This window comes from Hibiscus syriacus, unplaced genomic scaffold (genome assembly GCF_006381635.1).
Source record: "Hibiscus syriacus cultivar Baekdansim isolate YM2019G1 unplaced genomic scaffold, ASM638163v2 tig00111000_pilon, whole genome shotgun sequence".
Classification (NCBI taxonomy): Eukaryota; Viridiplantae; Streptophyta; class Magnoliopsida; order Malvales; family Malvaceae; genus Hibiscus; species Hibiscus syriacus.
Window position 1 is genome coordinate 2,683,425 of NW_024062947.1, and position 144,179 is coordinate 2,827,603.

Here is a 144,179-nt window from a genome sequence, read left to right on the forward strand (position 1 = left end):
CACTAGTTATATGAACTAAGAACCAGAAGTATCAAGGAAGGGATTGACGTCACAAACATTAGAAAAGCTTGTTTAATCGATATAGTTCTAAAAAGAACTTGAAGAGAGAATAATCTCATAAAGAGTTTAATTTATCAAAGGGTTCAGTTTACAATGGAAATACAATAGCCTATTTATAGTTTTCAAAGGGTTTAGGCCGAATAACACATGATGGTTTGGCTAAGGTTGAAACCCCTTTGAAAATACATGATTTTTAATGAAAATACATAATTTTAATGAAGATAAATGCTCTTGGCCAAATGGTTATGAGTTGGTTCGGCCCTGACGATGTTTTGAATGCATTTGGAAGTTATTTGGGCGCCAAAATGAAGAAGAAAGAGTCTTTGGCCGAATAGGAAGCATCCCTTGGTATTTTGGCGCCAATTTGATGTCACATGGAGTGCACATGCTTGAATGATGCACATGGCAGCCTACTTGAACGCACATGGGTCTTCTTGCAAGGCTTTGATGAGGTTGCAATCATAGGATGATGTCTTGAAGTCCATGGAATGAATATAGGCAGCAACTAGGCGTGACTTAGCTTCCAACACGCATCTAGGTGTCATGGTCTTCAATGGGCAGCAACTTGTCATGAAAGGTCACATGTGTAGAAGGTAGCCTTTCATAATTTGAGCTACTTACAATTTGTATGAGCTGAAGATGAGCTGGTCATAGGTGAATTACATGAAGATGAGTCTTTGGCCAGCTCCTTGTGAAAAGGCACCTTTTGGAATGACAACTCTTCGCGAAAAGGTACGAATCCACAAAAATTGACCTTGACCGTATTTGAAGTACTCTGTGTGGTGGTGACGATGGTGCAACTCTCCAGCTAAAATGACGTCTACAGCTAGCTCAAAAATCTAGCTTAAGTCAGGTATGAGTTCGGGGGTTAGCTGGAAACTTTGTCCTAAAATGATCTTGAGCTATCCCGGAGTTGTCCTAGTCAAGTTCCCATAGCTCTTGGACTCCAATGCTAGCTTTAAGTTAGCTCCCATCAGGTGGCCACCTATATACCTACAAAAGAAAGCATTATATAAGCTAAGTATTTAAAGTATATAACTTATAATATAAATATGTGACTAGAGGTTATAGTAATAACTCATGCATCATATGATAATGAATGAAGATTATTATAACTATAGATTATATGCTTGAATATCAATCAATGATGCAAACCATATAATGAATTAATGCTCATGTTATGATAATTCAAGTATAGTCTAATCTGCAATGTATGCTCATAATAATACATAGTGCATAAATAAGTAAATATAAGATAAAGTAAGGATGAACTCCCTTAGAACCAGCTTTGAATAATCTCCATGGTGTGATCAAATCATGGAGAAAGTTGGAGCTAGATAGGATCACATCACAACCTATTTGATGTGAGCACACCAACACTTGATCTGCAGATCTTACCTCCAGAGCTAATCACAAGATCAAGGGCCAAATATTTCAGGTAAGTTTTTTCACTCAAATGCAAACAAACCTTTTTTTCATTGAAAGAGTTTCCAACTATAAGTGATAGAGTATATAATGTCATGCATATAGATATGTAGGCAAGCATTTCACATCTTTACTTAGTCTATTTTATGATTATGCATCATATCTTAGCTCATGTCATTAATACACATTGTATCCTAGCTCATCTTATGTATTTGAGGTCATTACTAGCTCATACCTAGGTAATCACATGAATAAACTCATTTACATATATTTAACAACTCATTCTTTTATTTTCATTAATTTTGTAGGTGGTAAGGATGTTTGGGAACCTTTTTCCAACTCATTGGAAGATCACTAATCTTTTGGTAGATCATACCAACTCAACATGAACTTAAGGTAGCTAACACTAGCTGGAATGTAGCCCAGGTATCTGAATAGTAGCTCGATGATAGCAGAGGACTCAAGGCAACCGAAGGTAGCTAGAGTGACATTAGGTTCCTAGCTAAGTTACTCACGCACCTAGTTAGCTTACTAAGGTGCTAGCCTGCTTAGCTATCCACCTATGTCATCTTAAAGCAAACACACACATCGTGTCCAAGTTACGTGGCCGATGATGCACCATAGCAAGGAATAGAGGAACACATTCAATCAAGGTCATGTATTTTCATTAAAAAGCATGTGATTTTTTAAAATTCGTACAATGCATCCTACACCACTCATTTGGGCAAAAAATATGAAGAGAAAAATAACCCTTCAGCCAAGGCTTCTTGATTTGAGCACATCTATGCCAACAAAGGAAGCTGATCCGGAGGTCTTACCAATAGGACCTATCACAAGTTCTAAGGCAAAGCATTTTAGGGAAGTTATTTCTCTTAAGTTTTTACAAATTTCTGAATCATTTCATAATGTTTACATATGTTTTAGATTCATTTATTCTGTTTGCATATCATTTGTATAATGGCAGCATATCTATCATTCATTAGCTCACATGCATTCATTTTACCTAATCAAGATTCATCACATTTAAATAATGGCAACATACTTATTATTTATTCATGAACTTGAGTATTGTAAATTATATATATTTTTGTATTTAGTGCAAGGTACGTTCAAGGCAATCCAGTGGACAGTTCACGTCACCCATATTGATCGCCACTTTTGAACCTGTTCCAAGAAACTTAGGGTGATGAAGTATTCTTAACACTTAATTTCCTATCTCTTATCTTTCTAACGTACTTTGAATCGTATCAATCCAATATTGGGAGCTCAAGATATTCCCAGATTACTGAAGACAGTGCAGGCTGGAAATAAATACGGGATTTGCAACAATTCACCCATAGAAGACATATACAACTCATTGGAGCATGATACACGTTGGGACAACTTGATGAAGCATTTGGAAGACACATACAGATTAGTGGAGCATTTTGGAAGACAAACATCTTGGTGGAGCATTTGGGAGACACAAACAACTCACAAAGAATCTGGGCAGCTAGTGGAAAACTAAGGAGAGCTCAAGGCCAGCTAATCACCACCAGCCCTTGTTTGCTAACTAGGTACCCACTCAAGCAAGGTCATACACATCCAAGTCATGTTGCATATGACCAAAACTAGTATCCATTTATTCATGTTAATTAAGCATTAAATTATGTCTTTGAGGGAGCACAAGGTCTGGCCAAATACCATTCGGCTATACCCCTTTAAAATTCTATAAATAGGCTTTCCGATTTCATTTGTAATCAGACTTTTGATAAATTAAAATTATTATGAGGTTTTCTCTCAATGTTGGTTCTTCTTAGAACTATTTTCTTGACATTTCAAGTCTGATCTTGTTGTGTTAAGCTTGTGACACTTCGGGTTCTTAGATTGCTATCTAACGGGTCCATGTCCTTTGAACATTGAACGTATAAGGTTTGGGTTTATACTTTTTAGTATAGGTTCTTCCTTGTTCTTTGTTGTTATCTAAATTTCCAGATTTGTTATTTCACCTTTGTCATCTTCACCAAACATTCATCTTCCACCTTTCATCCACCTAAATTTCCAGCAACCTATTCCTTCTTTTCTCTATCCTTTCTTTATCCTTTCTTAACCATTTTCGTCCATAACCTTAACCATACAACCAAGAACACCATCCTTCGTTTCAAAAAGTATACTGCAAAGGAATTATTTACTTCGTTCTAGATCCGTTACTATCGAAGAGGTCACAAATCAACAGGCTGCCTCATATCATGTGGTAATCAGAGTAAATGTTTGAACCAAGTAAGAAATTCATCTTGAAAGTAATATATATATATATATATATATATATATATATTATGAAAATTAAAAAAAAATAGAAGAAAAGAAAAGTTCTGATTTTGAGAAATAAAAAGATGAAGAAAAATGCAATGATCTTGAGTTCTTCATCATTGAAATGCTTTGATTCAACCCAAAATACAACATCTTTGATTGTATTGGTGACAGTCTCGTTGTAACCATTTCTTTGTAGTAAGTTTTACTGATTTCTTTTTCATCTATTCTTTATTTGTTTTTTTATTTAAATTTTAGCCTTTCCTTTCATTATTTTTCCAATTTCCATTAACCTTTGTTGTTTCCTTTAGTCGACACATTTGACAGATTCTGAAAGATCGAATTTAGTTCGTAAAAGAACTGATTACATGGGAACGAGCCATTAAAAGTTTCTCCTGAGTGAAACACAAGTGTTGAGTGATTGAGTGTCAATTCTGATTTCTTTGGAGCGAAATTGCGAGAATATTTGTGTGTGTTGCGAGTTCCTATATACATTAATTATTTTTTGTGTGTTGTCTTGTTTTATTTTACTAATATGGCAGGTTCTAGTGATAACAATCCGGGTGACCAACCACCAAATTTGCAAATGCAAGCCATTACCTGTGAGATACAAAGGATGTTAAGGGCTGAACTTTAGGCTTTTCATTCTAGAATTGACAAAATCGATGGAGGATCACAATCTCATCATAATGAAGAGATTAATGATGAAAACGAAATTGATCAACCTTTGAGACTGAATCAAAGACATGTGCGTGCATTTGATGATAATTTGGCTAATATAAAAGTTGTAATTCCATCTTTTCAGGGACGAACAGATCCTGATGCATATTTAGCTTGGGAGAGTAAAGTTGAGCATGTTTTTGAGTGTTATAATTACTCAGAACAAAAAAAGGTTTGGTTGGTATCAATGGAGTTTGTTGATTACGCTATCATTTGGTGGGATCAGTTGTTGATCAGTAGATGAAGAACCAGTGAGGGTCCAGTGAACACGTGGGCAGAAATGAAGTGAATCATGAGAAAACAGTTTGTTCCATCTCATTATCAACATGATTTATTTCAGAAGTTACAAAACTTGAAATAGGGTAATCGAAGTGTTGAAGATTACTTAAAGGAGATGGAAATGGCCATGATGTGTGCAAATATCGAGGAAGATAAATAAGCAACTATGGCATGTTTTCTTGTAGGTTTGAATTTTAAAGTTGCTAATGTTGTTGAGTTGCAGCATTATGTCGAGTTGGATGACATGGTGCATATGGCGATCAAAATAGAAAGGCATGAACGTAGAAAATCTTCTTACCGAGGTAATATGATGTAAGGTGATCTACACACTTTGATGGAAGAGATGTATATAGCCTTATTGTGTCCCGATCTAGGATTTACAAGTACTGATGTCCTTGAATTTATAAGCTTGGGCTGCATAAAATAAGAATGGAAATAAGATTAATGATGGACTTAATAAAGGGAATAATAATATAAGTAATGAAATGAAAGAATAAGAATGAAATGAAATAAAGAAAGGATAGAGATGGATGTGGAATTGATGGAATAGATGTATGATGTTGATGATAAAATGAAAATGGTGGTGATGTTGTATCTCAAACACGCCAAAGAGGAAACTATGCTATGAAGCACAGTCCCGGTCTTCACAAACTTTCTTGAGGGTGGTGATAGTGTCTTCAACCCACTAGATATTAATCTAGGAATTTATGAATCAAGATGGAATGAATGATGCCACAAGTATAGGAACTATACTTGTTTAATCGATAAAGTTCACAAAGAACTTTGAAGAGAAATAACTCACAAGAGTAATTTTTATATATGAGATTAGATGAGTACAAATGAAGGCAAGCCACTCTATTTATAGGAAATAAGAGGGCTTTGCAGAATGGTTACATGATGTTTCGGCTAGATACATGTCTCTAGAAAGATACATAATGTTTCAAAATAAAAGAACATGTCTATAGGGTTGGTGTTAGTTCGGCTAACCTTTCATGAAGGGGCTTAATGATTCGGCAATGATGAGGAAACATCTCCCTTGGCCAAATGGTGTTGTGTATTCTCATGTTGGCGCCAACAGCTCTCATGTGCATGGCATGTGTGTGTCCGAATATGCATGGAGCTTTATATCATGTTTTTTGGTGATTTAAACCTCTAATGATTATAATGTCTTCATCAGCATGCTCATGGATGTAAAGGCATCTTCATGGGAAGCATCTTTCATGAAAGGTCACAATGTTTGAGAAAGGTGTCCCTTCATGTTTGAGCTACTTATGGTGTGAATGAGCTAAAGGTTAGATGGCCATAGGTGACTTGTAGCGTGGTGAACATTATGGCAGCTCCTTGTGAAAAGGTACCTCTTGAGTTGGCAACTATTCGCGAAAAGGTAAGATTTCACAAATTTTTACTTAGGACATATTTGAAGTGTCCTAAGTGGTGATGATGATGGTGCAACTCCCCAGCTGAAATGAGGTCATCTTGTAGCTCAAATCTTAAGCTCAATCCAGCTGTGAGCTCTCGGCCTCAAAATAACTTTTCACCAATTTTCTCTTTATGCTTCTTTAATCGTTTCCATGTAAGTATCCTTGTTTTTGCATGCTCTATTTAGCTCCAATGTAGCTCCCAAGTGTTGGCCGAATATGCCCACATGCATAACATAAAGAAATAAACGAAGTGAATGAACTTATATAATGTATAATATAAGAATGTGAACTATAGGTTATTTAATATTCAATATGTAATATATTAAACAACCTATTATCTAAGGGTTCTTTCTCATTAAAAGATTTAAAAACATTAAGGCACTTATGAGAAAGTACTTCCCTTAATTGTTTAGCCTTTACACGAGTGATAAGTCCTTGAGGCATGACTTCAGGATCCAATTGTGTTGTTTTGTTCACATCATCATCTCCTTCTTTTGAGCGATTTATCCTCAAATCGTCATTGTCTTCAAATAGAGAGAGATCTGAAATATTAAAAGTTGCACTTACATTGTATTCACCAGGTAAATCCAATTTGTAGGCATTATTATTGATCTTTTTGATGATTTGGAAGGATCCATCTCCTCTTGGTAACAACTTGGATTTCCTTTGGGAAGGAAAACGTTCTTTTCTTAAATGCACCCACACCCAATCACCTTCCTCCAATTTTAGTTGCTTGCGTCCCTTATTCGCTTGTTGTTCATATTGCCTTGTTCGTTTTTCTATATTGTCTCGAACTTGTTGATAAATTTTCTTAACGAACATAGCTTTGTTCTTGCCATCTTTGTTAATCATGTGTTCTTGAGGCAAAGGAAGAAGATCTAGAGGTGTTAAGGGGTTAAATACATACACTACCTCAAATGGTGACTTCTTGGTTGTTGAATGAACTGCCCGATTGTATGGAAACTCAACGTGTGGTAAGCATTCCTCCCAAGCTTTGATGTTCTTTTTGATGATAGATCTCAACAATGTTGATAATACTCGATTCACCACTTCAGTTTGTCCATCCGTTTGAGGGTGGCATGTTATGGAAAATAGCAACTTTATTCCAATCTTACTCCATATTGTCCTCTAGAAATGGCTAAGAAATTTGATATCTCCATCGGAGACTATGGTTCTTGGAACACCATGTAATCTCATAATTTCTCTAAAGAACAAGTTGGCCACATGTGTTCCATTGTCTGTCTTGTGGCATGGTATAAAATATGCCATCTTGGAAAAATGATCTACTACCACAAATATTGAGTCTTGTCCATTCTTTTTCCTTGGTAGTCCCATCACAAATTCCATTGATATATCAACCCATGGTGCTTGAGGAATAGGTAAAGGCATGTAAAGTCCATGAGGCATAACTTTTGATTTAGCCTTTTTGCAAGTGGCACATCTTTCACATACCCTTTCAACGTCTCTCTTCATTTTAGGCCAATAGAGGTGTTGTTTCAAAATCTCCAATGTTTTACTAACTCTAGAATGACCCATGAGACCTCCTTCATATGCTTCTCGAATAAGCACTTCTCGAAGAGACCCTTGAGGAATACATAAACACCCTTCTTTGAATATATATCCCTCGTGCCTATAAAATTTTTCATATGCACGTTTCTCACAAGACTTATACTTCTCTTCAAAGTCATGGTCAGTGGCATAACAATCCTTAATATATGAAAAACCAATTAAATTTGAATCAACAGCATGAAGGAGTACATACCTTCTTGAGAGAGCATCGACTACAATGTTTTCTTTACCTTTCTTGTAATGAATAACGTAAGGAAATAACTCAAAAAACTCCACCCATTTGGCATGTCACTTATTTAACTTGTGTTGACCTTTGATATGCTTCAAAGCTTCATGGTCGGTCTGTATGACGAATTCCTTTGGTAGAAGATAATGCTACCAAACTTCAAGTGCCCGTATGAGAGAATACATCTCTTTGTCATAAGTTGGATAGTTTAGCAAGGCACCATTTAACTTTTCACTAAAATATGCAATGGGTTGTCCTTATTGAGTCAAAACAGCCCCAATTTCGATTCCAAAAGCATCACACTCTACCTCAAAAGTCTTATCAAAGTTAGGTAGTGCAAGTAAAGGTTTATTGGTTAAACATTCATTCATTTCGTTGAAGGCATCTTCTTGTTCTTTTCCCCATGGAAAGATAGAATTATTTTTAATGATCCATGTTAAGGGGGCGGCAATAGAACTAAAATTAGGCACAAACCTTCTATAAAAACTTGCAAGACCATGAAAACTTCGGACTTGACTAATGGAAGTAGGCGTAGAACACTCTTGAATGGCTTTGATCTTTTCAGGATCAACTTCAAGTCCTTGTGAACTTACAATAAAGCCTAAGAATGTTAAACTGTTAGTGCAAAAGACACATTTCTTCATTTTTGCATAAAACTTTCCCTTTTGAAGGGCTTCAAGAATGTACCTCAAGTGTTGCACATGGGATTCCAAGTTATGACTATAAACCAAAATATCATCAAAATAAACAACACAAAACTTATCGATGAATGGTTGGAGTACAAGATTCATTAACCTCATGAAGGTGCTTGGAGCATTGGTTAAACTGAAAGGCATTCCCAACCACTCATACAATCCTTGCTTTGTTTTGAATGCGGTCTTCCATTCATCTCCTTCTCTCATTTTGATTTGATGATATCCACTCTGTAAGTTAATTTTAGAAAATATAGTGCCTCCACTTAATTCGTCTAGCATGTCATCAAGTCTTGGTATAGGATGTCGGTACTTCATGGTAATTTGATTGATAGCACGACAGTCTGCACACATTCTCTATGAACCATCCTTTTTGGGCACAAGTAACACCGGAACAACATATGGACTCAAACTCTCTCATATGTATCCCTTGTCCATAAATTCTTCAACTTGTTTTTGAAGTTCCTTGGTTTCTTCGAGGTTTTTTCTATATGCTGGTCAGTTTGGAATGGATGCGCCCGGTATAAAATCAATTTGATGCTTGATCCCTCTAATAGGTGGAAATCCACTAGGGATATCTTCCGGAAATAACTCTTCAAATTCCTGCAATAAAGATGAAATAGAGGAAGGCAAGCCTTCAGGAATGTTAGTCAAAATTAAGCTTTTCTTGTACCTAAGTACAATTAGAGCTTTGTAAGATAACAAATGTTTCCTAATATCTTTTCCTCCAGCATATATGTTCATCTTCATTGGCTTCTCCTCATTGATAGATTTGAAAACTTCAATGCTTTTCTTCAAAGCGTCTTGATCTTCAGAAACTTCATTTGGTGAAAGAGGAGTCAAAATAAATTTATTTTCATGGTGATAGAAAGAGTACCGGTTGGTGAAACAATCATGGATAGCCTTCTTATCAAATTGCCAAGGCCTCCCTAGGAGTATATGGCACGCATTCATTGGAATGACATCACAAAGGACTTGGTCTTGGTATTTCCCAATTGAAAAGGAAATGTTGACTTGTTTGGTGACTTTAACTTCTCCTCCATCATTTAGCCATTGTAGCTTGTATGGTGTAGGATATTTAATGGTCTTGAGTCCATGTTTAGCCACTATTAAAGTACTTGCAACATTGGTGCAACTTCCCCCATCGATAATCATGAAAGACACTTTGTTGTTTATATGACATCTAGTGTGAAAAATATTATCTCTTTGGTTATCCTCCATGGATTGAATATTCAAGCCTCTTTTCACTACAAAAATTTGTCCTGCAACTTGAGTCATTGTTAGTGAATAAAATGAAAATAAACCTTACCAGCACACTCAAAAAGTCTCACAAGTTCACTCCAAAGAAAAGATAAGATCACTCCACTCAACACTCATGTTTACTCTCGGGAATATAATTTTGGATTTTAACAATTCCACTTCTGATCTCACTCTCTCAATAGCCTTTTTCCACTCAAATTTCTCTGGCTAAGTCCTTTGAGGAACTTACTCAAGATTATAACAAGTTATTCTTTCCTTGTGTGCGTCGGCTGCAAATAAGGTTAGGGTAGAAAGAATAGAAAAAATGGAAAGTAGAAGAAAAGATTCAAAGGTATTAAAAGAAAGAAATGGTTGAAGACAAGGAAAATGAAAGGATAGAAAAGGAAGAGGTGACTTACAATTCAAGAAACAACACTTACTGCAACCTTTCTCAAGAAACAATAAGGTTATCTTCTCTTAGTGTAGATGGCCTTTTTGATGTACTTCGCAATGGTAGAGCAATTTCCTTGGCTTGCTTTCACTTTTTTAACTTCTTTTTCTTTCCTTCTTTTTCTGAATTTTTTTTCTTCTTTTTATCTTTTCTTTTCTTTTTTTGCACTCCAATATTGTTGAAGGAGTCTTTTCTTATGTTTTTCTTTTTCTTTGCACGCCAATGACACTTTTGTTATCAATCCAACTATGCTCTGATTTCCGTTTGATGCAAGGTGATCTACACGCTTTGATTGTGTCCCGATCTAGGATTGTCAACTACTGATGTCCTTGAATTTATAAGCTTGGACTGCACAAAATAAGAAAGGAAATATGATTAATGATGGATTTTATAAAGGGAATAATAATATAAGTAATGAAATGAAAAAATAAGAATGAAATAAAATAAAGAAAGGATAGAGATGGCTGCAGAATTCATGAAAGAGATGGATGATGTAAGGATAGGGATGGCTGCGGAATTGATGGAAGAGATGGATGATGTTGATGATGAAATGGCAATGGTGGTGATGTTGTATCTCAAACACGCCAAAGAGGAAACTATGCTATGAAGCACAATCCCGGTCTTCACAAACTTGCTTGAGGGGTGGTGATAGTGTCTTCAACCCACTAGATATTAATCTAGGAATTTAGGAATCAAGATGGAAGGAATGATGCCACAAGTATAGGAACTATACTTGTTTAATCGATAAAGTTCACAAAGAACTTTGAAGAGAAATAACTCACAAGAGTATTTTTTATATATGAGATGAGATGAGTACAAATGAAGGCAAGCCACTCTATTTATAGGAAATGAGAGGGCTTTGCAGAATGGTTACATGATGTTTCGGCTAGATACATGTCTCTAGGAAGATACATAATGTTTCAAAATAAAAGAACATGTCTATAGGTTTGGTGTTGGTTCAGCTAGCCCTTCATGAAGGGGCTTAATGATTCGGCAATGATGAGGAAACATCTCCCTTGGCCGAATGGTGTTGTGTCTTCTCATGTTGTCGCCAAAAGCTCTCATGTGCATGGCATGTGTGGGCGAATAGGCATGGAGCTTTATATCATGTTCTTTGGTGATTTAAACCTCCAATGATTACAATGTCTTCATCAGCATGCTCATAGATGTAAAGGCATCTTCATGGGCAGCATCATTCATGAAAGGTCATAATGTTTGAGAAAGGTATCCCTTCATGTTTGAGCTACTTATGGTGTGAATGAGCTAAAGGTGAGATGGCCATAGGTGACTTGTATCATGGTGAACATTATGGCAGCTCCTTGTGAAAAGGTACCTCTTGAGTTGGCAACTATTCGGGAAAACGTAAGAATTCACAAATTTTTACTTAGGACATATTTGAAGTGTCCTAAGTGGTGATGATGATGGTGCAGCTCCCCAGCTGAAATGAGGTCATCTTGTAGCTCAAATATTCAGCTAAATCCAGCTATGAGCTCACGGCCTCAAAACAACTTTTCACCAATTTGCTCCTTATGCTCTTTTAATCGTTTCCATGTAAGTATCCTTGTTTTGTATGCTCCATTTAGCTCCAATGTAGCTCCCAAGTGTTGGTCGAATATGCCTACATGCATAACATAAAGAAATAAACGAAGTGAATGAACTTATATAATGTATAATATAAGAATGTGAACTATAGGTTATTTAATATTCAATATGTAATATATTAAACAACCTATTATCTAATGGTTCTTTCTCATTAAAAGATTTAAAAACATTAAGGCACTTATGAGAAAGTACTTCCCTTAATTGTTTAGCCTTTACACGAGTGATAGGTCCTTGAGGCATGACTTCAGGATCCAATTGTGTTGTTGTGTTCACATCATCATACTCCTTCTAAAGTTTTCTCTAATCCATTAGTTACTCCTAACAATGCCAGGAAGCAAGCACCACTTAAGATTAAGGAAATAACATAAGCGAGTAGTCCAAAACCTTCCGTTGTCGAAGTTGGACGTGGAAAGCAACATCCAGAACGCACAAGAGACATCCAATGCTTCAACTGCCTTGGTAGAGTGCATGTTGCAAGTTAGTGTCCTAACCGAAAGAGAATGTTGACGCTTGTGAATGGGGATATAGAGTCTGAATCTGAAGATGATGAGAAAGATACCCTTTTTGTGACGATGATGAAGATAATGACCAATTATAGACTTATGCAACAGGTGAAGCACTTGTGGTTAAGAGAAGTTTAAATGAACAATCGATTCAAGATGAGCAGTAGCGAGAGGACATCTTTCATACAAGATGTCTTGTAAATGATAAGGTAAGTGTTGTGATTATTGATAGAGGTAGTTGTACTAATGTTGCAAGTATTGTTATGAGTGACAAGTTAGGGTTGAAAACGATAAAGCATCCCAATCCATACAAGCTACAGTGGTTGAATGTGCTGGAAGTTAAAGGTCACTAAACAAGTTCTTGTATGTACAAGGATGAAGTGTTGTGTGATGTTGTGTCAATGGATGCCACTCATTTTTTGCTAGGACGTCCGTGGCAGTTTGATAAAAAGGTGATGTATGATTCACAAATAGATATTCTTTTATGAATGCATGTAAGAAAATCACTTTAGCACCTTTGACACCAAGTCAAGTGCAAGAAGATCAAGTTCATTTGAAAAAGAACAGTGAAGAAGCAAAAGGGAAGAAAAAGATGAACGTGTATGCAAGCAGAAAAGAAATCAGGAAATGTCTTTCCTCTCATCAATCTTTACTCATTTTAATGTATAAGGAGCATTGTTTATTGGTTGAAATTCCCCCTGATATGCCTATGTCTATTGCATCTCTTTTTGAAGGAATTTGAAGATGTGTTTCCGGATGAGACACCTATTGGATTGCCACCTATTCGGGGCATTGAGCATCAGATTGACTTTATTCAGGAGCCACTATTCCAAATAGGCCAGCATATCAAAGTAATGCTGAAGAAACGAAAGAAATTCATAAGCAAATAAATGAGTTAATGGAGAAGGGTTATATTCGAGAGAGCTTGAGTCCTTATGTTGTACCCATTTTATTGGTGCCAAGAAAGGATGGAACATGGAGAATGTGTGTCGATTGTCGAGCTGTGAATCAAATTCCTATCAAATATCATTATCCTATTGCTCGCCTTTATGATATGGTTGATGAATTATGTGGTGAGAGTATCTTCTCCAAGGTGGATTTAAAGAGTGGGTATCATCATATTCGAATGCGAGAAGGCGGTAAATAAAAGACAATTTCAAAACAAAATTAGGTTTGTATGAATGGTTAGTAATGTCTTTTGGTTTAACGAATGCGCCTAGTACGTTCATGCGGCTAATGAATCATGTTTTGTGACCTTATATTGGAAAGTACTGCATTGTTTATTTTGATCACATTCTTATCTACAGCAAGTCGTTGGAGGAACATGAGGAGCATTTGAGAAAAGTTCTTGGCACATTGAGAAAAGAAAGGTTGTTCAGTAATTTACAGAAATGTGTATTTTGTACTGACAAGCTTACCTTTCTTGGTTTCATTGTTAGTACCCAGGGTGTAGAAGTCGATCCTGAAAAATGAAGACAATTCAGGAATGGCCTCGACCGACGTCAATAACTCAGGTTAGATCTTTTCATGGTTTAGCTAGTTTTTATCGTCGGTTCGTACCTAATTTTAGTTCCATTACAGCACCCTTAACCACGATTATAAAGAAGAATTCTATATTTAATTGGGGTAATGAATAGGATGAAGCCTTTTTAAAAATAAAGGATTGTCTGACTAAGGCACCAGTGTTAGCCTATGCTAATTTTAATAAAATGTTCGAGATTGAGTGTGATGCTTCATGTATAGGAATTGGAGCAATCTTGTCATAGGAAAAGCGACCTATTGCATATTTCAGTGAGAAGTTGAGTGGTGCCACCTTAAACTACCCAGTTTATGATAAGGAGATCTATGCATTAGTTTGAGCACTTGAGACGTGGCAGCATTATCTTTTGCCGAAAGAGTTTGTGATTCACACCGATCGTGAGGCTTTAAAACACATTACAGGTCACCATAAATTGAATAAAATGATGCTAAGTGGGTTGAATTTTTGGAGTCTTTTCCTTATGTCATTCGATATAAAAAGGGTAAAGACAATGTTGCAACGGATGCCTTGTCCTGCAGGTATGTACTTCTAAATTATTTGGACTCTCATTTGATTGGTTTTGTTTATATTAAATATTTATATGCCACTGATCCTGATTTTGGAAAAAGATTTATAGCATGTGAAAAAGGTGCATATGAAAGTTTTATCGACATGATGGCTATCTTTTCAAAGAAGGAAGAATCTGCATTCCTCAAGGGTCAATTCGAGAAGTCCTTGTTCGAGAAGCACATGAAGGTGGCCTTATGAGACACTCTAGAGTTACTAAGACGTTGCACATTCTGAAAGAGCATCTATTCTGGCCTAATATACGTAGGGACGTTGAAAGAATATGTAAACGTTGTGTAACATGTATGAAAGTAAAATCGAAGGTTATACTACACATATGTATTTGCCTTTACCTATTCTTGATTCCATTGGCTGGGTATTTCGATGGATTTTGTGTTGGGAACAGGTAAAGATAGTATATTTGTTGTGGTTGATAGGTTTTCAAAGATAGCACATTTCATTGCGTGTCATAAAACTGATGATGCTACTAATGTGGCCAACTTGTTTTTCAAGGAGATTGTTCGTTTACATGGAATTCCTTAGTCTATTGTTTCTGATAGGGATGTTAAGTTTTTGAGTCATTTCTGGAGGACTTTTGGTGCAAATTGGGAACGAAACTGATGTTTTCCACTACTTTTCATCCTCAAACTGATGGACAAACTGAGGTTGTAAATCGAATTTTATCTACTTTATTGCGTTCCATCATTAAAAAGAACATTAAGACATGGGAAGATTGTTTACCACATGTTAAGTTTGCCTATAACCATTCTATTCATTTTGCTACTAAAATTTCACCATTTGAGATTGTTTATGGCTTTAATCCTTTAACTCCTATGGATTTGTTTCCATTACCTCAAGAACAGGTTATGAACAGGGATGAAAAGTCTAAGGCAGACTATGTGAAAAGGTTGCATCAACAGGTTAACGAAAATCTAAAACGGAGGACTCAATAATACGAGAAGCAAGCAAATAAAGGTCGTAAGCGATTTACCTTCGATGTTGGAGATTGGGTTTTGGTTCATTTTCGAAATGAACATTTTCAATTCCAACGACGTTCTAGGTTGTTACCATGGGGAGATGGTCCATTTCAAGTGTTGGAGAAAGTGAACGATAACGCTTATAAGTTGGACTTACCGGGTGAATTCAACGTAAGTGATACGAGTCAGCCAGTCGATTGAGGACCTCTTCGATTGTACCGGATCTAGAACGAAGTAAGCAACTCCTCTACAGCAAAATTACTTGATAGTAATGAAGATGGTGGTGTTATATGGATATGGCTATGAACAAAATTGATTAAGGAAATATGAATGATAGATGTGGTAATGGAATTTAGGATGCTGGAAATTGGATAATAACAAAGAACAAGGAAGAACCTATACTAACAAGTATAAACCCGAACCTTATATGTTCAATGTTCAAGGACTTGGACCCGTTAGATAGGAATCTAAGAACCCAAAGTATCAAAGGATTGACACAACAATATCAGACTTGAAATGTCAAGAAGATAGTTCTAAGAAGAACCAATTTGATAGAAAATCTCACAATAGTTTTAATTCATAAAATTATCCTTTTCAAAATCAAATTACATGGCTTATTTAATATGTTTGAAACACTTAGCCGAATAACACATTGTGTTTTTGGCCAGCTATTACATCTCACAAAATGACAAATTCCAGTTCATGATCTTTCATAAATTTAGGTGATGATTCGATGTAAAATGGAGACAACTCTTCATGGCCACGTCTCTTCAAGCTGATTCCAATGGAGCTTCACGTTATTTGTTGGATTGTACACACATAGCTTGTTTAAAGACTATTGTAGTCTTGTGTAAAATAAATGTTGAATATGTCCAGCATTTATGACGTGAATGGTCTTCATCCAACATTTGTGAGTGGATATCTAGTCATGAAGTATGGGCTTATTAAAAGAAGACAAAGCTGGAATGTGCAGCATGGGTGTGTATTATGGAATCTGGAAAAGCTGTCTTGTGTCTTCCAATGTGTTTCATGATCCAAGGACTTGTTTATTTCTTTATAATGCTTATCTAGGCTGTTGCATACGTGTATCATGTTCTCATAACTTTATTTCCATACTTTTGTGAGTTGTGTGTTTTCCAAGTGCTCAAAACTATCCAGCATGTGCGTCAGCCTCCAAAATGCTTGAATAGATTGATATCTTCATGTCCCATACTCTACTGATTGGTGTGCTTCTTTATAATGCTCCAACATGCCATCATGTGCAAAGAAAACAAGATAAATAAAAGGAAATGAGCTGGAATGATTAATTTAGTTGTAAATCCCGTATTTATTTCCAGCCTGTACTGTCTTCGGTAATCTGTGAATATCTCAAGCTTCCAGTATCGGTTTGACACGATTCAAAATGAGTTGGAAATATAAGAGATATGGGATTAAATTCTAAGAGACTTCATCTCCCAATTATGCTTGTAACATGTTCAAAACTGGTGATAAATATAAGTGACGTGAACTGTCCACTGGAATGAATCAAATACCTTGTTGTTGTGCATGTATATGTTATTATTAGCTAATATGCATGATATAATAATTAAAAATATTTAAATCTTAAAACTAAAATGAGTGCACATGAGTGGTAATTATAATTAAATGAAAATGATGTTGTTATTGAAACATGCTTGAATGCAAAACAAATGATGAACATGCTGCTATAAACCCCATGAATGTATGCATGCTTAATATTAAAATATGCAATGCTAGTATAACTATATGCATGAAACACTCATACTAAGTTATTAACTGTTAATACATTATATAACTTAACGTCGGAGGGTGTCAAGTTATTAAATGAATCAATAGTTTCAAGACACTTAGTTATGAGTACTTCCCTGAATTGTTTGGCCCTCGATCTAGTAATGGGACCCTGTGGCATGACTTCGGGATCTGATGTGGGTGTGATCACATCATCCCCCTCTTCTTTAAAGCAATTTGTTCCCAAATCGTCTCCATCCTCAAAGGGTGTTAAGTTTGCAATGTTGAATGAAGCACTAACACCACCAAACTCACCGGGCAACTCTAGTTTATAAGCATTGTCATTGATCTTTTCAATAATCTGGAATGGGCCATCTCCTCGAGGTAATAATTTGGATCTTCTTTGATTTGGAAACCTCTCCTTCCTGAAGTGTACCCAAACCCAATCTCCTACTTCAAAAGTTACATTTTTCCTTCGTTTGTTTGCTTGCTGCTCATATTGTCTAGTTCTTCTTTCAATATAGTCCTTGACTTGTTGATGGAGTTTCTTAACAAATTCTGCCTTGTCCTTTCCATCTTTGTTTACTATTTGATCACAAGGTAAAGGAAGTAAGTCCAAAGGAGTTAAGGGATTGAAACCATACACTACCTCAAATGGAGAAAATTTTGTCGCCGAATGTTTGGTTCGATTATATGCAAACTCCAAGTGTGGTAGATATTCCTCCCAAGTCTTGATGTTCTTCCTGATTATCGATCTGAGTATTGTTGACAAGACTCTATTGACGACTTCTATTTGCCCATCCATTTGAGGATGACAAGTAGTGGAAAAGAGTAGCTTCATGCCAATTTTACCCCACAAAGTCCTCCAAAAGTGGCTCAAAAATTTGACATCTCTATCCGAGACAATGGTTCGAGGAAGTCCATGTAACCTTACCACTTCTTTGAAGAATAAGTTTACAACGTGAATAGCATCATCGGTTTTGTTACAGGGTATAAAATGAACCATCTTGAAAAATCGGTCAACCACCATATATATCGCATCCTTTCCATTTTTGGTTCGAGGTAAACCTAAAACAAAATCCATAGAGACATCTACCCGTGGTATGGTTGGTATTGGAAATGGATGGTATAACCCATGAGGCTTGACTTTTGATTTTGCCCTTTTATATACTAGACACCTTTCACATACCTTTTCAACCTTTTCAACCTTTTCAACTTTGGCCAAAAGAGGTGTTCTTTCAAGATGCTAAGTGTCTTTTCAACGCCAAAGTGTCCCATAAGTCCCCCTTCATGTGCTTCTTTGGTTAACACTTCTCGCATGGATCCTTGTGGAATACAAAGCCTACCTTCCTTGAAAAGATAACCATCATGCTGATAATATTTTTCATGAGCACCTGTTTCACATAACTTATATCTCTCTCCAAAGTCCAAATCAGTATCATAATGTTCTTTAATAAATGAAAAACCAAGGAGTTTGGAATCCAAAGTGTTAAGTAGCACATACCTGCTTGAAAGAGAATCTACCACAATATTATTCTTTCCTCTCTTATAGAGGATGACATAGGGGAATGATTCAAGGAATTCGACCCATTTGGCATGTCTCTTGTTGAGCTTGTGTTGTCCCTTGATGTGTTTTAACGCTTCATGATCAGTGTGTATTACGAACTCCCTTGGCAATAAGTAGTGCTGCCAAGTCTCTAATGTTCGAATGAGTGCATACATCTCTTTGTCATATACTGGATAATTCAAGGTTGCACCATTTAGCTTTTCGCTAAAGTAAGCGATTAGTTTTCCTTCTTGACTCAAAACAGCACCAATCCCAATCCGGAGGCGTCACATTCAACTTCAAATGTCGTCTCAAAGTTTGGCAAGGCTAATAGGGGAACCTTTGTCAAATAATCCTTGAGTTCCTTAAATGTTTCATCTTGTTCTTTGCCCCAACAGAATTTTGAATTATTCTTAATAATCCCGGTTAAGGGGGCGGTAATTGTACTAAAGTTTGGTATAAACCTTTTGTAAAAACTAGCTAACCCATTAAAGCTACGAACTTGACTTATATTGATTGGTTCACCTTTGCTCTGATTACCATATGATATGAGTCAGCCCGTCGATTGAGAACCTCTTCGATTGTACCGGATATAGAACGAAGTAAGCAATTCCTCTACAGTAAAATTACTTGATAGTATGAAGATGGTGGTGTTATATGGACATGGCTATGAACGAAATTGATTAAGGAAAGATGAATGATAGATGTGGTAATGGAATTTAGGATGCTGGAAATTGGATAATAACAAAGAACAAGGAAGAACCTATACTAACAAGTATAAACCCGAACCTTATATGTTCAATATTCAAGAACTTGGACCTGTTAGATAGCAATCTAAGAACCCAAAGTATCAAAGGATTGACACAACAAGATCAGACTTGAAATGTCAAGAAGATAGTAATAAGAAGAACCAATTTGAGAGAAAATCTCACAATAGTTTTAATTCATAAAATTTTCCTTTTCAAAATCAAATTACATGGCTTATTTAATATGTTTGAAACACTTAGCCGAATAACACATAGTGTTTTTGGCCAGCTTTTACATCTCACAAAATGAAAAATTCCAGTTTATAATCTTCCATGAATTCATGTGATGATTCGATGTAAAATGGAGACAACTCTTCATGGCCACGTATCTTCAAGCTGATTCCAATGGAGCTCACGTTATTTGTTGGATTGTGCACACATGGATTGTTTAAAGACTATTGTAGTCTTGTATAAAATAAATGCTGAATATGTCCAGCATTTATGACGTGAATGGTCTTCATCCAACATTTGTGAGTGGATATCTAGTAATCAAGTATGAGCTTATTAAAAGAAGACAAAGCTGGAATGTGCACATGGGTGTGTATTATGGAATCTGGAAAAGTTGTCTTGTGTCTTCAAACGTGTTTCATGATCCAAGGACTTGTTTATGTCTTTATAATGCTTATCCAGGCTGTTTCATATGTGTATCATGTTCCCATAAGTTTATTTCCATACTTTTGTGAGCTGTGTGTTTTCCAAGTGCTTAAAATTGTCCAGCATGTGCGTCAGCCTCCAAAATGCTTGAACAGATTGATATCTTCATGTACCATACTCTACTGATTGGTGTGCTTCTTTATAATTCTCCAACATGTCTTCATGTCCAAAGAAAACAAGATAAATAAAAGGAAATGAGCTGGAATGATTAATTTAGTTGTAAATCCCGTATTTATTTCCAGCCTGTACTGTCTTCGGTAATCTGTGAATATCTCAAGCTTCCAGTATCGGTTTGACACGATTCAAAATGCATTGGAAAGATAAGAGATAGGGGATTAAATTCTAAGAGAAATCATCTCCAAATTATGCTTGTAACATGTTCAAAACTGTGATAAATATAAGTGACGTGAACTGTCCACTGGAATGAATCAAATACCTTGCTGCTGTGCATGTATATGTTATTATGAGCTAACATGCATGATATAATAACTAAAAATTATTAAATCTTAAAACTAAAATGAGTGCACATGAGTGGTAATTATAATTAAATGAAAATGATGATGTTATTGAAACATGCTTGAATGCAAAACAAATGATGAACATGCTGTTATGAACCCCACGAATGTATGCATGCTTAATATTAAAATATGCAATGCTAGTATAACTATATGCATGAAACACTCATACTAAGTTATTAACTGTTAATACATTATATAACTTAACGTCGGAGGGTGTCAATTATTAAATGAATCAAAAGTTTCAAGACACTTAGTTAGGAGTACTTCCCTGAATTGTTTGTCCCTCGATCTAGTAATGGGACCCTATGGCATGACTTCGGGATCTGATGTGGGCATGATCACATCATTAAGTGCTACATTTAATGTTTCTGATTTATCCCCTTATAATGTTTCTGCAAATTTGAGGTCAAATTTTTTTCAAGAAGGGGGGATGATGTGAGCACATCTATGCCAGGAAAGGAAGCTGATCCGGACGTCTTACCAATAGGACCTATCACACATTCTAAGGCAAAGCATTTCAGGGAAGTTCTTTCTCTTAAGTGTTTACAAATTTCTGAATCATTTCATAATGTTTATGCCTTAGAAACGAAGCATTTAATATGTTACATACTGATGTTAACGCCACCTTAGTTATACGAAGTATTTATATCAATAATATATGTTTCCACATCTTTACTTAGCTTTATATTATGTTTACATATGTTTTAGATTCATTTACTCTGTTTGCATATCATTTATATAATGGCAGCATATCTATCATTCATTAGCTCACATGCATTCATTTTAGCTAAGCAAGATTCATCACATTTAAATAATGGCAGAGTACTTATTATTTATTCATGAACTTGAGCATTGTAACTTATATACATTTTTGTATTTAGTGCAAGGTACGTTCAAGGCAATCCAGTGGACAGTTCACGTCACTCATATTGATCGCCACTTTTAACCTTTTCCAAGAAACTTTAGGTGATAAAGTCTTATTAACACTTAATCTCCTATCTCTTATCTTTCCAATGTACTTTGAATCGTATCAATCCGATATTGGGAGCTCAAGATATTCGCAGATTACTGAAGACAGTGCAGGCTGGAAATAAATACGGGATTTGCAACCATTCATCCATAGATGACATATACAGCTCATTGGAGCATGATACACGTTTGGATAGCTTGATGAAGCATTTGGAAGACACATACAGCTTAGTGGAGCCTTTTGGAAGACAAACCGCTTGGTGGAGCATTTGGGAGACGCATACAGCTCACAATGAATCTGGGCTGCTAGTGGAAAACTAAAGAGAGCACAAGGCCAACTAATCACCACCAGCCCTTGTTTGCTAACTAGATACCCACTCAGGCAAGCTAATACACGTCCAAGTCATGTTACATATGACCAACAAACCAACATCCATTTATTCATGTTAATTAAGCATTAAATTATGTCTTTGAGGGAGCACAAGGTCTGGCCAAATACCATTACCCCTTTAAAATTCTATAAATAGGCTTTCCTATTTCATTTGTAATCAGAATTTTAATAAATTAAAATTATTGTGAGGTTTTCTCTCAATGGTGGTTCTTCTTAGAACTATTTTCTTGACATTTCAAGTCTGATCTTGTTGTGTTAAGCTTGTGATACTTCGGGTTCTTAGATTGCTATCTAACGGGTCCAAGTCCTTTGAACATTGAACGTATAAGGTTTGGTTTTATACTTTTTAGTATAGGTTCTTCCTTGTTCTTTGTTGTTATCTAAATTTCCATATTTTTTATTTCACCTTTGTCATCTTCACCAAACATTCATCTTCCACCTTTCATCCACCTAAATTTCCAGCAACCTAATTCCTTCTTTTCTCTATCCTTTCTTTATCCTTTCTTAACCATTTTCAACCATAACCTTAACCATACAACCAACAACACAATCCTTCATTTCAGAAAGTTTGTTGCAAAGGAATTGCTTACTTCGTTCTAGATCCGTTACTATCGAAGAGGTCACCAATCAACAGGATGCCTCATATCACTTCTACACCACTAATTTAAACACACCAAGGCCAAAATATCATCACCATTTAGCTAGAAAAAGAACTAAGATCAACCAAACCAATACCAAACTTATTCAATGGATGCAGTTGTAATTTTTCATTTAAACATTACGTACATTCATAGGAAATGCCTTTGCCGAAATATCACATGTATTTTATGCCAAAACCCTTCATTTCCTATAAATTACCAATGCCTTGGCATTTGTAAGGTATTTCTCTTTGCATATCAAATATATTTGCGAGGTTTTTAACTTTTCTTAATTTTTGTTGAACTTTTATTGGCTTATGAAGTTCTTTTGGATCTTGTGGCATCAACCCTCCTTATTCATTGATACTTTTGATTGTTTTGGTTTAAAATACTAAAGTGGTCAAAGTCCTTCACTACTACCCCCTTGTTCAGTTTACAAGGATTGGTGTTAGGCTTTAATATAGCCTAGTTTCTTCCTTTAATTGTCCAAGATATCTATTAACCTTTTCAACTTCATTCATAAGCCCATCACCATGCCCTAAACATGTCTACAACAATTCTTTCTTACATTCATCACAAACAACCCACCATTTCACCTTAACACCAACTACCAAGCCCTCAATTTGAGCCATCTTCTTACAGGTACTTGCTCTCTCACTAGATCTATAATCAAAGACAGGAGTGCCTTATATCAAGCGGTGTTCAATGCTTTGGTTGAAAAGCCAATGTGGAGCAAGAAACCTTACAAAATAAAAGAAAATAAAATACTAGAAGTGGTAAATCAATTGGTGCAAATGGAGAAGTAAAGAAAATATCAAAAAGAAGTACAAATTCAAAGTGAAAGGCCATCTAAAAGTGAGGCACCGACATAAAAACAACAACAGTTACACTACAACATCAAGATTCTCATCAGAAGGCAAGTTTAAAGAATCTTCGATTGTGGTTAAGTGATTTGTGAGTGCTTGCTTGTAAGTTACCTTATTCTTTCTTTTATTTCTTATTTCTCGTCACCATTTCATTACTTTTATTTATCTTACCCTAACCTCTTTGTAACCGACGCTATTATACACCAAGACCTGAAAAAGTTTTGAGTTAAGTTCTTTCAAGACTTTTGTACAATAGGAAGAGTGGAAAGGGCAATAGAGTGGGAGAGATCAGGAGAGATCAGAATAAGACTAAAAAGAGCCATTTATATCTTGAGTACAAACATGAGAGTTGAGTGCCATTATTCTTTTTTATAGTAAATCCTTAGGTCTTTGTGAGATTATTTTTCTTCCTCTACTTCTAACCATGCTTTCAGTTTTTACTCCTTCTTCCAATATACTTTTTGTTAAAAGGACACTGAACATTCAAATGTTAAAAGATGACAACGTGAGAACATCTTTCATGCAATATGTCATGTTAATGAAACAACTTATATGGTGATCATTGATGGAGGAAATTGTGCTAACGTGGCAAGCACTTACATGGTGGAAAAGTTAGGATTGAAGACCACTAAGCATATAGCCCCATACAAATTACAAAGGTTGAATGATGAAGAATAATTAAAGGTCAACAAATAGGTTCTTGTTCCCATTTTCCTTAACAGATACAAAGATAAAGTGTAATGTGACGTGTTACCTATGAATATAAGCCATATTATTGTAGGACGTCAATTGCAATATGAAAAGAGGGTCACTCATGATTGTTACATCAATCAGTATTCTTTCAAACATGAAGGCAAAAAGTTAACCTTGGATCCCCTTAGCCCAGACCAAGTTAATGAAGGATAAAGGGTATTGAGACAAAATATGGAAGCCATTAAGACGGCTAAAGAGCAACAAGAAATGAGCCAAGAAAGTTGAACATATATGCCAAATGACGGGAAATCAGAAAATACTTTTATACTCAAAGTGTTCTTTTATGTTTATGTACAATGAAAGCCTTCTTAATGTAAGGTAATTCTATCTTTTCAATTGATTATGGATCTAGGAAGGAAGTAAAAAACCTGCAAAGTGAATGGCTCAAATAGATGGTTTGGTGGTAGATGTAAAGGTGAATAGGTAAGCTATTTATGAAAAGAAAGATGGTAGCGGAAGGATGTTATGTCTATGGTGAGGATGATGAAACAATGGAATGGTTGTGAGGTAGCACCTTAAAGAAGACTCAAAGAAGAACTAATGCTATATAGAGCAAAGACCCAAACTTTATATTGCTTCTTTAAGGGGTGGTAGTAAGGACTTGGACCCACTATCTATATGGAGATAGGAACCATAAGTATCAAAGGGAACAGGTTGACGCCACAAGTATTAAAATACTTGATAAATCGATAAAAGTCACAAGGACTTAAGCAAAGAGAATAGTCTCACTTCAATTAATCAAAAAGGTTTGTTTACAAATGAAATAGATGACCTATTTATAGGTTTTTGTAGGGGCATGGCCTAAAAGATACATGATGGTTCAGCTAGTCCTTGTGTCTCCCTGTAAAGTCATAATTTAAATGGTAAAAGAAATTATGATTCGGTCCTAAATGAAGGGTAATAACCCTTGGCCGAATAGCACTTGTATCCCTTCAAGTTGGCACCAAATGGGAGAGGAAATGATGTTTGGTCGAATGGTTAGATGGCTCTTTATCTTGGCACCTAAATGAGACCACATGCAAGGCACATGGTGGCTGGTCATATGGCACGCACATGGGTGTTACAGGGAGCCTTGTGGTGCAGCCTTGTGCATAGGATGAAGGCTGGTCATGTGCATCATCTTGGGCATGCATGTGTCTTCGTCCAAGCTTGCTTGAGTGTGTAGCTAGCTAGCAAGCAAGGGGTTGGTTGTGAATGAGCTTCCTAGCCAAGACCTTACAAGCTTCATAACAACAGATTCAACTACACTCAGCTACACTTTTAGCAACTTGGTTTGAAATAGTCCAACTAGTTGAGATTAGCCAGCCTTGAGCTCCTCCAGCTAAGTGAGCTTTCCTTAGTGTTCCACGAGCTGCCATGTAATTTGTGAGTTGTTTGTGAGTTTCATATGATGTCTAAATAATCTACCAAGCTACACCAACGTGTGTCATACTCCAATGTACCTACATGTGCAAGGAAACAAGGTAAGTCCATGGCATCTGTCATCATGATTATGGTAATGTGAGCTATGATTGAATGACATGAGCTAAATATATGATCATATAATATGTGTGAGCTAATGTTTAAATCCTAAGAGCTAAAATGAATGCATATGAGCTAACAAATGAATGATTAAGCATGCTGCCATTTCATGAATGTAATGAATCATGCTTAAATGGATGCAAGATTAATCTAACATACTTTTAACATTGTATATCAATCATAAAGATGTAGATCATACAACAACATTCATAACTAAGTTATTTTATCATACATAATGCAAACAATATGTGAATAATAAAAGAATGAGGTAATAATGATAACTCTCTTTGTTTTTATGGATGCTTTCATAGATGAATGAAGCTTGATTCTGGTCATACATGTATCATCCCCCCTTCTTGAAGGTGATTTGTCCTCAAATCGAAGACTTGTGTCGGGATGTGAATTATATAATGTACCGATTCATCCTCCTTGATTTTTCCTTCAATTTGATTCATTGCACCTTTCTCCTTGACATGTTGTGCTTCTTTCAAAACATATGAGTCCAATTGTGTTGTCCTCTTTTGTGAATAATTATCTTTAAAAACATCCTTTTGGGAAAGTATTCTAATAAAGGCCTTTCTTTGGAATAACTGTTGCCAATAGATACCCTTTTAGAATAACATTCTTCAAGAATTATTTCTTTTAAAGACAACTTTTCTTCAATGATTTCCTGCATCAAAATTTCTAAGGAAGAGTAACATACCTGTTGAGTCTCCTTCTCATGTTGCGTTGAGTCATCTTGTCCTTTTGGAAAGAGGTGTGTCCTTTGTTCCAACGTTGATGTAGTTTCCTCCAAAGGTGGCATTGTATATTCCAAGGATTGTATCTCTTTGAAGCATCATATTTCTTCACTTTCTCTTCTTGAATCCTCACTATTGTTGGTGAATAAATTTGACGTTTGATCTTCTTCAGGTAGGTGGGTAAGGTTAACTATTTCAATCTTTGTGTCCATTTGAGTAATGGATTTTAACAAGGTGGATGAGGCATGCTTCACACCCTTGTGTTGGACGATTTTGATGTACCAATGAAACTTAAAATGAAAAATGATACTGCCATCATAGATTGATAGAATAACACCATTTACATGAATCAAATTGGTACAAAATGAAGCAAAGTTACAAAATGAAAAACTAATAACAAAATGAATAAAACTAGCAAACCAGGGTGGATGTTTAATGGGCTTTGTTGCTTGATGATTAGATTCTACAATGGTTGTTGAATTTTCTTCAAGATTGATATTGCACTTGGGATGTCAGAATTCACAATTCTTGGATCTTCAATTGGCACATTCTTTTGAACTTCAAGATGTACATCCTTTGAAATGTTAAAGGACATGTCTTGTGGGTCACCAAAGGTCATGACTATTGGTTCTTCAAAAAACATATTTCTTGAATTTTCTACTTGAAGTGACATGTCTATTGGATTTTCCTGCACAACAAAAGAAAGAATAGGAGTAGGATTAGATCAAATATGTTCTTCACCCTCATTTACCTTTTCCTCTTTCTCCCAGATTCACTCGTTTCAATTTTCTCATTTTCAACTCTGTTCAAGCTTATTTGTTTCTCATGCAAAACTTCTCTTTCAACTTTCTTCATGGCTTTAGTTTTCTCCCATTCCTCTATATGTGATTTAAGGATAACCTGGCATTCATGGACTTGAATTGGAAGTATAGGCGCCAATATGATTTTCTTTCCTTGATGTTGAACGGAATACTTATTGAAAAATCCATCATGAGTAGCCTTCTTATCAAATTGCCAAGGATGTCCTAATATAATGTGGCTTGCACTCATGGGCACCACGTCACAAAGAACTTCATCATTGCATCTTCTAATTGAGAAAGGGACAATAACTTGTTTGGTTACCTTGGCTTCCCCTACATCATTGAGCCACTGAAGTTTGTAGGGATGAGGATGCTTTTCAACCATGTGAGTACTTGCTACATTTGTACAACTTCCTCCATCCATGATCACCACACAAACCTTATATCCCACGTGACATTTTGTATGGAAAATATTCTCTCTTTTTTCATCTTCTTGACTTTGGATGTTCAAAGTCCTTTTGACTACAAAGATGTTGGATGAAAGAGACATATAGCAAATAAGGAAAAAGGAAATGTGTATAGGACCTTACCAATAATGCTCTCACAAAGCCTCACGAATTCACTCCACAAAACGTGATTGTCACTCAATCCGTTCGTGTTTGCACTCTAGGAATTCAAGGCTTTTAATAGTCCTCTTCTGATCTCACACGCTCAATCCTCTTTCCTCTTAATCCTCTTTATCTCAAGTTCTAAGTAACTTTACTCAAAACTGTACCATGTAAAATTTACTTGTTGTGTGTCGGCTGCAAAAGGATTAGTAGGAATGGAAATCAAAATATAATGAAAATGGTGGCATAAAAATAGAAAGAATAGAACAAAAAGGGTTACTTACACAAAGTCACTTCACAAACTTCTATCACCACAATCAATTTAAAGGCTTACTTGAATGGCTTGGTGATGAGAATTGTTGTTGTGTGCTTTCAATTTTTATTTCTTTCTTTTCTTTTCTTCTTTTTCTGAGTGCTTTATTTTCTTCTTCTTTTGGAGTGCTTCAATTTCTTTTGCTGTTTTTTTTATTTTCGTTCACTTGCACTTCTTTTTGGTATTTTTGTTATTATTGTTGTTGCACGCTGCTTCTTCCACCAAAGCTCTTATTACCGCTTGATGTAAGGTAATTACACCTTTTCAATTGATTATGGATATAGGAAGAAAGCAAAACAACCTGCATAAGTGAATGGCTCAAATAGATGGTTTGGTGGTAGATATAAAGGTGGATAGGTAGGCTATTTATGATAAGAGAAATGGTAGCGGAAAGATGTTATGGCTATGGTGAGGTTGATGAAACAATGGAATGGTTATGAGGTAGTATCTTAAAGAATACTCAAAGAAGAACCAATGCTATAGAGAACAAAACCCATACTTTATATTGCTTCTTTAAAGAGTTGTAGTAAGGACTTGGACCCACTATCTATATGGATATAGGAACCATCAGTATCAAAGGAAAGGGGTTGATGCCACAAGTATTAAAATACTTGATAAGTCAATAAAATTCACAAGGACTTAAGCAAATAGAATAATCTCACTTCAATTAATCAAAAAGGTTTGTTTACAAATGAAACAGGATGGCCTATTTCTAGGTTTTTTTAGGGGCATGGCCGAATAGATATATGATGGTTCGGCGAGCCCTTGTGTCTCCCTATAAAGTCATAATTTAAATGCTAAAAGAGATTATGGTTCGGTCCTAAATGAAGGGTAATAACCCTTGGCCGAATAGCTCTTGTATCCCTTCAAGTTGGCGCCAAATGGGAGAGGAAATGATGCTTGGTTGAATGGTTAGATGGCTCTTCATCTTGGCGCCTAAATCATACCACATGCAAGGCACATGGTGGCTGGTCATATGGCACGCACATGGGTGTTCTAGGGAGCCTTGTGCATAGGATGAAGGCTTGCCAGGCGCATCATCTTGGGCGTGCATGTGTCTTCCTCTAACCTTGCTTGAGTGTGTAACTAGCTAGCAAGCAAGGGGCTAGTTGTGAATGAGCTTCCTAGTCGAGACCTTACAAGATTCATAACAACACATTCATCTACACTCAGCTACACTTTTAGCAACTTGGTTTGAAATAGTCCAACTAGTTGAGATTAGCCAGCCTTGAGCTCCTCCAGCTAAGTGAGTTTTCTTAGTGTTCCACGAGATGCCATGTACTTTGTGAGTTGTATATGATGTCAAAATAATCGACCAAGCTACCCCAACGTGTGTCATGCTCCAATGTACCTATATGTGCAAGGAAACAAGGTAAGTCCATGGCATTGAGCTGATATGAGCTAAATACCTTACTGTCATGCATGATTATGGTAATGTGACCTATGATTGAATGTCATGAGCAAAATATATCATCATATAATATGTGTGAGCTAAATTTTAAAGCCTAAGAGCTAAAATGAATGCATATGAGCTAACAAATGAATGATTAAGCATGCTTCCATTTCATGTGTGTAATGAATCATGCTTTAATGTATGCAAGATTAATCTAACATACTTAAACATACTTGTAACTTTGATAAGACTTTTCAGATCGAGTGTGATGCATCCAAAATTATGATAGATGCTATCCTCGCTCAAGAAGGATGCCTCATTGCCTATTTAGTGAAAACCTCAATGGTGCAATGTTGAACTACCCAATTTATGACAATGAGATGAATGCATTGATTCGAGCTTTGAAAACTTGGTATCATTATTTGTGGCCCAAAGTGTTCATCATTCACACTGATCACAAAGCCTTGAAACACATTTGAGGGAAACAAAAGTTGAATAAGAGGCACGCCAAGTGGGTTGAATATTTAGAATTTTTTTCTTATATGATACATTATAAGAATGATAGGGATAATGTTATAGCAGATGCCCTCTAAAGAAGGTATGTCATTTCTACTATATATTCCAGGCTTTTGGGTTTCTATTTTATTAACGAACATTATGCTACTGATTGTGTTTTTAGGGAAAGGTATAACTTTGTGATACAGGCATTCATGATAAGTAATATAAGCATTAAGGTTTTCTTTTCAAATAAGGACGATTGTGCATACCTAAAGGATCCCTACAAAACTTATTAACCAATTATTCATATGAAGGAGAACTCATGTGACACTTACCACCTTGAAATAACATTTCTTTTGGCCAAATATGAAGAGAGATGTCGAAACAGTTTGTGAAATGTGTCTGGTTTATAAACAAGCCAAGTCAAGAGCCATGCCCCAAGATTGTACACACTTCTTCTTATAGATAACATGTTGTGGGTAAATATCTCTATGGACTTCGTTCTTGGATTGCCAAGGACCAAGAATAGTCGGGATTCAATCTTTGTGGTGGTGGATAGGTTCTCCAAAATGACTCATTTCATCCCATGCCACAAAATGGATGCCGCTACTCATATAACCAACTATTCTTCAAATATATGGTATGTTTACATGTAGTTTTGAGGACCATGATTTCAGATCGAGATGTCAAGTTCCTTAGTCACTTTTGGAGGGCACTGCGGAGTAAAATTGGAACTAAATTGTTGTTTTTAACACCATGTAACCCTTAAACTGATAGAAAATCTAAAGTAGTAAACTGAGTACTCTCAACATTCCTTCGGGCCATTATCAAGAAAACATTAAGACACGGGAAGAATGTTTACCCCATGTAGAGTTCGTATACAATAAAGAAAAGCATTAAGCCACCAAGCATTCTCTATTTGAGGTAGTGTACGTGATGTAAGGCATTTGTACCTTAACAAATTGATTATGGATCTAGGAAGGAAGTAAAACAAACTGCACAAGTGAATGGCTCAAAAAGAGAGGGTTAAGGGTGGTAGACGTATTGTGAATATGTGGCCTGTTTAAAATGAGAGATGGAAGATGGTTGATATGGCTATGGTTATGGCTTATTAAACAAAGGGATGGTTGTGAGGATAGAATCTTAAAGAAGACTCAAAGAAGAACCAATGCTATAGATAGCAAAGACCCAAACTTTATATTGCTTCTTCAAGGGGTGGTATTAAGGACTTTGACCCACTAGTTATAAGAACTAGGAACCAGAAGTATCAAGGAAAAAGAAAGGGGTCGACGCCACAAGTATAAAATACTTGATAAGTCGATAAAAGTCACCAGGACTTAAGGAAGAGAATAATCTCACTTATATTAATCAAAAAGGTCTTAATACAAATGATATATGCTTTCCTATTTATAGGAAATGGAGTGGCATGGCCGAATGGTTACAAGGGGATTCGACCAACCTTGTACCTTCCTATAGAGACATAATTAATTACAAAATAGAGATGATGGTTCAGTTTAAATGGAAGGTGATAACCCTTGACTGAATAGCTCTAGTGTCCTTCATGTTGGCGCCAAATTGGATGAGAGATGATGCTTGGTCGAATATGGAGAGGGATCTTCATCTTGGCGCCTAAATGATACCACATGCAAAGACCATGGGGGCTGGTCATATGGAACACTCATGGGTGATCTAGGGAGCCTTGTGGTGTAGCCTTGTGCATAGGATGATGGCTGGTCATGTGCTCCATCTTGGGCGTGCATGTGTCTCCTTCCAAGCTAGCTTGAGTGTGGAGCTAGCTTAGCAATCATGGGTTGTTCGTGAGCAAGCTTCCTAGACGAGTCCTTGTGAGCTCTATAAGAAAATGTTCAGCTATATTCAACTACCTTTGACATCACTTTTGGCAACTCAGCTCCAAATAGTCCAACTAGCTGAGTTTAGCTAGCCTTAAGCTCTCCAGTTGAATCGAGCTTTCCTTAGTGTTCCATGAGCTGCCTTGTACTTTATGCTAGCCACATCTTACTTGGAAGACCATGGTAGTATGACAAAAGGTGATGTAAGGCTCTTTTGATGCCTTAACAATTTATTGTGGATCTAGGAAGGAAGTAAACAACCTGCACAAGTGAATGGCTCAAAGAGATGGCTAAGGTGATAAACGTATGGGTGAAATAGGTGGACTGTTTTAAAATGAGAGATGAAAGCGGAATATGGTTGATATGGCTATGGTTATGGTTTATGAAACAAAGGGGATGGTTGTGAGGATAGTATCTTAAAGAAGACTCAAAGAAGAACCAATTCTATATAGAGAAAAGACCCAGACTTTATATTGCTTCTTTAAGGGGTGGTATGAAGTACTTTGACCCACTAGTTATAAAGAACTAGGAACCAGAAGTATCAAGGTGAAAAGAGAAGAGGTTGACGCCACAGTATAAATTATACTTGATAAGTCAATAAAAAGTCACCAGGACTTAAGGAAGAGAATAATCTCACTTTTAATTAAACAAAAGGTCTGATTACAAATGAATTGTGCTTTCCTATTTATAGGAAATGGAGGGGTATGGTCGAATGGATACATGGTGGTTCGACCAGCCCTTATGCCTCTATAAAATGACATAATTAAATGCTAAATGACATAGTGTTTCGGTCCTATATGGAGGAAAATAATCCTTGGCCGAATAGTTCTTGTGTCCCCTCAAGTTGGTGCCAAATTGGATGGGAAATGATGCTTGGCTGAATAGGGAGAGAGCTCTTCATCTTGACGCCTAAATGAACCACATGCAAGGCACATGGTGGCTGATCATATGCAAAGAACATGGGTGTTCTATAGAGCCTTGTTGTGCAACCCTTTGCATGGGATGATGGCTGGTCATGTGTTTCATTCTTAGGCGTGCCTGTGTCTCCTCCAAGCTAGCTTGAGTGTGGAGCTAGCTAGCAAGCATGGGCTGTTTTGTGAACAAGCTTCCTAGCCGAATCCTTATGAGCTTCATAACAGCATGTTCAACTACATTCAGCTACCATTGATATCACTTTTGGAAACTTAGCTCCAAATAGTCCAACTAGCTGAGTTTAACTAGCCTTGAGCTCCTCCAGTTGAATTGAGCTTTCCTTAATGTTCCCTGAGCTGCCTTATCCTTTGTGAGCTGTTTGTGATATGCATAGGACGTCCAAATCATCTACCAAGCTATCTCAACGTTCATCACACTCCATTGTACCTATATTTTGCAAGGAAATAGGGTAAGTCCATGATATTGAGCTAAGACGAGTTAAATACCTTGCTGCCATGTGAAAATATGGTAATGTGAGCTATGATTGCATGTCATGAGCTAAATATATCATCTCATATTATGTGTGAATTAATGTATAAAGCCTAAGGGCTAATATGAATGTATATGATCTAATAAAACGAATTATAATGATGTTGCCTTAATGTATATAATGTAATCATACTTAATATGTTTGTAAAACTATCCTAATATGCTTAAATATCAATGTGTATGTTGTGTTCATACTAAGTTATTCTTTGACTATTAAAACATTATATAACAAAACATAGGAAGGTGTTAAGTTATTAAATGAATCAAAAGCTTCAAGAAACTTAGTTAGGAGAACTTTCCTGAATTGTTTGGTCATTGACCAAGTAATGGGACCTTGTGGGATGACTTCCGGATATGGGGTAGGTGCGACCACATCATCCCCCCGTCTTTCAAGTGATTTGTCCCTAAATTGTGTCCATCCTCAAAGGATGATAAGTCAGTGATATTGAATGAGGCACTGACGCCACCAAACTCACTGGGCAATTCGAGTTTATAGGCATTGTCATTGATATTTTCTACAATCTGAAATGGGCCATCTCCTCGGGGTAGTAGTTTAGACTTCTTTTGGTTTGGGAATCTTTCTTTCCTAAAGTGTACCCAAACCCAATCTCCCACGTCAAAATTTACCTTCTTCCTTCCTTTGTTTGTTTGCTTGCTGAAAAAGAAATTAGAACCTATTTGGTAACGTTTAACTCACCTTCTTTATTGAGCCATTGGAGTTTATATGGAGTGGGATGCTTTAATGTTGTCAGTCCAAGTTTTTTAACCATAAGAGTGATATAGTTCAACCTAGCCTCACTTGGATGGATGGTGAAGTCAAAGTTGTACATTTGATTGTTTCGATCGAGGAAAGCAACAAGTATCTTGCATAAACAAGAAAACTAAAAAAATGGTTAATGGAGGTAATGAATGGAAAGATAAATATGGCAGCGGAAAATATATATAAGTTGGTGATATGTTTAAAGGAAATGATGAAGTTTGGTAATGGAAGTAGAATGAAGTGATGGAGATGAATATGAAAAGTAGTATCTCAAAGAAGACTCAAAGAAGAACCAATGTTAAAGAACAAAGACCCAGGCTTTATATTGCTTCTTTAAGGATGGTAAACAAGGACTTTGACCCACTATCTATAAAGAGATAGGAACCAGAAGTATCATGGTGAAATAGATAGGGGTGACGCCACAAGCATAAGCTTGATAAGTCGATAAAGTTCACTTAAGAACTAAAGAGTTTCTCACAAATATTTGATTAAACAAAGTGAATTGCCTTTTACAAATGAAATGGAAAGATATTTATAGGCCTAAGAGATGTCTAGGATGCACATACAAGATTTAATGATTGAACATTCATGGATGAATGTTCATCCTTAAGTAGATACAATGTACGTCCCCTATGCAAGTTCATGGACTAATAAAATAAAAGAATGTTCATCCATTTAAGTGAATACATCTTCATAGCCGAATTCATCCTCTCTTGATGTGAACATGTTGGTTCATTTCCTTGCATGAATTTGCAGGAATGTTTCCTTGTATGTTCGGCCCCCTTTGGAATGCATGCACCAAGTGTGAACGTGACTCATAGGCTCCCTTCAACCACTTGGATTTGGTGAATGAGTTTGAAAATAATGCATCCATCTCCCTTGAATATGAACAAGTCCTTTAGCCTCCTTGTATGATTGTACACGCCATAAATGGATTCATGAAGGTGGAAATGCATCAGGTGTGAACATGGCTCTTCATTTGGTGTAAATCCTGTACTTATTTCCAGCCTGCACTGTCTTAATTAATCTGGACATATCTTGAGCTCCCAATATCGTATTGATATGATTTAAAGTGCGTTGGAAAGATAAGAGATAGGGAATTAAATGTTAAGAATACTTCATCACCCAAAGATGCTTGGAACATGTTCAAAAATGACGATCAATCTGACTGACGTGAACTGTCCATCCAACTCTTCAATTGCCTTTAGTCTACTTAGCATCCAATGTACCTAGACAAAGTATGTAAACAAATAATTAGATAGGAATTAAGCTATATAATTATGAATACATTTTCCACCTATGTTATTAATGCAAATGAGCTAACTATGAATGCATATGCATTGATGAGTTATATAAAGATGTGAATTAATAAGTCATGCATGAATATCATATATTATACATATAAATGACAGCATATAACATTCAAGCATAATTAAGAATAAGATAAACATATTCACATGACATATAATGCATAAATAAGTAAATAAATAATAAAATAAGGCAAGATTCCCTTAGAATCAACAAGGTAGAATGTCCATTGATAGGGAAGCGGTGGGGAATTGATGAACGTTGCTCTTGTTGAAGAATCAAACCTAAAAAATATCTAGACTTGATGAAGAACAATAAGGGATGAATGGGGAAGGTGGCAGTAATAGATAGGGTTCTTTAGGGTTTCTTTTTGGTGCTGGAAACAATATACGAAATAAGATTAAAACAAAATAAAGAAAAGATAAAGGAATTGCAAATAAAATAAGATAACCAAGAAATCAAAAGATCTCCCTTATGAAGGTGAACGGTAAAGATGATTGATGATATGGATGGATATGTGGAAAATCGATGGATAATGTCCTATCGAGCCCTCCTAGTCGCAATGAAAAGGAAAACACGATAATATGGCTCTAACCAACCCTCCTAGTCGTGATGAAAAGGCAAATTGGAGTGTGAAGATTAATCTCCCTCACAAGAACTTGAAAGAACTCAAGGAGAAGAAGCTTCGAAGGCACAAGGCAATCAACACTTGCAAAAATGAACTCTCATTGTATTATTAATCAAAGAAATCTTGAATTACAAAGTTGAATGAAGCCTCTTTATATAGGGGCTGAGTTCTAAAGGTCCGAAATACCTAATGAATAAAATAATAATAAACTAAACATGTCTTAACTCTAATTCCTAAAAAAATAATAATAACTAAAAATAATATTTTAACCCAACCTTAATTCCTAATAAAATAATAAATCTAATCCTAAAAGATAATGAATCATCCTATATTAAGTTATATTACAAATAATCAATAAAAATATTGAAAATTCGTAATATTTACAAAATCCCGTATTAATCCCGTATAGGATTTTCTCCATGCACCGTCTTTAGTAAAATAGCCATATCTTGAGTTCCCGATATAGGATTGATGTGATTTAAGAACCGTTGGAAAGATAAGATACAGAAGTCATATCTCCAGAGTCATATTGACTAAATAAGATCCAGTTACCATTCGAAAAGTCGTCGTAAGTTTGCTTCTGTTCTGAACTTCTTTTCTAATGCTTGAACGAGTGGATCATTTGGAAGAGTTATTACTTCTTCCTTTGATGTGAGTCTTGTGATGCATGTATCATCCTCCCTTTCGTCAAAAATATTCAACCTCAAATCTGAAACATTAAAGGGATCAACATTAGAATCGTTTAATGATTCATTCACATTATACTTACCGAATAGATATGCTTTGATTCTTCGAGACATTGTTCTTCTAATAGGTTTGAGTAGAAACATTAGTCCAAAGAAGCATGTATTATGGACTCTGGTGCATGTATCATTCCCCCACTCATCAAAAGGATTCGTCTTCGAATCTAAAAATCCAAGAGAAAGGGACTTAGATGTGTTGAAAGGAAAACTTGTGAAACATTTACCAGGATCAATGTGATGTGTCTTTATGTGTTTAGTCAAGGTTTCTTCTTTGTAGGAACTGATTTCTTGTATTCTTGAAATCCTCTTTTGCATACAAGTCTTGTAATCTGATGTTTAGGTCGAAATTCAACATGGTGTCGACCACTATTTGCTTTCTGTATGATTGCTTCAGATAATTTCTCCATGGTTTTATTCGTGTGTGGTGAGAATGAGTGTTTAAAAACCATGTCAACTGGTTTGTTAAAGTAATCCCTTAAGTCTCCTAAGTGTGGTTTATGAATTAATAATTTTTGATAGGAGATTTTTGGATTGTAGAACCTGTTTAGTTGGCAAGAAAACTCATATACAAGATAAAAATCATTAAAAGCACTTTTAAAAGTATGGGTAGAAATATTCGAGTTATCGTGATATACATTTTTATATGTTCAATTCTTGGAATAGTAGCATGCTTAAGAGTATACCTTCGTGGTAGTGCATCGTCTAATGTGTTTTGCTTACCTCGGTCAGCTACGCACTTAAAGGAGTTGTGTTTAGTATGGATGAAACTTCACGAGCTTACCTTGTAAGAAGAAGAAGAAGTATGTTACAATGTCATTAAAATGAGTAATAAAATACTTACCTTTGGACTCCCGTAAATCGTGACTCTTCATTGATATGGCATAGTGATCAAGGATTTGAGGTGGTAACCCATCAAGAGGGTCACCTAATATTATTTGACAACTATTGGCTATGGAAGATGGTGTAGGCCAGTCTGTGTTGCTTTTACTATTTCATCATTTACATGGATTTCCTGTGCACAAACCATAAAGCATGTAGAGTTGTTCAAATCATGTTTTGTCATTAAGATGGCGTCACGACTAAGGCTTTCTTGGATGTAGCCTTTTTGTAACAAATCCAACTCTTTGGTTTCTTCGAGATTGTATGTTTGATGAGGTATGATGGAACCTTGAATTAGATTGGTTTGGCATTGTTTTCCTCTTTTCAGTGGTAGTTCATTATGTAGATCACCTAACACTTCTCGAAAATCCTGTAAAAGAGATGAAAACACACTAGGTAAATCCTTGTTAATGTTAGAAATCAAAACAATTGATTCTTTAAAGCAAACAAGGATGCAAGGCTATTTGTAGAGAAGGTAAGTAAGTCGATCTTGTACTTTTTAAAACTCACTTTACCAAGTAGTCTTCCACAGTTCGTATCGGAGTTTGATTACTACAAAGGCGATAAGAAAAAACTTAAAAGTTCTAAGAGGTCAAACAAGGGTTAGACTCCAAGAGAACGAGAATGCAAAGAAGGAAGAAGTATGAAAACTCTTTAGTCCTACTAACACAAGAAAGATAATGTGTTAGATAATGCACAAGAAAAATAAAAAGAAAAAACAAAAGAACTTAAAGCACTAAGAGTCAGAGAAAAAAAGAACCAACCCAAAAACCTGAAAAACGTTGGATCAACTTGAGAAACGTTTTTGAGGGGGTTATCGGTGTCTAAAAATTTTGGGAAAATTCTTGAATGTCTTTCGATGCGTCAAGAAACCACCTGTAAAATTTCAGAACCAAATACCTTCAGTAGTATCCAGTGGACTCTTTTGAACGGTGAGTCCTCAAACAATCTATTTTTCTTGATCACTTTGTTCGAAGGTGTTCTTGATCTCCAAATATTCTGATTTTGTTTTATATTATCTTCAATATATGATGTTGTAATATGGAAATTTTCACCACGAAATTCCTCCTTTATAATTTTCAAGAAATTCGACAAGCTCCTAGACCGAATCTGCCGATGAAACTTGAAGAACGTATTTCAAGGCTCTAATGAACTCCGATTTGGGTGAATTTCGGACTGGAGATTTATATTAGGATTAATATGATATCTGGACAAAATCAGCCCTAAATACCTTCGTTTGCAATTTTTTTGAAACTTTAGCTTTTTTGTTTTTTTTTTCCTTTTTTTTTGTTTTTTTTTTAAAATAGAAAACTAACAAGAAGGATTTGAATCTAAATTAAAATTAAATAAAAAGAACCTGAAACGGTGAATCTTTTCTGGACCAGCTTCGTTGGGATACCTTGACGGTTTTGTATGCAAGAACAAGCAAGATTGCTTGCTTCTTTCCAAGAATCGGCCCAAATCTGATACCAATTGATAGAGAAGCGGTGGCGGATTGATGAACGTTGCTCTTGTTGAAGAATCTAACCTAGAAAAGATCTAGACTCGATGAAGAACAATAAGGGATAAATGGGGAAGGTGGTGGCAATAAATAGGGTTCTTTAGGGTTTTTTCTGGTGCTAGAAACAAGATAAGAAATAAGATTAAAACAAAATAAAGAAAAGATAAAGGAATTACAAATAAAATAAGATAACCAAGAAATCAAAAATCTCCCTTATGAAGGTGAATGGTAAAGACGATTGATAATGTGGATGGATATGTGGAAAATCGATGGATAATGTCCTATCGAGCCCTCCTAGTCACAATGAAAAGGCAAACATGATAATATGGCTCTAACCAACCCTCCTAGTCGCGATGAAAAGGAAAATTGGAGTGTGAAGATTAATCTCCCTCACAAGAACTTGAAAGAACTCAAGGAGAAGAAGCTTCGAAGGCACAAGGCAATCAGCACTTGCAAAAACAAACTCTCATTGTATTATTAATCAAAGAAATCTTGAATTACAAAGTTGAATGAAGCCTCCTTTATATAGGAGCTGAGTTCTAAAGGTCCTAAATAACTAATGAATAAAATAATAATAAACTAAATATGTCTTAACTCTAATTCCTAATAAAATAATAATAACTAAAAAATAATATTTTAACCCAACCTTAATTCCTAATAAAATAATAAATCTAATCCTAAAAGATAATGCATTATCCTATATTAAGTTATATTACAAATAATCAATAAAAATATTGAAAATTCGTAATATTTACAAAATCCCGTATTAATCACGTATAGGATTTTCTGCATGCACCGTCTTCAGTAAAATAGCCATATATTGAGTTCCCGATATCAGATTGATGCGATTCAAGAACCGTTGGAAACATAAGAGACAGAAGGTTGTATCTCCAGAAGATATCTTGACTAAATAAGATCAGGATCCCATTCCAAAACTCGTTGTAAATCTGCTTCTGTTCTGATCTTCTTTTCTAATGCTTGGACGAGTTGATCATTTGGAAGAGTTATTACTTCTTCCTTTATGTAAGCCTTGTGATGCATGTATCATCCATGAAGTGATCATGTGTTGAAGAAGTTTGGTCCTTGGAACGATGGCATCAAAGAGTGCTGCCTACATTTGTGCAACTTCCTCCATCGATGATCATTGTGCAAACCTTGTCCTTGACATGGCATCATGTATGGAAAATATTGTTTCATTGAATATCCTCTTGGTATGTTTGTGATTGTAGGAACCTTTTCGAAACAAGCATCTCACCATGATCTGCATTTTCTTCAGTTTCTTCGTCTTGCATTATTTCAGGTTCCTCATCAAAAATAGGCTCGTCAGAATCCACAATATCTCCATTGTCAAGCACCATCATGGAATTTCGGTTGGGAATTGACTAGAAACATGTCCTTTCCCAAAACATTTGAAACATTTGATGTCTCTAGATCTCTCAAAAGTGTCGGTTTGCTTTTCTCTACCCTTACTAGATTCACCCACTTGTTTTGCTTTGGAAACTTCTATATGATCCTTTGCTTGTGCTGGAATTGGTTTCCTGAAGGTGATAGGCTCTTGCTTCCATTTTGTGGCCGAACTTGGACTGCTCCTAGTGTAGGATTTCCTTCTGAGTTGTTTTTCAATTTTCATGGCCACATGTACCATCTCTTCAATCTACATAATGCTAAAGTTCAACAAGGTTAGCAATATCAGGATTTAGGCTAGATAAAAACCTTGCCATGGTTGCTTCTCTGTCTTCATCAAAATTAGCTCAGATCATGGCTATCTCCATTTCTTTGAAATAATCTTCAACGCTCTTCTTCCTTGTTTCAAATTTTGTAATTTATGGTAAATATCTCGGTGATAGTGAGTAGGCACGAACCTTTTCCTCATAATGGCCTTCATTTCTTCCCATGTATTGATGGGGCGTTCACCATTTCGTCTTCTTGAACTCACCAATTGTCCCACCAAACTAAGGCATAGTCCACGAATTCCATAGCAGCAAGCCTGACCTTCTTTTGCTCCGTATAAGTTTGGCATTCAAAAATGTGTTCAATCTTGATTACCAAAACAAGATAGGCTTCAGGATCAGTTCATCCTTGAAATGGAGGAATGGTCATTTTGTTGTTGCTGAAGTTGTCATTCTGATTTCGATGAGCATCTTTTCATGCTACTGATGTTACTTCAGCCTCCTCTTCTTCGACTTCTTCTTATATTCTAGGGCGATTTACTCTTCGATTGCCTAAAGATGCTTCAAGTTGGTCCATACGATCATGCAAAGGCTCCAATTCTAATTTCAGTAATCTGGCCATTTCATGCATGATTGCTTGAGTTTGTAAATTAGGGGCATCTCTTTCAGGGGTTCATCTTGAACTTCGAGACATGGTTAGTGAAATAAGAAAAGAATAAGATGTGTAAAAGACCTTACCAGAATGTACTCTCACAAAGCCTCATGAGTCACTCCAAGGAAACTTGAATGTCACTCAATCCGCTCGTGTTTGCACTCTAGGACTTAATGGCTTTTACTTGTCCTCTTCTGATCTCACACACGCTCCAGCCTTTTTCCTCTCAATTCTCTTATCCCAAGTTCTAGAGAACTTTACTCATGACCTTCAATCATAGCTCACATTACCATACTCTTACATGGCAGCAAGGTATTTAGCTCGTCTTAGCTCAATATCATGGACTTACCTTATTTCCTTGCACATATAGGTACAATGGAGTGTGATGAACGTTAAGGTAGCTTGATGGATGATTTGGACATCCTATGCAGCTGACAAACAGCTCACAAAGGACAAGGCAGCTCATGGAACATTAAGGAAAGCTCAATTCAGCTGGAGGAGCTCAAGGCTAGCTAAACTCAGCTAGTTGAACTATTTGGAGTTGAGTTGTCAAAAATGATGTCAATGGTAGCTGAATATAGCTGAACGTGCTGTTATGAAGCTCATAAGGATTCGGCTAGGAAGCTTGTTCATAAAACAACCCATGCTTGCTAACTAGCTACACACTCAAGCTAGCTTAGAGGAGACACATGCACGCCTAAGAAGGGAACACATGACCAACCATCATCCCATGCAAAAGGCTGCACCACAAGGCTCCCTAGAACACCCATGTGCTTTGCATATGATCAGCCCCCATGTGCCTTGCATGTGGTTCATTGAGGCACCAAGATGAAGAGCCATTTAACCATTCGACCAAGCATCATCTTCTCTCCCATTTGGTGCCAAAGTGAAGGGATACAAGTGTTATTCGGCCAAGGATCATTTCCCTCCATCAAGGGCCAAACCATCATCTCTTTTAGCAATTAAATCATGTCATTTTAGGAAGGTATAAGGGCTAGCCGAACCAACATGTACCTATTCGGCCAAGTCCCTTCAAAAACTATAAATAGGCTTTCCTATTTCATTTGTAAGAATACCATTTTGATTAATATAAGTGAGATTATTCTCTTCTTAAGTCCTGGTGACTTTTATCGACTTATCAAGTATTTTATACTTGTTGCGTTAACCCCTTTCTTTCATCTTGATACTTCTATTCCTAGTTCATATAACTAGTGGGTCAAAGTACTTAACACCACCCCTTGTAGAAGCAATATAAAGTTTGGGTCTTTGGTTTCTATAGCATTGGTTCTTCTTTGAGACTTCTTCAAGATACTATCCTCACTTCCATCCCCTTTATTTCATCACCATAACCATAGCCATATCAACCATATTCCACTTCCATCTCTCATTTTAAATAGCCCACCCATTCACCATACGTCTACCACCCTTAACCCTCTCTTTTGAGCCATTCACTTGTGCAGGTTGTTTGCTTCCTTCCTAGATCCACAATCAATTTGTTAAGGCTTCAGAAGAGCCTTATATCAGATAATGAGTAGGAATGAAACGTTTACGCATGATACCTTTCATTTTGAGCCATGTTGAAATTGGTCTCTCTCCATTCCTCCTCGATTAACAGTAAGTTGATTCCACTATATCAAAGCATAATCGACAAACTCCATGGCTGCCAATCTTACTTTCTTGAGTTTGGAATAGTTATGGCAACTGAAAACATGTTCCACATTGCTTTCTCATTCAAGATATGCTTCCGGATCAGTTTTTCCTTGAAATTGAGGAATCTTGATTTTTATGTTGCTCATGTTATCATCAACATTGGCACGCCTAGGTCCTTGTATCAATGCTGGTTATTCATCATCATAAGGATTTGGGACATCATCTTCTGGAAGAGGTTGTTACCTCCGAAGAGTATCATTATTCCAAGTTTGTGTTTGATCTTGTCTTTGATCTAGCTTCTCATGGAGAGCATCAAATTCTGTTCGAAACATTCTCATCATTTCTCCAATCAGTTCTTGCATTTACAAATTGGGTTGACATGCATTTCCCTTAGGACTTTGAGACATGATTAGTAAATAAAACAAAAATAAACCTTACCAGCACACTGACAAAGTCTCACGAGTTCACTCCAAAGAAAAGATAAGATCACTCCACTCAACACTCGTGTTTACTCTCAGGAATATAATTATGGCTTTTAACAATTCCCCTTCTGATCTCACTCTCTCAATAGCCTTTTTCCACTCAAATTTCTCTTACTAAGTCCTTTGAGGAACTTACTCAAGATTATATCAAGTTAATTCCTTCTTTGTGTATGTCGGCTGCAAATAGGTTAGGGTAGAAAGAATATAAGAAATGGAAAGGTAGAAGAAATGATTTAAAGCTATTAAAATATAGAAATGGTTGAAGACAAGGAAAATGAAGGTATAGAAAAAGGAAGAGGTGACATACATTTCAAGAAACAACACTTACTGCAACTATTCTCAAGAAACAATAAGGTTATCTTATCTTAGTGTAGATGGCCTCTTTGATGTAATTTGCAATGGTAGAGCACTTTCCTTGGCTTGCTTTCTTTTTTTGAATTCTTTTTCTTTTCTTTTCTTACTTTCTGATTTTTCTCTTCTTTTTGTCTTTTTCTTTCTTTTTTGCACTCCAATTTTGTTGATGGAGTCTTTTCTTCTGTTTTTCTCTTTTGGTTTGCACGCCAATGACACTTTTGTTGTCAATCCAACTATGCTCTGATTACCGCTTGATGTAAGGCTGATCTACACGCTTTGATGGAAGAGAGTAGATAGCTTATTGTGTCCCAATTAGGATTGACAAGTACTGATGTCCTTGAATTTATAAGTTTGGTCTACAAAATAAGATAAGAAATGAATGATTAATAATGGAATTAATAAAAGGGATAATAATATAAGTAATGAAAAGAAATAATAAGAATGAAATGAAATAAGGATGTGATAGAGATGGATGCGGAAATTGATGGTCTTGATGGATGATGTTGATGATGGAATGACAATGGTGGTGACATTGTATCTCAAACACGCCAAAGATGAAATAGTGCTAAGGAGCACAATCCCAGTCTTCACAAACTTGCTTGAGGGGGGTGATAGTGTCTTCAACCCACTAGATATCAATCTAGGAATTTAGGAATCAAGATGGAAGGAATGACTCCACAAGTATAGGAATTATACTTGTTTAATCGATAAATTCACAAAGAACTTTGAAGAGAAATTAACTCACAAGAGTAATTTTAATATATGAGATGAGATCCTACAAATGATCGCAAGCCACTTTATTTATAGGAAATGAGAGGGCTTGGCCGAATGGTTACATGATGTTTCGGCTAGATACATGACTTTATGAAGATACATAATGCTTCAAAATAAAAGAACATGTCTATAGGCTTGGTGTTGGTTGGCTAACCCTTCATAAAAGGGCTTGATGATTCGGCTAAGGATGGGAAGGCATCTTCCTTGGACGAATAGGCATGCTTGTTCATCTTGGCACCATTTTATCCCTATGGCCGAATGGTGATGTGCCTTCCCATGTTTGGCGCCAAAAGATTCTCATGTGCATGGCATGTGTGTGGTCGAATAGGCATGGAGCTCTATATCATGTCACTTGGTGATTTAAGCTTCATTGTTTGTAATTTCTTCAACAACGTGCTCTTGGATGAAAAGGCATCTTCATGGGCAGCATCATTCATGAAAGGTCACAATTTTTTAGAAAGATGCCCCTTTATGTTTGAGCTACTTATGTTGTGAATGAGCTAAAGGTGAGCTGGCCATAGGTGACTTGTAGAATGGATAACATTATGGCAACTCCTTGTGAAAAGGTACCTCTTGAGATGGCAACTATTTGCGAAAAGGTACGTTTTCACAAATTTTGACTTAGGACATATTTGAAGTGTCCTAAGTGGTGATGATGATGGTGCAACTCCCCAGCTGAAATGAAGTCATCTTGTAGCTCAACTCTTCAGCTCAATCCAGCTATGAGCTCACGGCATTAAAACAACTTTTCACCAATTTGTTCCTTATGCTCTCCTTATCGTTCCCATGTAAGTATCTCCATTTAGCTCCAATATAACTCCCAAGTATTGGCCGAATGTGCCTACATGCATAACATAAAGAAATAAACTAAGTAAATGAACTTATATAATGTATAATATAAGAATGTGAACTATAGTATATTATGATAACTTATATCTCACATATTAATGGATAAGTTATCATCATAATAACTATAGATATAATATATGTAGATGAAAATAACTATATTAAAATATTTGAAATAAGCATATATATGTGTAAAGTTAGAAAGTCTCTTCCCTTGTAAGGTTGGATTATCTATGATGCTGAATGGGATCACATCAACCACACAGAGTACTTCAAATATGGTCAAGGTTAATTTTTGTGGATTCGTACCTTTTCGCGAAGAGTTGCCATTCCAAGAGGTGCCTTTTAACAAGGAGCTGGCCAAAGACTCATCTTAATGTAATTCACCTATGACCAGCTCATCTTTAGCTCATACACATGGGAAGTAGCTCAAATGATGAAAGGTTACCTTCTACACATGTGACCTTTCAAATTGTGTGTCTACAAATGATCCCAAAGGTGCCTATTTATAGTATTTCTAAGAAGCATATGAAAAGACTCAAAAGATGATAACATTCTCGTCAATTTAGCAATAATATGCACTTGAATGCTTTGTATTCTTATGTTCAAAGTTGGATGAATATTCTAGATCATTTTGGGATGAACCTAGATAATTTGAAGCTGAAATAGCTGTAATTTCATCCAAGAAGGAGGGATGACTCTTGGGATACCTTGTTTTGCTTGCAAATGGAAGAAAAAGGTTAAATGAAGTCATAGGATGAATGTGGACATCCTACATGTCCAAATCAGCTTGTCTCTTCAAATTTCTTGCTGATTTTATCACTTAATTTGATGATTAATTGAAATAAAATCAGCCTTCATTGTTTGTTCCTTGGTAGCATGTGAATAGCCTTCAAATAATGATAACTAAGACTTGAATAGGTGAATTATGAAGGATTGAATGCATTACCTCTCCAAGAATATGAACAGCCTTGAAAAGATGAAAAGAATTAATCCTTGAATTGCTTTGAATAGAAGCATTAAGATAGCCTTCAATTGCTTCTCTCTTTTTAGAAGATGAAAGGACTCCTCCTTAGCTCAAACTCATCCAAATCATCATTGTATAAAATTCCCGTAATGAAAATTCCAGCCTGCACCATCTTCAGTAAATCAATCATATCTCAAGCTCCCGATATCGGATTGAGGTGATTAAAAGGGTGTTGGAAATCTAAGAGATAGATGAATATTGTAAAATTGATTTCTGGTCCCAAAAACATATGTATCGCATCCAAATTAGAAGACATTCTGATTGATATTCTTGCATATGTTGAAACCGTTCAACTTCTCTCATGCTCCTAGACACAAAGGTGAACTGATGTAAGGTAATTCTACCTTCTTGTTTGATTGTGGATCTAGGAAGGAAGCAAAACAACCTGCAAAGTGAATGGCTCAAAAATAGAAAGGTTAAGGTGGGTAACGTAAGGGTAAAGAGGTGGGCTGTTTAATAATTAAGAGATGGAAGTGGATGTTGATGGATATGGTGGCTATGGGTTTGGTTATCGAAATAATGGAATGGATGAGAGGATAGTATCTTAAAGAAGGCTTAAAGACGAACCAATGCTATAGAGAGCAGAGACCCACTTTATATTGCTTCTTTAAGGGGTGGTTTAAAAGTACTTTGACCCACTAGTTATAAAGAACTAGGAACCAGAAGTATCAAGGTGAAAAGGAAGGGGTTAACGCCACAAGTATAAAATATAATTGATAAGTCGATAAAAGTCACCAGGACTTAAGGAAGAGAATAATCTCACTTTAATTAAACAAAAGGTCTGGTTACAAATGATGAATGCTTTCCTATTTATAGGAAATGGAGAGACATGGACGAATGGTTACAAGAGGATTCGGCCAGCCCTTGTGTCTCTATAAAATGACATAATTTAATGCTAAATGACATAATGTTTCGGCCTAGATGGAGGGAAATAACCCTTGGTCGAATAGATCTTATGTCCCCTCACGTTGGCGCCAAATTGGAGAGAAAAGAGTGTTTGGCCGAATGGTGAGACGACTCTTCATCTTGGTGCCTAAATGAAGTCACACGCATAGCACATGGTGGGCTGGTCACAAGGCGTGCACATGGGTTCTCTAGGATGTTTGTGGTGCATCCTTGTGCATGGAATGATGGCTGGTCATGTGCTATCTCTTGGGCGTGCATGTGTCTCCTCCAAGCTAGCTTGAGTTGTGGAGCTAGCTAGCAAACAGGGGTTGTTTGTGAACAAGCTTTCTAACTAAGTCCTTGTGAGCTTCTTAACATTATATTCAGCTACATTCAGCTACCTTTGACATCACTTTTGGCAACTCAACTCCAAATAGTCCAACTAGCTAAGTTTAGCTAGCCTTAAGCTCCTCCAGCTGAATCGAGCTTCCCTTAGTGTTCCGTGAGATACCTTGTACTTTGTAAGCTGTTTGTGAGTTGTATATGACGTCCAAATCATTCACCAAGCTACCTAAACGTGCTTCACAATCCAATGTACCTATATGTGTGAGGAAACCAGGTAAGTTCATGTTATTGAGCTAAAACGAGCTAATTACCTTGCTGTCATGTTTGATTATGGTAATGTGAGCTAAGTTTGAAGGCCATAAGATAATTATATCATCTCATAATATGTGTAAGATTATGCATGAGGCTTAAGAGCTAATATGAATGCATATGAACTAACGAAATGTATTACAAGCATGTTGCCTTGATGTATAAATAATAATCATGCTTAATATGATTATAAAGCTATTCTAACATGCTTAACATATTAAAATAACTATGTGCAAGATGTATTCATACTAAGTTATTCTTTAACTTAATAACTAATATCCTAAGCATGATATGTATTATAATAGTATATATTATAAGGCTAGTATAAAGTGAATGCATTATAAGGATGTTCAAGAATACTCCCTTTATAGTTGAAAACGTTTTTGTATCATCCCCCCTTCTTTAGGGTGATTTGTCCTCAAATCGAGTTCATTCTATCATTGCATAGCGTCACGTCTTTTTGCTAAAAGAAAACATCCTTTGAAAGATTTTGTCTTTCCATTAGATTCCCTTTCATAAGATTTACCTTTAGGTCTTTCTTTGGAATATGATTTACCAACAGGTACCTTTTGGGAATGATCTTTATCTAGGGATATCCCTTTTGGAAGTGACCTTTCTCGTGATTTGTCCTGAAAAGTGAGGAGAGAAAAGGTTTCATATAAAAGGGTACTTACCTTTTGAAGATTAAAACCTTTGGTGAAGAGTTGTGACTTTAAGTCCCAATCATCACCACCTTTCGTAGGAAACCCTTCATTTTCCAGAATTGAACCATCATGTTTCTTTATAAAGAAGTTTGGTTTCTTGTTTATTTCCTCTTCATTTTTCGTTGGGGTTTTGTCTTTGCGCCATGCTTGTACACTCTTTCGCATATTCAATTGATCTTGTTGTACTTCTTTAGGAGTTAAAGGCATCAAGGTCACCTTGCGTCCATCATGCTTAAAAGTGTATTGATTGTGAAAACAATCATGAATGGCCCTTTTGTCATACTGCCATGGTCTCCCAAGTAGAATGTGGCTAGCATGTATAGGGACAATGTCACAAAGTACCTCGTCCTTGTACCTTCCAACTGAAAAATGAATTAGAACTTGTTCGGTAATATTTAACTCACCTCCTTCATGAAGCCATTGGATTTTATATGGAGTATGATGCTTGACGTTGCCAATCCAAGTTTTCCAACCATAAGAGTGATGGCTACGTTTGTGCAACTTCCTCCATCGATGATCATTGTGCAAACCTTGTCCTTGACATGACATCTTGTATGGAAAATATTGTTTCTTTGAATATCCTCTTGGGATGTTTGTGATTGTAGGCACCTTTTCGAAACAAGCATCTCACCATGATCTGCGTTTTCTTCAGTTTCTTCGTCTTGCATTGTTTCAGGTTCCTCATCAAAAATAGGCTCGTCTGAATCCGATACAATATCTCCATTGTCAAGTACCATCATGGCATTTCGGTTGGGACATTGACTAGTAACATGTCCTTTTCCAAAACACTTGAAACATTTGATGTCTCTTATTCTCTCGAAAGTGCTGGTTTACTTTTCTCTACCCTTGCTAAACTCGCCCACTTGTATAGTTTTAGGTACCTCTGCATGATCCTTTGTTTGGACTGGAGTTTGCTTCTGGAAAGTAATAGGTTCTTGCTTCCATTTGTTGGCCGAATTTGGACTGCTCCTAGTATAGGATTTATTTTTGAGTTGTCTTTCAATTTTCATGGCTACGTGCACCATCTCTTCAATCTCTACATAATGCTGAAGTTCAACAAGGTTAGCAATATCAAGATTTAGGCCATATAAGAACCATGCCATTGTTGCTTCTCTATCTTCATCCACATTGGCTCGGATCATGGCTATCTCCATTTCTTTGAAATAATCTTCAACGCTCTTACTTCCTTGTTTCAAATTTTGTAGTTTATGATAAAGATCTCGGTGATAGTGAGTAGGTACGAACCTTTTCCTCATAATGGCTTTTATTTCTTCCCATGTAGTGATGGGGCGTTCACCATTTCGTCTTCTTGAACTTACCAATTGGTTCCACCAAACTAAGGCATAGTCCACGAATTCCATAGCAGCAAGCTTGAGCTTCTTTTGTTCCGTATAATTTTGACATTCAAAAATGTGTTCGATTTTGATTACCCAGTCCAAATAGGCTTCAGATCTGTTCGTCCTTAAAATCGAGGAATAGTTACTTTGATGTTGCTGAAGTTGTCATTCTGATTTCTATGAACATCTCTTCTTGCTACGGATGTTACTTCAGCCTCCTCCTCTTCTAATTATTCTTTCATTCTAGGGCGGTTTACTCTATCCATACGATCTTGCAAAGGCTCCAATTCTAATTTCAGCAATCTTGCCATTTCATGCAAAATGGCTTAGGTTTGCAAGTTAGGGGCTTCTCTTTCTGGTGATCGTCCTGAACTCCGAGACATGGTTAGCAAATAAGAAAAGAATAAGATGTGAAAAAGACCTTACCAGAATATACTCTCACAAAGCCTCACGAGTCACTCTAAGAAAACTTGATGTCACTCAATCCACTCGTGTTTGCACTCTAGGACTTTAATGGCTTTTACTTGTCCTCTTCTGATCTTACACACGCCCAACCTTTTTCCTCTCAATTCTCTTATCTCAAGTTCTAGAGAACTTTACTCAAGACTATATCAAGTAAATTTTACTTTTTGGCATCGGCTATAAAAGGGTTAGTAGGAATGGAAAACAAAATATAATGAAAGGGTGCCTTAGAAAAATAGAAAGAAGAGAAAAAAAAGATTACTTACACAAGTCACATTACAACCTTCTATCACCACAATCAAATTTAAAGGCTCACTTGAATGGCTTGGTGATGAGAATTGTTGATGAGTGCTTTCAAATTTTCTTTCTTACTTTTTCTTCTTTTCGAGTGCTTTCAATTTCTTCTTTTGAGTGCTTTTATTTTCTTTTTTGATTTTTTTCTTGCTTTCTTTCACTTTTGCACTTCACTTGCAATTCTTTCTGTATTTTTTTATTTTTATTTTTGTTGTTGTTGCACGTTGCTTTCTTCTACAAAGCTCTGATACCACTTGATGTAAGGTAATTCTACCTTCTCGTTTGATTGTGGATCTAGGAAGGAAGCAAAACACCCTCCAAAGTGAATGGCTCAAAAATAGAAAGGTTAAGGTGGGTAACGTAAGGGTAAAGAGGTGGGTTGTTTAATAATTAAGAGATGGAAGCGGAAGTTGATGATATGGCTATGGGTTTGGTTATCGAAATAATGGAATGGATAAGAGGATAGTATCTTAAAGAAGGCTTAAAGATGAACCAATGCTATAGAGAGCAGAGACCCAGACTTTATATTGCTTCTTTAAGGGGTGGTTTAAAGTACTTTGACCCACTAGTTATAAAGAACTAGGAACCAAAAGTATCAAGGTGAAAAGGAAGGGGTTAACGCCACAAGTATAAAATATACTTGATAAGTCGATAAAAGTCACCAGGACCTAAGGAAGAGAATAATCTCACTTTAATTAAACAAAAGGTCTGGTTACAAATGATGAATGCTTTCCTATTTATAGGAAATGGAGAGACATGGACGAATGGTTACAAGAGGATTCGGCCAGCCCTTGTGTCTCTATAAAATGACATAATTTAATGCTAAATGACATAATGTTTCGGCCCTAGATGGAGGGAAATAACCCTTAGTCGAATAGCTCTTATGTCCCCTCAAATTGGAGCCAAATTGGAGAGAAATGAGTGCACTGCCGAATGGTGAGAGGACTCTTCATCTTGGCGCCTAAATGAAGTCACACGCATAGCACATGGTGGGCTGGTCACAAGGCGTGCACATGGGTTCTCTAGGATGTTTGTGGTGCATCCTTGTGCATGGAATGATGGCTGGTCATGTGCTCTCTCTTGGGCGTGCATGTGTCTCTTCCAAGCTAGCTTGAGTTGTGTTGCTAGCTAGCAAACAGGGGTTGTTTGTGAACAAGCTTTCTAGCTAAGTCCTTGTGAGCTTCTTAACATTATATTCAGCTTCATTCAGCTACCTTTGACATCACTTTTGGCAACTCAACTCCAAATAGTCTAACTAGCTAAGTTTAGCTAGCCTTAAGCTGCTCCAGCTGAATCGAGCTTCCCTTAGTGTTCCGTGACCTGCCTTGTACTTTGTAAGCTGTTTGTGAGCTGTATATGACGTCCAAATCATTCACCAAGCTACCTCAACATACATCACACTCCAATATACCTATATGTGTGAGGAAACAAGGTAAGTTCATGTTATTGAGCTAAAACGAGCTAATTACCTTGCTGCCATGTTTGATTATGGTAATGTGAGCTAAGTTTGAAGGCCATGAGCTAATTATATCATCTCATAATATGTGTAAGATTATGCATGAGGCTTAAGAGCTAATATGAATGCATATGAACTAACGAAATGTATTATAAGTATGCTGCATTGATGTATAAATAATAATCATGCTTAATATGATTATAAAGCTATCCTAACATGCTTAATATATTAAAATAACAATGTGCAAGATGTATTCATACTAAGTTATTCTTTAACTTAATAACTAATATCCTAAGCATGATATGTATTATAATAGTATATATTATAAGGCTAGTATAAAGTGAATGCATTATAAGGATGTTCAAGAATACTCCCTTTATAGTTGAAAACGTGCTTGTATCATGAACTTTATTAATCTTTAATTGAAAATATGCATGAAACAATTAAGAGTTAGTTTATTAAATGAACTAGTTTGATGAATGAACTACTTTAATTAATGAACCAACTTTATTCAATGAACTAGATGCATGAATGAAGTAGCTTATTGAATGATCTAATATGCATAAATGAACTAGATGCTTTTAATGCAATGCATGCTTAATGAACATCACACTTATTAAATGCAATGAATGTCATGCAACTAATAAAACACATGCAAATTCATGCAATGAATGATATCATATGACAAACATATCCTAAGAGGTAAATACAAACATGTGAAAAAATATAGTGCATAAATGAACAGGTATAGGATGAAGTAAGGTAGAACTCCCTTTGAATCAGCCTTGGTGAACTTCAATGATTTAATCAGATCAAGAATAAATTAGGGATGATTGGGATCACATCACTTTCTCAACCATTCTGTCTTACATTCATCACAAACAACCACTATTTCACCTTAACATCAACTACCAAGCCGTCCATTTGAGCCCATATTCTTACAGATACTTGCTCTCTACCTAGATCCACAATCGAAGGTAGGAGTGCCTTACATCAACCAGAATTTAGATCTTTGGGTGAAAAGTTAACGTGCAGTACGAATACCTACAAAACAAATGAAAACAAAGCACATCAATTAGTACATCAATTGGTGCAATCAGCCAACTAAAGAAGTCTTCAAAAAGATGTTCACAATCACAGTGAAAGGCCAAGTAAAATTGAAGCACCAACATAAAAGAAAGAAAGCAAGGGTTGCACTACAACATTAAGATTCTCATCACAAGGCATGTTCAAAGAACCATTGATTGTGTTGAAGTGATTTGTGAGTACTTGCTTGTAAAAGTAAAGAATACTTTTTTTATCTTTACCCTAACCTCTTTGTAGTTGACACTATTATCGACTAACACTTGAAAAAGTTGAGTTAAGTTATATCAGGACTTTTGTACAAGAGGAAGAGTGGAAAAATGCATTAGAGTGGGAGAGATTAGAAGAGGAAGGAAAAATCCACTGTGTCGTGTCTAAGTGTCATTCTTCTTTCTTTATAGTGTTTAATGAGGTGTTTGTGAGAGCATATTTGGTAAGTGATGTAAGGCTATCCAAGCTTCTTCAATAATGGAGAAGTTGACAGCTTTGTTGTTTCCCGATCTAGGAGAGACACCAAATTCCACACTTGAATATATAAGCAATCTGCATAAAATTATGAAAGAAATAGATTAATGAAATAAGAAATGAAAGAAATAAAGAAATGATAAGAAATAAAGGAATAGAATGGTTATCAAAGTGGGCTGCAGAAATGATGAAGAAGTATCCTTCAATAGATCATGAATTGGCCTCTAATGATTTTGATGGATGTTACTTCAATGATGAGTGAAAGACGGATTCAATGGTGATGAAATGATAATGGAATGGTGAAGGTGATGGCGTGAATAAGGTGATGATGGTGATGGTTTAAGTAGTACCTTAAATAATCCAAAGAAGAAGAAAAACTATAGAAAGCTTATCCCCGTTCTCTATAAACTTAAGTAAGGGGTGGTATGTTGGGACTTGAACCCTCTAGTTATAATAAATAGGAACTCAAAGTATCAATGAAGGGGATTGATGCCATAAACTTAGAAAGTTTTCTTAATCGATATAGTTCTTAAAGAAAATGAAACAGAGAAAATCTCACAAGAGTTTATATTAATAAAAGGGTTGAGTTTACAAATGAATAGCCTTCCTATTTATAGGATTTGGAAGGGCTGATCGTATAACTACAAGCCTATTCGGCTAGATACATAACTTTAAATAAAAGTGCATGATGTTTGGATGAATGATGATGTCCATTGGCCTTGGTGTTGGTTTGGCTAACTCTTCATGTAGGAGCACGAGCATTCAGTTTGAATTGAAGACACATCTCCCTTGGACAAATAGATATACATCCCTTCACTTTCGCGCCTAATTGATCCACACGCAAGACACATGGGTGGACTGGTCATGAGGCACTCACATGGGCCATAGGATGCTTGTGTTGTGGACTCATCCATGGAATGGAGGTAGGTAGCAAATAGGCGGGACTTAGCTTCCAAAGTGCATCTAGGTGTCATGGTCTTCAATGGGCAGAAACTTGTCATGAAAGGTCACATTATGTATAAGGTAACCTTTCATCAATTGAGCTACTTCCCATGTTTATGAGCTAAAGATCAGCTGGCCATAGATGAATTACTTGAAGAAGATTCATTGAACAACTCCTTGTGAAAAGACACCTCTTGGAATGGCAACTATTCATGAAAAGGTACGATTCCACAAAAATTGACCTAGACCATATTTGAAGTACTCAGTGTGGTGGTGATGATGGTGCAACTCTCCAGCTGAAATGAGATATCTAGATAGCTCAAACTTTTAGCTCAAGTCAGCTATGAGCTCTGAGGGTAGCTGACAACTTTGCCCCAAAATTTTCTTGAGCTGTCCCGAAGTTATCCTAGACATGTTTCCATAGCTCTTGGATTCTAATGCTAGCTTAAGTTAGCTCCCATCATATGGCCGCTTATGTACCTACAAAAGAAAACGTAATATAAGCTAAGTATATAAATTATTATAAAGTAATAAGGATGTGCATATTATAAAGATGTGAGCTATAGGTTATAATAATAACTCATGCATCATATGATAATGAATGAATATTATTATTATTACAACTATAGATTATATTCATGAATATCAATCAATGATGCAAACCATAGGACATAATGAATGAATGCACATGTTATGATAATTCAAGTATAGTCTAATATGCAAATGTATGCTCATAATAATATATAGTGCATAAATGAGTAAATATAATATAAAGTAAGGTATAACTCCCTTATATTGAGCTTGATGGATCTTCAATGATGTGAATATGTCATGTAAAAAGTTGGTGCTAGACAGGATCACATTATCATCCCCTTGTTTTGGGCGATTTGTCCTCAAATCGAAAGGTGACTTCTCCAATTTGTACGCCCATTTAGTCGTTGCTAGTTTACCTCCATAGGTCATCTTTATGAAAAGATTCTTATTAAAAATCACATCCCTTGAATAAGTTCCTTAAATGTCCATGACCTGAAAAGAGAAAGGAATCTCATAAGTAAGAGAATGATTAATGATAAATAAGTGAAAAAAGTACTCCCTGTCATGTTTGTTGGGTGGTCAAGAGTCATGTCTTTTGAAGACATATTGTCTTTAATGATCATATCTGTTAGTACCCCAAAAGACATATTGTTTGGTTCTTCAAAAATCAATTCCATTGAATCATGAAATGTTATAGCTTTTGGCACTTGAGAAAATAATTCGCTTCCAGGGATCACGCCTCTTAGTTCCTCTATTTGACAAATTATAGAATCTCTTGCAATTCAAAGAAAATTTCTTTGATGGAATAGGCACTTGCAATGTGTCCTTTGGTGATGGATCTTGTTTCTTGTATCACTCCTTGATCTGACACATCATATTCTTTAAGAAGAATATGTAACTCTTCATCTCCACTCTTTGTATCATCATGATGGTTTGTGGAGAGTCTTAACCTTTGAAACTTCTTGAAAAGCTTGAGTTCAATGCACCAATCAAGCTTATAATGACAAAGGATCTTGTCATTAACGTTTGGTAGGATAATACCATGTACACAACTAAATTCCTGCAAAGTAAATCAAGTTAAAATATAAGAAATTATTAACAAGATGAATAGAAACATCACACCATGGTGGATGTTTAATAGGAGTTGATAGTTGAATTCTTTTCAGGATTGGCAATGCACTTGGAATATCAACGATCACAACTCTTGGCACTTCAAGTGACACTTCTTTTGGAACTTCAAATGGTATAACCTTTGAAACATTAAGAGTCATGTCTTTTGGATAAAAACAATTCACGCCTATTGGTCTTTCAAAGGTCACATCTTTTAGTCCTCCAAAAGTCATGATTCTGGAATCATCTCCCTGAAAAGATACGTCTCTTGGATTATCCTACAAAACAATAGGAATATTAGATGAAAGAGTCAGGTTAGTTAAAATTTGTTCTTCATTCTCCTATTTATCTCCAAATTCATTCTTCTCATTTGCAACTCAACGTTTTCTGCATCCACTCTCCTTTGTTCAATTTCAAAAAGCTTTTCTTCATTTGAATTTTCCACTAAACGTTCAACCTTTTCTTTATTTGATTTTTCCTCCAAATGTTCTCCTTTAATTGCATTGTCTTTAAGTTTATCTTTCATTTCTTCAATTCTCATTTTCAAATGAGTTGCGATTGGTGAATCCATCATGGGTGGCTCATTTTTCATATTGCCATGGTCATCCAAATAGCAAATGACTCATACTCATAGGCACCACATCACATAGAATCTCGTCTTTGTACTTTTGATTGAGAATAACACAAGTACTTGTTCAGTGACCTTCATCTCTTCCTCGTTTTTCAACCATTGCAATTCATATGGGCTACAATGTTTCATCGTTGAAAGCCCCAATTTGTTCACCATGTATGTGCTTGCAATGTTTGTACATCTTCCTCCGTTAATAGCTACAAGACACACTTTACCATTTACATGGCAACGAGTGTGAAATGTTTGTGTTCTTTGCTGTTCATTCTCTAATGTTTGGAAAGATGGAAGATCACAAAACATTGTCAGTACATAAAAAATTAAAACCTTATGTGCGCGCTTACAAAGCCTCACTTGGTCACTCTAAAGAAAATTCAAATTTCACTCCACTCACACTCGTGTTTGCACTCGGGGATATGTTCTTGGCTTTTTCTAATCCCCTTTCTGCTCTTACCCTCTCTGTTCCTTTTTCATCTCAATTCCCTCTTATTGGATCCTTTAGAGAACTAACTGAAGATTGATCAATTTTCTTTGTTTGTGTGTCGGCTAAAGAAATGGTTATGGTATAAAAATGGATATGGTAAAGGTAAGATAAAAAATGTAAGAATAGATAAGTAATGAATAGGAAATGATTAAAGAAAATGTAATGACAATAACTTACACCCAAGATGTAATACTTACTATTTTCCTTCACAAGAAATAGCAAGGATACCTCTTTCTTCTTGTTTTATTGCAACACTTTGATTGTCAATCCAACTAAGCTCTAAATACCTCTTGATGTAAGGCTATCCAAGCTTCTTCAATAATGGAGAAGTTGGCAGCCTTGTTGTTTCCCGATCTAGGAGAGACACCAAATGCTACACTTGAATATATAAGCAATCTACACAAAATTATGAAAGAAATGGATTAATGAAATAAGAAATGAAAGAAAGAAATGAAATTATAAGAAATAAATGAATAGAAGGCCACATAAATTATGAGAAGTATCCTTCAATAGATCACGAATTGGCCTCATTGATGTTGTTGGATGTTACTTCAATGATGAGTGAAGGATGACTTCAATTATGATGAAATGATAATGGAATGGTGAAGGTGATGATGATGGTGATGGTGATGGTTTAAGAAGTATCTTAAATAAGCCAAAGAAGAAGAAAAACTATAGAAACCTGTCCCCGTTCTCTATAAACTTAAGTAAGGGGTAGTATGTTGGGACTTGAACCCTTTAGTTATAAGAACTAGGAACTCAAAGTATCAATGAAGGAGATTGACACCATAAACATAGAAAGTTTGCTTAATCGATATAGTTCTTAAAGAAATTGAAAGAGAGAAAATCTCACAAGAGTTTATATTAATAAAAGGTTTGAGTTTACAAATTAATAATCCTTCTTATTTAAAGGATTTGGAAGGGTTGGCCGAATAACTACATGCCTATTCGGCTAGATACATAACTTTAAATAAAGTGCATGATGTTTGGATGAATGATGATGTCCATTGGCCTTGGTGTTGTTCGCTAACTCTTCATGTAGGAGCGTGACCATTCAGTTTGAATTGAAGACACATCTCCCTTGGCCGAATAGATATACATCCCTTCACTTTGGCGCCTAATTGATCCACACGCATGGAACATGGGTGGGCTGGTCATGAGGCACTCACATGGGTCATAAGATGCTTGTGGTGTGGACTCGTCCATAGAATAAAGGTAGCCAACAAATAGGCGTGACATAGTTTCTAACGTGCATCTAGGTGTCATGGTCTTCAATTGGTAGAAACTTGTCATGAAAGGTCACATTGTGTGTAAGGTAACCTTTTATCAATTAAGATACTTCTCATGTGTATGAGCTGAAGATGAGCTGGCCATAGATGAATTACATGAAGATGAGTCATTGAACATATCCTTGTGAAAATTCACCTCTTGGAATGACAACTATTCGCGAAAAGGTATGATTCCACAAAAATTGACCTAGACCATATTTGAAGTATTATGTGTGGTGGTGATGGTACAACTCTCCAACTGAAATGAGATGTCTAACTAGCTCAAAAGTCCAGCTCAAGTCAGCTATGAGCTCGGAGGGTAGCTGACAACTTTGCCCCAAAATGTTCTTGAGCTGTCATGGAGTTGTCCTAGTCATGTTTCCATAGCTCTTGGATTCCAATGCTTGCATAAGTTAGCTCCCGTCATGTGGCTGTCTATGTACCTACAAATGAAAACATAATATAAGCTAAGTATATGAATTATTATAAAGTAATAAGGATGTGCATATTATAAAGATGTGAACTATAGGTTATAATAATAACTCATGCACCATATGATAATGAATGAATATTATTATTACAACTATAGTTTATATGCATGAATATCAATCAATGATGCAAACCATAGGACATAATGTGAGTATGTCATGTAGAAAGTTGGGTACTAGACAGGATCACATCAGTAAGGTCCTTAATCAGAATTTTTTATTTCTAACCATGTATCAAGTTTTATGCCAGGAAGAATTCCCAAATTTGCAAAATCAATCACTTCTTTAATAAATTATGAGAATGATGAGGTTAGAACTAGAACCTCTTCATGAAAGACTAGATTGAATTGAAGATTTAAATGGTCAAAATCCAAGAAGACAACCATTGCAAGAAGAATAAAAAGAATTTGATGATGAAGTGAGGTGATCTCTTAAGGATCAAGGAGGAACGTTCAAGGAGGCAATGAAGAAAGTATGTTCTTTGATAATAATTTGAACTTTATTCAGGTATCCATTACATCCTTTCAAAACAAGAAAAATCTACAAGCATATTTATAATGGGAGACCAAAGTTGATCATGTCTTTGAGTGTCACAACTACTCAGAATACAAGAAGATCAGATTAGCAGCCATGGAGTTTGTTGACTACGCTTTAGTTTGGTGGGATCAATTCAATTCAACAAGAAGAAGAAATGAAAAAAGACTAATCAATACATGGTGGCAAATAAAGGCCATTATGAGGAAAAGATTCGTACCTGTCCACTACCACCGAGACTTATCAGAAGTTACAAAATCTCAAAAAATCAACAAGAGTGTGGAATACTATTTCTAGGAAATGGAAACAACCATCATACTTGCTAACGTTGAAGGAGATCGAGAGGCAACCATGAAAGGTTTCTCGAAGGTAACATTGCTAACATCTTGGAATTACAACATTATGTTAAATTTGATGAAATAGTTCACATGGCTATCAAGTTTGAAAGACAAATAAGAAGGAGAAGTACAACACAAAGTAACCCTACAAACCAAAATCATTGGAAACAAGGTGGAAGTGCAACTGAGAAGTAAACCCCTTTACAAATTAAGGAGAATGTGGATACTCCAAAGTCAAGACCAGCTATCATGGAGGGAAAAGGCAAAGAAAAACATCCATCAAACATCAAAAGGTCTGAAGATATTAGGTGTTTTAAATACTTAGGTAGAGGACATGTTGTAAATCAGTGCCTCAATCGTAATATATTGTTTCTCCTACTTGACAATGGAGATGTTGCATTCGAATCTGAAGAACAACAATAGAGATAACATTCAGGAGTATAAAGAAGAATCTAAGGATGCTCATGATGCAGAACTCTTAGTAGTCAAAAGGCTTTTGAATACTTAATTAGCGGAGGATGAACAACAACGGTAGAACATCTTTCACACCAGAAGGAAAAGTGAAATGAAAGCTATGTCTAATGATCATTGATAGTAGCAGTTGTGCTAATGTTGCTAGTTATCTTATAGTTGAGAAACTAAGGATGAAACTCAAAAACTCTGAATCCTTACAAGTCGCAATGGTTGAAAGATGGAAATGAACTCAATGTCACTCGACAAGTGTGTAATACCCCAAATATCGAATCAGGGACTTTATTGAAAGAATTTAAAATTTGAGGATTTATTTAACAAATTGATAAAAGATGAGAATGATTTGAAATAGTCGTTTAGACTAAATTGTAGCAATGGATGATTATGAGGGCATTTTTATCCTTTAAAGGGAAAATGAATTTAAAATTTATTTTAATAAGATATTAAGTAAAGGGGCGAAAGGGAAAATAGGTTACCAAAAGTTATCATCTTTTTCTGCTTTCTGTTCCCGTAGAAAAGCTCTCCTCCATAGCTAAAGGTGAGTTTTCAATTTACTAATTTATTCATTCAATTTTTTATTGGCTTTTGAAGCATTGAACATAATAGAAGCTTAAGGAATGATTAAATGGGATCAAAACTAAGTTATGGATGAGATAATAAAGATAGAAGAAAATGGGTTTTTGAGTGTTATGTTAGAATATGAGTTTTAATGATGTTTGTTAGTATATTTGACTTGTCAAATATGTAAATAGGAGATTAGAGGCATTGGATGGGTTTAAAAACATGTTAGAAAAATTGGTGTGATTCTTAGATTTGAATGTTCTTGGAACATTTAGATGTTTTAAGAAGTTAAATGAAGCAAAATCAGTATGAATAGGTATAGAAGAGTTTAATAGTATTGTTGGGTGTAATCATAACGAAATTTGACCCCAATTGGGTGATAATCGGGTTGAAAACTATAAATTATGGGCACGAGTATCGGTATGATAGAACAATACTGATACTATAGGCTTAAAATCAATAGAATCTATTGAGTAGTATCAATACCGATTCAAGTGGTATCGATACCAAGATGGGAGTATCGATACCATTGATCATAGAAAGAAAAAATGGTATCGGTATCGTAATGGAGTATCGATACCATAGTATAGTAGTATGATACCATGGTGGAGGTATCGATACTACTGAGCCAGAAATATTAAAAATAGGCTGATATTGTTATAGAAAGTTAATAATACGTACTCTTGAGTAATGTTTAAGTATGATTGTTAGGAAATATACTAACAATTGATATTGTGTGTGTCTTTATTGGATGCTTGAGTAGATCGAAATCAAACTCCCGAGTTAAGCAAAACTAAAGACAAAGGAAAAGTACCTGAGTAATCAACTTTGCATTTTGGATAAAATAGTGAGGCAATCCAGGTGAGTGCATTTAATTATGTACGTATATGTTACGGTAGTCATAGTTGTATGATTTATTAATGTAAGCATGTGATTACCAAATGGCACTAAGTGTGCAAAAACTTAAGAAATCTATATTAAGTGTATGAATTTCTGTATGGGCACTTTGTGTGCTAAACTAAGAAATTCATACTAAGTGCATGAATTTCTGTATGGGCAGTATGTGTGCGAACTAAGAAATTCATTCTAAGTGTATGAATTTTCGTATGGGAAATATATGTGAAATTATTAGAAGTTCATAATAAGAAAATGAATTATCGTATTGGTAGTGGGTGAGTAATCCACGTAAATTATAGTAAAATTGTGGGATTATTGCATGGGCACTATAGGTATAAACCATAGAATGTATAATGATTGAAAGGGTTAATTGGTATTATGAATGATTATTATAGTAGAAACTGGTCTTAAATAAAAGATTAAAGGCCTAACTGTGCATTTGACAGAAAGGTGTCATTTATGCCAGTTAGATGAAAGGTTAACTTCCTTTGAGGCCTAACTGTGCTTTTCACAGAAATGTGTCATTTATGCAAGTTAGATGAAAGGCTAAGTGTCTTTGAGGCCTAACTGTGCATTTGATAGAAAGGTGTCAATTATTCCAGTTAGATGAACGGTTAAATATCGTTTAGTAAAAGAATAATGGCCTAGCTGAGCATTTGGCATAAATGTGTCAATTATGCCAGTTAGATGATCGGTTAAATATTGTTGAAAGGCTACGTGTCTTTGAGGCCCAACTATGTATTGATAGAAAGGTGTCAATTATGTCAATTAGATGAATAATTAAATACCGTTGAGTAAAAGAATAATGGGCTAGCTCTGCATTTGGAAGAAAGATGTCAATTATGCCAGTTAGATGAACGATTAAATACCCTTGAGTAAAAGAATAATGGCCTAGCTGTGCATTTGGCAGAAATGTGTCAATTATGTTGGTTAGATGAACGGTTAAATATTGTTGAGTAAAAGAATAATGGCCTAGATGTGCATTTACCAGAAATGTGTCAATTATGCCAGTTAGAGGAACGGTTAAATACCGTTGAGTAAAAGAATAATGGCCGAGCTTAGCATTTGGCAGAAATGTGTCAATTATGCCAGTTAGATGAACGGTTAAATACTGTTGAGTAAAAGATGAATGGCCTAGCTATGCATTTCACAGAAAGGTGTCAATTATGATAGTTAGATGAACGATTAAACATTGTTGAGTAAAAGAATAATGGACTAGTTGTACATTTGATAGAAAGTGTCAAATATGCAAATTAGATGAAAGGATAAATACATTTGGGTAAAAGAATAAAGGAATTATATTGTATTGTGATATGAATAGTGCATGAGTGATATGAAGGGATGCTATATATATATATATAATGTACAATAATGCATAACTAGTATGAATGGATGTTATAAAGGAAAACGTAAACATAACATAATGAGCATGAAAAGATGGCCAAATAAAAATACAAAACTGTGTATTACCAGTATTTAAGGTGCCGTCATAATTATTATAAAAGAAAATGATCAATTGGCACCTTGGTGTAATACATGTATAGTACTTTTACATTTAATGCACATTGGGTAAATAAAGAATAATGGGGAAAATATACAGAAGGATAGGTATGATGGTCATACTAAGAATAATTTCCATGATGCTATGAAAGAATTATGGTTTAACTGAGAAGGGCTTAACTGGTCCTTATGAATGATGCAATTAAATTCTTCATTCAGTATTTATAAAGATTATGTCGTATAATTGTAATATCTTTATAGTATTATGTATCATTGAGTAAATACTTAACGTGTGTTGATTTCATGCGTAGGTAAAGGAAAAGATTAGTTGTGTAAGGAGTGCAGCAGTACAAGCAGTTTTCATCAATTAAAGGTTGAATTATCAGTAACATTATGATAATCTTATTCATTTTGAGAGCTTAGTTGGCATGTAATTAAACTATACCAAATATTTTGTAATGTACTTAAGTGATGGTTATAGTATTTTGCTTCTATGAATATCATATTTTGTAGTTGTTCAAATTGAAACAAAATTTTACGGGTTTTCAAATGAAAAAGAGTTTATAAAGTGATGTGATCTGTATCTCGTGTACGGAAAGGTATGCGGGATATGGTGTTGCAAAGTGCGTATCCCGTTCTCAATAGGCAAGTACAAGGATGAGGTCATGTGTGATGTGTTATCTATGCATGCTAGCCATACATTGTTTGGAAGACCATGACAATACGACAAAAGAACTATGCATGATTGTTATATAAACCATTATACATTCAATCACAAAGGGAAGGAAATCATCTTGAAGCCTATGTCACCAAAGAAAGTGCTTAAGGATAAAAACACATGAAGGAATTATTCAAGAAGGCCCCATCAACATCCAAAACCGAGGAGAGCACTGAGAAGACCAACCTATTCGCAAGAAAATTGCTTGAACCAAAGATGACAATTGAATAAATGTGGTCATTCACCAAGGAGTATGTTGATATAATTCTATAAGAAAATAACTTTTTGAAGCATCATTACTTTTCAATTAAGGAGACACCTTCTTTCGTGAAATGATATGATTCTATCATTGAAGGGAAATATGATGTTTCAAAGGAAGGGCATTAAAAGATGTGTTCTATCCTCAAATGACAATGATAACGAAGAGAAACTTTCAAGAGTTTCCATCTATCCATGCAAACAAAATGATTTGCCAAGGAAGTTACATGTTCATTCACTTGAAGACATGATGTAACCGAGTTCGTACCTTTTCGATTGATTGTGGATCTAGGAAGGAAGCAAAACAACATGCATAAGATAAACGGTAAGAAATGGATAGTTTAAGGTGATAAAACATGATGGTAAATGGTCAGATTTTAGAGATGGTAGTGGAAGACTTGGTTGTGGTTTGAAATGGATAACAAAAAGATGGAATAGAGAAAATGATAGTATCTTAGAATAACTAAGAAAGAACTAGTGCTATAAGGAGCAAATCCTCAGTCTTACGAATCGTTCTAAGGGATGGTAAATAGAACTTTGACTCGCTATCTATAAAGAGATAGGAACCACATGTATCAAGGTGAGAGGAATGACACCACAAGCATAAGCTTGATAAGTTGGGTTTGATGCCACAAGTAACAAGTTACTTGATAAGTCGAAAAAAGTCACACAGGACTTAATAAGAGAAAACTCTCAAGTTTTAATTTCAATTCAAAGTTGAAGACTTACAATGCAATATGAAGGTCCATTTTATAGGACTTTAACATGCATGTCGTAGGTTACAAAATGCATGGCTGAATTATACAAATTGCACGGTGTCGCAACCGTCTTTCAGTTGTGCCCCGGAATTGGGCTTCGACTTGAAAAATGGATTGGGAGTCGCCACCGATCATTTACTTTACGAAAACTGGGTTGATCGGATACCTTATTTCTTACCTGATCTACGTGTTACCAGTGATATGTCGGATCCGGGAGTCGGTTATGGTCAAGGAAGGATTAGCACCCTTGAACCGCCCTTTCGGTACTATGTAATTTCCAGTTGTCTTTAATTAAGAAAGTTGAAGTTTAAATTGAAAAGTAAAATAACGATCCAAAACTTACATTTGATTGATTGAAAATGTACCCTTAAGAAAGTAAAAAGCCATGTTAGATAAAATGGTAAGAAATTAATTAATTAAATTAAAATGAAAAGAAAACAAATTAAGTAAAATGATAAAATGAAGAAAGCAAATATAAAATAGTAAGTAAAAAAAATAATAAAATATATATAAAAAAGAAAAAGAAAATAAATAAAACAAATAAACAAAGTAAGAATAACAAAGTAAGAATAATATATATATAAAAAATAAATAAAAAAGTAAATATATATAAATTAATAAATTAAATGATGAAAAGAACATATACACATATAATGGTAAAAAAACCAAATAAAGATAATTACAATATATATATATATAGTAACAATACTAATAATGATAATAAGTAGTTAAAAAAAGGCAATCACACCGAAAAAGGAAGAAAAGAAAGTAAGGTTTGGTGAAGTATAATTGACCGGAAGAAAAAAATGATGAGGGGTGGGAACAAAGTAGGTAGATATAATTAACTTGTGTAGAATATATATATATATAATAATAGTAAAATGTATATATAACAACAATAATATCAATAAAAAAAGAAAATAAATATAATATAATGATAATAAAAAATATAGAAAATTAATAGAAAAATATATGTATAATATTATAAAATATAGCACTTAAAATAAAAAACCAAATATATATTAATAATAGGTATAAAAACTAAAATATTTAAAAAGAACATACGCATATATATATATATATTACAAAATAAATAATATAAAAATAATACAAGTAATAATACAAGAATAATAAAAAGAAAGAGACAGTAAAAAAATATAATAATAATCAAATATAAAAAATATACATATATAATATAAATAAGTAGAATAAAAGGAAAATATAATAGTAAAAATAATAATTAATATAATAGTAATAATAAAAATGCAAAGAAAATAAATATATATATATTGGTAATAATGTATATAAATAGAAAAAAATTAAAAAAGTGATAAATTAAAAATAAAATTAGCAAGTATGTATATATATAAAAAAACTAATTAAGGGATTAAAATGAAAGGAATGTAAATTAAGTGGGTAAATGTCAAAGAACATTGAAGATTAAAACCGGCAAAAATAAAAAAGTTTTCATTTTTTTATAGATTTTCGTACTCTCATTCTATAAATGTAATTTGTTTTTGCGAAATAGCCTCTAGGGAGCGTAGATCTGAAATCAAAGTTTTGAAAAAACTCCCTCTGGGTCATCAGCTAAAACATTTATCTTTGGGGTTCTCCAAAGAAAATACGATTAACAACGCATGCAAGTTAAGAGTAAAGAGAAACAAACGAAAGATAAAAAAAGCTTTCACCTTTATTACTTCGAATCGTTTACAATAGCCTCGAAATCACTTTTTCTTTGCTCGTATTTTTCTGGCGTTCCTTTTGTGTAACTACTGTCTGTAAATCGTGTGTTACAATAGTGAGTTACAATGGCTATTTATAGTGCTTGTGGATCATATCTTTAGGAGTTTAAATCATAGTAGAACTCTATCCTATTTTTAGGAGTTTGAATCCTAGCAAAATTCTATCCTATTTTTATGAGTTTGAATCCTAGTAGGACGAAAAGGTGTGTTGATAGTTGCCTCTCTTTGCCCATAGTCGTGTAACGGGGATAGGGAAAAGATTAAAAGACACACTTTTCGTTCGGTGGAGTTGAAAATTGACTCTGATGTTTCAATAACTCCCTGTCGAATTGAGTTACGGATGACTCCTCCGTCGTGAAGCCGAGTTCATCTTGAAATGATATGAAATTGAAGCCGTAGTTTGGAATTTGAATCAGCACGTGGCTTCTCGTTGCCCTTCGGTCTTCTTCTCGGTTTAAAGACCTTGGATCGGAATCGAACTCAGAAATCTTCATTGACGGATAGCTTTTGCTTGAAAATGGTTGCTTGTCACTAAAGCACGGTTAACCCAGGTCTTCTTCTCGACTTGAAAACCTCGACTACAATCGGAAAGTAGTGCGATTGATGTGTCATCGAGCTGAATGGAATCGAACTTGACAATTTTGATGGCTGATAACTCTTCTAGCCTTGAGTTATGCTGTAAATGATGTGCCTTGGAGCTGAGCGTAGTCGAACTCGAAGGTATCTGTTGACAGATACTCATTCTTTGAGTTGGACATCCTTCGTCGTGAAGTTGAAATCCAATCTAAAGATGGATGATGCTTCTGTGCACGATTCCCTTCGTCGTGAAGTTGAAACCGCGGGTGGCCCCTTTGTCGTGAAGTTGAGCCTGAAATTGGATATCCTTCGTCGTGAAGTTGAAATCCAGGTAAGTAGAATTGTTCCGAGTCCAATATTCTCCGTCGTGAAGTTGAAATTGGCTCTTGAACCGGGAAATTTTTGTTGACAACCAGTCGTCCCTTCGTTGTGAAGTTGAACTTGTGTTGTCTTGAGTCCAATATCCTTCGCTGTGAAGTTGAAATTGACTCTGAATGAAATTTTGTTGACAATCAGCCGCCCTTTCATCTTGAAGTTGAGCTTGTGTTGTCTTGGGTCCAAGATCCGTCGCTGAGAAGTTGAAATTGGCTTTGAAATTGGGAAGTTGTTTATTGTCAACCAGCGGTCCCTTCGTTGTGAAGTTGAACTTGCGTTTTCTTGAGTCAATATCCTACGCTGTGAAGTTGAAATTGGCTCTGAAATTGGGAAATTGTTTATTAAAAACCAACGGTCCCTTCGTCGTGAAGTTGAACTTGCGTTGTCTGGAGTCCAATATCCTTCGTTGTGAAGTTGAAATTGGCTCTAAAATTGAGAAGTTGTTTGTTGACAACAAGCGGTCCCTTCATCGTGAAGTTGAACTTGCATTGTCTGGAGTCCAATATCCTTCGCTGTGAAGTTCAAATTGGCTCTGAAATTGGGAAGTTGTTTATTGACAACCAGCGTTCCCTTCGTCGTGAAGTTAAACTTGCGTTGTCTTGAGTCCAATATCCTTGGCTGTGAAGTTGAAATTGGCTCTGAAATTGGGAAATTGTTTGTTGACAACCAGCGGTCCCTTCGTCATGAAGTTGAACTTGCGTTGTCTGGAGTCCAATATCCTTCGTTGTGAAGTTAAAATTGGCTCTGAAATTGTGAAGTTGTTTGTTTACAACCAGCGGTCCCTTTGTCGTGATGTTGAACTTGTGTTGTCTGGAGTCCAATATCCTTCGCTGTGAAGTTGAAATTGACTCTGAAATTGGAAAGTTGTTTATTAACAACCAGCGGTCCCTTCGTCGTGAAATTGAACTTGTATTATCTGGAGTCCAATATCCTTCGCTGTGAAGTTGAAATTGGCTCTGAAATTGGGAAATTGTTTATTGACAACCAACGGTCCCTTCGTCGTGAAGTTGAACTTGCGTTGTATGGAGTCCAATATCCTTCGCTGTGAATTTGAAATTGGCTCCGAAATTGGAAAATTATTGTTGTCAACCAGCCGTCCCTTCGTTGTGAAGTTGAACTTGTGTTGTCTTGAGTGGCACGATATCCTCCGTCGTGGATTTGAAATCGTGGATGTTTGGCTTCAAGCTAGATATCCTTCGTCGTGAAGTTGAAATCCACTCTCGAGCAAATGTGTTGTTTCGAGAGAAACTTTCAATCTGTCGAGTTGGTCGAAGTGTAGCTTCTTGCTGCTGAGTTAAGCAACCAACATGAATCTTTAAAGGTGCTTTTGAACCGAGTATCCTTCGTCTTGAAGTTGAAACTTGACTCTAAAAGCTGTAAAAAATTATGTATATGGAAAATGATAAATATGATGCTCTAAGATGTATGCATAAGATGCATGTAACATGAATTGGTTATATTTTATCTCCTGAAAAAGGCCTGATAATTTCATTAGGATGTTGAATCCCCAAATGATGCCCCAATATTTGATGTTGAATCTCCAAAGATGCCCCAAATGTTCTTCATTTCTTGCTTCAGCATTGATTCTGAGTATGAGTTTTGTGTCTAAGAGTCACATGTCATTTACCAAGATCCACTCTAGAGAGATTGTATTGTTTGAAAAAAAATGTTTTTCTTTCTCTTTTATTTTCAAAGTTCTGAAAATATCAATAAAGAGTTTCGAAAAATATTTAATCAAAAGTTTTGAAAATATTGTCTCTTTCACAGTTTTATAATTGAGACAAATCATAAAACTAGAGTTCATTGGATATCAAATGTTTAATTACAATGTTAATCCTTCAATAAATTATAGCTATTTGACTCGTTCCAAGATCAAAGCTATCTTTGGGAAATGGTTAAGTAAGGAAAGGATAAAAAGGTCTTAGGTTATTGTGTTTGGTCAAAGGTTTGGCATTTGATGCTCAAAGGTTTGGCATTTGATGCTCAAAGGTTTGGCATTTGATGCTCAAAGGTTTTATGGGGTAGCTTGCATGCTCCTCTACTGGAAGTGTTCTCCGACACCCAGCTTTCATAGTCATATTTGGATTGTGCGATGCCTTATCAAGGAATTTTTGTGATCGCCTCAGTTGCACAATTTTTATATTCGAGCCGCCTTTTCAGGTTTTTAACTCGAATCCTCCTTTGGTTTCAAGACGTTATTCAGGATTTACGTCTTGAACCCCCCTTTGTTATTTTTCTCTACCATGCATTAATTACATTGTTTTTTGCAAACAAAGATTAATCCTGATGGGCAGGATGAAATCTGAAGATATTCTCTTTTGTTTAGAAATCCATGTATGATTAGAAGAGACTTTTAAGGCACGTAATGTAGGCCAGGGTTCGTGGTTATGAAAGAAAATGATAAATAGGCCCAAACAAGTGTTTCAGGGTGTTGAACCAAGGATTAATTCATTATGATACCTTCAATCTTGCTTAAAATGTTTTTTTCTCTTGATGCTCTATGATCTTCGAGTGAAGTGATTCAGTGATTCGGGAATGATTGTACTTGATCAATCTCATAGTTTGAAGCTTGATGTACCATTTGTCTTTAGGGAATCTTTGCATGTGCTTTTTTGTCCCTTTTTCTTTTTGATTTTTGTTCTTTCTTTTTTTTTCTTCTTTTTTGTTTCTTTTCTTTTTTGTTTTTGCCCTTTTTGTCCTGATTGAATCTTCGCACTTGGCATTTGGTTCACCTTTTGGTATCTCATCTGAATCAATGTCTTCGCTATGTGAGCATATTTCTTCCACCTTGCCCCCCAGTATGGAGGGTGATCCTTGGTTAGGGTTGAATCAGAAGAAAAATACTATAGGCACAAAAGGGGACACAAGGGATATATTTTTTCTCCTGTTGTGAAGGGATAAAGAAAGAAAGCCGTTCATCATTTCATACATGTAAATCTTCACAGAATAGGTATCCCCATGGGGATAGATTTTCAAGATTAATTATATTAACATGAAAAGAGTGTAATTAATGTATGATAGAATTATTTCGAATGAATTCTTCTTCTTTTTTCCCAGATGTCTCAATGTTCAAGCTCCCCGTGAGATGCCCCAAGTTGGTTCTTTAGAAGAATGCTCATGTTAAAATCAACAACTCAATGCCTTGGGTTTTAATGGTAAGAAAGGTTATTTTTTAGTCTAAAAAAGACAGTGGTGTGATCTTATTGACTCAAAGAAAGGTATGAGTGTATCAAAAAGATAAAGGCAATGTTCAAAAATTTCAAAAGGAGTAATGTCAAAATTTCATCTTTTGGTAATGAGTATTTTATTCTAGGGTTTGAGACACGGTAAGAAAGGTCTAATATTTCCATATGTCAAAAATCTATAATTCTTGAAGAATTAAAAGAATCATTAATTCATTTAATATTTGATGAACTAAAGATTAAAAATTGTTCAATTGCTCCACCTTAGAAAGCAGCATAAATTCAATCATTTAAAAGATTAAGCAAACATGAAAGATCAAAGACGTGTTCAAACAAAACAATCCTCTAAGTGCAAATGATATATGCCATGCCCCCTTCTTCGGCAAGCGCCTTACAGTTTTCAGAGGAATGTTTGGGGCTTCTTATGCGGTAACAGCTAACAACTTCAATATCGTAGCCCTTAGGATATGGGGATTCTTTTCTTAGATCATCCTGGAAGGCTTTGTCCTACAATCAGCTGATCAGGCTCCCACTGTATTGTTTTCAGTTTTTTTCTTTTGATGTTACAATCTTGCTTCCATGTGGTGTCATGTGGTTAAAACCACTTCATCGAATCCTCCATGAAGAAATTTCATGTTTATGAAAATGCTTAAAAATGAAATGTAGATGCACAATGCAAAATGAAAAAATTGCATGAAATGTTCGAAGCATTGATCCAGAAAAGTGCCCATTATTATAAATAATCCTTATTTCGACAAAAATGTTTTATCTTGTAAGAGACATAAAAACCATCAAAGGTACATTCGGACAAAATCGTCTAGACCCTGAACAGCTTCCAGTAGATTGACAAGTCTTCTGTTTTCATCTGCCACTGGTTGTATGCCTTGTTGGACCACTTCAACTTCCCTTGCCAGGCCGTGTAGATGGCGAGCTTCCTTCTTTACTTGATCCAGGAAATCTCGGATGACTGCGTCTCTGGCTTTTACCCTTTGTTGTGCTTGCTCCAACGAAAACGCCACTGTAAACCCCCGTCGAAGGGCACTATCTGAAGCTCACTTGCTTGCTTTTTGAAGCTATTGTTTTACCATCTTTCTCATGTTGTTTCTCCAGATCATCCATTTGGATTCTCAGGCATTGGATTCTCAGGAGTTATCCTTGACTTTATCTTGGTACCCCTTTCTCAAGTCTTCAAGATCAAAATAGACTCTTTTCTGCTCCCTTTCCAGTTTGTCTGCTCTATCTTTCTGAGAATGGCATCTAGTTTCCATTGATAACGTTCACCTTCAAGTTCCTTAACTCTCTATTTCAGCTCATTATTCACAGCTTCAAACTCTGCCTTGACTATCTCAAGTTCAGAAGGGACAGGCCTGAAATGTTCCTCCATGGTCCGGGTGTCTTCACAGTCTGGCATCGGGATGCTATCATTCTTTCTCAATCTTCGCCACTCCATATAATCCGGAGTAAACATATCTCTGGCAGCCACGACATCCATCCGGGATACTTTCTTCCATGACTCGACTGCCTCTTTGATCCTCTTCTTATAACTGTCACGTGATACATAAACTCTGATGTAGATAATCCGTATGTTGCTGGGATAAACTGACGTGCCCCATACTGTCTAAGTGCCAACAACGGAGCATACCCAACTACACCCCAAATTCCAAGTAAGGTCATATGTCAGAATCCCCAAATCGAAAAAGAACGTCACTAAGGAACAACCAGAGGCCTCCAAGTAATATCCGGTCCTGAAGATGAGTGATGACCTTCATCCATTCTTCCTTCGAAGCGCCTTCATGCCATTTCATAATGATGAACTCTCCCAATGGTGAATAGGTATTGCTGAATATGCGGTAGGTAACCCCGTTAGTCTTCCAGAAGTGGCTGTGAATCCAGACTTGAAGGAGCTGAACACATCCAATGAACCTTCCTCCACCAGTTCTTCTACAATGATTAAGAGACCAAAAGGTCTCGGCTAAGATGGTCGGCGCTGGGTTGACTCACCTTGGAAGTTGTTCAAATAGTTCTACTACGGCTGTGTCGATGCACCCCAAGGTCTTCGGAAAGATAATCAAACCGTACAGACCCAGTGCAAAAAGATCTATAGTCTTCCATTCATCAGGGTGGTTCTTCATTAGTTGCTTTATATGGATCCACTCGATTCATTCCCCGTTACCTTTGTATCGAAGTCGATCAGTCACCCATTTTTCATCAACCCCTGCAAACTTAGCTAGTCCGTTCTTGAAAGGCTGACTCTTGATGTGTTTGATATATACCCTCTCTAGTATGATGTTTTCGCAGTGCAGTAGGGTAGTATACTCCTCGATGGTAGGTACCATGTCCTCTTGGTTAAAAGTGAAGCAACTGTATCCCGGGTTCCAGAATTGAACCAAGGCTCTTATTAAGGGTTCACCGGTCTTAACATGAAGCAAAAGTGTAATGTCACCATACCGCTGACTGAACTTCTATTTTCGATCATTCTTTCAACTGTCCCAGATGTCTCAAAGTTTTTGCACATTGTTCTATTTTAGGCTGATAGAGGCATAGCTAACAAGCTGTGACACATAACTTCCTTGAAGACTGTCTCCCTTTTTTTCTATGTCTTCTCGGACCATAGTCGTACCTCGGGGTTTTTAATCTCCTGTATTACAACACCTTTGTCCATTAATGTAGATTATTTATGGTTAACGAACACGTTTTTTTTGGATCAACACCTCTTTTGAATGATACAAATGATAGAAATAAAATAAAAGAGAGGAAAAAATGAAAAGAGTTAGTAAGGTAAAGATAATAATCAAATCAATCATAAAAGTCCTACCCCACATGATATCTATCCCACACGCTTATTATTCCTACACGGACATGATCTATATCCCGCAAGTTGATTTTGAACAAGTCCTAACCGCATAAATTTCTAGTTCACATGTTTTGAACAGAAAGTAAAGCAGAAAATAAATTCAGCATCCTAGGGTTTAAAATGAGGTTTTGGGGTAGGCTCTAATTCTCCATGGTTTTCCGGTTTAGGTTCTAAAAACGGTACCCGAGTTCTCCTTGCTGGTGACCCCTTGGGCTTGCCAGACCCTTAGTCCTAAACCCATCACAGGCTTATGTGGACTAAGTTAAACTCGAGAGGACACATTCCCTTATGCCCGCACGATAAATAAATTCACACGAAGACATAAGGTATATGAATCCCGAAGGCTACATGCTAGGCTCGCACGGTGAATAAATTCACACGAAGGTGTCGCTTTCATCCCTCACTTAAGATAGGGTTTATAGCTCGGGTATAGAGCCTTAAATGAAAAAGATTTGAAGGCTGAAATCACGAGAAAACGATTAGTACAACTATTTACCCGAAAATATAATCAAAAGTAAATAAAAAAGGATCAAAATGTTACCTTAAAATTTAAACTTACCCATTTCGTTAAAAAGACAACTGAAATTACCTTAGCCTGACTCACTTACATGTCCCCAGCGGAGTCGCCAAGCTGTCGCAACCGTCTTTCGGTTGTGCCCCGGAATTGGGCTTCGACTTGAAAAATGGATTGGGAGTCGCCACCGATCATTTACTTTACGAAAAGTGGGTTGATCGGATACCTTATTTCTTACCTGATCTGCGTCTTACCAGTGATATGTCGGATCCGGGAGTTAGTTACGGTCAAGGAAGGATTAGCACCCTTGAACCGCCCTTTCGGTACTATGTAATTTACAGTTGTCTTTAATTAAGAAAGTTGAAAGTTTAAATTGAAAGGTAAAATAACAATCCAAAACTTACATTTGATTGATTGAAAATGTACCCTTAAGAAAGTAAAAAAGCCATGTTAAATAAAATGGTAAGAAATTAATTAATTAAATTGAAATAAAAAGAAAACAAATGAAGTAAAATGATAAAATGAAGAAAGAAAAGATAAAATAGTAAGTAAAAAAACAAATAATAAAATATATATAAAAAAGAAAAGAAAAAGAAAATAAATAAAACAAATAAACAAAATAATAATAACAAAGTAAGAATAATATATATATATATATAATAAATAAAAAAGTAAATATATATAAATTAATAAATTAAATGACGAAAATAACATATACACATATAATGGTAAAAAAAACCAAATAAAGATAATTACAATATATATATATATAGTAACAATACTAATAATGATAATAAGTAGTTAAAAAAAGACAATCACACCGAAAAGGGAAGAAAAGAAAGTAAGGTTTGGTGAAGTATAATTGACCGGAAGAAAAAAATGACGAGGGGTGGGGACAAAGTAGGTAGATATAATTAACTTGTGTAGAATATATATATATATAATAATAGTAAAATGTATATATAACAACAATAATATCAATAAAAAAAAGAAAATAAATATAATATAATGATAATAAAAAATATAGAAAATTAATAGAAAAATATATGTATAATATTATAAAATATAGCACTTAAAATAAAAAACCAAATATATATTAATAATAGGTATAAAAACTAAAATATTTAAAAAGAACATGCGCATATATATATAAAAAAAAATAATAATACAAGAATAATAAAAAGAAAGAGAAAGTAAAAATATATAATAATAATAAAATATAAAAAATATACATATATAATATAAATAAGTAGAATAAAAGGAAAATATAATAGTAAAAAAATAATAAATATAATAGTAATAATAAAAATGCAAAGAAAATAAATATATATATATTGGTAATAACGTATATAAATAGAGAAAAATTAAAAAAGTGATAAATTAAAAATAAAATTAGCAAGTATGTATATATATAAAAAAACTAATTAAGGGATTAAAATGAAAGGAATGTATATTAAGTGGGTAAATGTCAAAGAACATTGAAGATTAAAACCGGCAAAAATAAAAAAAGTTTTCATTTTTTGATAGATTTTCGTACTCTCATTCTAAAAATGTAATTTGTTTTTGCGAAATAGCCTCTAGGGAGCGTAGATATGAAATCAAAGTTTCGAAAAACTCCCTCTGGGTCATCGGCTAAAACATTTATCTTTGGGGTTCTCCAAAGAAAACACGATTAACAACGCATGCTAGTGAAGAGTAAAGAGAAAGAAACAAAAGATAAAAAAAGCTTTCACCTTTATTACTTCGAATCGTTTACAATAGCCTCGAAATCACTTTTTCTTTGCTCGTATTTTTCTGGTATCCTTTTGTGTAACTCCTGTCTGTAAATCGTGTGTTACAATAGTGAGTTACAATGGCTATTTATAGTGCTTGTGGATCCTATCTTTAGGAGTTTAAATCATAGTAGAACTCTATCCTATTTTTAAGAGTTTGAATCCTAGGAAAATTCTATCTATTTTTATGAGTTTGAATCCTAGTATGACGAAAAGGTGTGTGACACATGGTCTCATGGTGCTTGTTGACGTGGCACGTAATCAATCTTAATTTAAACACATTTTCATGCATGATTTTGATCATTTGTGGGTGATATGTTCTTTGGCCAGATTCCTCTATTGATGGCTGGTGGAAACAAAGTTAAGTGGAGAAAAAGCCAAGTGGAGACAAGCAATCTTCCATGCAATTGGGTTGTTTGTAGTGCATTGTCTTCTAATGCACATGGGTTGTTTCATATTGCAATGGCATGTATGATTTGCAACAGCAAACACATGTGGGTTGTCTTCATCTTAGGCTCAAGTAAGTGGGAAAATAGTTTAATCAAAGACAAGGCTGGTGGTGCATTTCCAGTCGAATCCACTTTCCTCGAATGCTCACATTCTACCATGAATTGCTGAATGGTTGGTGAGTCATTCTTATTTCCTTAAGTGCTTGAACATGCTGCCAAACATTTTCCATATTTAATAGCCCTTGTGCCGTGTTTTGTGAGCTGGAAAAGTCTTGAAAATGATCCATTAAACAGTCCAGCATGGGGCATCTTCTACATGTTCCTACACGTGCAATAAGCAAGTTATTTAAATGATATGGTTCTGATATGAATAAGTACTTGCTGCCGTGCCAATGATTGTGAGCCTTCGGTTGCATTTTTATTATTAAACCACATTAGCTACACGTGAAAATGCTAAAGGTAAAGATGAGTGTAATGAACTACCAAATGATATGCTGGAAATGTGAAAACATGAACAACAAGTGAAAGATGTGAATGCATGGAGTCACACGAATGCATGCATGCTTATTATCAAAATATGCTTAGATGGATGCAAATGAACCACACGAATGCTATATATGCTAATATGGTGAATGCTAATGCAAACCAATAATAAGATGTATGTGGTGATGATGCATATGTTTTTATTGAGATTATGCTTATGTAAAACTAATATGAGATTAATTATCATGCATGACATGCAAAACTATCCTAAATGATGAACATACTTAAGTGCTCGATATGCTTAGTCTAAATCCATGACTAGTATTCTTAACATGCTAGAGTGCAAACACGAGTGGATTGAGTGACATTCAAGTTTTCCTTGGAGTGCCTCGTGAGGCTTTGTGAGAGTACATTCTGGTAATGTCCTACACACATTTTGTTTTTTCATTATTTGCTAACAAGTCTCTTCCATCCAACATATTTGTAGTCAAAAGGGCTTTGAACATTCAAAGTCAATAAGATGAACAAAGAGAGAATATCTTCCATACAAGATGTCAAGTGGGAGATAAAGTTTGTGTGGTGATCATTGATGGAGGAAGTTGTACAAACCTAGCAGGTACTCACATGGTGGAAAAGTTGGGTCTCAAGACGTCCAAGCATCCTCATCCTTACAAACTTCAATGGCTCAATGATGTGGGTGAAGCCAAGGTAACTAAACAAGTCGTTGTACCTTTCTCCATTGGAAGATACAGTGATGATGTCCTTTGTGACGTGGTGCCTATAGTGCAAGCCATCTTATACTAGGACGTCCTTGGCAGTTTGACAAGAAGGCTACCCATGACGGATTTTCTAACAAGTACTCTTTCCAGCATCAAGGAAAGAAAATCATACTGGCACCCTTGCTTCCCAGTCAAGTTCATGAATGTCAAGTGACCCTTAAGTCACGCATAGAATAATGGGAGAAAACAAAAGTGATGAAGAAAAGTATTGAAGATATGAGGAGAAATGAGCAAATCAAAGAAAATACCATTGAAGAAGAATATTTTGAGGAGACAAAAAGAATTGGAAATGAATCTGTTGAAGTTGAAAAGGATGATTTACAAGTAGTGGAGCAAATTAAAAATGGCATATTTGAAAAGGATAAGTGTAGAGAAGAGAAGCAGAGTGAAGGACAAATTTTACCTAACAAATCTTCTTCTAGTATTTCTTTTTCCTTGCAGGATATTCCAAGAGACATATTTTTTCAAGCTGGAGATTCAAGAAACATGTCTTTTGAAGAATCAATAGATGTGACTTTTGGTGATCCACAAGACATGTCCTTTGACATTTCAAATGATGTACCTCTTGAAATTCAAAAGAATATGCCAATTGAAGTGCCACAAGTTATGATCATTGAGGCTTCAAGTACATTGCAACTATTAAAGAGATTTCAACAACCAATGGAGTTTTCCATCATCAAGCAACCAACACCCTTTAGACATCCTCCATGGTTTGCTATTTCCATTCATCTTGTTTATTCAGTTTCTAACTTTGTTTATTTTGCAGTGAAATGATTCATATCTATGGAGTTTTTTCACATGAGTTAAACAATTCAAAGAGATGAATCGAGCACTATCCACCAGCTCAAAAGCTATCATTTGGAAAGGTACAAAGTTTAAAGGAGTGATCCAAAAGGCAAGTTCTATTCTAAAAGGACATCATGTTTCCAAAGAGGGATCTCAATGGACTTGTGCCTTTTCAATCGAATGTGTTGTTTCAAGTAAAAATGTAAGATTATTCACCCACAAAGGAGATGATTCCCTTGAAGAGTTAGAGATTCATCAAAGGGCACATTATGGTTCAAAGGAAAACTTCCAAAGATTATGTCCTTTCACCAAGGGTGATGAATTTCCAAATCGACATGATGATTTAAATCAGCACCAATGAGTTATTATATTCACCAAAGGATATGTCTCTCCCGTTCAAAGGACATTATGATTCCCAAACATTGTGTCTTCCCATAAAAGGACGTGAAGTCATCAGAATTGAAGCCAAGAGTTTCAACATTTTGTGTGAAGCATCTATTGGAGGGAAACATAAGGATTCAATCCTTCCAACATCAAGAATGTCTTCAATGAGAAACTACTTCGATTTGAGGACAAATCGCCTAAAAGAAGGGGAGGATGATACGATCCAAACTAGTTCCAATTTTCTCCATGACTTAATCACACCATGGATGTTTTTCATTGCTGATTCTAAGGGAGTTCTTTCTTACCCTATCTTATATTATATCATTTATAAATTCTATTCTATCATAAGAATGCATTCACATGTTAGTATAAGTTATCAAATTACTATTTCATCCTATGCTTAGTTGATCAAGTCTTTCATATCATTCAAATATATTCTATGATTACATATCATTTCTTAGGATATTATTATTACATGTTTCCATTTATCATTTATGAATATCATGTTATATGATATTCATGAATACAACATATACCCAGATCTTTATGATTGATACACAATGTTATAAGTATGTTAGATTAATCTTACATCCATTTAAGCATGATTCAATACATTCATGAAATGGCAGCATGCTTAATCATTCATTTGTTAGCTCATATGCATTCATTTTAGCTCCTAGGTCTTACACATTAGCTTACATATGTTATATCATTATGTACTTAGCTCATGACATGCATTCATAGCTTATATCACTTAAACACCTCATGGCAGTATGCATTTTACCTTAAATAAGCTCACACATTACTTATTTTATTTGTTTAGTGATTCTTATAGGTGAAACACAAAACAAGGCATATTATGGTAGCTTGGTTAGCTAAAAGGACAAGCATAGCAGCTCACACTAGCTCATGAACATTATGGCAGCTCATTTCATCACATAAGGAGCTTCAACTTAGCTGGAGGAGCTAGCATGTAGCTAAACTTAGCTGGAGGAGAGCTTTGGACCAAATTGCTGAAAAGTGAACTAGAGGTAGCTGGAAGTAGCTGGGAGAGCAGCTGAGGAGCTGAGAAGACCAAAGCTAACTAGCTTAAGTTCATCAAGCTATAACTCATCTAGCTAGCTACCAAGACACTCATCTAGCTTACTTTGAAGCTAGTTCATCTCTAGGCTGCCCAATGGATGCCATGTCATCTAGATACACGTTCGAAGCTAATTCATGCCAAGTTGTTGCCTATCTTCATACCATGCACTTCAAGGCATCATCCTATGGTTGCAACCTCATCAAAGCATAGCAAGAAGATCCATGTGCATTCATGTAGGTTGCCATGTGCATCATTCAAGCATGTGCACTCCATGTGACATCAAATTGGCACCAAAACACCAAGGGATGCTTCCTATTCGGCCAAAGACTCTTTCCTCTTCATTTTGGCACCCAAATAACTTCCAAATGCATTCAAATCATCCTTAGGGCCGAACCAACACATAACCATTCGACCAAGAGCATGTATTTTCATTAAAATCATGTAATTTTAGGAAGGTACAAGGGTTGGTCGAACCAACATGTACCTATTCGACCAAGTCCCTTCAAAAACTATAAATAGGCCATTATATTTCATTTGTAATCAGACCATTTTGATTAATATAAGTGAGATTATTCTCTTCCTTAAGTCCTGGTGACTTTTATCGACTTATCAAGTAGTTTATGCTTGTGGCATCAACCCCTTTCTTTCATCTTGATACTTATGGTTCCTAGTTCATATAACTAGTGGGTCAAAGTACTTAACACCACCCCTTGTAGAAGTAATATAAAGTCTGGGTCTTTGCTCTCTATAGCATTGGTTATTCTTTGAGACTTCTTCAAGATACTATCCTCACTTCCATCCCCTTTGTTTCATCGCCATAACCATAGCCATATCAACCATCTTTCACTTCCATCTCTCATTTTAAACAGCCAACCCATTCACCATACGTCTACCACCCTTAACCCTCTCTTTTGAGCCATTCACTTGTGCAGGTTGTTTCTTCATTCCTAGATCCACAATCAATTTGTTAAGGCATCAGAAGAGCCTTACATCAATGAGATAAAAACAACATAAGAATGTTCAAGAACACTCCCTTTGTGGTTGAAAACGTGCGCGTATCAAGACATTTATGAATCATGTCCCTTGATCTTAAAGGACACCACAGTTCATGGAAAGGTAAGTGCCTCTTATTTTCATGTTTCCAAAGAATATCTAATAAATGAACATTTGGAAGAGATCTATTCGTATAAGGTACCTTTTAATAACATTGATTCCAAAAAAAGGCATTCAAATAAGATAATTTTCTTAAATTATTCTTTTAGAGGATATCGTGCATGACAAAAAAGAATAAAAAGATTTCTATGATATGAATGTAGCATGTTCAGACCTTACTATGAATAATAAGTTTAAGATGTCCAAAGATCATGATTTGAGGATAAATCAAATTAAAGAAGGGGGATATATGATCCTACTTTTGCACCTTATACTTTTCAATTGGAGGGTCGTTTAAATGATAGAGAAATGGTATGGTTGCGGAAGTTTTAGGTAGGTGATGGCTTATTTATGAAAGGGATAAGTGAAGATAATATCTTGAAAAACTAAGGTAGAAACTAGGTTATACAAAAATCTAACACCAACCCTTATAAGTTGAACAACGGATGGTAATAAAGGACCTTGACCAATTTGGTATATTAAACGAAAGTAGACTTAGTATAAATGGAATAGGGGGTTGATGCCACAAAGACTATGATGTAAGGCTATTCAGGCTTTTTCAATAATGGAGAAGTTGGTAGCCTTGTTGTTTCCCGATCTAGGAGAGACACCAAATGCTACACTTTGAATTAAAAGTAATCTGCACAATTGAAAAGAAGAAATGATTAAATAAAAAGAAGTATTGAAAGAAATGGAAATTGATAAGGAATGAAATGGAAAGAAATGATATCAAAGTAAGTTGCGGAAGTGTTGAATAAATATCCTTCAAGTGTTGATGAATTCGACCTCCAATGGTGAAATGGACGTATGCGTTATTGATGAATGAAGGATGATTTAATGGTGGATAGGTGGTAAGGGAATGGTGATTATATTGCCGTGAATGGTGATAGAAGATGGTGATTATATAGGCATGAATGGTGATAGAAGATGGTGATGTTATAGGCGTGAAATGGTGATGGAAGACGGCGATGGATAGATAGTATCTTACAAGACTAAGAAGGAACCAATGCTATGAATGAGCAAAGACCCGTTTCTTATAAGTCTTATAAGGGATGGTAGTAAGTACTTTGTCCCACTAGTTATAAGAACTAGGAACCGGAAGTATCTAGGGGAAAGAATGACGCCACAAACTTAGAATAAGCTTGCTTAATCGATATAGTTCTAAAAAGAACTTGAAGAGAGAATAATCTCACAAGGATTTATATTATAAAAGGGTTGAGTTACAAATGAAATACAATAGCCTATTTATAGTTTTCAAAGGGTTTAGGCCAAATAGATACTTGATGGTTCGACTAAGGTTGAAACCCCTTTGAAAATACATGATTTAAATGAAGATACATTCTCTTGGCCAAATGGTTAGGTGTTAGTTCATATTTACCTCCCATTTTGATGTCTTCTCATGCTTGGCCGAATAAGTATGTGTCCCCTTACTTTGGTGCCTAAATGATCCACACGCATGGCACATGGGTAGGTTGGTCATGAGACACTCACATGGGGTCGTATGATACTTGTTGTGTAGGCTCGTCCATGGAATGAATAAAGGCAACAATGTAGGAGTGACTTGGCATCCATCTTGTGTCTAGGTGACATGGCATCAATGGGGTATCAACTTATTATGAAATGTCATATTTGTGTAAGACAACCTTTCATCAGTTGAGCTACTTCCCATGGGTTTGAGCTGAAGTTGAGCTGGACATAGATAAAGGACATTTAGGTGAGTCTAAGGTCAGCTCCTAGTGAGAAGACACCTCTTGGAATGGCATCTCTTTGCGAAAAGGTACGAATCCACAAAAATTAACCTAGACCATATTTGAAGTGCTCAGTGTGGTGGTGGTACAACTCTCCAGCTGAAATGACATCTCTAGCTAGCTCAAAAGTCCATCTCAAGTGAGTTATGATCTCGGGGGTCAGATGGTAACTTTGTCCCAAAATGTTCTTGAGCTATCCCGGTGTTGTCCTAGCCAAGTTTCCAAAGCTCATGGACTCCAATGCTAGCTTTAAGTCAGCTCCCATCATGTGTCCAAACATGTACCTACAAAAGAAAGCATATTATAAGCTAATTAATATAAGATATAATTATATGGTTCATAGATTATATTATATGTTAACATGAAACATAGTATATAATTTATTGTTTGGGGATGCATTTCTAAATGATTCAAAGGTTTTAATGCATTTGGTTGTAAGAGCTTCCCTGAACAGTTTGGCTCTTGATCGAGTGATTGGTCCTTGTGGAATTACTTCCATATCCTTTGAAGATGGCATTGGTGTGCCCACATCATCCCCCCTTCTTTTATACGATTTGTCCCCAAATCATCATCATCCTTAATTAAAGATTGATCTGCTATATTGAAGGTGGCGCTTACATTCTACTCTCCGGGAAGATCCAACTTGTATGCATTGACATTAATCTTCTTGATGATCTGAAAGGGACAATCACCTCTCGATAAAAGCTTAGATTTCCTTTTAGTTGGAAACCTTTCCTTACGCAAATGCACCCATACCCAATCTTCGACTTCCAAATAGAGTGGTTTGCGTCCCTTATTGGCTTGTTGCACGTACTACTTTATTCTTCTCTCAATATTGTGTCGAATTTGTTCATGTAACTTCTTGATGAACTCAGCCTTGTTCTTACCATCCTTGTTAACCATTTTTTCTTGAGGTAGAGGGATTAAGGTCCAAAGGATTTAAGGGATTGAATCTATACACTACCTCGAATGGTAAAGTCTTTGTGGCTGAATGAACTGACCAATTGTAAGCAAATTCAACATGTCGAAGGCAGTCTTCCCAAGTCTTTATGTTCTTCTTGATGATGGCTCTCAACAACATTGATAATATTCTGTTGACAACCTCTATTTGCCCATCAATTTGGGGGTGACAAGTTATTGAAAACAATAATTTAGTACCAAGTTTGTTCCACAATGTACTCTAGAAATGACTAAAGAACTTAACATCTCAGTCAGAAACAATGGTCCTTGGTATGCCGTGCAACCTCACAACTTCTTTGAAGAATATATTAGCAACATGGGTTGCATCATCGGTTTTGTGACATGGTATGAAATGGGATATTTTGGAGAACCGATCAACCCCCACAAATATAGAATCTCGCCCATTTCTTGTTTTTGGAAGACCCATCGCAAAATCCATGGAAATATCAACCCATGGTGCTATGGGAATGGGAAGAGGTGTGTAAAGTTCATGAGGCATGACCTTTTATTTAGCCTTTTTGCAAACAATGCATCTTTCACAAACCCGTTCAACGTCTCTTTTCATCTTAGGCCAATAGAGATGTTCTTTCAAGATTTCCAAGGTCTTGCTGATTCCAAAATGTCCCATGAGTCCTCCTTCAAGTGCTTCTCGTACCAATACTTCTCGGAAGGAACCTTGTTGGATACATAACCTTTATTCCTTGAATAGGTATCCATCATGTCTATAGAACTTCTCAACTGCACCTTTTTCACAAGACTTGTATTTCTCTCCAAAATCATGATCATTAGTATAGTAGTCTTTAAGGAAATAAAAACCAAGTAATTTAGAGTTCAAGGTGTTAAGAAGTACATACCTTCGTGAAAAGGCATCTACAATAACATTTTCTTTACCTTTCTTGTAGTGAACGATGTATGGAAAGGACTCAAGAAATTCTACCCACTTGGCACGTCGTTTGTTGAGTTTGTGTTGGCCTTTAATATGCTTTAATGCCTCGTGATCAGTATGGATGATAAATTCCTTGGGCCATAGATAGTGTTGCCACGTTTTTAATGCCCTTATAAGAGAATACATCTCTTTGTCATAAGTGGGGTAGTTTAGTGAAGCACCACTTAACTTTTCACTAAAGTATGTGACTGGTCGTCCCTCTTGAGTCAAAACGGCATCTATACCAATTCCAAAAGCATCACACTCTATTTCAAAAGTTTTATCAAAATTAGGAAGTACCAGTAGCGGTGCTTTAGTCAAGCATTCCTTAATGGCCGTGAATATTTCTTCTTGTTCTTTGCCCCATTCAAAGGTGGAATTCTTTTTAAATCCCCCGTTAAAGGAGAGGAAATAGAACTAAAGTTGGGCACAAATCTCCGGTAAAAACTTGCAAGTCCATAGAGACTTCTAACTTGGCTTATTAATGTAGGTCTTGGCCAATCCTGAATTGCTTTAATCTTTTCCGGATCTACTTCAAGTCCTTGTGAACTTACAATAAATCCTAGGAATGAAAGCTTGTTAGTGCAAAAAGAACACTTTTGAAGGTTGGTATAAAGTTTCACCTTTTGGAGAGTTTCAAGTTCATGTAAGGCATTTGTACCTTAACAAATTGATTGTGGATCTAGGAAGGAAGCAAACAACATGCACAAGTGAATGGCTCAAAAGAGATGGTTAAGGTGGTAAACGTATGGGTGAAATAGGTAGGCTATTTAAATAATAAATGATGGAAGCGAAAGATGGTTAATTTGGCTATGGTTATGGCGATGAAACAAAGGGATGGAAGCGAGGATAGTATCTTGAAGAAGTCTCAAAGAAGAACCAATGCTATAGAGAGCAAAGAGCCAGACTTTATATTGCTTGTTCAAGGGGTGGTATTAAGGACTTTGACCCAATAGTTATAAGAACTAGGAACCAGAAGTATCAAGGTGAAAAGAAAGGGGTTAACGCCACAAGTATAAAATACTTGATAAGTCGATAAAAGTCACAAGGACTTAAGGAAAAGAATAATCTCACTTATATTAATCAAAAAAGGTCTGATTACAAATGATATATGCTTTCCTATTTATAGTAAATAAAGAGGCATGGCCGAATGGTTACAGGAGGATTTGGCCAACCTTGTGCCTTCCTATATAGGCATACTTAATTACAAAAATAGAGATGATGTTTCAGTTTAAATGGAGGGTGATAACCCTTGGCCGAATAGTTCTAGTGTCCCTTCATGTCGGTGCCAAATTAGATGGGAGATGATGCTTGGCCGAATAGGGAGAGGGCTCTTCATCTTGGCGCCTAAATGAGACCACATGCAAGGTACATGGGGGCTGGTCATATGGCATGCATATGGGTGTTCTAGGGAACCTTGTGGTGCAGAGTTGTGCATGGAATGATGGCTGGTCATGCGCTCCATTTTGGGCGTGCATGTGTCTCCTTCCAAGCTAGCTTGAGTGTGGAGCTAGCTTAGCAATTATGGGTTGTTTGTGAGCAAGCTTCCTAGCTGAATCCTTATGAGCTCCATAACAACATGTTCAGCTACATTCAGCTACCTTTGACATCACTTTTGGAAACTCAACTCCAAATAGTCCAACTAGCTGAGTTTAGCTAGCCTTAAGCTCCTCCAACTGAATCGAGCTTTCCTTAATGTTCCATGAGTTGCCTTGTACTTTTTGAGTTGTTTATGAGCTGCATATGACGTCCAAATCATCCATCAAGCTACCTCATCCTGCATCACACTACAATGTACCTATATGTGCAAGGAAACAAGGTAAGTCCATGTCATTGAGCTGTTATGAGCTAAATACCTTGCTACCATGTAAAAATATGGTAATGTGAGCTATGATTGAAGGTCATGAGCTAAATATATCACCTCATAATATGCGTAAGATAATCCATGAAGCTTAAGAGCTAATATGAATGTATATGAACTAATAAAATGAATTATAATGATGTTACCTTGATGTATATAACGTAATCATGTTTAATATGATTATAAAACTATCCTAATATGCTTAAATATCAATGTGCATGTTGTGTTCATACTACGTTATTCTTTAACTATTAAAACATTATATAACATAACATAGGAGGGTGTTAAGTTATCAAATGAATCAAAATCTTCAAGACACTTAGTTAGGAGAACTTCCCTGAATTATTTGGACCTTGATCTAGTAATGAGACCTTGTGGCATGACTTCCGGGTCTGGGGTAGGTGTGACCATATCATCCCCCCTTCTTTTAAGCGATTTGTCCCCAAATCGTGTCCATCCTCAAAGGGTGATAAGTCAGTGATGTTGAATGAGGGTCTGACGCCACCAAACTCACTGGGCAATTCGAGTTTATAGGCATTGTCGTTGATCTTTTCTACAATCTGAAATGGGTTATCTCTCGGGGTATTAGTTTAGACTTCCTTTGGTTTGGGAATCTTTCCTTCCTAAAGTGTACCCAAACCCAATCTCCCACGTCAAAAGTTACCTTATTCCTTCCTTTCTTTGCTTGCTATTCATATTGTCTCGTTCTCCTTTCAATATTGTCCATAACTTGTTGATGGACTCTTTTAACAAATTCTGCTTTGTTCTTTCTATCTTTGTTCACTATTTGATCACAAGGTAAAGGAAGTAAGTCGAAAGGAGTTAAAAGATTGAAACCATACACTACCTCAAATGGAGAATATTTGGTTGTCGAGTGAATGGTTCGGTTGTATGCAAACTCTACGTGTGGTAGGCATTCTTCCCAAGTCTTGATGTTCTTCTTGATGATGGATCTTAGTAGTGTTGATAAAACTCTATTAACTACTTCAGTTTGTCCATCTGTTTGAGGATGACATGTAGTAGAGAATAGTAGTTTTGTGCCAATTTTACTCCACAAAGTTCTCCAAAAATGGCTTAAGAATTTAACATCTCTGTCCGAAACAATGGTTCGAGGAAGTCCATGTAACCTTACCACTTCTCGGAAGAATAAGTTATCAACATGAATAGCATCATCGGTCTTGTGACATGGTATAAAATGAGCCATTTTGGAAAATCGATCAACCACCACAAATATTAAATCCTTTTCACTCCTTGTTTTTGGTCCCAAAACAAAGTCCATTGAGATATCTATCCATGTCATGGTTGGTATCGGCAAGGGCATGTATAATCCATGAGGCATGACTCTTGATTTTTCCCTTTTACATACTAAACACCTTTCACATACCTTTTCAACACCCTTTTCATCTTTGGCCAAAAGAGGTGTTCCTTCAAAATGCTAAGTGTCTTTTCAACACCAGTGTCCCATAATTCCTCCTTCATGTGTTTCTTTGGTTAGCACTTCTCTTATGGAACCTTGTGGAATAAATAGTCATCCCTCTTTGAAAAGATATTCGTCATGCTGATAATATTTATCATGAGCACCTGTTTCACATAACTTATACCTTTCTCCAAAGTCCAAATCAGTAGCATAATGTTCCTTAATGATTGAAAAACCAAGAAGTTTAGAATCCAAAGTGTTAAGTAAGATATACCTGCGTGAAAGAGCATCTGCCACAAAATTGTCCTTTCCTTTCTTATAGTATATGACATAAGGAAAATACTCAAGGAATTCGACCCATTTGGCATGTCTCCTGTTGAGTTTGTGTTTTCCTTTGATATGCTTTAACACTCATGGTCAGTGTGGATCACGAATTCTTTTGGCAATAAGTAGTGCTGCCAAGTTTCCAAGGTTCGAATGAGTGCGTACATTTCTTTGTCATATGTTGGATAGTTCAAAGTTGTACCATTTAGTTTTCACTAAAGTAGGCGATGGGCTTTCCTTCTTGACTTAAAACATCACTAATCCAATTCCAGGGGCATCACATTCAACTTCAAATGTTTTCTCAAAGTTCGACAATGCTAATAGTGGAGCCTTTGTTAAACAACCCTTGAGTTCATTGAATGCTTCATCTTATTCTTTGCCCCAAGAGAAGTTTGAATTCTTCTTAATAATCCTTGTTAAGGGGGCGGTAATATAACTAAAATTTGGTACAAATCTTCTATAAAAATTGGCTAATCCATGGAAACTCCAGACTTGGATGACATTGATCGGCTTTAGCCATTCTTGTATTTCCTTAATCTTTTCTGGATCCACTGACAACCCTTGTGAACTTACAATGAAGCCTAAGAAAGTAACTTGATTAGTACAAAAAGCACACTTCTTGAGATTAGCATATAAGTTCTCTTCTCTCAAAGTGCTAAGAATGGAACGTAAATGTTCAACATGATCTTTCAGAGCCTTACTGTATATCAATATATCATCAAAATAAACAACACAGAACTTACCAATGTATGGCTGTAGGACATGGTTCATCAAACTTATAAAGGTACTAGGGGAATTAGTTAGGCCAAAAGGAATGGCTAACCATTCATACAAACCTTGTTTAGTCTTGAATACAGTTTTCCACTCGTCATCTTCCTTCATTCTAATATGATGGTATCCATTTTTCAAGTCAATTTTAGAGAAGATGCTGGCTCCACTGAGTTCATCAAGCATGTCATCTAATCGAGGTATAGGGTTTCTATATTTGATAGTGATTTGGTTCACAGCCTTACAATCCACGCACATTCTCCAAGTTCCATCTTTCTTTGGCACCAACAAAATGGGAATAGCACAAGGGCTTAAACTTTCCCGAATGTAACCTTTGTCTAGGAGTTCTTTGATTTGTCTTTGTAATTCCTTTGTTTAATCGGGATTACTCCTATATGCTGGTCTATTAGGGATAGTGGCTCCAGGAATAAAATTAATTTGATGTTTAATTCCTCTAATTGGTGGCAATCCATCGGGAACTTCTTCAGGGAACATATCCTCAAACTCCTGCAAAAGATTAGAAATTGAAGAAGGCAAGCTTTTAAGAGGGTTAGTAAGTAGAAAACTTCCTTATACATAAGTATAAGTAGAGCCTTCTTAGTCGATAAATGTTTCCGAACATCTCCTCTGCTGGCATATATACTCATTTTCGGAGTATGAATTTCTTTGGCCTTATTTTCTTTCTCCCATTCTTCTATGTGTGACTTGAGGGTTACTTGACATTCATGAACTTGGCTAGGAAGCATCGGTGCTAATATGATTTTCCTCCCTTGATGCTGGAAAGAGTACTTTTTAGAGAATCCGTCATGGGTAGCCTTCTTATCATATTGCCAAGGATGCCCGAGTATAAGGTGGCTTGCACTCATGGGTACCACGTCACAAAGGACTTCATCTTGGTATCTTCCAATTGAGAAAGGTACAACAACTTGTTTGGTTACCTTGGCTTCACCCTCATCGTTGAGCCACTGAAGTTTGTAAGGATGAGGATGCTTGGAAGTCTTGAGACCCAACTTTTCCACCATGTAAGTACTTGCTACATTTGTACAACTTCCTCCATCAATGATCACCACACAAACTTTATCCCAACGTGACATTTTGTATGGAAGATATTCTCTCTTTGTTCATCTTCTTGACTTTGAATGTTCAAAGTCCTTTTGACTACAAGGATGTTGGATGGAAGATACATGTTAGCAAATAAGAAAAAAATGAAATGTGTGTAGGGCCTTACCAGAATATACTCTCGCAAAGCCCCACGAGTCACTCCAAGGAAACTTGAATGTCACTCAATCCACTCTTGTTTACAACTCTAGGACTTAATGGCTTTTAGTTGTCCTCTTCTGATCTCACACACTCTCAAGCCTTTTTCCTCTCGATTCTCGTGTCTCAAGTTTTAGAGAACTTTATTCAAGACTATATCAAGTAAAATTTACTTGTTTGGCGTCGGCTGTAAAAGGGTTAGTAGAAAGGAAAAAAATAAATATAATGAAATGGTGGCTTAGAAATAGAAAGAAGAAACAAAAGGGGTTACTTATACAAGTTACTTCACAACCTTCTATCACCACAACCAATTTAAACGACTTACTTGAATTGCTTGGTGATGATAATTATTGATGAGTTCTTCAACTTCTTTCTTTTCTTTTATTTTCTTTTTCTTCTTTTGAGTGCTGGATTTTTCTTTCTTTTGAGTCCTTCACTTTCTTTTCTGATTTTTCTTTTTCTTTGACTTTGCACTTCTTTTTGTATTTTTTTGTTGCACGTTGCTTTCTTCCACCAAAGCTCTGATTACCGCTTGATGTAAGGCATTTGTACCTTAACAAATTGATTGTGGATCTAGGAAGAAAGCAAACAACATGCACAAGTGAATGGCTCAAAAGAGATGGTTAAGGTGGTAAACGTTTGGGTGAAATAGGTAGGCTATTTAAATAATAAATGATGAAGCGGAAGATGGTTAATTTGGTTATGGTTATAGCGATGAAACAAAGGGATGGAAGTGAGGATAGTATCTTGAAGAAGTTTCAAAGAAGAACCAATGCTATAGACAGAAAAGACCCATACTTTATATTGCTTCTACAAGGGGTGGTGTTAAGCACTTTGACCCACTAGCTATAAGAACTAGGAACCAGAAGTATCAAGGTGAAAAGAAAAGGGTTGACGCCACAAGTATAAAATACTTGATAAGTCGATAAAAGTCACCAGGACTTAATGAAGAGAATAATCTCACTTATATTAATAAAAAAGGGTCTGATTACAAATGATATATGCTTTCCTATTTATAGGAAATAGAGAGGCATGGCCGAATGGTTACAGGGGGATTCGGCCAGCCTTGTGCCTTCCTATAGAGACATAATTAGTTACAAAAATAGAGATGATGTTTCAGTTTAATTGAGGGTGATAACCCTTGGCCGAATAGCTCTAGTGTCCCTTCATGTTGGCGCCAAATTGGATGGGAGATGATGTTTGGCCAAATAGGGAGAGGGCTCTTCATCTTGGCGCCTAAATGAGACCATATGCAAGGCACATAGGGGCTGGTCATATGGCATGCACATGGGTGATCTAGGGAACCTTGTGGTGCAAAGTTGTGCATGGAATGATGGATGGTCATGTGCTCCATTTTGGGCGTGCATGTGTCTCCTTCTAAGCTAGCTTGAGTGTGGAGCTAGCTTAGTAATTATGGGTTGTTTGTGAGCAAGCTTCCTAGCCGAATCCTTATGAGCTCCATAACAACATGTTCAGCTACATTCAAGTACCTTTGACATCACTTTTGGCAACTCAGCTCCAAATAGTCCAACTAGCTGAGTCTAGCTAGCCTTAAGCTCCTCCAGCTAAATCAAGCTTTCCTTAATGTTCCATGAGATGCCTTGTTGATGTGAGGCTTTTGATACCACTTGATGAAATGCACTTATAGCTCTTCAATTGATTGTGGATCTAGGAAGGAAGCAAAATAACCTGCACAAGTGAATGGCTCGAAAAGAGATGGTTAAGGGTGGTAGGCATATGGTGAATAGGTGGGCTATTTAAAATGAGAGATGGAAGCGAAAGATGGTTGATAAGGATATGGTTATGGCTTATGAAACAAAGGAATGGTGGTGAGGATATTATCTTAAAGAAGACTCAAAGAAGAACCAATGCTATAGAGAGCAAAGACCCAGACTTTATATTGCTTCTTCAAGGGGTGGTATTAAGTACTTTGACCCATTAATTATATGAACTAGGAACCAGAAGTATCAAGGTGAAAAGAAAGGGGTTGATGCCACAAGTATAAAAATACTTGATAAGTCGATAAAAGTCACCAAGACTTAAGGAAGAGAATAATCTCACTTATATTAATCAAAAGTCTGAGTACAATTGAGATATGCTTTCCTATTTATAGTAAATGGAGGGGCATGGCCGAATAGAGACATAATAGTTCGGCCAGCTCATGTATCTCCCTATAAAGACATAATTTAAATGCTAAAAGAGATGATGGTTTGGCCCTTGATAGAGGGAAATGATCCTTGGCCGAATAACACTTGTATCCCTTCAAATTGGCGCCTAATGGGAGAGGAGATGATGCTTGGCCAAATGGTTAAATGGATCTTCATCTTGGCTCCTAAATGAGATCATATGCACGGTACATGGGGGCTGGTCATATGGCACACACATGGGTGTTCTAGGGAGCCTTGTGGTACAACCTTGTGCATGGGATGATTGCTGGTCATATGTTCCCTATTGGGCGTGCACATGTCTCCTCTAAGATAGCTTGAGTTGTGGAGCTAGCTATCAAGTATGTGTTGTTTTGTGAATAATCTTCTTAGCCGAGTCTTTGTGAGCTCCATAACAATATGTTCAGCTACATTCAGCTACCATTGATATCACTTTTTGCAACTCAGCTCCAAATAGTCCAACTAGCTGAGTTTAGCTAGCCTTGAGCTCCTCCAGCTGAATTGAGCTTTCCTTAGTGTTCCATGAGCTGCCATGTACTTTCTAAGCTGTTTGTGAGCTGCATATGATGTCCAAATCATCCACCAAGCTACCTCAACATTCATCACACTTCATTATACCTATATGTGCAAGAAAATAAGGTAAGTCCATGATATTGAGCTAAGACGAGCTAAATACCTTGTTGTCATGTTTGATTTATAGTAATGTGAGCTATGTTTGATTTATAGTAATGTGAGCTAAGTTTGAAGGCCATGAGCTAATTATATCATCTTATAATATGTGTGAACTATGCATAAAGCTTAAGAGTTAATATGAATGCATATGAACTAATGAAATGTATAATTAGTATGATACCTTAATGTATATATGATAATCATGCTTAATATGATTATAAGATTATTCTAACATACTTAACACATTAAAATAACAATGTGCATGATGTGTCCATACTAAGTTACATAACTAATATTCTTATCATAAATTGTATTATAATAGCATTTATTATAAAGCTAGTAATAAGTAAATTCAATATAAAGATGTTCAAAAGTACTCCCTTTGTAGATGAAAACGTGCTTGCATCATCCCCCCTTCTTTAGGGAGATTTGTGCTCAAATTGAGTTCTTTCTGTCCCTTCATAGCTTCACGTCTCTTTGCTAAAAGAAAACATCCTTTGAACGTTTGTGTTTTTCCATTAGGTTCCCTTTAGGTCTTTTTTTGGAATAGGATTTTCCAACAGGTACCTTTTGGGAATGATCTTTATCTAGGGATATCCTTTTTGGAAGTGACCTTTCACGTGATTAGTCCTGAAAAGTGAGAAGAGAAAAGGTTTCATATGAAGGGGTACTTACCTTTTGAAGAATAAAACCATTGGTGAAGAATTGTGACTTTAAGTCCCACCATCACCATTTTTCGTAGGAGACCCTTCATTTTTCAGCATTGAACCATCGTCTTTCTTTATGAAGAAGTTTGGTTTCTTGTTTCGTTCCTCTTCATTCTTCGTTGGGGTTTTGTTTTTACGCCATGCTTCTACACTCTTTCGTATATGCAATTGATCTTTTTGTACTTCTTTAGGTGTTAAAGGCACCAATGTTACCTTACGTCCATCATGCTTAAAAGTGTATTGATTGTGATAACAATCATGAATGGCCCTTTTGTCATACTGCCATGGTCTTCCAAGTAAGATGTGGCTAGCATGCATAGGGACAATGTGACAAAGCACCTCGTCCTTGTACCTACCAACTGAAAAAGGAATTAGAACCTGTTTGGTAACGTTTAACTCACCTCATTCATTGAGCGATTGGATTTTATATGGAGTGGGATGCTTTGATGTTGCCAATCCAAGTTTTTCAACCGTAAGAGTGCTGGCTACGTTTGTGCAACTTCCTCCATCGATGATCATTGTGCAAACCTTGTCCTTGACATGGCATATTGTATGGAAAATATTGTTTCTTTGAATATCCTCTTAGGATGTTTGTGATTGTAGGCACCTTTTCGAAACAAGCATCTCACCATGATCTGCATTTTCTTCATCTTGTATTGTTTTAGGTTCCTCATCATAAATAGGGTCTTTAGAACCTGAGACGATATCTCCATTGTCAAGTACTATCATGGCATTTCGGTTGGGACATTGACTAGCAACATGTCCTTTCCCAAAATAATTGAAACATTTGATGTCTCTGGACCTCTCGAAAGTGTTGGCTTTCTTTTCTTTACCCTTTCTAGATTCGCCCACTTGTTTAGTCTTGGTAATTTCTATAGGATCCTTTGCTTGGGCTGGAATTGGTTTTCGTAAGGTATTAAGCTCTTGTTTCCATTTGGTGGCCAAATTTGGACTGCTCTGATTGTAGGTTTTCCTTTTAAGTTGTCGTTCAATTTTCATGGCCACATGTACCATCTCTTCAATCTCTACATAATGTTGAAGTTCAACAAGGTTTGCAATATCAAGATTTAGGCCAGATAAGAACCTTGTCATTGTTGCTTCTCTATCTTCATCCATATTGGCTGGATCATGGCTATCTCCATTTCTTTAAAATAATCTTAAACGCTCCTGCTCCCTTGTTTAAGATTTTGTAGCTTATAATATAGATCTCTGTGATAGTGAGTAGGCACGAACCTTTTCCTCATAATAGCCTTCATTTCTTCCCACGTAGTGATGGTACGTTCACCATTTCGTCTTCTTGAACTCACCAATTGATCCCACCAGACTAGGGCATAGTCCATGAATTCCATAGCAGTAAGCCTAACCTTCTTTTGTTCCGTATAGTTTTGACATTCAACAATGTGTTCGATCTTGATTACCCAGTAAAGATAGGCTTCAGGATCTGTTCGATCTTGATTACCCAATCAAGATACCGCTTGATGTAAGGCAAATCTACACGCTTTGATGAAAAGAGTAGATAGCCTTATTGTGTCCCGATCTAGGATTGACAAGTACTGATGTCCTTGAATTAATAAGCTTGGGCTGCAAAATAATAAGAAAGAAATATGATTAATAATGGGTTTAAGAAATGAATAATAATATAAATAATGGAATGAAAGAATAAGAATAGAGATGGCTGCGGAATTATGGGATTGATGATGATCTTGATGAAGGATGTTGATGATGAAATAAAGATGGTGGTGATGTTGTATCTAAAACTCGCCAAAGAGGAAACTATGCTATGAAGCACAATCCCGGTCTTCACAAACTTGCATGAGGGGTGGTGATTGTGTCTTCAACCCACTAGATATCAATCTAGGAATTTAGGAATCAAGATGGAAGGAATGAAGGCACAAGTATAGGAACTATACTTGTTTAATCGATAAAGTTCACAAAGAACTTTGAAGAGAAATAACTCACAAGAGTATGTTTTATATAAGAGATGAGATGAGTACAAATGAAGGCAAGCCACTCTATTTATAGGAAATTAGAGGGCTTGGCCGAATAGTTACATGATGTTTCGACTAGATACATGTCTTTAGGAAAATACATAATGCTTGAGATGAATGAATAGGTCCTTTAGGCTTGTGATGGTTTGGCTAACTCTTCATGAAAGGCCTTAATGATTCGGTCAAAGGGTGGAGAGACATCTCCCTTGGCCGAATGGTGCATGCTTGTTCATCTTGGCGCCAATTTCCTCTCCTTGGCCGAATAGTCATGTGGCTTATCATGTTTAGTGCCAAAGCTTCCATGTGCAAGGCATGTGGTGTGACCGAATAGGCTTGGAGCTCTAGCTTAGGTCTCTTGGTGATTTGAGCTTCCAATGCTAGCAATTCCTTCACCAACGTGCTCTTAGATGAAAAGGCATCTTCATGGGGAGCATCATTCATGAAAGGTTAGAATGTTTAAGAAAGGTGTCCCTTCATGTTTGAGCTGCTTATGGTGTGAATGAGATAAAGGTGAGATGGCCATAGATGACTTGTGACATGGTGAACGTTTGGGCAGCTCCTTGTGAAAAGGTACCTCTTGAGGTGGCAACTATTCCCGAAAAGGTACGATTTCACAAATTTTGACTTATGACATATTTGAAGTGTCCTAAGTGGTGATGATGATGGTGCAACTCCCCAGCTGAAATAAGGTCATCTTGTAGCTCAAATCTTCAGCTCAATCTAGCTATGAGCTCACGGCCTCCGGACAACTTTTCACCAATTATTCCTTGTGCTCTCCTAATCGATCCCATGTAAGTTTCCTTGCTTTTACATGCTCCATTTAGCTCTAATGCAGCTCCCAAGTGTTGGCCAAATGTGCCTACATGCATAACATAAAGAAATAAACTAAGTATATAAGCTTATATAATGTATATTATAAGATTGTGACTATAGTATATGATAATAACCTGTATCTCATATATAAATGGATAACTTATTATCATAATAACTATAGGTATAATATATATATATGAAAATAACTATCTTATAACATATGAAATAAGCATCTATAGGTATAAAGATAGAAAGTTTCTTCCCTGGAGAGGTTGGAATAGCCATGGTAAATATGATGCTGAATTGGATCACATCAGTTAGGGTCCTCGTGTTTGGGCAATTACGGCTAATATGGCCTCTTCCTAAGCATTTAAAACACTTGATGTCTCTTTCTCGGGTATCGTCTTTAGAGGCTAGAAGTGTGTCATTCTTTACTGGTCGTTGTTTCTCCTTGTCGGGCTTGTCCTCTCTAGACTTTTTTTGAGAAGATGTAGTAGAAGATGTGGAAGGAATTGAAGGAATTGAAGGATTACCTTGGTGAGATAATGAAGCATCTTGGCAATTACGGCTAATATGTCCTCTCTATTTTGGAGTTGTGCTTCGATTGTCATTGCTTTCTTTAGTGTATCTTCAAGGTTTTCATACCCATGGAGATCAAGAAGATCAGTGATGTTTTGGTTTAAGCCGACAACGAATCTTGACATGGTGTCCTCTTCTTCTTTGGTTATGTTAGCCCTATTGAGTAAGGACTGCATCTCCTTATAGTAATATTCAACTGAACTTCTACCTTGTCGAAGTCGACGTAGTCGTTGTTTAACTTCTCGTGTATAATGTGTCAGTAGGAATCGGTTCCTCATGACATGTTTGAGTTTGGTCCAAGAAGTGATTGGTTGAATTTGGAAGTTTTCAGTATTTTTCCTTGTTTGCATCCACCAAGTGTGAGCATATCCTTCGAATTCCAAAGTAATGAGGGGAACTTGTTCAGTTTGGGGGCAGTCATGGTATGCGAACATGAGATCAACTTTTTCCTTCCCAATCAATGTACTTGTTCGGATAGTAGTCTCCTTTAAAAGACGGGATCGTGAACTTTGGTTTTGCAAAGAGTTCGGGTGTTTGAAAACGTGGTTGTGCTCTCCTGGGGACCAAAAGTTCAGCATTGTTTGGCCTTGGATTCTGGTTTGGTAGATCCAGTTTTAGTTCTTGTCGTTCTCTCAAGGCATTGTTAAGTTGATCAAATTGAGTTGTGAGTCGTTCAAGTGCGGCTTAGATTGCCGTAAGTGTCTCATTGTTATTGTCGCCCATCCTGTAATTATAACACTGAAAAGAATATTTTAAAGTAAAAAAAATAAAAGAAAGTAAATTGAACAAGCAAGAAACCTCACAAGTCACTCCAAGAAAGTAACACAACGAGAGGCAAGTAAGCCGATCTTGTACTCATTAAAACTCACTTTTCCAAGTAGTCTTCCACAGCTCGTATCGGAGTTTGATTACTAGCAAAGGCGATAAGAAAAAACCTAAAAGTTCTAAGAGGCCAAACAAGGGTTAGACTCCAAGAGAACGAGAATGCAAAGAAGGAAGAAGTATGCAAAATCTTTAGTCCTACTAACACAAGAAATATAATGTGTTAGATAATGCAAAAGAATAATAAAAAGAAAAAACAAAAGAACATAAAGCACTAAGAGTCAAAGAAAAAAAAGAACCAACCCAGAAACCTAAAAAACGCTGGATCAACTTGAGAAACGTTTTTGAGGGGGTTACCGGTGTCCAAAAATTTTGGGAAAATTTTTGAATGTCTTTCAATGCGTCAAGAAACCACCTGTAAAATTTCAAAACCAAATACCTTCAGTAGTATCCAGTGGACTCTGTTGAACGGTGAGTCCTCAAACAATCTGTTTTTCTTGATCGCTTTGTTCAAAGGTGTCATTGATCTCAAAATATTCTGCTTTGTTTTGTAAATGATCTTCAATATATGAAGTTGCAATCTGGAAAGTTTCACCACGAAATTCCTCCTGTAGAATTTTCAAGAAGTTCGACAAGATCCTAGACCAAATATGTCGATGAAACCTTAAGAATGTATTTGAAGGCTCTAATAAACTCCTATTTGGGTGAATTTTGGACTGGAGATTTATATTAGGATGAATATGATATCTGGAGAAAATCAGCCCTAAATACCTTCGTTTACAATTTTTTTGAAATTTTGGCTTTTTTGTTTTTTTTTTTTTGAAAAAATAGAAAACTAACAAGAAGGATTTGAATCTAAATTAAAATTAAATAAAAAGAACCTAAAACGATGAATCTTCTCTGGACTAGCTCCGTTGGGATACCTTGACGGTTTTGTGTGCAAGAACAAGCCAGATTGCTTGTTTCTTTCCAAGAATCGGCCCAACTCAGATACCAATTGATAGGGAAGCGATGGCGGATTGATGAACGTTGCTCTTATTGAAGAATCAGACCTAGAAAAGATCTAGACTTGATGAAGAACAATAAGGGATGAATGGGGAAGGTGGCGGAAATAGCTAGGGTTCTTTAGGGTTTCTTTTTGGTGCTGGAAACAATATAAGAAATAAGATTAAAACAAGATAAATAAAAGATAAAGGAATTGAAAATAAAGAAAAATAACCAAGAAATCAAAAGATCTCCCATATGAAAGTGAACAGTAAAGATGATTGATGGCGTGGATGTATATGTGGAAAATTGATGGATAATGTCATATCAAGCCCTCTTAGTCGCAATGAAAAGGCAAACACGATAATATGGCTCTAACCAACCCTCCTAGTCGCAATGAAAAGGCAAATTGGAGTATGAAGATTAATATCCCTCACAAGAACTTGAAAGAACTTCAGGAGAAGAAACTTCGAAGGCACAAGACAATTAGCACTTGCAAAAACGAACTCTCGTTGTATTATTATCAAAGAAATCTGATTTACAAAGTTGAATGAAGCCTCCTTTATATAGGAGCTGAATCCTAAAGGTTCTAAATAACTAGAGAATAAAATAATAATAAACTAAACATGTTTTAACTCTAATTCCTAATAAAATAATAATAACTAAAAATATTGTTTTAACCCAGACCTTAATTCCTAATAAAATAATAAATCCGATCCTAAAAGATAATTGATCATCCTATATTAAATTATATTAAAAATAATCAATATAAATATTGCAAATTCGTAATATTTACAAAATCACGTATTAATCCCGTATATGATTTCCTACATGCTCCACCTTCAGTAAAATGGCCATATCTTGAGTTTTTCGATATCAGATTGATGCGGTTCAAGAACCGTTGGAAATATAAGGGACAGATGGTTGTATCTCTAGAATACATGTTGACCGTATAACAACTGGATCCCCTTCAAAACGTTGTTGTAAATCTACTGCTATTAGACCCTTACGGATGAATGCTTGAACTGCGATTTGAATCTTGTCTTTAAGAAGTTTGGTTTTGTGATAGGGCCAAGTGGTATAGTAAATTCATCATCCTTAGCTTTAGGTTTTGTGGTGCATGTATCATGTTGGTTCATATTTGCCGACCATTTTGATGTCTTCTCATGCTTGGCCGAATAAGTATGTGTCCCCTTACTTTGGCGCCTAAATGATCCACACACATGGCACATGGGTGGGCTGGTCATGAGACACTCACATGGGGTCGTATGATACTTGTTGTGTAGGCTCGTCCATGGAATGAAGAAAGGCAGCAATGTAGGTGTGAGTTGGCATCCATCTTTTTTCTAGGTGACATGGCATCAATGGGGCAACAACTTTTTATGAAAGGTCACATTTGTGTAAGACAACCTTTCATCATTTGAGATACTTTCCATGGGTTTGAGCTGAAGTTGAGCTGGTCATAGATAAAGGACATGTAGGTGAGTCTAAGGTTAGCTCCTTGTGAGAAGGTACCTCTTGGAATAACATCTCTTCGTGAAAAGGTACAAATCCACAAAAATTAACCTAGACCACATTTGAAGTGTTCTGTGAGAAGGCACCAGCTTAAATGAGGTCTCTAGCTAGCTCAAAAGTCCAGCTCAAGTGAGCTATGAGCTCAAGGGTCAGCTGGAAACTTTTTCCCAAAATGTTCTTGACATGTCCCAGAGTTGTCCTAGCCAAGTTTCCATAGCTTATGGACTCCAATGCTAGCTTTAAGTCGCTCCCATCATATGGTCGAACATGTACCTACAAAAGAAAGCATATTATAAGATAAGTAATATAAGTTATAATTATGTAAATATGTGGTTCATAGATTAAATTATATGTTAACATGAAACATAGTATATAATCTATTGTTTGGGGATGCATTTCTAAATGATTCAAAGGTTTTAACGTATTTTGGTTGTAAGAGCTTCCCTGAACAGTTTGGCTCTTTATCGAGTGATTGGTCCTTGTGGCATTACTTCCATATCCTTTTAAGATGGCGTTGGTGTGCTCAAATCAGACTAAGCCTTAATAAGTCAATAAAAGTTCAAAGGAACTTAAGTGAGAGGATAACCTCACAAATATATTGAATAATCAAAGCTATGGTGTATGCCTTACAAATGCCAAGTCATTGACAATTTATAGATTTCAAAAGGGCATGGTTGAATGGTGACAAATCTATTTGGATAGGTTGAACCATTTGGAAGACAGATGTTTAATTAATCAAAAATGATGTCCCTAATCCTAAAACAAAATATTAAATTTGGATAAATATGAACAGCATTGGAAAATGCATGTTTTTTGTGAAGATTCATGATTTTTAATGAAGAATCATGCCTTGGGCCGAATGGTTAGGTGTTGGTTCATCCATGAGAGTATTTTCGAGGCATTTACTTGTTTTTTGGTGCCAAATTAAAGAAAAAAAGCTCTTGGCCGAATGGTTGCATCCCTTGATGTGTTTAGACGCCTATTGGATGTCACATGGGGTAGACCTGGTGTTTTAAATGCACATGGCAGCCCACATTAACCACATGACTCCATATGATGTAATATGCTTCTCCACGCCATGGTAGAGTGAGGTATCAGCCATTGGTTCCATGCTTGAAGTAGTTAGATGCTTATATAGTGACATAGGTAGCTAGTTAGGCTTGTAAGCTAGCTAGAAACTTTGGTAGCTAGTTTAGTAGTGTAGATAGCTAGCTAGGTACCTAGTGTCGACCAAAACCCTTCATTTCCTATAAATTGTCAATGTCTTGGCATTTGTAAGACCTCTCTCTTTGCACATCAAATATACTTGTGAGGTTTTCCTTTTTCCAAAGTTTTGTTGAACTTTGATCGACTTATCAAGTTCTTTTGGATCTTGTAGTGTTAATCCCTTTTTCCATTGATATTTTAGGCCATTTTGATTTAATTATCAAAGTGGTCAAAGTCCTTTACTACCACCCCTTGTTTAACTTATAAGGTTTGGACTTAGGCTTTAATATAGCCTAGTTTCTACCTTGGTTGCTCAAGATACTTTCCACCCATTCAATTTTTATTCTTTATCCCATCATCACGCCCAACATTTCTACAATCATCTCACTTTATATTCATCACAAACAACCCACCATTTATCCCTTACATCAACTACCAAACCTTTCATTTGAGCCTATTTCTAGCAGGTACTTTCTCTTTCACTATATCCCCAATCAAAGACAGTATTGAAGTATTTAAAGCTTTGGGTGAAGAGCCAACGTGCATCAATAAGCCCTACAAAATAAAAGAAATCAAAACACAACAATTGGTGAAAATGGCCAAGCAAAGAAAACATCAAAAAAATTTCAAACTCAAAGTGAAAGGCCAAGTAAAAGTGAAGTACCATCATAAAAGAAATAAAGGAAGCAAGGGGTGCACTAGCCACCATTTCATTACTTTTGTTTATCTTACTCCTATAATCCAAATTTCTAACATCATATTAACCTCGATGTAGCATTGCAATCCAATTTTTGGAATACACAACACTATCTGTAGTAATTGTACACACACAACATCCAATGTTGCAACATCATCAATCACATAATCAGGTAATGCCATAACAACAACGCAACATTCAATAAAATTTTCAAGGGTAGTCTTCCAACCAAGCCTCAGCTTCAACATCGACATCGCTTGAGTGTCTACTCAAGAAATACATCTCGAGAAATGAAGATGTGATCAGTAGGCAGGCAGCACTAAAGAATCAAGTTGAATAGATAGCTAATGAGATTAGAAACGGAACACAAGGAACATTATCGAGTGACACTGAAGTTCTAAAAGCTCATGGGAAAGTTCATTACATGAGTATTGCAAAGCCATCACAACATTTAGTGGACTCTACATTAGATAATAAAATAATGAAAAAAATAATGAGGAGAATGAGAAATGTGAACAATAAGTGTGAAGTGGAAATTGAGACACCAACAATGGAAGTTCAGCAAAAGATGCAAGACAAAGCAATAATTCTAGGACATTTCCTACAGCAATGCGGACAACACTGCCACCTTGATGCCACCAACATTTACATTACAGCATAATCTAAGACCTCTACTTCCATTTCCTCAACGATTCCAGAAAAACAAGGAGGACCTACAATTCTGAAAATTTATTGATATCTTGTGACAATTTCATGTTAACATACCATTACTTGAAGCATTGGAGCAAACGCCGAACTACATTAAGTTTATAAAAGAGGTGTTTTCTAAGAAAAGTAGGATTGTTGATTTTGAGACCAATGAACTCACTGAAGGGTGTAGCACCATCGTCATAAGCAAATTACCCAAAAATTAAAGGATCCAAAGAGTTTTACTGTTCCTTACACTATTGGCAATCAATACATGGGAATAATTGTATGTGACTTAGGTTTTAATATTAACTTAATGTCTTTTTCTATTTTCAAGAAGTTTGGGATTGGTAAAGAACAACCCATAGCAGCTACACTTTAACTTTTTGATCGATCTATTGTTCATCTCGAAGGAAAGATTGATAATGTGTTAATATGAGTGGAAAATTTTATCTTTCGAGTGGATTTCATTGTCTTAGACTGTGAAGCTGAAAAAAAGGTGCTCATAATACTAGGAAGATCATTCCTTGTTACTGGAAGAACATTAATCAATGTTGAAAAGGAATAACTCACATTGCATCTCAATGACTAACAAATTACATTCAATGTGTTTGACCCTTTACAATGTGATGAAGAAGATGAATGTTGTGTTGTTGACATTGTTGAAGCAATAATACAAGAGCAATTAGATTAATATGGGAGCATTAAAGAACTCTTTATTATTGCCATTATAAAAGAAGATTCATACAAGCCAAAGGGGAACCAATGCTTCTACATTGATCTTGGCATCTAATAATATCGACCACAAAGTCAGAACATGAGCACTTTAGGAAAACTACAAATGCTACCATGGTGTAGAAAAACACAACAACAACCAAAACATCAAGGAAGGTCTTGCAAGGCACTTAAAATGAAAAAACTTCTCTAGAGATTCAACTTGCCAAGCCCATGCATTTATATGGTGAAAATGAATAAGTGTGCTTCATGACAGATTCCAACAAGAAAGAGTTTGACTTTGGAAAATATTTTGATCTCACAAGCCTAAAAGAACCTAGAGTAGCACGATTATGTCACTACAACTTCGACAAGTAAAAAAGGGATATCATTTTACTGGGACCCAAGAGAAGTTACCACAAACTTCAATTTCACTGTGTGAAATAATTTTTTTACATGATTTCATTAAGTAATTTTATGACATTAGATTAGATTTTGTGTTTTTTAGTTCTATTCAATGCTTTTATCTCGTGTTTTGTTTAGGTAATGCCCATACATTGATTATCATATCATCCTCAGTTTCATACTGTTATTATTGCCTTTGATTCAAAACATTAGTTGGAGTTCCAAACAACCAGTGCTGCCTAGAATCTTCTTGAATTCTAGACTGTTATTGCTATAACATTAATAATACATCTACACAGTTATTGATGCACAACATATTCAACTCACTAGGGGAGTATTGTTGTCCCCATTACATTCTGCATTTAAATTCATCTTTTTTTATCTGCATGGATTGAGGGTAATTCGCATCTCAGGTTTGGGGGTGTTGTTTGTTTGTGTTGTTCATTGTTATGTGCATTTTCAATGGTAATGTTTTGTGTTAGGCATTGTTGTGTTGTTCATTCGAGCTTTCCATAAAATTTATATAGATAAACAATTGCTACGATTTTACATTACCTATTAAGAGATAATTGACGACATCAATCTAATACCGATAACCTTAGGATTTAAAGACAACTTGAGATTGCTTTAATGATTCTTCTGATGCTATAATTATTTAGCAAATGTTGTGCTTGGTTGAATTGTGGGTATTTTGGAGAATATTTAGTTATCATGCATGTTAGAAAACAATATATATATATATATATATATATAAAAGAAATGTTTTGGTCATAACAAACTTTTAGTTCTAGGGCACTCCGCTGCTCAGACAAACTTGGTACGTATAGTGAATACTAAGCAAGAAAAATAGTCTCGTATAGCATGAGTGAATGAAAGTCTTCATAGGATGATTCAACCTTAGAGGTTAGGGGGTTTGTTTTTGACAACATCTTACTCTCAAGTATTGGCAGGTAGTTGTGATGAGTTGAAGCTCTAGTAAAGCTAAAATGTAATTATTGTGACATCTTTTTTCCTTATTAATTATTTTAATAATTATTCTATTCTCTAAAAATACCCATGGTGCTAAACTATCACAACTAAAAGCACACACATGCACGAGCATTATAAGTTGATTTGAGTTAATTTCTTTTTATATTGAGATTCAAAGGTGATTGGTAGAAAATTGCTAAAGTTTTAAGGTGACAAGTGCAAAGCAAGTGTAAGACTTATGTTGTCTAATTGCTGAGGGAAAGTTGTTGTAACGCATTGTTTGAGGACAAGTAAACACTTAGGTTTTGGGGTGTGATAACTCTCCAAAAAAGATATTTAGAGTATTTTTACTTAGGTTTATGTTTGCACTTTAGAATATTATGATTATATTTAACATGTTTTTAGTTAATTTTACATTATATGCATTGTTAGGAGTGAGTTGGTAATTTTTGGATTAATTATGATATTTTGATGTGATATTATTATCTTGATGTTGTGATACTCTTTGATGCTACATACATTGTTGAGAGTTACTACGAGCCAAGATTGTTGGGTCATTAATGTAGCAATCGATGCACGGGTAGAAAGTTGTTTACAATTAGAAAAAAACTTGATATGGAAAGGATTGAAAAGCATAAAGAAGTTTTAATGGAAAATTAGTCTCTATTTAATGCGAACTTAAATTCTAGTTTTTAGGTGTTTTAATTGTTAAATAAAGGAGACACCTGCATTTAATTAAAGGTGAGCTTTTTATGGTTTTATTTTATTCTTTTCTTTTCTCCACTATTAGTCATTGTCTCTTAGGAAATTTTCGGGAAGAGTAGCAGGTGGATATTAAGGCAAAAGTCACAGCACCAAGAATGGTGGTTGGTAATCAGCGAGAGCATCAACGACGACAATAATAAAATAATTTCGAGAGGGAATATTAGTATTTTTAATTGAAATAATCTTTAATTTTTGTGGGATTTTTTAAACCATATATGATTATAATTTTAAATATATTTTATGAATTTCATGTTTAATTAATTTTTCGATTTTTTTCGATTAGTTTTTGCGGTTTTTTAAAGCTTTTAATATGGAGTTATATGATTGTCCAGTCCATTTCATCGAGAGATGAGTGGCACTGTGTGTGTACTGCATCGAAAAGTGAATGCCATTGTCAAAGCATCCGTGATTACGAGAGCAATGTGTCAATGTAGAGAGATTTTGTTGATTGATTGTCGTAGCTTACTAAGTAAATTTGCATAAGTGGGTATAGAGATATAGCACTAATGTGAGTTTTTGGTGAAGCCAGCGAGTGAGGAAAATCTGCTAAGTTAATGCTAAAAGCATCTATCATATTGTTATGGCATCATTAATTGCATGATTGAGTTTAACAAAACCCTAATCTTTAGCTTGAATCAATCAATTGCTTTCATTGTCATTGTTGTGATTCCCTTCATCCCTTTATATATTTATTTGTATATTTATTTTCTATTATATTTTTATTACCTCTCTGTTCATGTAAATTGTAATCTTTTATACCAAAACAAGAGAGCAAATCAATAAGTTCTTACAAGACATTCTCAATACAACACAACAAATAATGAAACAATACGCATATAAACAATGAACATAAAGGGAATTTAACATTAGCAATGAGGTTAACCACAAATTACAACTGTGTAGGCATACTTCTATGGCATTGAGGAAGAGTTTAAAACTTTACGTTCATTTTTATGGTCCCTATAGAATTTTAGAACGTGTTGGGTTAGTAGCATATAAACTAGATCTACCACCAACTTCCAAGATCCATTAGTGTTTCATGTCAGTCTTTTAAAGTGGAAGGTGGTTTCGAATATGATTATCTCGATTCATCTATCAGAACTTGGAGCAAACGACTAGCTACGAGTCTACCTAGCCATCGCCTTTGGCAAAAGGGTCGTCAAACAGCATAATCGAGCAGTAACATAGCTTTTAATCTAGCGGTCTAACATGGGGATTAAAAATGATACATGAATGAATTATTGATGTGATCCTGTCTAGCTCCAACTTTCTTCATGATTTGATCACACATGGAGGTTATTCAAATATGGTTCTAAGGGAGTTCTTTCTTACTTTATTTTATATTTACTTATTTATGCACTATATATTATTATAAGCATACATTTGTAGATTATATTATACCTGAATTATCATAACTTGTGCATTCATTCATTATATGGTTTGCATCATTGATTGATATTCAAGCATATAATATATAGTTATAATAATAATATTCATTCATTATCATATGATGCAAGAGTTATTATTATAATCTATAGTCCATATCTTTATATTATAAGTTATTTACTTTAAATACTTAGCTTATATTATGCTTTCTTTTGTAGGTGCATATTCGGCCACATAATGGGAGCTAAATTTGAGCTTAGCTAAGGATAAGGAGGTAGGAAGACTTACATAGGATGACTAGGGAGATCTTAAAGAACAAATGGTGAAAAGTTGTCAGCTGACCCCCGAGCTCATAGTTGACTTCAGCTGGACTTTTGAGCTAGCTAGAGACCTCATTTCAGCTGGAGAGTTGCACCATCACCACCACCACACAGAGTACTTCAAATATGGTCAAGGATAATTTTTGTGGATTCATACCGTTTCACGAAGAGTTGCCATTCCAAGAGATGCCTTTTCACAAGGAGCTGGCCAAAGACTCATCTTCATGTAATTCACCTATGACCAGCTAATCTTCAGATCATACACATGGGAAGTAGCTCAAATGATGAAAGGTTACCTTACACACATGTTACCTTTCATAACAAGTTGCTACCCATTCAAGACCATGTCACCTAGATGCATGTTGGAAGCTAAGTCACGCCTAGTTACTGCCTATCTTCATTCCATGGACTTCAAGACATCATCTTATGGTTGCAACTTCACCAAAGAATTGCAAGAAGACCCATGTGCATTCAAGTAGGCTGCCATGTGCATCATTCAAGAATGTGCACTCCATGTGACATCAAATTTGCGCCAAAACACCAATGGATGCTTCCTGTTTGGCCAAAGACTCTTTCCTCTTCATTTTGGCGCCCAAATAACTTCTAAATGTATTCAAAAACATCCTTAGAGCCGAACCAACACATAACCATTCGGCCAAGAGCATGTATCTTCATTTAAATCAATTATTTTTATCAAAAATCATGTATTTTGAAAGGGGTTTGAACCTTGGTCGAACCATCAAGTGTTTATTCGACCTAAACCCTTTGAAAACTATAAATAGGCTAGGCTATTTACATTGTAAGACAACCCTTTTATAAATTTAAAACTCTTTGTGAGATTATTCTCTCTTCACGTTCTTTTTAGAACTATATCGATTAAGCAAGCTTTTCTAAAGTTTGTGTCATCAATCCCTTCCTTGATACTTCTGGTTCCTTGTTCATATAACTAGAGGGTCAAAGTCCTTCTACCATCCCTTATAAAACTTATAAGAAACGAGTCTTTGTTCTTTATAACATTGGTTCCTTCTTAGTTCGATAAGATACTATTTCCATCACCATCTTTCCATCACTATCAATCCTTAACGATAGTCCATCACCTTCACGCCAAACTCTATCACCATTCCATTACTATTTTCATTTCTTCATCCTTAAATTATCCTGCAATCATTAACAAGGAATACGTCCAACAACATTATTTAGAGGCCAAATTCATTAACCTTTGAAGGATTCTTCTACAATACTTCCGTAGCCACCTTTGATAATATTTCTTTCTTTTTCATTTCTTCCATTTCCTTTCTTAATTATAAAATTACTTAATCAATTCTTCTTATTTTGTGCATATTACTTTCAATTCAAAGCATAGCATTTGGTGTCTCTCCTAGATCGGGAAATAACAAGGTTTCCAACTTCTCCATCATTGAAGAAGCCTGGTTAGCCTTACATCAAGAGGTAATCAGAGCATAGTCGGATTGACAATCAAGTGTTGCAACAAAAAGCAAAAGAAAGAATAATAACAAAAAGAAAAGAAAAAGACTCCTACATCAAAATTTGGAGTGCAAAAGAAAGAAAAGAAAAGAAGAAAATTCAAAGCAAAAAGAAGAAAAAGTTGCAAAGTACACTCAAAGAAATACACAAAACAATATGCCCAACAACAAACTAGAAGGAGGTATCATTGTTGTTTCTTGTGAAGGAAGATAGTAAGTGTTGCAACTTGAGTTGTAAGTTTTCTTCACTTTCTTTCTATTTCATTTCCTTATTATTTCATCTATTCTTATTCCATTACCTTATCATTTTCTTAACCTTTTCCATTATACCTCTACCATAACCATTTATATACCTAACCATTTCTTTTAAGCCGATGCATAAACTAAAGAGACTTGCTCAATCTTGAGTTAGTTCTTTAAAGGACCCACAAGAGAGAATTGAGTGGTAAAAGGCAAATGAGAGGGTGAGGTCAGAAGGGGGATCAGAAAAAAAAAAGCCAAGAACATATCCCCGAGTGCAAACACGAGTGATAGGGAGTGAAGTCTTAATTTTCTTTGGAGTGACCAAGTGAGGCTTTTGTGAGCGTGCTGGTAAGGTTTTAATTTTTTTTTTATACTAACAATGTCTTGTGATCTTCCATCTTTCCAAATATTGGAGGATGAACAGCAAAGAACAAACATTTTTCACACTCGTTATCATGTAAATGGTAAAGTGTGTCTTGTAGCTATTGATGGAGGAAGTTGTACAAACATTGCAAGCACATACATGGTCAAGAAGTTGGGACTTACAACATTCAAACATCCCAGCTCATATGTTTTGCAAGGATTAAATGAAGATGAATAGTTAAAGTCACAAAACAAGTTGTTATCCTGTTTTCAATTGGCAAATATCAAGATGAAGTTCTTTGTGATGTTGTACCAATGGATGCTGGACATATACTTTTGGGAAGATCGTAGCAATTCGACAGACGAACAATCCATGATGGGTTTATAAACAGATTTTCTATACCCATAATGGCAAGAAATTCACTTTGACGCCACTTTCTCCTAGTCAAGTGAATGAAGACCAACACCATTTGAATAAAAGAATGGAATCATTCAAAAACGTGAATCATTCAATTTGTGATGACAATGATGATTCAAAAGACACAATTTGTCAAGGGAAAGAGCCAAGAGACGTGAATCATAAAGGCTTAATGGACGTGACCCTTCAAGAGCATAAAATCGTGAATTTTCACGATCCAATGGATATGACTTTTGGGATGCCAAGGGACATGATCATTCAAAGCAACATGTCTTCAACATATATGATTTTTAACCAACCATCAAACACCAATATGAAGTACAATTTTCCTTAATTTTATTCAATCGTGTTTTTACATATGAGAGTTATCTTTCTTTTCAGGTCATGTACATTCAAAGAACTTATTCAAAGGAAATGACTTATGAAAAGAATCTTTTCATAAAGATCCCTGTTGCATCTATCGGATGGGAGGACACTAAGGAAAAGTCACCTTTTGATTTGAGGACAAATCACCCAAAAGAAGGGGAGGATGATGTGATCCTATCTAGCTCCAACTTTCTCCATGATTTGATCACACCATGGAGGTTATTCAAATCTGGTTCTAAGGGAGTTCTTTACTACTTTATCTTATATTTACTTATTTATGCACTATATATTATTATAAGCATATATTTGCATATTAGATTATACCTGAATTATCATAACTTATGCATTCATTCATTATATTGTTTGCATCATTGATTGATATTCAAGCATATAATCTATAGTTATAATAATAATATTCATTCATTATCATATGATGCATGAGTTATTATTATAATATATAGTTTATATCTTTATATTATAAGTTATTTACTTTAAATACTTAGCTTATATTATGCTTTCCTTTGTAGGTGCATATTTGGCCACATGATGGGAGCTAAATTTGAGCTTAACTAAGGATAAGGAGGTAGGAAAACTTACATAGGATGACTCAGGAGATCATGAAGAACAAATGGTGAAAAATTGTCAGCTGACCCCCGAGCTCATAGCTGACTTGAGCTGGACTTTTGAGCTAGCTAGAGACCTCATTTTAGCTGGAGACTTGGACCATCATCACCACCACACAAAGTACTTCAAATATGGTCAAGGTTAATTTTTGTGGATTCGTACCTTTTCACGAATAGTTGTCATTCCAAGAGGTGCCTTTTCACAAAGAGCTAGCCAAAGACTCATCTTCATGTAATTCACCTATAACCAGCTCATCTTCAGATCATACACATGGGAAGTAGCTTAAATGATGAAAGGTTACCTTACACACATGTGACCTTTCATGACAAGTTGCTGCCTATTGAAGACCATGACACCTAGACGCATGTTGGAAGCTAAGTCACGCCTAGTTGCTGCCTATCTTCATTCCATGGACTTCAAGACATCATCCTATGGTTGCAACCTCACCAAAGCATTGCAAGAAGACCCATGTGCATTCAAGTAGACTTCTATGTGCATCATTCAAGCATGTGCACTCCATGTGACATCAAATTGGCGCCAAAAGACCAAGGGATGCTTCCTATTCAGCCAGACTCTTTCCTCTTCATTTTGGTGCCCAAATAACATCCAAATGCATTCAAATCATCCTTAGAACCGAACCAACACATAACCATTCGGCCAAGAGCATGTATCTTCATTTAAATCATTTATTTTCATAAAAAATCATGTATTTTGAAAGGGGTTTGAACCTTGGTCGAACCATCAAGTGTTTATTCGACCTAAACCATTTGAAAACTATAAATAGGCTAGGCTATTTACATTGTAAGACAACCCTTTTATAAATTCAAAACTCTTTGTGAGATTATTCTCTATTCAAGTTCTTTTTAGAACTATATCGATTAAGTAAGCTTTTCTAAAGTTTGTGGTGTAAATCCCTTCCTTGATACTTCTGGTTCCTAGTTCATATAACTAGAGGGTCAAAGTCCTTACTACCATCCCTTATAAAACTTATAAGAAACGAGTCTTTGTTCTTTATAACATTGGTTCCTTCTTAGTTTTATAAGATACTATTTCCATCACCATCTTTCCATCACCATCAATCCTTAACCATAGTCCATCACCTTCACGCCAAACTCTATCACTATTCCATTACTATTTTGATTTCTTTATCCTTGAATTATTCTTCAATCATTAACAAGGCATACGTCTAACAACATTATTTGGAGGCCGAATTCATCAATCTTTGAAGGATTCTTCTACAATACTTCCACAACCACCTTTGATAATTTCTATCACTTTTATTTCTTCCATTTCCATTTCCTTTATTAATTATAAAATTACTTAATCAATTCTTCTTCTTTTGTGCAGATTACTTTCAATTCAAAGCGTAGCATTTTGTATCTCTCCTAGATCGGGAAACAACAAGGTTGCCAACTTCTCCATCATTGAAGAAGCCTGGTTAGCCTTACATCAATTATTCTATTTTGAAGTCATAGTTCCATGATTTTAAAGGTGATTTCAGATATGATTACCTCAATTCATCCACCATAACTGGGATATGATAACCAACTACGAGTTTACCCATCCATCGTCTTAGGTAAGAGGGTCTTTAAGCGTCATAGTTGGGCAGTGACATAGCTTTTAATCTAGTGGTCTAATTTGGGGAATAAAAATGATACGTGAAAGGATTATTCTATTTTGAACTCTTAGTTCCCCGATTTTGGACCTTGAGGACAAGGCTCAGTTGCATCAGGGGGTATTGTTATGGTTATGAGGGAGCTATAGAGGAGTTAGGGTTTAGGGTGAGAAGAATTAGGGATTTGAGGATTCTAGGAATAGTGGAATCCTTGCTGAAGATGATATAATTAGCCTTGGTGGAATGACGTCGCGTGGCTTAATTATTGGAACTGTGTCGTGTAGTTAACTAAGCAATAATGTTGGGCGTTGAGTAACGTGTTGTAGTCAAACCCAATAGTTGTAAATGATTAACTACTCTCCAAATATAGTTGACCCTATAATAAGTTCAATTGTGGAGTTAGTTGATAAATATAATCATATTGTAAATGATTAGGTATCTTGAATACACATAAATAAAATAATTGTTATGGTTATTGAGGGAATAGTGGAGGATCTAAGGTTAGGGGTGAGAAGAATTGGGGATTTGGAGATTTTGGGAATAGTGAAATACTTGCTGAAGATGATACAATTAACCTTGGTAAAAGGACGTCGCGGGTTTAAATACTGGAATGATTGTGTGTAGTTAACTGGATAGTAATGTTGGGCGTTGAGTAGCAGGCTCTAGTCAGGCCCAATAGATGTAAATAACGGACTGGTCTTCAAATATACTTAACCTTATAATCAGTTAAACATTGGAGTTTGTTGTATAAAATCTTACTCTTCAAATATTGTAATAGATTGAGTATCTTGAATACACGTAAATAAAATATTACTCTTCAATAATTAAGCCACGTGACTTCGTTCCACCAAGGTTAATCGTATCATCCCCAATTCTTTTTTGCCCTCAAAACCTTACTCCTCCATTACACCCTTCATAATGAAACAAACTCAAGATCTTCAAATCTATAAAATTCCTCGAACCCATAAAAGTGGTAAATTTTTGTCTAATTTCGTCGACTTTGAATAAGTTTCATGGAGAATTAGTCTTAGAAAAAGAAATATAACTATAATATGAATGTTTTGATATTGATCTTACCCAAAAAAATAATCTTATTTTGTCAATGTCGTCACATAATTTAAATTTCAATGATTCAACAGTATAATTGAAATAAAATCAAAAATTAATATTATAATTGAAAATTTTTAAAAATTAATCATATAAATGACACACCAATAAAGTTGAAAGTTGAGTGATATTTCTTTAACTGTAGAGGGAAAGAAAACCCTAATTTTGTCTCTGCCTTCCCAAGAGACGAAACCAAGGGGTATTTTGAAGGAAAAGAAATGCTTTTTTTACTTCAAAGCCGAACCAGAAGCTGGTGATTACACCATCTTCATGGGTCTTGATAAGTACGAGAAAGAGGAGCTCATCAAATACAGCTATGTTGAAGATATCTGGTAATTACTTACTTGATTTTCTTTCCAGATACATAGTAATTTTTTTTGTATTTATATTTCGCCATTGTTGCTATAATGAAAGAAAAATATGTTTATTTTCCCCTTTCCTCTTTTTGAATCATATCTGAATTTTGTTGATTGGATTTTTGCAGGTTTCATGTGGATAAAATGTCTTCTGCCCATGTTTATTTAAGACTTCAAAACGGTCAAACCATTGATGATATAACCGAAGGGTTGCTCGAAGATTGTGCTAAGCTTGTTAATGCAAATTCCATCCAATGTTTATTTTAATTTCATCATTTTTTGTAGAAAGTAATTTTAATATGTTTTACTTAAAAAATTATTAAGTTGCAATATATGTTTATTTTTATTTTCCATGTGAGTTTAGGCAACAAGGTAAACAGTACTGATGTTGTTTACACTCCATGGTCCAATTTGAAGAATACTCCTTCCATGAATGTTGGCCAAGTTGGCTTTTACAATTCCAAGTTTGTAAAACTTCTTTGTTACTTTGATTGTTGTCGCTATTACGATTTCTATTCTTTTTTTCCTTTTATTTTTTGGGTTCTATAATGGATCATTTTCTGATTTTATCATGTGATTTAGGTTCAGACTGTGAGAGTGGAGAAGCGGATAAACGAGATAGTTAACAGGTTGAATAAGACTAAAGTGGAAAGGAAACCTAATTTGAAAGGTATGTGAATTCTCGTGGTTCAATTTTCTGTAGGATTAACGATAGTATTATGATTGTTTCATTTCTGTCTTTTTCTAGTTTGCTTGGTGTACACAGTAATGTAGGTTTTGCCCTTTGCATCTTCAATAATACCACTCATTTAGTATGTTGAAGTTAGAATTCTTTTACTTTTTTATCTTTGATTATACTAATGCCATTAATATAATTGTTGCAGCCGAGAAAGAGACAGTTTATGCAGCAGAAAAAGCAGAGAAAAGCAACAGCAGAGGGAAAAAGTGAGCCCCTTTGTATTTTTTTCGTCTTATTTGGTCAATTTGATATTGGCTACATTAGCTTATGGTTTTCGGTATGCTATCGAACTTGAGCATTCTTACTGGTTATACTACTGAAAATAAAAGTTATACTACTCAATTTTGCTTAGGGTGAAAAAATAGTTATATTGTAGCACTCATGTAGCTGGGGAATGAGTGAGATGATCCATAAAGAATGAGGCAAAGGACATAAGTTTTCATTCAGTTAAATATATGTACAATGGCGCAGTTCTATATACATATTTGTAGAATTTTGCTAGCACGCGAATATATATATGCAAATATGTAGATTTTTGCTAGCACGCGAATATAATCATATTCCGGGGTCAGTGTGGCACAATGTTTGGACTTGTGTTCAACTCTTTTTGGGTGAATAGTATAAGTGTTGGGGTTAGAATTTCCTTTTTAGTGCTAAATGTAAAGTGCGTTTTAGAATTCATACTTTGATTTGAAATATGCAGACTATAATATAATCCTGTGTGCGCGCATGCACCCGTTTTTATGTCATGGTTGGAGAAGGAGATGAGGAAGGAGGAGAAGACGATCGGGGAGGTGAAGAGAGAATTGGGGAAAATGATAAACGAGGGTTAGGGATTGCTGAAGGAATTGGGATTGTTACCTGATGAAGTGAAGGTCACGTGAGGAGCACGGGTTCATTAAACCCAATTAATGTTTGAAGACCCAGCAGCCTTGAGCCCAACAGAGAAGTCCACCAGAGAAGCCTAAGATAATATGCAGTAACAGAATTAGTTAGAATCTAAGCCAGCTGGCTTGTTAGATTTTGTAGTACACGGTATAAAAATAATTGTACCTGGAAAAGGAAGGATTATGCATCATTTCATTGAAATGAATTCTGAATTTCTTAAACCTTTTCTGCTTCTCCTCTGAAATCTCTTTCTTTTCTCTTCTTCATTATCTCGTTCATCACAAATTGGTATCGAGAGCCTCGGTTCTGGCAAGCAAAGGGCATGACAAAGAAGAATCAAAACATGAATGAAGCTGATCTATCAGGCCTGCAGAAACAGATGGAGGATTTAACAGCATTAGTGAAGCAAGGAAGGGACGAGACTAATCCACCTAAGTGGTGGGAAGTGCAGGAAAACAGAATCACAGCAATGGAATCAAGAATGGCTACTAATCAAAGCTATGTTGAAGAGTTGTTGAAGATTCTAACAAGCAGGACGGGTGAGCAGGAAAATGTTGCTGGTGAACAAGTACAAACTTCTAATGCTTCTAAAAATGGAGAACAAAGTCCTATTTTGGTGACTGTGGTAAAAGATAAATCAAGATTCACTTAAAAACCGGATGAGTCTGGGATATTAAAAGCAAAACCTGATGATTGTGTGGTCTTAAAAAATGGGAATCAGTTAGGTGAAAATAGTGAATCTGGACCTAAATTATTGGGGTCTGAAACTGAAAGAAGAGGTCCAGGAAGTTCTTTTATAAGTTCAGGGTCTATGTGGCATAGGCCTAAAATTGAGTTGCCATTTTTTGAAGGGGTTAATCCTAGGGGGTGACTTCAAAAATGTCTTAAATATTTCTCTCTGTGTAATGTTCCTAATGAGCAGAGGATAGAAGTAGCCACTATGTACCTAACTGTGAAAGCAGAGGTTTGGTTTGATGGGTATATTATGCAGAAACATCATGTGACATGGCATGAATTTGAGGCAGATCTTTGCCATAGATTTTGTGATAGGTACTTTGCTGACATAGTTGAGGAATTATCAAAGTTAGTGCATAAGGGATCAGTAGAGGAATACCAGGACAGGTTTGAAGAATTGCAGCCTCATATGCTGTTACAGAATCCTACTATGGGTGAAGAGTTTTTTGTCTCTCTTTTTATTAGTGGATTAAGAGAAGATATCAAGCATAGAGTTAAGTTTTTGGAGCCAAAGACACTCTCTGAAGCTTGCAGACAAGCTAAACTATATGAGCTTTCTGTGGAAAATGAGAATAAAAGAGGGAGAATATTTTTTAGAAACCCACCCTACCCAAACCCATTACCTAGTACTAAACCTAATTTCTCAAATCCACAACAGAAAAGTTCAGCTAATCTTCCTCCAAAACATAATTTGTTGGAGTACAGGAGACAAGACAACCTATGTTATAAGTGTGGTGAAAAGTTCTCTCCAGGGCATCAATGTAAGATAAAGCAATTGAATAAGATGATTGAGGACGAACCTGTTTTATCTTCAGAAACTTTACCAAATGAGTTAGAACAGCAAGTGTTACAAGATGAGGAGAGCCTAGAAATTTCTATGAATGCTATCACTGGGTGTATTGGTCATAATACACTAAGGATTCAAGGCACTATTCTAGGCAGGCCATTGAACATATTAATTGACAGTGGTAGCACCCACAGTTTTTTAACACCTCAGTGGGCTGATGCAGGGATTCAGGTAACTACACCATATCCTTTAGCTATTACAGTGGCTAATGGACAACAGCTTTTCAGTACAGCTAGGTGTAACAGGGTGGAATGGCAAATGCAGGGACATTCTTTTATTCATGATTTTAGACTTCTGCAGTTAGGGGGAAGTGATATGGTCCTAGGTGTGGATTGGATGAAGTTAGTCAGTCCTATCTTAATGGACTTTAATAAACTGACACTCAGTTTTGTACATCAGGATGAACAGATTGTTATCAATGGCCAACAGCCCTCGAATTTTTTGCAACAGATTTCAGGAGCTACACTATTAAAGATGATAGTTTCAAATTCTGCTTTATTGGGGTATGCTGTTTTGATGAATATGACAGAAGGTTCAAGACCTACTCCTACAACTATTCAACCATTATTGGAAAAATACAATTCTATTTTTGCTGAGCCTACAGGTCTTCCACCTACAAGAACTCATGATCATACTATCACTTTAAAAGTCCTTTTGCTTCTCCATGCCTTCTCATTAAAAAGAAGGATGGTACTTGGAGGTTTTGTGTTGATTAAAGGCAGTTGAACAGCATGACAATTAAGGATAAATTTCCTATTCCTGTTGTTGAGGATTTATTGGATGAGCTACATGGGGCTGTCTACTTTTCAAAAATTGATCTAAGGTCAGGTTACTGGCAGATCAGAATTAAAGAGGAGGACATTTATAAAACAGCATTCCGAACTCATCAGGGTCATTATGAATTTAAGGTAATGCCCTTTGGGTTAACTAATGCTCCTGCAACATTTCAGGCTTTGATGAATGAATTATTTAGTTCATTCCTTAGGAAGTTTGTTTTGGTGTTTTTCGATGATATATTGGTTTACAGCAGTTCTATGACAGACCATATTCTGCATTTACAATTAGTTTTGGATGTTTTGCAAAGTAATCAACTATTTGCAAAACTATCTAAGTGTTTCTTTGGTCAGACCCAAGTAGAGTACTTGGGCCATATTATTTCAGCTGCTGGTGTTGCTACTGATCCTAGCAAGATAGAAGCAATGAGAAATTGGCCTTTACCTAAATCCTTAAAATCATTGAGGGGATTTTTTGGGGTTGACATGATATTATAGAAGATTTATAAAAGATTATGGGGCAATTAGTAAACCTTTGACTCAGATGCTGAAAAAGGATTGTTTTAAGTGGAACAGTGCAGCTTTGACTGCTTTTGAAGAACTGAAGAGAACTATGTGTCTGGCACCTGTGTTAGCTCTACCAGACTTTACTAAGATTTTTTTATTTAGAGACTGATGCTAGTTCTGGAGGCATAGGGGTTGTTTTATCACAAGAGGGCAGACCTATAGCATTTTTAAGTAAAGCTCTCAGTCAATGCCATTCTGCTATGTCTATTTATGAGAGGGAATACCTTGCTATTTTATTAGCAGTCTCCAAGTGGAGACACTATTTAGAGAGCAAACCTTTTATCATCAAAACTGATCATGAGCCTTTAAAATACTTATTGGAGCAGAAACTCACTACTGCTATTCAAAAAAGGGGGCTGACAAAATTATTGGGATTGGATTACACTATCCAATACAGGAAAGGTATATCCAATATTGTGGCAGATGCTTTATCCAGGCAATGGGAAGACCAAGCTCAGTGTCTTGTCATGGGAACTACTCTAGTTATTCCTACTTGGGTACAAGAAGTGGAAGAGAGTTACAAGGATGATTTATTGGCTACTGAGTGGATTTCTATTCTGACTGTGTCTCCTAATGCTGATTATAAGTGGAAATATTCCAAAGGAATTCTCATATTTCAAGACAGGGTCTATATTGGTACTAAAGGCTCTCTTAGGCTACAGATTCTTCAAACTTTACATGACTCACCTCATGGAGGTCATTCAGGAACTCAGGCCACTTATCAAAGAATTAGAAGTTACTTTTATTGGCCTAAACTTAAGGCAATGGTGGCTACTTATGTGAGGGTTTGTCCAGTATGTCAGCAAACTAAAGTGGAGCATGTTGCTAAACCTGGTTTACTTCAGCCACTGCCTATTCCTCAACAGGCCTGGGAAATTATCACTATGGATTTTATAGAAGGTTTACCTACTTCTTTGAAGAAGAACTGTATCTTAGTGGTGGTGGATAAGTTCACAAAATACAGTCATTTTGTGGCAATATCACATCCTTATACTGCTGCTGAAGTAGCTAAACTCTACTTAGACAACATTTATAAGTTGCATGGCCAACCTAAAGTGGCCATTTCAGACAGAGATAAAACCTTCACTAGTCTTTTTTGGAAAGAACTAATGAAGAAGTTAGGTACTAAGACTCTATTTAGTACTGCCTACCACCCAGAGACGGATGGACAAAGTGAAAGGGTGAATCAGTGTCTTGAACAGTATCTAAGAGGGTTGTGTTTCTCCCAACCAAAGCAGTGGGCTAAATGGTTATCTCATACAGAGTGGTGGTATAATACAACCTATCATACAGCCCTAAAGTTGACACCATTTCAAGCTCTATATGGATATGCACCTCCTACAATGGTATGGCAATCAGACTCACCAGTGCATTCTGTCAGTGAATTAATGAAGACTAGAGATGACATTCGCAGACTAGTCAAATTTCATTTAGAACATGCAACCAATCGCATGAAACAAAAAGCTGATAAAAAACGATCGGAAAGAAATTTTGTAGTGGGAGAGGAAGTGTACCTGAAATTACAGCCTTATCGCCAAACATCATTGGCTCTGCGTAAAAACTTAAAGCTAGCAGCCCGATACTATGGCCCTTACAAAATTACAGAAAATATTGGTGAGGTTGCTTACCGTTTGGCTTTACCTGAGACATCACGGTTACATCCCGTTTTCCATGTGAGTCTTTTAAAGAAACACATGGGACAGTTAACCCCTTCTTCTACGGATCCTCCTGACATGACAGAGGAAGGTGAAATTAAAATTGAGCCTTTGCAAGTCATGGGAAGAAGAATTGTTAACTGGAAACACAAACCTGTTACTCAGTTGTTGGTGCGATGGAAAAATCTAGATGATTCGTGCGATACTTGGGAGGACTATACTGTTCTTAAGGGACAGTTTCCTAACTTTGATCCTTGGGGACAAGGATCTGCTCCAGCAGCGGGTATTGTCATGGTTGGAGAAGGAGATGAGGAATGAGGAGAAGACGATCGGGGAGGTGAAGAGAGAATTGGGGAAAATGATAAACAAGGGTTAGGGATTGCTGAAGGAATTGGGATTGTTACCTGATGAAGTGAAGGTCACGTGAGGAGCACGGGTTCATTAAACCCAATTAATGTTTGAAGACCCAGCAGCCTTGAGCCCAACAGAGAAGTCCACCAGAGAAGCCTAAGATAATATGTAGTAACAGAATTAGTTAGAATCTAAGCCAGCTGGCTTGTTAGATTTTGTAGTACACGGTATAAAAATAATTGTACCTGGAAAAGGAAGGATTATGCATCATTTCATTGAAATGAATTCTGAATTTCTTAAACCTTTTCTGCTTCTCCTCTGAAATCTCTTTCTTTTCTCTTCTTCATTATCTCGTTCATCACATTTTAATTGGATTATTGAAAATGAAACCATTTGATTTCTTTTGAAGAACCGATGAGATGAGCCTCAAAGGCTTGAAAAAGAAAGACAGGTAGAAATCAGAAGTTACAAGGGTCTGATGGTCTCTGAAAATATGACATCAAACAAACAAATTGCAGAGACAAGCAAGTCTCTCCAGGAACTAGAAGAGGATGTGAAATTTATTGGTATTTCATCACCGATTACGGTTCTTCTTGCTGTCCATCAAAGAAGGGTGTTTTCTGTTAATTTTTTCCGTTGCAAGCTTGAAGTTATTCACCTCACAATTAAGTCACCTCGGGTTATTACACTATAAAATATGAAATGAAGTTAAGCTCGAGTGTAAGCAAGATGAACTTCTGCAATAGGTGCCATAGATTCTACCAAACAATATTCAAATCCACTTTGTTGATTAGGTGTTACTTCTTTTTTTATTTATATATGTTTCAAACGCAAATTTGCGTGATGATGCTTGTTTGATAGCATGGTTTTGATATTCTTGTGCTTATGACAGTTTTACAATGTAAGCTCATTCGAGTCTAGTTTTGTCTTCTTGAAAGAAAATTGTTCATTGTTTGAGTTTTCAAACAAATACCTCAAAGTCGAGTCTTGAAACCCAGAAATTATAAATTTTTATATTTAATTTTACAAAATTTAAAGAAGTTTTGAAGAAATCTTAATTAATAGTGTTAAAAGATGAGTAAGCATGCTCATAATCTAAAAATGATATAATCCAAAAATATTTTACACATAATTTATACCTAAGCTTTTTTTTAACTGAGTCTAAGCTTTTATCGATGTTATTTTTTCCAGAGATTGATATAGACACTCATTTTCGCCCGGAGTCTATTTTATATATAATATTATCATATAGTTTTTGAAAGTTTTTTTTTGTGTTTTTAAAACTCGGTTTCTTAAAATATATATATAATATATAGTTTTTAAAACATTTTGAAAACTGATATAATATATAGTTTTTTTAAAACATTTTGAAAAAATATATATAATATATAGTTTTTAAAACATTTTGAAAACTTATATAATATATAGTTTTTTAAAACATTTTTGAAAAAATATATATAATATATAGTTTTTAAAACATTTTGAAAACTTATTTAATATATAGTTTTTAAAAATATTTTGAATATATATATAATATATATAATTTTAAAACATTTTGAAAAAATATATATAATATATAGTTTTTAAAACATTTTGAAAACTTATATAATATATAGTTTTTAAAATATTTTGAAAATATATATATATAATATATAGTTTTTAAAACATTTTTGAAAATATATATAATATATAGTTTTAAAAACATTTTTAAAAAAATATAATAAATAGTTTTAAAATATTTTTGAAAATATATATATTATATAGTTTTGGAAATATTTTTGAAAATGTATAATATATTATTATTATTATTATTCATTTTTTTTTATTTTTTATTTTTATTAATTTTTATTTTATTTATTTTCAGGTCCAGTCCAGATCTAGAAATAGGGCCCAACCGGGTAGCTTGACCTAGTGACCCGGTTAGGTGGGCCTGACTCGGTCCAAATTCTAAATTAGGGTTTTCACATTAAGTAGTGGCGTCACATGGAGCTCGTGTAGATCTCACGCGCGAATGGTCGGTAAAACAAGGAACGGCCAGCGAAACAACCGGCGTAACACGAAAGCCCGTTGGAAACAGGATCACAACAGAAAGACCTCGAAATATCCGGGATCGACGTCGAAATATCCAGGATCGACCCCCAAAATATCCGAAAAAAACCCCATCGAGGGCTATATAAATACCACACCGAATCATCGGTGAGAGTGGACAACAAACATCAAAATACAACGAAACCAAACGGAGAAACACAACATAAATCTATCGAACCATAGGGAGTAATACAGAAACATAAACAATGAAAACCACACAAACACAAAATACCCAGCCACACATAAAATACCGAAGGAAACAAGCACAAGAAGCCCCGATATGGGCTCGGGAAGAAAGGAGCCATCGGAAAAACGTAGGGTCTCGTCAGAAAAGGTAAAAATCGAGTGCTTTTCCATTTTCTATGCCGTTTGGGCTTTGTTATGGAGATTTGGGGTTTAGATCTTACTTCTGGGTGATGAGGGGAACATTTTAGGGTGGCGGCCAGAGCGGTGGTCAGCACAGTGTTTGGCCACCGGAGCGGTGGTCGGATATCACCCGACTTAGGAAACGGGAGAGCTTTTTAAAGAAGAAAGGATTTTTTTGGGTAAATTGCTTAAATGATTTTTTTAGTTTTTGGGATATTTATAGACAAGGGACCTCTGTGTAACCCCTCAGACCGATACGGGTAACCCGATTTGACCTGGAGTATCACATTAGGGCCACCGGAGCGACCCATTGTAAAAATCTCAGAAAAATTAAAACTTTTATTAAAACATGTAACTTATAAAATGATTTATCAGTATGCAGAGATAAAACAGATTTTCTGACTCATATATAAAACAAAATACAATTACATGCCCCCTAATCACATGTACCATACTCTGCAAGCAAAGCCGGAAGAACTCCCTTACTAATGTTGATAGATGCACTGACACGATTCTTTTAACCTGAAAAGATGAGTAACAGCGTGAGCTTTGGAAAGCTCAGAAATACAGAACAACCAGATGATGCTGAAGAACGTGTAGATAATTAATAAGCATATATTTCCTTATTGATTTAGACATCTACAGATTTTTTAGGTTAAGCTGAGGTCCCACTGATATCTCTGGCAGTAACAGAGAGTAAGCTTCCAGTTCAGAGGGAAATATTTCAGATGAATAGGTTCAGGAGATTAGTGTAGGTTATCTAGTGTGTTCTCATAAAACTAGTAAAAAGATACATATCTTTTATTTTAAAACAGTAGCAGTTTAAAACATATTTTTATTCAAAAACCATATTAATCCCTCCAACCGAACACTCCATAATGTGTAGGTTTCCCGGAACCATACACCCACCTGCACACCAAGTAAAGACATACCCTAAGCACAAAGCAGAAGAGCTTGCAGTAACGGTAACTTCCTCCAACAACACCCTCACATAAATAATTTATCAAAAACCATAATAATACCTCAAACCGAACACTTCATAATGTGTAGGTTCCCCAAAACCATACACCCACCTGCACACCTAGTAAATTCCATGATTCCATAAATCAGGAACAATTCATATTTTCCAGTGAAAACATGAAACCCGATAACACATTTCGGGTAACCATAATTCATAAATCAGCAAATTTCATGATTTCATAAATCATGAACAATTTATATTTTTCGATGAAAACCGTAATCAGAGATCACATACCATGTTGCCATGGTTCATAAACCAGTAAATCAATACTTCCATTAAAACTCATCGTCATGTAGTACATGTGGAACACACTAGAGGATCAAAGTATTAATTAGATATTATTCAGAGATACTGGATAATCTTACTTGGCAGAGAAACACGGATCTTCAGTATACCGATAGAATGCTAGAAGTTAGAATCACTATTGGAAGAGTTGATTAACTGACAGAATTATCAGTTATTCAGAATGTGATTTGAGATGATAAAGAAGAAACGAAGATTTAGAACATTTATAATCTATGTCGATTGATCATATTATCGAACAACTCCCAGAACGGATGTTTGTCGACTGGTCAATTCATTGTCCTTCCAGGGTATTTGCACTTTAATACCAAAAATTCTTGGCAATAGATTATCTTCAGAATCATCGCTGAATAGATCTTCCAATGGTTTTTATTCAATTTCCATGTTTCAACGATATCAAGAAATGTTGATGTACTTGTTTCGTGGTTCATGACCCATAAAGACATTATATCATTTAAGTTCATTAGCTTTCACAGACTCATCCAAATCAATTATTTAATCCTGAGTCATTGAGGTTACTTAGTTCATGTAGTAATCAAGTCTATCCCGGTTACTTCAGAATTTTACAGAGTAATTGAGACGTTTCTGAATTTCGGATACATATTGTACTTTCATTCAATTCAATTTGGTATTCATAAATGATTTGTCTAACGAATATCCACTTCTCAGTACCGAATGCGCTCTAGAGTTGATTTGATGAGTCCTTCCAGAATTATCATCGATCCAAACTTGACCAGACGAACAAGAATTCAAGTGGTATCTATGATATTCAGGAACTGACATAGCATTAGCGTTTTCGACTCACTTAAGGTGAGTTCCATAACTTTTAAGGGTAGTACAACACCCATGTTTATTTAGATTCCTTAATTAATCCAAGACATTTACTTAGTCTAGTCCACAATGGTATTTTGGTCATTTTGGTGCTCAATGTATTGTAGTCATTTCAAAGCTTGATGATATCTATTCATTCTTGGGCTTGGTGATATTTTGGGTCATTTCCATTCTAGGGGTATTTTGGTCATTTTATAGATCCAATGTATTTCAATCATTTATTTCCGTTCGATATTATTATATAATTCAAACTTCTTGTATCTTATACAAGCCATATTGGGTTAACAAATTGGTTATCCAGATTTTCTAAACAAAACTAGCATTTTCTTTGCACATTAGTTGTTTCATCAGGTTAATATGTCTTTACAAAGTTCTTATCCAACTTTCAAGGTCAATTCTTGTATTTTTTACAACATAAGGGTATTTTCATAATTTCACCTAACCGATGTATTTTCTTAATTTCTCATCCAAGTACCTTTGTCATTTAACCTTTAATGATATAAATTATAATTTACATATCTAGGGTCGATTGCTTTATCACTTAATCATATAACTTGTACTTTAATTCTAACGGTCCTCTAGTTTCTTATATTAACCATCTGAGCCATAATCAGTTACCGAATTTTTTTCCCAAATTCGGATCGAGTGTAGAAATTAATTAACTACACAGATGATATCAAACATTTCCATTCATGCATTTACCAATACCAATATTTTCGATAAAACATGAAATGGTAGTAATGTAATACCTCGATTTATATGTCATTCTGATCGACCATATAAATTCCATTCGAACGCCCTCGATCTTTAATTCAACTTCCAATAATTCCTCAAATACATAACAACATAAATTTCAAAAAAAACATAGCATAATTGTGAAAAACGGATCGAATCAGGTGATTAAACAGTGAAAAACAACTTATCGGGTTCAAATTTGGCGAAACGGACTTCGGAATCGGACTCAGGACGTCGAAAAACATAAAATATGACTTTTCAAATTTTTTGACTTTTTTGGTCAAAGTAACGGTCAACGGTGGTCAATAGTCAATGGTGGTCAACGGTCAACGGCTCATTCAGCTTGGCTGAGCTCAGCGGCTTGGCTTGATGGCTCAGCTCGGTGGCTCGGCTCAGACCGGTCCAGCCGGCTCAGACCGGTTCAGACCGGTCCTACCAAAAAACCAATTCACCAAGCTGCAAGACGAAGCCCACTCGCAGTGGGTGGCGCGTGCGGCGCGGAGGCCTAGGAGGTCGGAAAAATTCCATAAAAATTTCTAAAATTATTTTAAGGGATTTTGAGACACTTACCAAGCTCGGTTCACAATTTTGAAAGGCGGAGAGCTCGATTTTTAAACGTCGAGGACGGACACAATAAGAACATCTGTGGACTCGGAACGATGCAAGGAACACGATGGTGCAGGAGGTGTCAAAAATAGGTGACCCGATCAACCTGAATCGACGGAAAACAAACGGTGATCAACTTAAAACTGACGAATCTTCTGGTTGAAATTTACGGCGAATGACACTGATTCACGACGGGATAGAGGTCGGGTTTTGTTCTCTGCTTAGTGGTGAATCTATTGGTGGTTTCCAATCAACGAACGATGGTAGGATGTGGAGAAATTAGAGCTCAAAAGGGGGTTAACAGGGGAGAGGAAATGGAGAAAATTAGGGTTGCTCTTCCTTTAGTTTGAAACCAGAAACCAAATATATATTATCTATGTTGACATAAAATGGGCAAACTCGGGTTCAAGTCCCTGAATTTTCCTGCACTTCCTAAAATAGTATGCTAACTTTGCGATTTTATAATTTAATCCTCAATTTCTTTAAAGAGAACACTTAAATTCAATACTTTATAATTTCTAAAATTTAGCGCCTAAATTGGGGTGTGAAAATTCTCCCATCCTTAAAAGAACTTCGTTCTCGAAATTCATTCATATCACAGAATTACAGAAATGAAACTTCCATCTGTTCTTTCATATCTTCAAGTATCTTTTATAGAAGTACGTGTCCTCTACTAAGTATACATTCTCATCAGAACTATCCTTCATTCCAATAAAAGAATCAGATTAAACCTTTGCTACGAGGTTATATTCATATAGCAGTAAAATATCCCAATTTCGTTTTTGGAGTCAAGTCATAATTTCTTGGATGATTAACTTTCACATTCCTCGTGAGGTACTTTACAGAATTTAGACTGACGTTACTGGTATTCCTTTATGCAACGGAGCCCTAACGGATAGAAAACTTAGGTTAGCTCGTTACAGAGAAGGACTAAACCTTGGAGTTCCAGCTCAGAGAGGTATGATTGTAGTTTAGGGGCATGTACTAATCAGACATCTTTTGACATTCAACCAACCAGTCTATCTTAAAAATTTTAACTCAACCTAATCTCTGATACCACTGAATGTAACCCCTCAGACCAATACGGGTAACCAGATCCGACCTGGAGTGTCATATTAGGGCCACCAAAGCGACCCACTATAAAAATCTCTAAAAATTTAAAACTTTTATTAAAACATGTAACTCATAAAATGATTTATCAGTATACAGAGATAAAATAGTTTTTCAGACTCATATATAAAACAAAATACAATTACATCCCCCTAATCACATGTACCATACTCTGCAAGCAACGCCTGAAGAACTCTCTTACTGATGTTGATATATGCATTGGTACGATTCTTTTAACCTGAAAATATGAGTAACAAAGTGAGCTTTGGAAAGCTCAGTAATACAAAACTACCATATGATGCTGAAGAACGTGTAGATAATAGATAAGCATATATTTCCTTATTGATTCAGACATCTACTAATTTTTAGGTTAAGCTGAGGTCCTACTAATATCTCAGGCAGTAACAGACAGTAAGCTTCCAATTCACAGGGAAATATTTCGGATGACTAGGTTCAGGAGATCAGTGTAGGTTATCTAGTGTGTTCCCGTAACACCAGTGAAAAGATACTGATCTTTTATTTTAAAACAGTAGCAGTTTAAAACATATTTTTATTCAAAAACCATATTAATCCCTCCAACCAAACACTCCATAATGTGTAGGTTTCCCAGAACCATACACCCACCTACACATCAAGTAAGGATGTACCCTGAGCACAAAGCAAAGGAGCATACAGTAACGGTAATGGTAACATCCTCCAACAACACCCTCACATAAATCATTTATAAAAAACCATAATAATCCCTCAAACCGAACACTTCATAATGTGTAGGTTCCCCAGAACCATACACCCACCTATACACCTACTAAATTTCATGATTCCACAAATCAGGAACAATTCACATTTTCCAGTGAAAATAGAAAACCCGATAACACATTTTGGGTAACCATAATTCATAAACCAGTAAATTCCATGATTTCATAAATCATGAATAATTCATATTTTTCAACGAAAACCGTAATCGGAGATCACATACAATGTTACCATGCTTCATAAACCAGTAAATCAATACTTTCATTAAAACTCATTTAAAATATATAAAATCGGCATGTAGTACATGTGGAACACACCAGAGGATCAAAGTATTTATTAGATATTATTCAGAGATACTAGATAATCGTATTGGGCAGAGAAATACGGATCTTCAGTATACCGATAGAAAGCCAGAAGTTAGAATCACTATCGAAAGAGTTCATTAACTGACAAAATCATCTGTTATTCAGAATGTGATTTGAGCTGATAAGGAAGAAACGAAGATTTAAAATATTTACAATCTATATCGATTGATCGAATTATCGAACAACTCCTAGAACGAATTCTTGTTGACTGTTCAATTCATTGTCCTTCCATGGTATTTACTCTTTAATATCAAAAATTCTTGTCCATGGATCATCTTCAGAATCATCGCTGAATAAATCTTCTAATGGTCTTTATTTCATTTCCATGTTTCAACGATATCAAGAAATAATGATGTACTTGTTTCGTGGTTCATGACCCATAAAGATAGTACACCATTTAAGTTCATTAGCTTTCCCAAACTCATCCAAATCAATTATTTAATCCTCAGTCATTGAGTTTACTTAGTTCATCTAGTAGTCAAGTCTATCTTAGTTTTTTAAGAATTTCCATAGTAATTCTGACGTTTCTGAATTTTGGATACATATTGTACTTCCGTTCAGTTCAATTTGGTATTCATGGTTGATTTGTCTAACGAATATCCACTTCTTAGTATCGAATGCGCTCTAGAGTTGATTTGATGAGTACTTCCAGAATTATCATCGATCCAAACTTGAGGAGACGAACAATAATTCAAGTGGTATCTATGCTATTTAGGTTCTGACATATCATTAGTGTTGGTTGACTCACTTAAACTGAGTTCCATAACTTTTTAGGGTAGTACAACACCCATGTTTATTTCGATTCCTTAATTAATCGAAGACATTTACTTAGTCTAGTTTACAAGGGTATTTAGGTTATTTTGGTGCTCGATGTTATTCCAGTCATTTCAAAGCTTAAGGATATCCATTTATTCCTGGGCTTGGTGATATTTTTGGGTCATTTCCATTCTAGGGGTATTTTGGTAATTTAACAGATCCAATGTATTTCAATCCTTTCTTTATGTCTGATATTATTATTTAATTCAAACTTCTAGTATTTTGTACAAGCTATCTTGGGTTTAGAAATCGGTTATCCATATTTTCTAAACAAAACTAGCATTTTCTATGTACATCAGAAGTTTCATCAGGTTAATATGTCTATACAAAGTTCTTATCCAACTTCCCAAGTTAATTCTTGTCTTTTTTACAACATAAGGGTATTTTCATAATTTCACCTAACCGAAGTATTCTCTTAATTTCTCCTCCAAGCACCTTTGGCATTTAACCTTTAATGATATAAATTATAATTTACATATCCATGGTTGATTGCTTTATCACTTAATCACAGAACTTGTACTTTAATTCTAACGGTCATCTAGTTTCTTATATTAATCATCTAAACCATAATCAGTTACCGATTTTTTTACCGAATTTGGATCGAGTGTATAAATGAATTAACTACACATATGATATCAAATATTTCCCTTCATGCAATTACCAATACCAACATTTTCCATAAAATATGAATAGGTAGTAAAGTATTACCTCAATTTCCGTACAATACTGATCGACTATATAAATTTGATTCGAATGCCCTTGATCTTTAATTCAACTTCCAATAATTCCTCAAATACATAACAACATAAATTTCATCAAAAATAGATCTTTTAGGTCAAAATCAACGGTCAACGATGGTCAACAGGCAACGGTAAACGACTCATTCGGATTGGCACGGTTCGATGACTCGGCACGGCGCGGTGACTCGGCTCGGTAGCTTGACTCGGCGGCTCGACTCGGACCGGTCCAGCTGGTCAACCGGTTCACTAAACTGACAGATGAAGCCCACTGCAGTGGGTGGCGCGTGCGGTAAGTGCAGAGGCCTAGGAGGTTGGAAAAATTCAATAAAATTTTCTAAAATTATTTTAAGGGATTTTGAGACACTTACCAAGCTTGATTCAAAATTTTGAACGACAGAGAGCTCGATTTTAAAACACCAAAAACTTTAACTTCCTCACCCCCTCACGCTTCGGCTACAACGAAGACTATAAGGACACAGGTGGACTCGGAACGATGCAAGGAACATGATGGTGCAGGAGGTGTCGAAAATGGGTGACCAGATCAACCTGAATTGACTGAAAACCAACGACGATCAAGTTAAAACCGATAAAGCTTTCGGTTGAAATTTACTGCAAACGACACCGATTCATGATAGGATAGAGGTTGGGTTTTGTTCTCCGCTCAATGGTGAATCTATTGGTGGTATTAGATCGACGAACGATGGCTGGATGGTGGAGAAATCGGAGCTCCAAAGGGGGTTAATGGGGAGAGGAAATAGAGAAAATTGGGGTTTCTTTTCTTCTGGTTTGAAACCAAAAACCAAACATATATTATCTTTGCCGACACAAAATTGGCAAATTCGAGTTCAAGTCCCTAAATTTTCCTACACTTCCTAAAATGGTCTGCTAACTTTGCAATTTTACACTGTAATCCTCAATTTCTTCCAAAATACCACTTAAATTCAATGCTTTATAATTTCTAAAATTTAACCCCTAAATTGGGGTGTGACAATTCTCCCCTCCTTAAAAGAATTTTGTCCTCAAAATTCATTCATGTCACAGAATTGCAGAAATGAAACCTCCATCTGTTCTTTCATATCTTCAAGTATCTTTTACAGAGGTATGTGTCCTCTACTAATCCTTAACCATCTGAGTATAAATTCTCATCACAACTCTCCCTTATTCCAATAAAAGAATCAGAACGAATATATGATTGTGGAATCAATTCAACCTTTGCTACGAGGTTATGTTCATAGAGCAGTAACATATCCTAATTTCATTTCTGGAGTCAGCTCATAATTTCTCGGATGATTAACTTTCACATTACTCGTGAGGTACTTTGCAGAATTTAGACAAACGTTACTGGTATTCCTTTATGCAACGGAGTCCTAATGGATAGAAAACTTAGGGTAGCTCGTTACAGAGAAGGACTAAACTTTGGAGTTCCAGCTCAGAGAGGTACGATTGTAGTTTAGGGGCATGTATTGATCAAACATCTTTTGACATTCGATTGATCGTTCTATCTTAAAATTTTTAACTCAACCTAATCTCTGATACCACTAAATGTAACCCGCTCAGACCGATACGGAGCGACTCACTGTAAAAATCTCAAAAAAATTAAAACTTTTATTAAAAGATGTAACTCATAAAATGATTTATCAGTATGCAGAGATAAAACATATTTTCAGACTCATATATAAAAAATACAATTACATGCCCCCTAATCACATGTACCATACTCTGCAGGCAACGCCGGAAGAACTCCCTTACTGATGTTGATAGATGCACTGGTACGATGCTTTTAACCTGAAAAAGATGAGTAACAGAGTGAACTTTGGAATGCTCAGTAATATAGAACTACCAGATGATGCTGAAGAATATGTAGATAACAAATAAGCATATATTTCCTTATTGATTAAGACATCAACAAATTTTTAGGTTAAGTTGAGGTCCCACTGATATCTCAGGTAGTAACAGACAGTAAGCTTCAAGATCAAATGGAAATATTTCAAATGACTAGGTTCAGGAGATCAGGGTAGGTTATCTAGTGTGTTCCCGCAAAACCAGTAAAAAGATGCAAATCTTTTATTTTAAAACAGTAGCATTTTAAAACATATTTTTATTCAAAAACAATATTAATCCCTCCAACCAAATACTCCATAATGTGTAGGTTTCCGAGAACCATACACCCACCTGCATACCAAGTAAGGACATACCCTAAGCACAAAGCAGAGGAACCTGCAGTAACGGTAACTGTAACTTCCTCCAACAACACCCTCACATAAATCATTTATCAAAAACCATAATAATCCCTCCAACCGAACACTTCATAATGTGTAGGTTCCCCAGAACTATACGCCTACCTGTACACCTACTAAATTTCATGATTCCACAAATCAGGAACAATTCATATTTTCCAATAAAAACATGAAACCCAATAACACATTTCGGGTAACCATAATTCATAAACCAGTAAATTCCAAGATTTCATAAATCATAACAATTCATATTTTTTGATGAAAACCGTAATCAGAGATCACATACCATGTTGCCATGGTTCATAAACCAGTAAATCAATACTTTCGTTAAAACTCATTTTAAACATATAAAATCGGCATGTAGTACATGTGGAACACACTAGAGGATCAAAGTATTTATTAGATATTATTCAGAGATACTAGATAATCGTATTGGGAAGAGAAACTCGGATCTTCAGTATACCAATAGAATGCCTGAAGGTGGAATCACTATCGGAAGAGTTTAGTAACTGGCAGAATCATCAATTATTCAGAATGTGATTTGAGTTGATAAGGAAGAAACGAAGATTTAGAACATTTACAATCTATGTCGATTGATCATATTATCGAACAACTCCTAGAACGGATGCTTGTCGACTAGTCAATTCATTGTCTTTCCAGAGTATTTACTCTTTAATATCAAAAATTCTTGGCCATAGATCATCTTCAGAATCATCGATGAATAGATCTTCCAATGGTCTTTATTTCATTTCTATATGTTGAAAACATTTTGATGTTTCGATATAACAAACTAAGTATAAATGAATTTTAAGATTTTACAAAAGATTTTTATAAGTATATTCGATTCAATTAATCAGATGTCAAATTATTACTCCAAGTCTTTTAAACCAAAATATTTTTGAATCAATTTTCACAAAGTATTTTAAACCAAAATCAAGCCTAAAATCAATTGTTCAAAGTGATGCACCGATGCACCATGGAATAAATTGAACATCGAATGCATTTTATGCATCGATGCACATACCATGCATCAATGCACTCAGGATTTTATGAAAACATCAAGTGCATTTGATGCATCGATGCACAAGCCATGTATCAATGCACTCTGGCTATTTTGAAACGTCGAATGCATTTCATGCATCGATGCACTCTTAGTGCACCGATGCACTAAGGGTTCAAAGGTCAAAATATTTGAATTTTACACTTGATGCACCGATGCACCATGGGTATGCATCGATGCACAGACGCACCCAACTGATTTTATTAATTATTTTCACACTTAAACGGCTATATTGACTCCACTAACCATCCTCAATATTCAGAATCATTTGAAGGAGTATTTAAACAAGTTCTGAAGCCATTGATCAACAAAAATCAAGAAGAAATCATAGAGAAATAAGAGAAAAAGCATCAAACATAAAGTTTGTGCAATTCAAGCCAAATTTCCTTTCAATATTCATTTTGCTTTCAAGAACACAATTTGTGCTCATTTGTAATTTTCTTTGAGTGTTCTTATCTTGTTCTAGAATTGTGCAAACATATTGCCTTGTGAGGTTTTCCTTGTAAGTTTGCAAATTTGTGTATTTCTCTTTGAAAAAAGAGTGTTCTCAAGACTTGGGGTATATTCTTGAGGGAGTTGTAAGGTTATCTCTTTGGCCTCAAAAGAAAGAACAAATTAGTGAATTTGTTGGAAAATCCTTAGTGTGGATAGCTAAGGTAGTGGACGTAGACTTTGGTTAAGAAAGTCGAACCACTCTAAATCGTTGTGCAAATCTTTTCAATTTTCTGCAAAAGATTCCACCAAATTTTTAATTGCCAATTCACCCCCTCTTGGCTAATTCCGTCGATCAATTAACTCAACACCATGTTTCAACGATATCAAGATATGTTGATGTATTTGTTTCGTGGTTTATAACCCATAAAGACAATATATCATTTAAGTTCATTAGATTTCCCAGACTCATTCAAACCAATTATTTAATCCTCAGTCATTGAGGTTACTTTAGTTCATTTAGTAGTCAAGTCTATCCCGGTTACTTCAGAATTTTCCAGAGTAATTCGGACGTTTATGAATTTTGGATACATATTGTACTTCTGTTCAATTTAATTTGGTATTCATGGTTTATTTATCTAATGAATATCCACTTCTTAGTATCGAATGTGCTCTAGAGTTGATTTGATGAGTACTTTCAAAATTATCATCGATCCAAACTTGAGGTGACGAACAAGATTCAAGTGGTATCTATGCTATTCAAGTACTGACATAATTAGCGTTAGCTGACTCACTTAAGATGAGTTTCATAACTTTTAAGGGTAGTACAACACCCATGTTTATTTAGATTCTGTAATTAATACAAGACATTTACTTAGTCTAGTCCATAAGGGTATTTAGGTCATTTTGGTGCTGGATGTTATTCCAGTCATTTTAAAGCTTAAGGAGATCCATTTATTCCTGGGCTTGGTGATATTTTTGGGTCATTTTCATTCTAGGGGAATTTTGGTAATTTTACAGATCCAATGTATTTCAATCATTTCTTTATGTCCGATATTATTATTTAATTCAAACTTCTAGTATTTTGTACAAGCCATCTTGGGTTTAGAAATCGGTTATCCAGATTTTCTAAACAAAACTAGCATTTTCTATGCACATCAGTAGTTTCATCAGGTTAATATGTCTTTACAAAGTTCTTATCCAACTTCCAAGGTTAATTCTTTTTTTTACAACATAAGGGTATTTTCGTAATTTCACCTAACTGAAGTATTCTCTTAATTTATCATCCAAGTACCTTTGGCATTTAACCTTTAATGATATAAATTATAATTTACATATCGAGGGTTGATTGCTTTATCACTTAATCACAGAACTTGTACTTTAATTCTAACGGTTCTCTAGTTTCTTATATTAATCATATGAACCATAATCAGTTATCGAATATTTTTTTACCGAATTCAGATCAACTGTAGAAATTAATTAACTACACAGATAAGATCAAGCATTTCCATTCATGCATTTACTAATACCAACATGTTCCATAAAACATGAAAATGTAGTAATGTATTACCTCGATTTCTATGCCATATTGATCGACTATATAAATTCCATTCGAACGCCCTCGATCTTTAATTCAACTTTCAATCATTCCTCAAATACATAACAATGTAAATTTAATAAAAAAAACGAAGCTTAATTACGAAAAACGGATCGAATCGGGTGAATAATCAGTGAAAAACAGCTTATCGGGTTCGAATTTGGCGAAACATACATCGAAATCGGACTCATGACGTCCAAAAATATAAAATATGACTTTTCAAATATTTTGACTTTTTGGTCAAAGTCAACGGCCGATCAACAGTCAACGGTCAATGGCTCATTCTGCTTGGCCCGGCTCGGCTCGGCTCGGCTCAGCGGTCAACCGATTCACTAAGCTGCAAGACGAAGCCTACTCGCAATGGGTGGTGCGTGCAGCTCATGCGGAGGCCTAGGAGGTTGGAAAATTTCGATAAAATTTTCTAAAATTATTTTAAGGGATTTTGAGACACTTACCAAGCTCGGTTCACAATTTAGAACGGCGGAGAGCTCGATTTTAAAACGTCAGAAACTTTAATTTCCTTACCCCTCACGCGCCCCCACCGATGGAGACAATAAGGACACCAGTGGACTCTGAACGATGCAAGTAATACGATGGTGCATGAGGTGTCGAAAACGGGTGACCGGATCGACCTGAATCTACGGAAAACCAACGACAGTCAAGTTAAAACTGACAAAACTTTCGGTTTTTGTTCTACGCTCAATGGTGAATCTATTGGTGGTTTCGGATCAACGAACGGTGGCCGGATGGTGGAGAAATAGGAGCTCAAAAGGGGGTTAACAGGGGAGAAAAAATGGAGAAAATTGGGGTTGCTTTTCCTCTGATTTAAAACCAGAAACCAAACATATATTATCTCTTCTGACACTAAATGGGCAAATTCGGGTTCAAGTCCCTAAATTTTTATGCACTTCCTAAAATAGTCTGCTAACTTTGCGATTTTACACTTTAATCCTCAATTTTTCCAAAATACCACTTAAATTCAATATTTTATAATTTCTAAAATTTAGCCCCTAAATAGGGTGTGACACTCTGTGTAAATATTATATTTTTAAATTATTTTCGCAGTCCCAATAGTTTTGAAGTGTAATTTTGGTCACATGTTTTAATTTTGACTCTGAATTTTCAATTTATTCAATTTAATTCCTATTTATACTTTTATATTTTACGAATTAACCCCCTAATTTTTTTTACTCTTGCAACTCATTTTTAGCATTAATTTCAGTCCATAAAGTCCAATTTAATTCAATTTGACCTTTTTTATTTATTTATTTTTTCAGTTTTTTTGTTAATATTTATTTTCTTAACATTTTTCTATTTTTATTTCAAAATTTAACCTTATTATTATTATTTTTTATTTTATTTTATTTTTTTCTTTTTACTCAATTTTATTTATCTATTTTATTATTAATATTATATTAATATTTTTTCATATTTATTTTTATTTTATAATCTAGCAATATTCTTGACTTTTTAGGGAATTTGTTATTCAATCGAATGTAAGTAATTTGAATCGGGTTTTTAAATTTTAATTTTCACGATTAAGACAACCAACAAATTAATTGGTACCGAATGGGCAGTACAAGGGTGCTAATCCTTCCTTGACTGTAACAAACTCCCGAATCCGACATATTTCTGGTAAAACGCAGATCAGGTAAGATGGTGTCCGATCAGCCTTAATATTTCTTTAAAATGATCGGTGGCGGCGCTAACATTTTTTAAGTCAAAGCTCAATTCCAGACCCACCTGAAAGACGATTGCGATGATGGAAAATCAAAAAATCTTATAAACATATATATTTTTTTAATAAAAGTCCAAAGTTCGTTTACTCTTCCTGCTAGTGTTCTTCTGATGGACAAAAATGGTTCTCTAGCTGAAATTGGATCATACGTAAATATATTCACATCTGATACTTGTATTCAAGTTTCATGTCAATGTTTTATTTTTTTTTTGGAAAGAAAGACAGAAATCATTAAAAATCCCTTCTATCAACACAAAGGTGAGGTCCTATACGGGAAAAGAGTTGCCAAATATATTAATCAATCCCGATCCAAATAACATTTTACATCAGTTGCTATGAAAGTCAATATCAAAGAAAAAGGAAACATTACAATCTAGGGATCGTTTGGCTAACCTATGAGCAACCATATTTGCTTCCCTACAAACATACGCAACAAAACAACTAGTAAACACATTACATTTGTCCCGAATAGGACACATAAGAATACACATTGTAGACTCAATATCACTCACACTATTGAACAAATTGACAACAGTAGTGGAATCCAGCTCAAAAAATAACATTACGTCATCCGTCTTCCAAAGCCAGATTGCTTGTCACGCCAATACTATGCAGTTCTGCTAGCCCTGTCTCAAATAACCCAGCAGACGTGGTGGCCATCCCCCCGAGCACAACTCTAGAAGCATCACGGGCTACAACACCCACTGTTGCCATCTTGGTTACTGGATTGTACGCGTCATCCACATTGATTTTAATAAACCAATCAGGAGGCGGTCTCCAATGGTTCAAATTAGAGACCTGCGATAACTAAACATAAGGGTTCTACTGGGAAAAAATGAATTCGGCATGCAACGCCTTCGTATTAGCCACAATGATCCAAGCTGGTTGTAGACGTCCATCATTCACCAAAGAGTTCCTCTCATTCCATATATTCCATATGAGGACCAAAAATCCTGTAAACTGCTCAATACCAAGCGTAGAAAAATCTTATTCCGAACATAATAAAGAAGAGTGATTAGTAGTGTTAAGGAACATACCTGACAAACCTACAATCCGAAAAACTTCCTTCGCAAAGGAACAATACCAAAATACATGCACTATAGTTTCGATAGCCATTTTACACAATGAGGAAATCCCATCTCCTAAAACTGCCCGTTGCAACTGACTACCAGTCAGAAGTGCCGCCCGTGCCAGTCGCCAAGTAAAAATGCATACCTTCGAAAGAGTTCTTACCTTGGTTATAACTCGCCAAAGAGGAGAGACTGCACTTGTGGAATGTATTGACCCCTGAAGCCACCAGTAAGTTGAACGTACCGAATACACACCTTAATCATGATTACCCCATATCAGACAATGTATAAAGTAAGGTGCAATTGTAGTTTGCAGAATCAAGTCCGTATCATGTCTCTCAAACACCTCGCATACCTTGTCCTATACCCCCTGTGGCATGTCCGGGTGCATGAATTCGTCACATTTAACATCTTGAAGTTGAGAGATGTTGTATTTACCTATAATGGTTATATGCGTCATCCCGCCCGAATTATCGTGAAACATACGTGTATTGCAATTACAAGCTACCCTCTAAAAGACCATTGGTGTTAACTCCCGTAATTTCTTATGTAGCCTTTTCCATGCATACGGACTTCTATTTCCTAACGCATCATGTAGCAGATCACCATCCGGATAATACTTAGCCCGAATCACTTGAGTAAACAAAGACTCAGGTTCCTTAATACGTCGCCATAATTGTTTTCCTTACATCGCAAGATTAAACGACCTAAGATCTCGAAACATAAATCGCTTACCCTCTTTGGCATACAAATGTCATGTCAAGTAACAAATGCCCATCATCTTTTATTGGATTTCCCAGGCCACCAATAACGCGCATGATTCTAGTGATCTCATTCAAAAGATTTTCTGGTAGCAAATAACAAGACATGGCATACTAAGGAAGTGCTTGAGCTACTACTTTCAAAAAGATTTCCCTATCCCCATAGGACAGGAGGCACTTTGTCCACCCCGTTACTCATGTCAACACTTTGTTACATAAATACCCGAACGTTCACATTTTATTCTTACCTGTGTGTAAAGGTAAACCCAAATAAAGTCCAAGAGTATCAACTTCCTGAATGCCAAATATATTTGTAATTAAAACACGATGTTCATGTAATGTCTTTGGACTAAAATATATAATCGATTGTCAGGTTAATTCTTTGTCCAGACATTTCAGCATATAAATTAAGGATATCCTTAATTCATTGAGCTTCTGATGTTGAATTCATAAGGAACACCAAATTATCATAAAAAAAAAAAAAGCAGATAAGAAACTCTAGGCCCAGTTTGTGAAGCACAGATACCCTTGATATATCCAACACTCTGCGTCTTGTGAAATAGAGCATATATTTCTTGAGTCACAAATAGGAATAAGAATGGGGATAATGGATCACCTTGACCAAGGTCAATACTTGGCTTGAATTCTGAGGTTAAAGACCATTAATACGCGCAACAAATGAAAACATGGTAACACATCCATTATTATGTCTACAAACCTATGATGGAAACTGATTTTGAGAATGACACATTTTAAGAAATCCCATTCAACTCGATCATATGTCTTCTCAATATCCATCTTAAGAGTCGCCCCTCATTTCGCCCATTCTTTAATGAATTCAAATAATGAATCACTTCGTGTGCCACCAGTATATTGTCTGAAATCTGGCGTCCCTAAAGAAAGTCGCCTGATTATCACTAATACACATGGGCGTAATTGGTTTCAGCCTGTTAACAATCACCTTGGAGACTATTTTATAAATTACTTTGCATAAGCTGATTGGTCGGAATTGCTTCATGTATTACACCTCCTCAACTTTAGGGATTAACACAAGGAGCCTCATATTAACCATAGCCATATTCGTACAACCATTTAAAAGATCCAAACAGAGGTCCACTACCTCATTTTCGACTATCTCCCAATGTCACCTGAAAAAACTAGCTCATATTAACGCATGGAGAACTTTCTCCTTTGAAAATTCCTTGGACAACTCCGTATTCATCTCATCCGTAATTACCCTATCAATGGCATCGATAATACGAGAACTAGGGGTGACATCAACTATACAAAAAAGTTCCTAAAATAATCCACTACTACCTTAGAGAGTCCATCACTCGTATCTGTCCATATTCTATTTGTGTCAAATAAACCAGTTATTCGATTATTCTTCTATCGTTAAGTTACCCGAGCATGAAAAAAGGCAGTCTTACGATCACCACTCGTTAACGAATTGACTCTCAATCTTTGAGCCCAGTACCTCTCCTCCAAGTATAACAACTTATTAAGTTCACATTTTGCCTTTATGATTTGGTTTAAATCATTGTTCCTCTACCGATTATTTAAGCCCTTATTATTGATCTTCCTTAATTGCCATATACGCTTCTTTGTGGATTGTAATTTCCAAGATTGAAAATTATGTAATGCGTCCCCTACAGCCTCCAACTTTTGCAAAGTGGAACCGGACGAGAAAGTCCATGCATCACGTACACAGGAAGTGCACTCCGCTAAATGTGACCAACACGTTCCATACCGAAATATTTCCTTACGGTTTGGTTGCCAGCGTGAATTGCAATTGAAAGTAGTATTCAACACTAAATATGAATGATAAGAGTACGCAGAAAATTGATAAAATGCACGATATTGTGGGAACATTGTGACCCAGTCCGTCGAGGCCACAAACCTATCTAATAGTTCGGCTATCTTCTTATCGGGAATGGTTTCATAGAACCATGTAAACCAACCTTTGGATGGCCTACAATCCAAAAGTTCATACGGATCAAGAACCATTTGAAAGTCATCTAATTGAACTCTCGACTTATGCCTATCGTCAAGTTTTTCCGAGTCCGTCAATATTTCATTAGAATCTCCACCTATTAACCATGGTAACGTAGATGAACGTTTAATCGTATCGATTAAAGTCCAAGTATGTTTATATTTCGCATTGTGATGACCATATATACCAGTAAAATGGAAACATATTTGGTCAAAGTTAATGACAACATCTATGTGATTCAGAGAATACGAAAAAAGTTCAATATCCACTTCATTGCTCCAGAGTAACATGAGACCAGTACAATCATTATGATGATCCATAGTCACACAACCTCTCATACCTAACCTGTTCCTAATAACTCCACTTTGACTTTGATAAAGTCTTATTGCAGTAAGGAAAATAACATTAATGGAATTATTTACTACAAAGTTAGATAAATCTTGAACTGTCCGAGGATTACCTAATCCTCGGTAGTTTCAACATAAGAGATTCATGATATCCGACGCAGCTACTATGCAGCCTCCGCCGATATCTTCTTTTTCTTTCCAAGTGCCCCAAAAACGTTCTCCAAAGTAGAGGACACTCTGGTACGTTTAGAAATTATTTGGTTGGTTACTTCATACTTTCCTTGCAATTGTCGCTTTGAACTTTTTTAGCTTGAATCATCGTTACCACCCGAATCAGGTTTCGATATTGGCACCTTAGGTTCGGTCTCCAGTTTAGACTTAACAATATTACCTTTGTGAGGTTTCCCAGTAAGACCCACATCAGAGTCCTGATTTGATTCCACAAGTGCCCCTGGCGGCTGCCCGGGTTTGGTTGTGTTGTCCCCTACAACAATTGTGTCGCCATCAAACTCGTCTCCATTCAGAATTTTGTTCAATTGGTCAACTAGTATATGGTTATTGCCTTCATCCACAATAGGCATTGGATCCTGCTGCCCATCGTCACGTGGAATATCCATCTCCCCTTTTTCCATTTTGCCTCCATCATCAACGTTGAGCTAAAGGAGCTCATGTATTCAATGGTTTTTTCATCCATAGTTGTTGCACGATTACCTTCATCCATTCACCATAAGATAATTTATCCTTCGGTATATCACCTTGTTTCTTACATTTAGCCATTGTATGACCTATGTACCACACTTGAAACACATGTTAGGTAGGCGTTCATACATTAAAGGAAGTTTACCTCCATTACCCTCATTCAATCGTATGCATCTCAGCAATGGCTGTATTATATCGATTTCAACCCGAAATTGGAATTCTCCCAAATTACCCGTCTTACGTCTCGTATCCTGTGCAATTAGTCTACCAACCCTTTTGCCAATTTCAAGATGTTTGTCCTTATCCATTAAACCCAAAGGTAAGTTGAAAATCCTGACCCACACCTTCGTAAGATGAAAGGAGTAGTCATTAATGCCTTTAGTTGGATCATATCCCACCAAGGAAAAATAGTTGCCTTCATACGTCCATGGAGACTTATTTATTACGCCAGTCATTGCTGCCTCAGAGAAAAACTTCATTCGAAAGATTTGTTCCCTTAGCTCTTGTATATCCTCCACCTGATTAGAGCCCAACACATTCCGAAATATGCCAATCACTGCACCTCGATCGACCTTGCTGGTCGTGATGATCTTGCCAACCAGACAATGACACAACGCTGCCGCTTCCTCCTCAACATATCTTTCCAACCTTACTACAGTTGCATCCTCCTCATAGGTGAATGAGAAATCCTCGAACTTTTGCATATGGAATTAGAAGTATGATAAATGTAGAAAGAATTTTGCATAACTCTGAAAGATGTAGAAAGTAAAATAGAATGGTCTAGCTTTGTTGATTGTTTCCAAGTGTCATGTTCTTATATATCTATGTGAATGCCCATAACTAACTATGTCGACATAATTGTACACTCACCAGGACTCTAA

General features: G+C 35.7%; 1 protein-coding gene across 1 annotated transcript; it reads left to right on the forward strand.

Annotated features, from left to right (window-relative positions):
• The first annotated feature begins 13,374 nt into the window (after positions 1 to 13,374).
• On the forward strand, positions 13,375 to 115,782 carry LOC120149311. Its single transcript, XM_039162139.1, has 6 exons — positions 13,375 to 13,615; positions 14,969 to 15,081; positions 15,426 to 15,482; positions 114,840 to 115,051; positions 115,204 to 115,331; positions 115,440 to 115,782. Exons 1-6 carry the CDS (start codon positions 13,375 to 13,377, stop codon positions 115,622 to 115,624), a joined length of 936 nt encoding a protein of 311 aa, XP_039018070.1. The 3' UTR covers positions 115,625 to 115,782.
• The last annotated feature ends 28,397 nt before the right edge of the window (positions 115,783 to 144,179 follow it).

Excerpts from the sequence above, each read along its gene's own strand:
- LOC120149311 (XM_039162139.1), top strand. The coding sequence starts at position 13,375 with ATGGAGAAGGGTTATATTCGAGAGAGCTTGAGTCCTTATGTTGTACCC. Across the intron at positions 13,616-14,968 it reads TATTCGAATGCGAGAAGGCG|GTAAAGATAGTATATTTGTT; the intron begins GTAAATAAAAGA and ends TGTTGGGAACAG. Across the intron at positions 15,483-114,839 it reads TGAAAAGGTTGCATCAACAG|TTGAGTGATATTTCTTTAAC; the intron begins GTTAACGAAAAT and ends TAAAGTTGAAAG.